The 144,179-nt window shown below is 43.3% G+C and overlaps 1 protein-coding gene across 1 annotated transcript; it reads right to left on the bottom strand.

Annotated features, from left to right (window-relative positions):
* Nucleotides 1-51,166: 51,166 nt before the first annotated feature.
* LOC132867703 (zinc finger protein OZF-like) lies at nucleotides 51,167-108,970 on the bottom strand. The gene is made up of 6 exons (XM_060900711.1): nucleotides 104,923-108,970; nucleotides 104,523-104,621; nucleotides 100,955-101,226; nucleotides 67,823-67,890; nucleotides 67,475-67,653; nucleotides 51,167-54,783 (listed from the first exon to the last, which is right to left on the bottom strand). The coding sequence occupies exons 3-6, from the start codon at nucleotides 101,141-101,143 to the stop codon at nucleotides 53,543-53,545; spliced, it is 1,677 nt and encodes a 558-aa protein (XP_060756694.1). The 5' UTR covers nucleotides 101,144-101,226; nucleotides 104,523-104,621; nucleotides 104,923-108,970; the 3' UTR covers nucleotides 51,167-53,542.
* Nucleotides 108,971-144,179: the final 35,209 nt, after the last annotated feature.

The following is a 144,179-nucleotide window of genomic DNA, read 5'->3' as shown; positions in this document are numbered from 1 at the left end:
TTAATGTTATTCTTTGATATTAATTTGAATTAATTTGAGAATAATGACAAAAATTTGAATTACTTCCTGATTCTACCACACTTGTTTGAATTACTTCCTGGTTATTTGATACTAATTTGAATTACTTTGTAATTCAGTGACTTGAATTCAAATTATGTTCTTCATGGATGACTTCAGAGCCTTCATGGATGACATGACTATTACAACAAAGTCTGCTCCTGAAGGAAGATGGATGCTGGAGAACATTGGCAGACTGATGACATGGTCGAAGATGAAGTTTAAGCCATCCAAGTCTAGAAGCCTGGTTTTCAAGAAAGGCAAAGTTCAGGACAGCTTCAAATTCAGGATAGATGGTGAAGACATTCCGACAGTTTCTGAGAAGCCAGTCAAGAGCCTTGGCAAGTGGTTCAACAGCACACTGACAGACAAGGAGAGTATCTTTCAGATGAGACAACAAGCTGAAGAATGGATGTGCACTGTTGATAAGACCAGTCTACCCAGGAAGTACAAGGCTTGGTGTTACCAGCACGGGGTGCTTCCAAGACTCCCCTGGCCATTACTGGTGTATAACAACTTCACATCTTCTGTAGAAACTATGGAGAGGATGATCAACAGATACATCAGACGATGGCTGGGACTTCCCAGAAGTTTTTTCCATCATTGGGCTTTACAGTACCAGTAGTAAGCTTCAATTACCACTATCATCACAGAGGAATTCAAGGTGACCAAGGTACACCAAGTGATGATGTTGCGGGAAAGCACAGATGAGAAGGTTAGGAAAGCAGGAATAGAGGTGCCCACCGGTCATAAGTGGCGAGCAGACCAAGATGTGAAGGATGCCGAAGAATGTCTCTGATATAGCAACATCATTGGTACAGTCAGGACAGGACAGCTTGGGCTCCTATACCTTTTAAATGCTCCTATCAGGAGGACAGTGTGGGAGCATTTAAAAACCTCCGCACAAGCACACAATAACACAAGTAGACTTTAAAACATGGGACTTGGGGGGGAAGGGGGGAAGGAGGGGGCAATCAGGGGTGGGGGGGAAGGGGTAAGGGGGTAGGAGGGGAGGAGGTAGAGGTAACCCAGCGCAAGCAAGCAGCCGTCCGCTCCTGCAGCCATGCAAGCGGCGCTGGTCATGCACCCGCTTGTCACACTGGGGGTGAAAAATGGTGACCGCGGAAAATTGGGGAAGGTATGTGAAGAATGCAAGAGTGTCTCCCAGCAGTGACCTTCTGGGGGAAATGTTGCCCCAGCAACAGCCTTGATCGATGCCAGTGTTGTTCAGGGAGCCGAATGTCGATAAGATAGAGATTGTTTGGTCTTTCGAACAGACGCAGTCTTTACACGTCCACACCACTCGTCCATATCTGTCCATTTCATCCATTCTGTTCAATTCAATTCCATTTGGTCTCCAAAATACTTATTCCTTGCAATGCCGAAAGCATCTCCAAGATGACAACCATGTTGTGGTTCAAGTTCTGCCACAGTATGAGTGCTGACAGCTTTGCCCACTGCTTCAATCATATCGGGCAGCTTTGTGGGGCTTGAACAGCTGTCACCGTTGTCTGATTTCCTCGATATACCAGGGCAATGCTTAATCCAACAAGCAGGAAAAAAAGGAGAGGAGAGGAGAGCAGAGAAATGCGACCGTCTTCCATGAGAGCACGGAGGAAAAAAATATTGCTAAGAAATTTAATGTCACTAAATGATGCGGAAAAACTAGTTCATGCTTTCGTTACCTCCAGGTTGGATTATTGTAATGCCTTACTGTCTGGATGTTCCAATAAGTGCATAAACAAGCTCCAGTTAGTTCAAAATGCAGCAGCAAGAGTCTTTACTAGAACTAGAAAATATGACCCCATCACCCCTGTCTTATCCACACTGCATTGGCTCCCAATCAAATTTCGTATTGATTATAAAATACTACTATTGACCTTTAAAGCACTAAATGGTCTTGCACCACAGTACCTGAGTGAACTTCTGCTCCTCTATGACCCGCCACGTCAACTTACATCAAAAGGTGCAGGCTATCTGCTGGTACCTCGTATAGTGAAGGCTACATCAGGGGGCAGAGCCTTTTCTTACAAAGCCCCACAGTTATGGAACAGCCTTCCAAGTAATGTTCGGGAATCAGACACAGTCTCAGTGTTTAAGTCTAGGCTGAAAACATATCTGTTTAGTCAAGCCTTTTGTTAATGGTGTTTATGAGGTAAAGGTATAGATCTGGAGGGTCCTCAGACATAGAGTGTTTTGGTAAACTGGGATGTATAGATGCTGTCAGTCCCCACTCACTTGCTCACTCAAGTTTGTTGACAGTGTAGTGGCTGGCTGCTTTATGTCCCAGGGCTCCCTCATGCCTGTGTTACCTTCTGGCTCTCCCCTTTTAGTTATGCTGTCATAGTTAGTTGCCGGAGTCCCTGCTTGTACTCAGTGCAATATGTATACTGTTCCTACTTATTCAGGTGACATTGGGCATACCTAACAACCTGTGTTTTCTCTCCCTCTCTCTCTCTTCCCCCCCTCCCCCCAAATCTGTCCCTCTGAGTTACATGGAGTCAACAGGAAATCTTTTGGTGGAGAGGGTGGAGACCTCGACTGGCTATCGTAGCCTGCAGGGAATCGGCCGTCAGACATTCTGTCGCATGTCCCAGACCCGGTGAAATGTAACTGAATTGTCTTGGCCAGCCCTAAGGGTCCCATCTGCATCTCATCATTGCTGAGGAGTGTGCTCCCATCACCCAATCAAGCATCCAGCCAGAGCAGCTCATGATATTTTTTAAACATATTAATATGCCATTATTGTGTATTATGCCTGATGTCAACACTCTCGTCTCTGCGAGCCTACCACACAGACTTAATACTTGTGTTATTTTTAGGGCATACCTAACAACCTGTGTTTTCTCTCACTCTCTCTCTCACCCTCCCCCCAATCTGTTCCTCTGAGTTACATGTTGGTCCTAGGATCGAGATGCTGACCTCTTCTGCCCCTCAGACCTACTTGATCCATCCTGGTGCCCTGTGTCTGGTTGGAGTCTTATCGCATCGTTCCTGTGGAGGATGGCCCCATGAGGACAGTTGAAAGTTACAATTGGAGGACGCTCTGGACTCTTACAGTAATGCTTTTATGGCTGAGGACTACAGTTGACTTGCTAACTTTAGGACTGCAGTTGTCATGAACAGTTTTGCACTCAAGTTTCCATCAATGAAGAGTTACCACATCAACGAAACTGTCTTCATGTTAAAACTGGTAATGTTATAGTCATGCTGTCTGTTGTTGCCCAAATGAGGATGGGTTCCCTTTTGAGTCTGGTTCCTCTCGAGGTTTCTTCCTCATGTCATCTGAGGGAGATTTCCTTACCACCGTCGCCGCAGGCTTGCTCATTGGGAATAGATTAGGGATAAAATTAGCTCATGTTTTAATTCGTTCAAATTCTGTAAAGCTGCTTTGCGACAATGTTTATTGTTAAAAGCGCTATACAAATAAACTTGACTCAGCTCTTATTTAACTGATCGCTATCAGTATGTTGATATAAATGATATTTCTAGACATACTGAGGTAATGTTTGGTGTTCCACAAGGTTCTGTCTTGGGTCCACTGCTTTTTTCTTTATATATGTTACCTGTGAGTGATATTATTCGTAAACATTGTATTAGTTTCCACTGTTATGCTGATGACACACAGTTGTATGTTTCTGCAAAACCTGATGAGAGACACCAGCTTGATAGAATTGAGGGATGTGTTAAGGACATTAGACACTGGATGCTTATTAATTTCCTTCTGCTTAACTCTGACAAGACTGAAGTACTTGTACTAGGACCACATGCAGCTAGAAGTAAGTTTTCTGATTCCACAGTAACTCTGGATGGCCTTTCTGTTTCTTCACGTGCAGCAGTAAAAGACCTCAGAGTGATTATTGACCCCAGTCTTTCATTCGAACTGACAGTGATAACATTACCCAGATAGCTTTCTTTCATCTCAGAAATATTGCTAAGAAAAGAAATTTAATGTCACTACATGATGTGGAAAAACTAGTTCATGCTTTCGTTACCTCCAGGTTGGATTATTGTAAAGCCTTACTGTCTGGATGTTCCAATAAGTGCATAAACAAGCTCCAGTTAGTTCAAAATGCAGCAGCAAGAGTCCTTACTAGAACTAGAAAATATGACCACATCACCCCATCTTATCCACACTGCCTTGGCTCCCAATCAAATTTCGTATTGATTATAAAATACTACTATTGACCTTTAATGCACTGAATGGTCTCGCACCACAGTAGCTGAGTGAACTTCTGCTCCTCTACGACCTGCCACGCCTACTTAGATCAAAAGGTGCAGGCTATCTGCTGGTACCTCGTATAATGAAGGCTACATCAGGGGGCGGAGCCTTTTTCTTACAAGGCCCCACAGTTATGGAACAGCCTTCCAAGTCATGTTCGGGAATCAAACATAGTTTCAGTGTTTAAGTCTAGGCTGAAAACATATCTGTTTAGTCAAGCCTTTAGTTAATGGTGTTCATGAGGTAAAGATGTAGATCTGGAGGGTCCTCAGACATTGAGTGTTTTGGTAAACTGGGATGTATGGATGCTGTCAGTCCCCACTCGCTTGCTCACTCGAGTTTGTTGATGGTGTAGTGGCTGCTGCTTTATGTCCCGGGGCTTCCTCATGCCTGTGTTACCTTCTGGCTCTCCCCTTTTAGTTATGCTGTCATAGTTAGTTGCCGGAGTCCCTGCTTGTACTCAGTGCAATATGTATACTGTTCCTACTTATTCAGGTGACATTGGGCATACCTAACAACCTGTGTTTTCTTTCTCTCTCTCCCCCCAAATCTGTCCCTCTGAGTTACATGTTGGTCCTGGGATCGAGATGCTGAACCTCTTCTGCTCCTCAGACCTGCTTTATCTATCCTTGTGCCCTGTGTCTGGTTGGAGCCTCATCACATTGCTCCTGTGGAGGACGGCCCCATGGGGACAGTTGAAAGTCACACCTGGAGGACACTCTGGACTCTTACAGTAATGCTTTTATGCCTGAGGACTGCAGTTGACTTGCTAACTTTAGGACTGCAGTTGTCATGAACAGTTTTGCACTCAAGTTTCCATCAATGAAGAGTTTATAACATCAACAAAACTGACTTCATGTTAAATTGTTAATATTATCGTCATGCTGTCTGTTGTTGCCCAAATGAGGATAGGTTCCCTTTTGAGTCTGGTTCCTCTCGAGGTTTCTTCCTCATGTCATCTGAGGGAGTTTTTCCTTGCCACCGTTGCCACAGGCTTGTTCATTGGGGATAGATTAGGGATAAAATTTAGCTCATGTTTTAAGTCATTCAAATTCTGTAAAGCTGCTTTGGAACAATGTTTATTGTTAAAAGCGCTATACAAATAAACTTGACTTAACTTGAAACCTGTGTTCTGAAAGCATCTCAAGCAGTATGCTGAAGCATTTTATTTTCAGCCAGAGCAATTCGCAAATTTTGGAAACATATTACATTCTGTTATAAGTGATAATTTGGTGAAAGAGTTGTTAGCAGAGCAATCTTATCTTTCAGTATGAGCTTGAAAAAATGGATGCTCATCGTAGAGATTGGAATCCAGCTGAAAGTTTCTGCATAAAACTGTGCAAAAAGCCCAGCAGCCTGTTATGTGACTATGATGTAATTTAAACACTCAAATTGTTTATCTGGTGTCAGACCCACTACCATTGCACCATGAGGTCAGAGGGGAGAGGGTCCATATGATGTCATCATGGCACAGAGTTGTCATCGCTCTGAAATCTGAACTCGAGTTTTTACAAGGATGAGCACTAGCTCAATACAAAAGCACAACCTGGCTGGACACCCCTTCCCAAGATATGAAGGGACATTTTCAGGAGCATATGACAGTTTTCACCTCAGTGTGTGAGTGTAAAGTGTAAAATGAAATCATGAAATATTTCGTCATGATTGCATTTTCTCTGCTCATAACAAGACAGTTTGTACTTATTAAATCCAAATTTGCACCTAAATTCTTTCAAGATCTTGGAACCTGATTTGATTTTGATGGGAAAGATCATCAAAATAATATTAAATATTAATGTTGTCTATAAAGATGACCTCATACATATCTATACTATACTTCCTTTTGAATTCAGAAAAATACACCACAACCCATATACTACACTGCATATTTGGTTCAATTCCCTTTGGTTTAATTGTAGTGATATCGTGCTTTGGGCAATGAATTGAAATAAATGCAACACCAACAATTCAAGAATTCCATCAATGACCATGTTCAGGTTCTGTGAAGGAAATGGTTATATGTGTCCTGTCTTTTATTTGCTATGTGATTTGCTGAACATTTTGCTCATTTTGAGCATTTGTTTGACATTTGAACAGTTACAAGACAGGAGGTTCCTTTTGGAATATGCAGATTGATGTGTGAGAAAATGACCCTGAGGCACTCTGAACTAACATAGCCTGATTTCTTTTTTCTTATACTTTGCCAGGAAATCAGGAAGAACAGCTGGATGCACTTGCACACATTTGGCCTCATGTAGTGAAAACCTGGACACTTACCCTTTCCTCCTGTACAAGTTTGAGCCCATGGTGTTAAGAATAGATTTAACACTGAACAGTGGCTGCTGTGGTCAGATTCAGAGTACAGTCTTTGTGCTTTGTTGGAGTTAACAAGCAGCGGGGCCCAGGACCTTAGATGGGGTAAGAGAGAGCCAGGAGTCGATCCCGGAATCTTCTGCTCTGTCATCAGTCTTCTTGTCCCATCATGACACCTGGCAACAAAAGGACTCATGAAAGTGAGAGCCTATGGAATGAGGATTTCACTCAAGGTCGCATGACTTGCACCTAGGGTGACACAACAAAGACGCATTCCCATATCAGAAGTTGAACCCAGGCCACCTGGGTGAAAACCAGGAATCCTGACCACTCGACCATATGGGACAGCCTTAAAGTGTAACGGCCATGTTTAAAATGCTTAGGCCATTGTTGAGAACCCAGGAGTTTTCCAGAAAAGTAGCTGTCAATTTTTATTTTATTTAATTGTGTGGCGAGCAGGTTGAACTTTGTTGTGGTTAGTAAGTGTACAGTGGTGCTTGAAAGTTTGTGAACCCTTTAGAATTTTCTATATTTCTGCATAAATATGAACTAAAACATCATCAGATTTTCACACAAGTCCTAAAAGTAGATAAATAGAACCCACTTAAACAAATGAGACAAAAATATTATACTTGCTCATTTATTTATTGAGGAAAATGATCCAATATTACATATCTGTGAGTGGAAAAAGTATGTGAACCTCTAGGATTAGCAGTTAATTTGAAGGTGAAATTAGAGTCAGGTGTTTTCAATCAATGGGATGACAATCAGGTGTGAGTGGGCACCCTGTTTTATTTAAAGAACAGGGATCTATCAAAGTCTGATCTTCACCACACATTTGTGGAAGTGTATCATGACACGAACAAAGGAGATTTCTGAGGACCTCAGAAAAAGCGTTGTTGATGCTCATCAGGCTGGAAAAGGTTACAAAACCATCTCTAAAGAGTTTGGACTCCACCAATCCACATTCAGACAGATTGTGTACAAATGGAGGAAATTCAAGACCATTGTTACCCTCCCCAGGAGTGGTCGACCAACAAAGATCACTCTAGGAGCAAGGCATGTATTAGTCGGCAGGGTCACAAAGGACCACCATCAGGAGAACACTGAACAACAATGGTGTGCATAGCAGGGTTGCATGGAGAAAGCCACTGCTCTCCAAAAAGAACATTGCTGCTTGTCTGTAGTTTGCTAAAGGTCACGTGGACAAGCCAGAAGACTATTGGAAAAATGTTTTGTGGACAGATGAGACCAAAATAGAACTTTTTGGTTTAAATGAGAAGCGCTAAGCTTGGAGAAAGGAAAGCATTGCATTCCAGCAGAAGAACCTTATCCCATCTGTGAAACATGGTGGTGGTAGGCTCATGGTTTGGGCCTGTTTTGCTGCATCTGGGAACAATGAATTCTGAATTATACCAGCGAATTCTAAAGGAAAATATCAGGACATCTGTCCATGAACTGAATCTCAAGAGAAGGTGGTTCATGCAGCAAGACAAGGACCCTGAGCACACAAGTCATTCTACCAAAGAATGGTTAAAGAAGAATAAAGTTAATGTTTTGGAATGGCCAAGTCAAAGTCCTGACCTTAATCCAATTGAAATGTTGTGGAAGGACCTGAAGTGAGCAGTTCATGTGAGAAAACCCACCAACATCCCAGAGTTGAAGCTGTTCTGTATGGAGGAATGGGCTAAAATCCCTCCAAGCCAGTGTGCAGGACTGATCAACAGTTACCGGAAACATTTAGTTGCAGTTATTGCTGCTCAAGGGGGTCACACCAGATACTGAAAGCAAAGGTTCACATACTTTTGCCACTCACAGATATGTAATATTGGATCATTTTCCTCAATAAATAAATGACCAAGTATAATATTTTTGTCTCATTTGTTTAACTGGGTTCTCTTTATCTACTTTTAGAACTTGTGTGAAAATTTGATGATGTTTTAGTTCATATTTATGCAGAAATATAGAAAATTCTAAAGGGTTCACAAACTTTCAAGCATCACTGTATTATCCAGAACATTCCATGGGATAAAAGAGAGCCATGCCAGCCAGAAGTCAAACTCAGAATCTTCTCATCTATAATAAGACACAGCATCTCTTGTTCCACTTTGCTGATTTCTCCATGGCAAAGTTCACACCCATGCACAGGTTCAATTTTTGTTGGAGTTTAAAACAACTTTACACTGAACCATTTCTAAGGGGCTGCAGGAGTGATACCGTGACCAAAAGCATTATATTAGAGTTATGCAGAAGTAGAGATGTTATCTGTAAGAAAATTTTCCCCCTCTCAGAGGGTTGCTGGTCATAGCCCATGGTCAGACTGTGAACAGAAGCTTCAAGCTTTGTCAGGGTTAGCTTTCAGAACACAGGTTTCAGTGGCCTTGTTGAAAGATGTCCTTGCTTCAGAAAATGGTATAGGTAACTCAAAGAATGTTGAACCTTGGTTCTGTCTACTGAGCTGTGCAGGCTCTAAGGTGAGCTGTATTGAACCATAAAACATGCATTTTCTTTTTGAACATGAAGAATTTTGACCATCAGGTCACTTGGAAAATGTTGCCAGCATGACTCCAAATCAAAAGGTTGCGTGTTCAAGCCAACAAAGTGTCATCTTGTCTCTGTATAACTCAGCGCTCTGCCACCTTTTCCAAATGATTGCCCAACATCTGGCACAAATAACAATAAAAAAGTACTTGCGTAACCTGCAAAATTATATCGTTAACTCAAAAATGTTGAATCTTGGTCCTGTCAACTGAGCTGTGCAGGCTATAAGGTGAGCTGTACTGAACCATAGGACATATTTTCTTTTCGAACATGAAGTTTAACCATCAGGTCACTTAGAAAATGTTAGCATCATGAGTCTACTTTATAACAGTCATTCAAAAGTCTTATCTTGGTTCAAGGAACCCTTTCTTGTCATGGCATTGGACTCCTTTGACAAGCATCACCATTTTCAACCTGTGACAGTTCATATGGGTGGGTGGAGCACAGAAGGACGGCAGGCCAGAACTGAGTTCACAAAACTCTTTTTATTTTCACTTTTCAGTGCAAACTTTTACTCTCCCAGCCACACACGCACGCACACACACAAGTTGTCTGGTTGGGGGGAGAGCTCCCTCTGCTCTTGCTCTCTCTCCTTAAATAGGGCGCGGTCACTGGGGAAGACACACAAACACATTAATTAACATCAGGTGCAGTGATTCTGCCACTTACCTTCCCTGACTCCACCCTCTGGTCACAGACCGATGCTTGACCACGCCCCCGCTGCCACATACCCCCGCCTGCAGCTGACTCCCCCCCCCTTGACGGGAGAGGAAGTCCGCCATGACCATCTGTGCCCCCGGCCTGTGGATCACCTTGAAGTTAAAGGGTTGGAGTGCCAGATACCAACGGGTGATCCGCGCGTTGGCATCCTTCATGCGGTGGAGCCACTGGAGGGGCGCGTGGTCCAAACAGAGGGTAAAAGGGCATCCCAGCAGGTAGTTACGGAGGGCGAGGACCGCCCACTTGATCACCAGGCACTCTTTTTCAATGGTGCTGTAGCGCCCCTCACGCACCGACAGCTTCCTACTGATATACAGTACTGGGCGCTCCTCCCCCTCCACCTTCTGGGACAAAACAGCCCCCAGCCCTCTGTCTGACGCATCCATCTGTAACATAAAGGGGAGAGAAAAGTCAGGGGAGTGTAAAAGTGACCCCCCACACAGTGCAGCCTTTACCTCAAAAAAATCCCGCTGGCATTGCTCCGTCCACTGGACTGGATCTGGTGCCCCCTTTTTAGTCAGATCAGTCAGCGGGCTGGTGACGTCCGAATAATTAGGTATAAACCTACGATAATAGCCAGCCATCCCCAGGAACTGTCTCACCCCCTTTTTGGTCTTGGGCCTCTGGCAGGCTGCAATTGCTGCTGTCTTGTTAATTTGGGGACGCACCTGCCCGTTGCCCAAGTGGAAGCCCAGATACCGTACTTCCACCCGCCCAATCACACACTTCTTCGGGTTGGCTATGAGACCCGTTTGCCTCAACGACCTAAGGACGGCCCTCAGATGTTCGAGGTGCCTTGACCAGTCATTACTATAGATAATAATGCCGTCGAGGTAGGCGGCCGCATAGGTGGCGTGGGGGCGGAGGACCCTATCCATCAGCTGCTGAAACGTAGCGGGTGCCCCAAACAGCCCAAAAGGAAGTGTGACAAATTGGTGTAAGTCGAACAGAGTGGAAAAGGCCGTTTTTTTTCCTGGGATAATGGAGTCAAGGGGATCTGCCAATAACCCTTTGTTAAATCCAGTGTCGAGTAAAAGCGAGCCGTGCCTAGTCGATCGAGCAACTCATCAATACAAGGCATTGGGTACGCGTTGAATTTAGACACCATGTTGACTTTTCTATAGTCTACACAGAACCGGACCAACCCATCGGCTTTGGGTACCAAGACCACCAGGCTGCTCCAGTCACTGTGGGACTCCTCGACGATGCCCATTTTGAGCATGGCCTCGAGTTCTTCCCGAACCACTTTTTTCTTGTGTTCAGGTAACCTGTAAGGGCGGCTACGCACTACCACCCCTGGGGGCGTCTCAGTGTGGTGCTCTATGAGGTTGGTGCGGCCGGGCAGGGGCGAGAACATGTCCGAAAACTCGGTCTGCAACCTCCGCGAGTTGGGTCGGGGAGAAGTGGTCTCCACAGGGGACCAGAGAGGTACGTGATGCCAATGTTCCCTTTTGAACCTCCGGCCCCAGCTCTGCCTTCTCCAGAACCACTGACACCAACCCCACGGGGACCTCCTCATTCCAGAGTTTGAGCAGATTGAGGTGGTAAATCTGTAGCACCCCACCCCTATCCGTTCGCCTCACCTCATAGTCAATGTCCCCGACTCACCATGTGACCTCAAAGGGTCCTTGCCACTTGGCGACCAATTTGGAGCTCGATGTGGGCAACAGTATGAGTACTTTATCTCCCGGTGCGAACTCCCTAAGGTGCATACCCTTGTCGTACAGGTGGGTTTGTCATTCTTGGGCCTGCCGCAAATTCTCCTGAGTTAGGTGCGTGAGTGTGTGGAGTTTTGCGCACAGGTCAATAACGTATTGGATTTCATTTTTACTTGGTGAAGGTCCCTCCTCCCAATTTTTCCGCAGCACATCTAGAATGCCACGTGGCTTATGCCCATATAACAATTCAAATGGGGAGAACCCCGTGGAGGCTTGGGGGACCTCTCGCGCTGCAAATAGCAAGGGTTCAAGCCATTTATCCCAATTACGTGCATCCTCACTTACGAATTTTTAAATTATATTCTTGAGGGTGCGACTGAACCATTCAACTAAACCGTCCGTTTGTGGGTGATACACGCTGGTGTGGATTGGCTTAATACCCAACAATCCGTACAGTTGGTTCAGTGTACGTGAAATAAACGAGGTGCCTTGGTCAGTCAGAATCTCTTTCGGGATTCCAACTCGGGAGATGACACGGAAGAGCGCTTCCGCAATACTGCGTGCTGAGATATTGCGAAGAGGCACCGCTTCCGGGTATCATGTTGCGTAGTCCACCAGAGCTAATATAAAGCGGTACCCTCATGTTGACCGATCTAATGGCCCAACAAGATCCATCCCAATTCTTTCGAACGGGGTCTCGATTAATGGGAGAGGGCGCAAAGGCACTTTTGGAATGGCCGCTGGATTTACTAACTGGCATTCGCGGCACACTGTACACCACTTACAGACATCGCCGTGAATCCCTGGCCAATAGAACCGGGCCATTATTCGGGCTAGTGTTTTATCCTGCCCTAAGTGTCCAGCCATGGGATTAACGTGAGCCGCCTGGAATACCAATTCCTGGCGGCTCTTCGGAATCAAAAGCTGTGTGACTCGCTCTTTAGTCTGAGTGTCCTGCGTCACTCGGTATAATCTATCCTTCATAATTGCGAAGTAGGGGAAGGATGGGATGGCATTTGGCTGGAGCGTTTGACCATCGATTACTCTCACTTGGTCAAACACATGCCGCAGAGTCTCGTCTCGCGACTGCTGTAATGGAAAATCTGCGAGGAATTCCCCAATAGAGAGAGGAGGAGCCGGCGGCTCCTCACTCTGATGCTGAGATGATGTAGATGGCTCTGTGACAGCTGCTCCCGCCAACGCAACACCGGGACCTCCCCCTGTTAAACTATGGCAGGACCCACTCTTCATTAGATGACTCATTAACTCCCCAAATCCCGGCCAATCAGTCCCCAAAATTATCGAGTGGGTAAGGCGAGGATTAACCGCCGCCTTTACTATAAATTTTTCCCCTCGAAAAAGAATGTGGACCGACACTAGAGGGTAGTTGTGAACATCCCCATGCACACACAACACCTTCACCAATTGTGCTCCCCCCAATGCCTCGTCTTGCACCAGACTTTGGTGGATTGAGGTCTGATTACAACCAGAATCCTCCAACGCCTGATATGTATCCCCTTGGACACTCACCGGTATGCGATACACTCCGGCCCGATCGAGGGCGGCTCCTGGCACGTCGGGGATCCGAACCACCATGCCCACCTCCATTACCGAGCACTGCTGTTAGAGGTGGCCCGGCTCCCCGCAGTGCCAGCAAACCGGCCCAGGCTTTCTCTCTGCACTGGTGCTCTGGGGCTCACTCACCTGAGGGGGAGGAGAGACAGACATAGAAGGGAGAAACGGGAGGGCACTGCGGGTGCGGTGGGCCGGCTGGGGTGGTGCCGGCCCCCGCCTCCGCGGTGGGGGAATGGGGTGAGGAGGAGACACAGGAGGAGGGGGAGAGAGAGAGAGAGAGAGAAGAGGTTGTCTGCTGTCCTGCTGTCGGGACAGACGCCAAATGGTCCTCCGCCAGCTCGATTGCCTGATCCAGTGACGCCAGGCGATGGCACTGGACCCACTCTGCGGTTTCTGCTGGTAAACGCGTGATGAACTGCTCCAGTACCACCTGGTCGATGAGTCCCTTGGCATCGTGGTTGTCTGCCCTCAACCACTGCCAGCAGGTGTCCCGGAGTTGCTGGCCAAACACGAATGGCTGGCAGACTTCCTCCAAGCGCAAAGCACGGAAGCGCTGACGTTGTTGCTCGGGGGAGTGCCCCACATGCTGGAGGACGGCCCGGCGAAGGTCCACATAGGCCGCTAGCAGGGGGAGGAGGCGCGCCGCGCACTATTCCACCGGCCACCCCGAGGTCTCTGCTACCTTCTCAAAGAGCATGAGGAAGGCCTCGGGGTCATCCTGCGAGCCCATCTTCATTAGGGTGAGGGGGGAAGGGTGCGCGGCGGTGGAGTTGGTGGGCCCCGCCGATGCGAGGAGGTGCCGGAATGCCCGACGATCTTCCTGTTGCACCAGCACCAGGGCCTTGAACCGTTGTTCTTGCTCCTTTCGGAGGACGAGCAGCGCCTGGTGCTGGCTCTGTTGGGCCATGGTGAGGGCGTGGATCAGGTCTGCGAAGGGGGAGGACTCCATGGGGCTGTTCTCTTCTGTGCTTGGTCCCGGGTTTCGGCACCACTATGACAGTTCGTATGGGTGGGTGGAGCACAGAAGGACGGCAGGCCAGAACTGAGTTCACAAAACTCTTTTTATTTTCACTTTTCAGTGCAAACTTTTACTCTCCCAGCCACACACGCACGCGCACACACACAAGTCGTCTGGTTGGGGAGAGAGCTCCCTCTGCTCTTGCTCTCTCTCCTTAAATAGGGCGCAGTCACTGGGGAAGACACACAAACACATTAACATCAGGTGCAGTGATTCTGCCACTTACCTTCCCTGACTCTGCCCTCTGGTCACAGACCGATGCTTGACCACGCCCCCGCTGCCACACAACCATACCTGTCTTTTTGGAACAAGGAGACCAATTGACTAAAAAGCTAGTCTGTTCCTCTGACAAAGATGGAATTCATCATTGGACCATCAGATTAAAACACTGATGCGCTCCCGACTGAGCTTTCCAGGCTCCACTCTTCTGTTTCTGTAAGAGTCAAAGCATGTCAGGACTTTGGACACACATTTTCAACAGGTTCCTCTGATTCAATTGAAGCCCTGCTCATACCATCTGCTGTTTGTCACATTCAAAAGTATCTTAATATACCTTTCCTTTGAACCCTCAAAACAGGTTACCCTCAAAAAACAACTTTTCCACTGAATGCCCATCATGTGACACAAATAGTGACATAAAGGATTCATATAAAATGTAAAAGTGTGAAGTTAACTGAAAGTCAGTTGGCACCTTGGGCTTGTCACATTGAATGACGAGTGCTTAAGTGGAGCAACAGTTGTCCACAGTTTATACTCACACACTGAGGTGAGAACTGCCATATGATCTTGGAAAGATCCCTTAGTACATTGGGAAGGGGAATCCAGCCAGGTTATGCTTTCATATTGAGCTCATCCTCTGAAAGAGCTCGAGTTCAGAGCGATGCCAACTTTGTACCTTGCTTGTACGGTCCACTGTACTCCAGCTCAGACCTCATGGCGCAATGGTAGCGCATCTGACTCCAGATCAGAAGGTTGCGTGTTGAGGTCATGCACCAAGATAATGCTGTTGTTTTTTTTGCACAGTCTCATGCAGAAACTTTCAGATAGACTCCTATCTCTATGATGACCATTCAGGATTTTGTCAAGCTCATGCAAAAAGCTAAGATTGCTCTGCTAACAACTCTTTCACCAATGTGCCTTTCATAACTTCACAACGTAATGCAATGTTTCCAAAATTTGTCCACTGGGCTTGCTTGAAAAAATGCTGCAAAATACTGCTTGAGAAGCTTTCAGAACACAGGTTTCAGTGGCCTTGTTGAGGGATGTCCTCGCTTCAGAAAATGGTATAGGTAACTCAAAGAATGTTGAACCTTGGTCCTATCTACTGAGCTGTGCAGGCTCTAAGGTGAGCTGTATTGTGTGAAGTTAACTAAAAGAAAGTTAACACCTTGGTCTTGTCACATTGCATGACGAGTGCCTAAGTTGAGTATCAGTTGTCCATACTTTATACTCACACACTAAGGTGAAAACTGCCATATGATCTTAGAGATATGGTTTCATATATTGGGAAGGGGATCCATTCAGGTTATGCTTTTGTACTGAGCTTGCGTGTGCACGTGCACACACACACACACACATCTGTACAAATAATTTTTCAGTATCTTTTTCATTTTTTTATTCTACTTTCACTTTCTCCTTTTCCGCATTTTGAATTTTTTTTTCAGAGAATGCCAAACTCTGGAAGTTTTAACTCCCATGCAAAGACCGCAAGCAGAAGCCATCCACATCGGATCTGCCTTAATATCAACAGATCTTCAATTGAGGTACATGAATCCATTCATCATAGCACATGAAAGGAGTCCTTTTTTCCCCATGAGTGTTGGCATTAATTACTAATCTTTTTTTTATTTTTTTCTACAAATAAATTTCCAGTATCATCTTCGTTTTTATTGTACTGTCGCTTTCCTTTTTGCACTTTCCACTTTCTCTTTCCTTTTTCCGTTTTTTTTTTGTGCTTTTTTTGGAAGAACGCCGAAACCGGAAGCTTTCTTTTCCCCCTCCTCCTGCGTAAAGACCACAAGCGGAGGCCATCCACATCGGATCTGCCTTAATATCAATAGATCTTTGATTAAGGGTACGTGAATCTTTTCATCATGGCATACCTTCAGCCTGTTCAGTGTGCTGAGTGCAGGATGTTTAGTTATTCTTCCTCCGTCACTTGCGATAGCTTTATTTATGATAAGTTAGGATTAGTTAGCTCTCTGACGGAGAAGCTTATAGTGCTAGAATCGCGTGTCCAGGCTTTAGAGAAGGTCAGTGAGCGTGAGAACAGTGTAGTTTCTGTAGAGGAAAGTCTGGATGCCCTAGGTCGAGTTAGTAATCCCCCAACTCTGGCATTAGAGCCTTCACAGCAGGGCGAATGGGTGACGGCTCGGTGGCATAAGCGTAGAGCCAAAGCTACCACTGAGGCTCATCCATGGGAGCACCACTCCTCTCCATGTCACGTGTCGAACAGGTTTGCGCTCCTTAGTGATGCACCCGCTGAGAAACCTGAAAGAGCTCTGGTTATAGGGGACTCTATCATATGGCACGTGAAATTAGCTCAGCCTTTAGGGGCACCAGCAGCTTTAGTCAGGTGTATACAGGGAGCCAGGGTGCTGGACATAGCAGGTAATCATAGGGTCCTAGGCAAGCACAGGTTCTCAAAGATAGTTATCCATTCAGGAGCTAATGATATACGCCTTCGCCAGTCTGAGTTTACGAAGAGTAACTTTGTAGAGGTGTTTAAATTAGCGAAGGCAATGTCCAATGCTGTAGTATGCTCTGGCCCCATCCCAATGCGGCGTGGCGATATAGCTTACAGCAGGTTATGGGCACTGAACTGCTGGTTGTCCAGATGGTGCTCTGAAGACAGTGTGGGCTTTATAGATAATTGGGCTAACTTTGAGGTCACTGCTGGCCTGTTAGGGCGGGACGGTATCCATCACACTCAGGAAGGTGCTGCTCTCATTTCCTGTAGCATAGGTCACAGTCTCAGAACAGGCCTAGTTAATTTCTGACAATCCAGAGCCAAGGCCAGGGAGCAGACGAACAGGCTAAACCTACTGTCTGCTAGCTGCACAGAGTCATCACTCAGGGTCCACTACATCGAGACGGTGTCTGTTCCCCGAGCTAAACAAAAAGGTAGAAATATTCAGAGAGTTTGTTCCAGTAACCTAATCAATATAAAATTAGATCATACTGACTGTACAGCTGCTGCCAGCACCTTTGATCTAAAGGTGGGGCTATTAAATATTAGATCTCTTACATCTAAAGCGCTAATGGTTAATGATCAGGAGTTTAATGTACTTTGTTTAAATGAAACATGGATTAAGCCAAATGAATATATAGCATTAAATGAAGCTAGTCCTCCTGGATACAGTTATATACACCAGCCACGTGTAACTGGCAGAGGAGGAGGCATTGTGGTTATTTATAATGATTATCTAGGTGCAGGGGCGTAGCCATCATTTTAGAAGTGAGGGGGACAAATTGTTCAGAGGTCTTTTGAGTGATTTATCATCCTCTCGCATTCAATTGCACCTCTCCTTAGCAGCTAAAGAACCACATAACCACAAACAGCACAGCACCAGGGAACCAACTTTAGTTCTTTAAAATGATATACTATCAAAATCTAAAGTCAAAATCTATAAATCTATAAAGTAAAATTTATAAATAGAATTAATAATAGTAGTAGTGACATAGCTAGTTATATTCTCTTCTCACCTGTGACCCTGCATAATCATCCCTGTTGGCCTCTGGTCCACTGTGTCCTCTCTCACCCTGCTCTTTCTATTGTGGCAATAAAGATTAAAAAATATGTGGAAAGCAACATTTTGAAACAGAATTACGAATACAGTAATGATAATCAGCAAATTCATGTACTTTAAACTTTAACTACCACAAAAATAAATTAAATCTTTACAAAAATAACAGTCAAAGGAACACAAATACATTTATATTTTTATTTTCTACCCAGAAGTGAGTAAACTTAGAGTAGCCAAAATAGTAACATTACTCAAGTAAGAGTATTTTTACTTTAGAATAATATTACTCAAGTAAAAGTAAAACGTATTTTGCAACAAAACAACTCTTAAGAGTACGATTTATCCAAAAAGTTACTCAAGTAAATGTAACGGAGTAAATGTAACTAGTTACTACCACCTCTAAGTTAGCTAGCTAGCTTAACTAACTAAATTGACATCTATTTGTCATCCTTTAGCTAAACATTATCTACATTCAACAGCATTACTCAACTTACATGGTTTGTTTGGAAAAAACTGTCTAAAGTCTTTAGCCTCTTGGCTGGTTTGCTGAACATACAGAAGCACTGCCCAGATCTGAATCACACCAAAGATACTCATACAATATTTTCCAGAGCGTCTCTGATCACACATGACAGCGGTGTTTGTTTGCCGCCTTAGCTCTGCCTGCTCATGATGCGTTTAGAGGCGGCTCGGAAAAACGCGTTTCCACATGTTAAAAATGAATTGAGTGGTTGTAATGGCTGTAAAAAGTGTGGGGGACAGAGGGCACAAATACGGGAAGTGCGGGGGACATGTCCCCCGTGTACCCCACGTCCGCTATGCCCATGTCTAGGTGTAACACAAAAACCTGGTTATAAATTAAATACATTTGAAGTTCTTCATACCAATATAATGTATGTAGCCTCGAAAAATAAGTCTACCCAGTTAATTCCATTACTTATTATTTAGAGGCCCCCGGGGCCATATTCTGAGTTTCTTTCTGAATTTGTAGATTTTATCTCAGATCTGGTTATTTCCTTAGACAAAGCTTTAGTTGTCGGAGATTTTAATATTCACTTCGATAACCCAGAAGACCCTTTGAAAACAGCGTTTGTGTCCATTTTAGATTCAGTAGGGATTAATCAGAATGTCATAGGACCAACCCATAATGGTGGTCATGCCCTCGATCTAATACTAACATTCAGGTTAAACGTAGAAAATATAGTCATATTTCCACAGTCTGAAGTTATCTCTGATCATTATCTCATCTCATTCAAACTATGTCTGAGTAATAATATATACACATCACCACGCTACTGTATTAAACATACATTCACATCAACTACTGCACAGAGCTTTATAAATGATCTCCCAGAGTTATCAACTTTGATTGGGTCACTGTCAGCCCCTGGAGAACTCGTCCACTATAGACACATTCACACCTGTAGTATGTAGTACAGTGTTGTTTTTGGCAGCCATTTTTGATTTAGTTTTAGTCTTAGTCTTTTGGATGAAATGCTTATTAGTTTTAGTCACATTTTAATCAATTCCATCCTTGATAGCTTTGGTCTAGTTTTAGTCGATGAAAACTAAAAGGGTTTTAGTCCAGTTTTAGTCATTCATTTTAGTCGAAAAAATAATTACTTTAAAACATTAAATTAGGCCAATACAGAGACAGGAAATTTTAATCGAGGTTGACAGGTTGTGCATAACATACTCTCAAAGCAGTGTCTCAAAACAAACTTGTTTCACTTGAACATAAAAAGTATGTCAAATATTTGGGTTTAATAATCGAAGACAATCTTTCTTGGAAGCCTCATGTTGATTTTATTTGCAACAAAATAAGCAAGGTTGTTGGCCTTTTGGCCAAACTTAGACATTTTATTCCACTACATATCCTTATGACATTATATCGCTCTCTGATTCAACCTTATTTAACATATGGTCTTAGTTCTTGGGGACAAGCTTGTAAAACTCATATAAATAAAGTATTAATCCTACAAAAATGAGCTTTAAGATTAATCCATTTTGTTGATAATAGAGAAAGTGCCCTTCCATTGTTTTCCAAAACCAATATTTTAGCAGTAAATCTTCTTTTCTATGAATGTATTTCTAAATTAATGTATGACATTGCTAATCAAATTGCACCCTCAAACATTTGTAAATTATTTTCTTCTATTTCTAGTATCCATTCTTATTCAAGATGGCGCCGCAAGAGTGGCAGCTAGTTGCAGTAGCTCCCAGCGTGTTTATGTGTTTTAGTATGTTTTTGTACTTTTTTCATGTTTCTGCACTACTCTCAGTCGTAAGTGTGCATCTAGGGATGTACTACTCATGAGACTGTGCATTTGTATTTTTCTCTTTTTCTTTCTGGGGCTAGTTAAATCAGCATCAGCGGACCCTTTTAGCCATGGCTCCATTGTTTACGCTCGGGAGCAGCTGTTAGCACTGCGCAACACCAAAGTACTCCCCGTGGAAAGACCAGTGATCCCCACAGAATTAAGGAGAAGGAGAGGCATAGCTGGACTGAAGTGCCGGGAGAAGAAAAGACGGTATAAACCATGCATACCATCTGTCATCATGGAAAATGCAAGATCTCTCTCTAATAAGATGGATGAGCTAACGGCACTAACCAGGCTGCAGAGGGAGTACTGGGAGTGTAGCCTTATGTGCTTCACAGAGACTTGGCTGAATTAACTCTCACCGGACTCACACGTCACTCTGGATGGATTTCAACTCGTGAGAGCAGACAGGAAAGCCAAGGAGAGCGGTAAGAGGGGGTATAGCGATGTTTGTGAATGACAGATGGTGTAACCTGGGGCATATCAGGGTAAAGGAGCAGTACTGCAGTAAAAACATTGAACTGCTAGCGGTTAGCATTCAGCCATATTACCTCCCGAGGGAATTCTCGCACGTTATCGCGATAACTGTGTACATCCCCCCGGCGGCCGATGCTGCTGCAGCCTGTGAGCTATTACACACTACAGTGTCAAAGCTTCAGACATCACACCCCCAGTCCCTGCTACTAATCTCCAGTGACTTCAATCATGCTTCCCTGTCCTCCACTCTCCCAACCTTCACTCAGTATGTGAAATGCCACACCAGAGACAAGAGAACTTTGGACTTAATGTATGTGAACACTAAGGACACATATAGCTCATCACCCCTCCCCTCACTGGGCCATTCTGACCACAATCTGGTTCACTTGTCCCCTACATACATACCTATGGTGAATAAACAACCACCCACCAGGAGGTATGTAAGGAGCTGGTCTGAGGAGACCAGTATGGCAATGAGGGACTGCTTTGACACCACGGACTGGGATGTGTTGTGTGAACCTCACGGGGATGACATTGATAGCCTGACAACCTGCATCATGGATTACATTAATTTCTGTGTTGAAAACACTGTGCCAGTCAGGAAGGTACAGTGTTTTCCCAACGATAAACCCTGGGTGGCCTCTGAACTAAAAGCCCTATTAAATGAGAAGAAGAGGGTTTTTAAATCTGGCAACAAGGAGGAGATGAGGAGAGTGCAGAGGGAGCTGAAGAAGGGGATAAGGAGAGGCAAGGACAGCTACAGGAGGAAGCTGGAGGAGCGCCTCAAGGGGAGCAACACCAGAGAGGTATGGAGAGGCCTGAAAACCATCTCTGGCCACACAAAGGACAGTGGAAGGGGCCCTGTATCTGGGGGACAGGACTGGGCAAATGAGTTGAATCTCTTTTTCAACAGATTTGACTGTGCCACCCCACCCTCCCCCACTCACCATAGTCCTGACCTGTCTGTGATATCACTCCACCCCCCCTCCCCTCATAATACCTCTGACACCAACAGCTCCCTCCTCACACATCACATCACCCCCCTCCGCTCCCTGCCAGACCAATCCACACACTCCACCCCCGACCTCACTCTACAGGAGTCACACCTTGGCTACACCCCTCGCCTCTCCATAACAGCTGATCAGGTGTTGAAGGAGCTGAGGAGGATCAAGACAAGAAAAGCTGCTGGTCCTGATGGTATCAACTCCAGACTGCTTAAGGACTGTGCAGATCAGCTCTGTGGGATTCTTCTGTACATTTTCAACCTGAGCCTCAGTCTGGAGAAAGTTCCACTTCTGTGGAAAACATTGTGTGGTTCCAGTTCCCAAGACTGCACACCCCAGGGAGCTCAACCACTTTCGGCCAGTAGCTTTAACGTCTCACCTAATGAAGCTCATGGAGAGGATTGTTCTCTCCCACCTCCGACACCTGGTGAACAGCGAGATGGACCCCCTGCAGTTCGCATATCGACCGGGCATTGGTGTGGATGATGCTGTCATTTACCTGCTACACCGGTCACTTTCGCACCTGAAGGGCACTGGGAGCATTGTGAGAATCATGTTCTTTGACTTCTCCAGTGCTTTCAACACAATCCAACCATCACTGCTTAGGGGGACGCTGGAGGGAGCTGGTGTTGACTGCCACCTGGCTGCATGGATCATCGACTACCTCATTAACAGACCACAGTATGTGAGGCTCTGTGACTGTGTGTCTGATGTGGTAGGCTGCAGCACAGGGGCTCCACAGGGTACAGTGCTCTCTCCACTTTACACTTTACACATCTGACTTCAGCTACAACACGGACAGCTGCCACCTCCAGAAGTTCTCAGATGATACAGCCATCATTGGACGTGTGTCAGAGGGGGACGATCTGGAGTACAGAGAGGTCATCACCAACTTTGTCGCCTGGTGCGAACTGAACCACCTGCGCATCAACGCCAGCAAGACAAAGGAGGTGGTGATCGATTTCAGAAGAACGGCTCCTCAAATTGCACCAGTGAACATCCAGGGTTTGGACATTGAGATCGTGGAGGAGTACAAATACCTGGGTGTTCACCTCAACAACAAACTGGACTGGACTAACAACACAGATGTCCTGTACAAGAAGGGCCAAAGTTGTCTCCACCTGTTGAGAAGACTGAGGTCTTTTGGTGTGTGCAGGACACTACTTAGGACTTTTTATGACTCTATGGTGGCATCAGCGATTTTCTATGCTGTGGTCTGCTGGGGCTGTGGAAGTTCAGAGAGGGACAGGAAGAGACTTAATAAACTGGTCAGAAGGGCTAGCTCAGTCTTGGACTGTCCTCTGGACTCCATTGAGGTGGTGGGTGTGAGGAGGATGTTAGCCAAGCTGACCTCAATCATGGATAACCCCTCTCATCCCCGACATGAGGCTGTGGGGGCTTTAAGGAGCTCTTTTAGTAGCAGTAGACTGCTACACCCACGGTGTAAGAAGGAGAGATATCGCAGGTCATTCATACCTGCTGCTGTCAGACTGTATAACACTTAACTTGTAATGTAGCACCAATAACCTGTTTGTCATTATATTTGCACTACTTCACCACTACTACCTCTGCCATCTCTCATCGATGCAATTATGTGCAATAATATAGGCCTTAACTATTTTTTATGCATACTTATATATATATATATATATATATATATATATATATATATATATATATATATATAATTTATGTATATATGTGTGTGTGTATATATATATATATATATATATATATATATATATATATATATATATATATATATATACACACAGAGTCTGCCTGTAATGTGCAATTTTTCCGAGCCTCTCAATAAGGCAATTTTTCTATAATTTTTCATGGTAGATAATGCAAATAGCCCTCTGTATTTAATCTTTCGTTTGTCTAATTTTTATTTCAGTTTTATTTGTTATCTGTATGACATTTTCTTGTTACTGTAACACGTGAATTTCCCCAATGTGGGATGAATAAAGTGAATCTAATCTAATCTAATCTAATCTAATCTAATCTAATCTAATCTAATCTAATCTAATCTAATCTAATCTAATCTAATCTAATCTAATCTAATACTAGGTCATCTTACTCCAAGAACTTATACTCAGTATTCTCGTACAAATCTACAAAAGAACTCATTTTCCCCTGTTGGTGTTAGGGTATGGAACCAGATTCCAACTTCTATAAGATCCTCATCTAAATTGTTGTTCAAGAAAAAAGTCAGACACCACCTTTTTTCTGATTTAAGTAGATATGGATATGATGTTGACATCTCCAAACTCTTTCTTTCTACATAACTTTATTTCTATATATAATTAAGATATATCTTAGTTTTAACTTTAAATATTATTTAATACCATGCATGAATTATTATCAGTATGACAAGTATACCTCTCTATCTATCTATATAATTGTTTTCTCAATGTTATTGAATGATATATTACTGTACCTTTATATCAAATAACAATTGTCTCCTCTTTTTCTTTTTGTTACCAAATAGTTGTTAATTTGTCAAGTATGTTTTATTATCTTTTTCATACATATTTAAGTATTATATTAATTCATATAAAATATTTTTCTTTGTAAACATGAGTCTGCCTTGATTAGCAGTGTGCTATTTGCAGACTCGTGTAGTCTATTATATGTTTATATGTAATTGAAATAAAAGATCGATTGATTGAAGTGTGCATGCTCTCTACATAAACACTGTCTAGTGCAGACATCCCATGTCTCCCGGAAGTTCTGGGAGTCTCCCGCATATTGATAGTGGCTCCCTGATGCCCGCAAATTGGAGAATATCTCCCGGAATCTAGAGCAAGCGAGCAAGAGTGTGCACGCGAAACATTAATGTCTGCATCGCGCATATGACAGAGTGCGTGAGGGAAAGCGAGAGAGACTGCGTGTGTGCCTGTTCAAGTAGCGCATGCTAGACAAAGAGCATCCTGATTGGTTTACAGACATCCCAACTAATTTCAGAGAGGTGTCGTGACACCCCCCCTCGCTGATGGGAAAAAGTCATGCATCACAACACCTCCCTGAAATGAGTTTCTGCAGGCTGGGATGTCTGCTAGTGCGCATGCTCCATTGTTCACAGACTCATGTTTCTGCCTCTGTTTAACATGTCGCAATATATTAAGGCACAGCAACAGGTCTGAAAAGCTACAGTTCCCCCTGTATGTTTCATACTAACTCAAATATGGGTCAATATCTCATCTCATCTCATTATCTCTAGCCGCTTTATCCTTCTACAGGGTCGCAGGCAAGCTGGAGCCTATCCCAGCTGACTACGGGCGAAAGGCGGGGTACACCCTGGACAAGTCGCCAGGTCATCACAGGGCTGACACATAGACACAGACAACCATTCACACTCACATTCACACCTACGGTCAATTTAGAGTCACCAGTTAACCTAACCTGCATGTCTTTGGACTGTGGGGGAAACCGGAGCACCCGGAGGAAACCCACGCGGACACGGGGAGAACATGCAAACTCCGCACAGAAAGGCCCTCGCCGACCCCGGGGCTCGAACCCAGGACCTTCTTGCTGTGAGGCGACAGCGCTAACCACTACACCACCGTGCCGCCCTTGGGTCAATATATGACAAAGAATTCAGTTGCTGTCCCACCAATAATCCCTGCAGGACAAGTTTTACTCATGACATGTTAATTGAATTTAATGCCGCTTTTCCACTACAAACGCGGCTGAGTCGGGCTGAGCCGTGCCGTGCTGAGTCGAGCTGAGCGGGGCTGTTGGAGTTGCATTTCGACTACAACCGCGCTGAACCGTGCTGGCTGGAAGTGGGTGGACACATTGGGTGGAGTTAGCGAAAGTGGGTGGACGTCAGGTGATGTCGTTAAGCAGCGCAAACAGTGACATCAGTGATCTTTTAAGCGGTAGTCTCACGACCCGGAGAGTAAACAATAAACATGGAGGACATGGAGTCGTTAGTGTGGCTGGTCTTGGTGCTGTGGCTTGTTGTCACCGACAACGCGGACAGATACTGGCAAGAGCGTATAGATGAGGCGAGGCGCATAAGGCTTCAGAAATTCTCGTAATTCGTAATTATTCTTCTTCTGGGTTTACGGTGTTTACAGATCCCAGCGTGCTCGCGGGGCGTGTGTGGGCATGTGAGGACACTCCTCCTCACCAATCAGTGCACAGGGGCATGTCTGCTCATGCCCCCAACCTCACTCGGCACGGCTTGGCTCGCTTCAGCCCTACCCCAAAACGGTGCGAGTTTTAGGGGCTAAGCAGGGCTGAAACGAGCTGAGTCGTGCTGGTTTTTGGTAGTCGAAACGCGAGCCGTGTCGGGCTGAAGTGAGCTGAAGCGAGCTGAAGTGAGCTGAAAAAGGGTAGTGGAAAAGGGCCATAAGTTAGCTTAACCAAGCCAACTTTAGCATGAAGCTAGCAGTCCCATTCATTTTCGCCAGGTCACGGTGTTTTGGAAAACTTCATAGGAAATTCATCACAGACCGATTGTTGAGTGACATTAAGCAAAGCTAGCAAACGTATATATATGATCTGTTAAGGACTTCTTGTAACGTTAACTTACCTTCGCAGAAATAGCAGCATGGTGAGCTTTAGATGCCTCTTGAGGTCGGTCGTATTCTTGCCACGTAGTTTATAGCCACAGCATGTACCTCTGTCTCCCACTACAAGGCATTCCGTTTTATTTTCTGCTGGATTATGTGTAAAGTATGTCCATAAATCATCGCGTCTTTTCCGCCCACCAAGCCCTTGTGCTGGCGTTGCCGCCGCCATGGTCCATATACTGTGTGCACTGTGCCTGGTGGGCATGGCCAAACAAGGACAGGATGCAGTGCATTGCTGATATTTTCAGCATTTGGCAGACAGGTTGCATGTGCTGTTGGAGGAAACACCATGCATTTTGATAGTCCTATAGCCAACCCACTAACATTTTCATCTCGTCTCGTCAACGAAAATAACAGATACGTCTCGTCATATTTTTGTGATCAAAGAGTTATTTTTAGCTCATCACTGTCTCATTTTAGTCATGAAAAAAAGGTGCGTTAATGAAATAATTTCGTCATCATCATCATTAACGAAAACAACACTGATGTAGTAGCAACGATTTCATGAATTTTTTTAATGACAAAATTGAGAATATCTGACAAAAAAATTCAAACTAGTAATTTAAGGTCAGACAATGTAAGTTAACAATATCAATCACTTTTTAATTGTCATTCTCATAAATAACAATGAAATTCCGTTGGAGAAACCCAGCCATACATAGTAGGTGTAAAAGTGTATAATGTAAAAAGTGCATAGTAGTGCAAAGTCCCATAATACCCATTATAAATAGAGTCCAGTGCAGGCATGAAATGTAAATGGTCATATTCGTAGCAGCAAGAGGTATATCAGAAAACAGATCAAGAACAGGGGCACCAAAAACAGAGAGCATGGTCAGATGTGGAGTTAATGTAATGTTGCAGCAATGCAGAGTCCAGTTCAGAGTTATTGTAGGGTGAGATGTGATCGTCTCCCAAGGTCCAACCCCTCGTCCTCGTCGTGGGAGATGGTAACAGATGGAGTTTGGACAGCCCACAACATCGGCACACCAACCCATCTGGCTAACGGGGCTCTGGTGAAACTGCGACAGGCCCAGCAAGCTGGCAGCAGATTACATTGCTCGTAGAAACAAAAGGAGATGTAAACGGATGGACCAGAACAGAAAGACCCGAAACAGACAGGCTTTGACAAAGATAGGAACATGGAATGTATGTGGTCTAAGGGACAAGGAGCCAGAGATTGTAGAGTTTATGGAAAGGCACAACATCCCAGTTATGGATATATCAGACTGCAGAAAGAAGGGGAAAGGATGTAAAGAAATCCACCTCAACTTTGTCCTAGTGTGGTGTGGAGCAGAGCAAAATCAAAGGGCAACCCATGGAGTAGGGTTCATCCTGCACCCTGACACAGCAAAGAATCTCTCAGACACAGTCTACATCTCAGAGAGGATCATCAAGATCATGATCAGGGAAAAAGACAGCATAACCAATTACTTCCAAGTATATGCACCATGCAACAACTCCTACACAGAAGAGGAGAAGGACAGGTTCTTTGAACAACTCTCTGACAGTCTTTCTCTAGTGGCTGATGAGGAGGAAATGGTTGTCATAGGTGACTTCAATGGAAGAGTAGGAAGAAGGAGAGACCCATGGACAGCACATCTTGGCCCCCACAGTGACAAAAACACAGAATGCAACTACAATGGACATCAACTCCTGAGTCTATGTGCAGAGTACGATCTGGTCATCACCAACACTCTCTTTCAACATCGCCCCAGCCACACCCAGACCTGGTATCAGTGGAGCGACATGACAGTCTCATGCCAGATAGACTTCATCCTCACCAGAGCATCCAGGAGGACCACAGTCCATGATGCATGGGCGATACCAAATGCCGGGCTGGACACAGACCACAGACCAGTGCTGATGAGTATGAGAGGGAAGAAAAATGGGAACCACAGTCGAAAGGTGCCACATGAGCCACAGATTAACTTACACAAACTCCGGAAGAACATGGACACACAAGAAGAGATAAAACGGAGAGTCACAGAGAGACTAGAGCAAGAAGACACACGGGACAAGAGCGTAGAAGAAACATGGTACAGTATATCTTTAGAGACACACTCCTTGACTGCCTCAAGAACACGTGGGATGAAGAGACATGGAAGAGGTCAGAGAAAAGCCACAAAGTGATGGAATGACGAGGTGAAAGAGGCAGTACAGGAAAAGAAGAGACTCTACAAAGTATGGGTAAAATCACAGACACATGAAGACTATGTGAACTACAGACTAGCCAGAAGGAAGAGCAAGAGAGAGGTGACACATGCAAAGGACGCCTCATGGAAGGCTTACGGACAGGAACTGAGTGAACTCTGCAAACGGTCACCACGGAAGTTCTATAGGAGTGTCAGAGCCATGCGACTCAGAGACGAACCCTACAATCCCACCCCTGTGATAAACGACCAGGATGGAAACCCCATATATGAGGAGGACAAGGTTAAACAGCGATGGGAGCAATACTTCAGAGATCTCCTCAACCTGGTTGACGAGAACAACAGTCACATCCAGTTCAACCCCAGCTACCCAGAGCATACGGAACCCAGCATACTAGAGGAAGAGGTACGGAGAGCAGTGAAGACCAGTCCAAAGAACAAGGCTGCAGGGGTTGACGGGATCCCTGTAGAAGCCATCATCACAGCGTGTGGCAAGACTGGCATTAGATGGCTCACTAGTATCTTCCAGAAAGTATGGGTGGAACAGTGTGTGCCGGAGGACTGGAGGAAATCGATTGTCATACCGATATGGAAGAAGAAAGGGAACAAGAAAGAATGCAGCACATACCAAGGCATCTCCCTCATCAGTCACACGGGTAAAATATTTGCAAAAATTCTTGAACAACGCACAAGAGCAATTGTAGACCCGATGCTCAGTGAAGCCCAATTCGGCTTTCAGAAAGGGAGGGGCTGCATGGACACAATTTTTGCACTCAGACAACTCTGTGAGAAGGCTTGCAAGTACCAAAAGCACCTCCGCCTTGTCTTTGTCAATCAGGAAAAAGCTTTCGATCAGGTAAACAGGAACAAACTTTGGCAGATTTTGGAACAGTACGGTGTAAAGGGCCAACTTCTAGAGAACATAAGAGCACTTTACCATAACAGTCAGAGTGCAGTACAAACACCAAATGGTCTCTCCAGCTGGTTCCAGATAAGGTCCGGAGTGAGACAAGGATGCGTACTCTCACCTCTACTGTTCATAGTGTACATGGATAAAATCACAAAGGAAGCTAACCCAGATCCAGAGTCCTTAAACGAACTGCTTTTTGCTACGATCAAGGTATCCTGAATGAGAGCAAGGAGGAACTCCAGCACCACACAGATGAGCTAAACAGTGCATGCAATTGTCACGAGATGAAGATCAGCATTGGGAAGACAGAATCCATGTCAATTGGCCGCTGCCCAGAGAGACTGGAGATCACAATTAATGGACAACTCCTCAAACAGACCACAGAGTTTAAATACCTGGGGAGTATCTTTACAGAGGATGAGAAATTAGACAGAGAGATAGAGACAAGAATAAAGAAAGCAAACTCTGTCAACTACCAGCTAGCACCTCTACTAAGGTACCCAAGTATTCCGATGGAGATCAAGGCCAGGCTGATCAATGCCATCTTCATTCCAACACTCACATACCAGTGCCAAACCTGGACCCTGAACAGAGCACAGGAGAGAAAACTCACAAGCTGTGAGATGAGGGTCCTGAGAACAGCAGCTGGAAAGACAAGGAGAGACAGCTTGAGGAATGAAGTGGTTAGAGAGATGGTTGGAACCAAACCTGTCCTACAGTTCATCACCAAGTAGAGAGTACAGTGGTTTGGTCACCTGACGAGAATGCCAATCACACAGCCAGCCTTAAGAGGCTACACCGCCAGACACTCGGGTGTCAGGGCCAGAGGGAGACCACGCCGTAGATGGATAGAGGGAGTAGCAGAGACCCTCCGTGCACATGGCCTGACTCTCCAGGAGGCTACTCACCTGGCTGCAGAGAGACGTCTACATCTCCCCGCGACGCCCCCCCCCCCAGGCACAAGTGGAAGGATAAAGTAAAGTAAGTAAGTAAGAGGTGTGGTCTACTGTCCATGGGAGGAGGGGAGTGGGGCACTGTTCAGCAGCCTCACTGCCTGAGGGTACAGGCTTTGGGCCATTCTGGTTGTTCTGGCTGGTAAGGCCCTGTACCTTCTGCCTGAGGGCAGCAGGTGGAACAGGTGATGGGCCGGGTGGTGTTGGTCACGGAGGATGTTACACACTCTCTTCAGACAGCGTGAGGTGTAGATGGTACTGATCTCTGGTAGAGTGGTCCCCATGATTTTCCCCACTGTTTTTACCACCCACTGGAGTGCCTGCTGTTTGGCCTTAGTGCAGCTGGAGAACCACACAAGGAAACCATACGTCAGAACACTGCTGATGGCACAGTTGTAAAAGTTCACCATCAGCTGTTTCTGGATCCCGGCATTCTTCAGTTGCCTTAGGTAGTAGAGCTGTTGCTGGGCCTTTCCTACCACTGAGGTGGTGTTGATGCCCTAGGACAGGTCCTCAGTGATAGTCACTCCCAAGAATTTGAAGTACATCACCCTTTCCACCGCCTCATTGCCGATAAAGAGTGGAGGGTGGTTGTTTTGTCTCTTCTTGTGAGGGTCCACAATCATCTCCTTGGTCTTCTTGATGTTCAGTATGAGATTATTACCCACACACCATGATGCTAGATGTTGCACTTCAGCCCTGTAATCCATCTCATTATTGTTGTTGATGAGTCTGAGCACTGTGGTGTCATCAGCGAATTTAACAATGAGATTGGAAAGAGAAGAAGCAGAGCAGTCATGTGTGAACAGGGTGTAGAGCAGAGGGCTAAGCACACACCCTTGGGGGGCCCCAGAATTGATTGAAAGGGTGGAGGAAGTGAGCTTGTCTACTCTCACATTCTGTGTTCAGTTTGTCAGAAAGTCCACAATCCAATTGCACAGTGAGATGTTCAATCCAAGATGGTGTAGTTTGGCTTGGAGCTTGAAGGGCCAGATTGTATTAAAGGCCGAGCTGAAATCGACAAAGAGGAGCCTCACATAGGTGGTGTTCTGCTCGAGATGGTCCAATCGTGAATGGAGCACGACGGCAATAGCATCCTCAGTCAACCTGTTCTGTTTGTATGCAAATTGGTATGGGTCAAGTGTTGGTGGTATTGCACCTTTAATGTGTTTGATGACCAGTCTCTCAAGGCATTTGTCAGGAATGGAGGTGAGTGCCACAGGTCTGTAGTCATTCAGACATGTGACATTTGACTGCTTGGGGATGGGAACTATTGTAGCTGCCTTAAAGCAGGCAGGGACCCATGATGTGGACAGCGATGTATTATAAATGGAGGTGAAGACATCTGTTAGCTCCACAGCACAATCTTTCAGCATGCGGCCCAGCACACCGTCCGGTCTGGCTGCTTTTCTGGTGTTGATGCTGTGGAGGACAGGTCTCACCTCATGAGAGCTCAAGACAGGAGCAGGGTCAGAAGAGGGGGGGGGCAGCACCGGGTCTGTGTTTTCCCTGTCAAAGCGGGCATAAAAATAGTTTAAATCCTCAGCTAAGGCGGCATCAGCTGAGGAAGATGTTACTGTTGCTTTGCTCTTGTAGTCTGTGATGGCCCTGATGTCCTCCCATACTTGCCTGGGGTTTATAGAGTTATTGAAACAGGCTTCAATACGCCTCCTATGTTGTTGGTTGGCAGTATTGATACCTTTCCTCAGTGCAGCCCTGGCTCTGCTGTATGCCCCAGAGTCCCCAGAGCTAAGTGCCGCCATTTTCCTACATTATAACTGTAACAGATCAGCAATTAGAATGTTTTACTCCCCTAAAAGAAACTGAATTACTTTCATTAATCTCAGCATCAAAAGCCTCAACTTGCATACTAGATCCCTTACCTACACGTCTATTCAAACAGATAATACCTGAAGTAATTGAACCGCTTCTAAAAATAATAAATTCTTCTCCCACGATTGGCTATGTACCCAAATCCTTTAAACTAGCAGTTATCAAACCCCTGATTAAAAAAACCTGACCTTGATCCCTGTCAGCTGTCCAATTATGGGCCAATATCAAACCTCCCCTTTATCTCCAAGATCCTTGAAAAAGCTGTGGCACAGCAGTTATGCTCATATTTACATAGGAATAACATCCATGAAATGTATCAGTCAGGATTTAGACCTAATCACAGCACAGAAACAGCTTTGGTTAAAGTAGTAAATGACCTACTGTTGGCGTCTGATCAGGGCTGTGTCTCGCTGCTTGTGTTGCTTGACCTCAGTGCAGCATTTGATACCATTGACCATTCCATTCTTCTGGATAGACTAGAAAATGTTGTGGGAATTAAGGGAACAGCCCTCTCCTGGCTCAGGTCTTATTTAACTGATTGTTATCAGTATGTTGATATAAATGGTGATATTTCTTGACGTACTGAGGTAAAGTTTGGTATTCCACAAGGTTCTGTCTTGGGTCCACTGCTTTATATATGTTACCTCTGGGTAATATTATTCATGAACATTGTATTAGTTTCCACTGTTATGCTAATGACACACAGTTGTATGTTTCTGCAAAACTTGATGAGAGACACCAGCTTAATAGAATTGAGGAATGTGTGAAGGACATTAGACACTGGATGCTTAATAACTTCCTTCTGCTTAACTCTGACAAGACAGAAGTACTTGTACTCGGACCACATACAGCTAGAAGTAAGTTTTCTGATTCCACAGTAACTCTGGATGGCCTTTCTGTTTCTTCACGTGCAACAGTAAAAGACCTCGAAGTGATTATTGACCCCAGTCTTTCATTCGAAACTCACATTGATAACATTACCCAGATAGCTTTCTTTCATCTCAGAAATATTGCTAAGATAAGAAATTTAATGTTACTACATGACGCGGAAAAAACTAATTCATGCTTTTGTTACCTCCAGATTGGATTATTGTAATGCCTTACTGTCTGGATGTTCCAATAAGTGCATAAACATGCTCCAGTTAGTTCAAAATGCAGCAGCAAGATTCCTTACTAGAACTAGAAAATATGACCCCATCACCCCTGTCTTATCCACACTGCATTGGCTCCCAATTAAATTTCGTATTGATTATAAAATACTACTATTGACCTTGAAAGCACTGAATGGTCTCACATCACAGTACCTGAGTGAATTTCTGCTCCTCTATGACCTGCTACACCTACTTAGATCAAAAGGTGCAGGCTATCTGCTGGTACCTCCCATAGTGAAGGCTACATCAGGGGGCAGAGTTTTTTCTTACAAAGCCCCACAGTTATGGAACAGCCTTCCAAGTAGTGTTCAGGAATCAGACACAGTCTCAGTCTTTAAGTCTAGGCTGAAAACATATCTGTTTAGTCAAGCCTTTTGTTAATGGTGTTTATGAGGTAAAGGTGTAGATCTGGAGGATCCTCAGACAGAGTGTTTTGGTAAAAAGGGGGTGTACTCATTTACGCTGAGCACTGTATATAGTGGCAAGGGATCCTTTACAGGAATGCTTTGGGAATCCATAGAAAATTGCAACTGCCTATATGGAAAGAGCTCTGGCATGGCAAACAATAAAATCTGAGGATGTTAAATCACTTCAAGCCTACTCCTTATTCTTGCATGGTTGCTGTAATGTAATAGAGGAGCTGCCATATGTGCCAGAGCAGGACATGCCAGTGAATATGAGGACCATCATCTCAAAGTTACCTTTTAAGATGAGGGAGCAATGGAGGACTAAAACACATGAAATAATGGAAACAACTAACCATAGAGCTCGTTTCAGTGATCTGGTTACATTCATTGAACGACGAGTCAAAATTCTCTCCGATCCTTTATTTGGTGACATACAGGATCCATCATTTGGTACCATAGGGGAAAAGAATCCCAACAAGTTTAAATTGCAGCCCAGGGATAGAATAAAAGGAAATATTGTCACCACAACAGTAACATCTATGGATTTGTCTGAGGGAGTTCTTGAACCAACTTCAGATTTAGAGACATCTAAAGGAGTTGAATGTCTTTGTTATACTTGTAGTCACACTTTGGATGAGTGTAAGAAGTTTCAGAGAAAGGGGCACAAGGAAAAGATAATCTTCCTGAAGGAAAGGGGAGTTTGCTTTGCATGTTTAAGTTCTAGGCTTATGAGTCATAATTGCCAGCAGTGCTTGATGTGTAAAGCATGTAGTCAAACTCATCCTACTGTGCTTCATATTATGGGGCATCTTGCAACTCTGGAACAATCAAAGGAACCATCCAATGATCAGTTGACCCCACTCAAAACATGTAGCCCAACAGGGGCCAGTAAGGACCGAGGTGGTCTATCCATTTTACCTGGAAAGGTGAAATTAACAAAGGGGAATCAAATTATACATACATATGCCTTCCTGGATGTCGGTAGCTTGGCTACATTTTACTCAGAACATCTAATACAGAAATTGAATGTTACAGGCAGAAGAACTAGCCTCCTGTTGCTGACTATGGGTAAGAAAAGATTGTTCCAGCCTATTCTTTGACTGGTTAAGAGATAATTGGTCTGGACAGCAATGATTTTCACATCCTTCTCAAGGATTTTACACAGAAGGAAATGCCTGTCACTGTAGATGATCTGGTAACTCCTGAAGACCTGACTAATTGGCCATATTTGTCAAAGGTGCACATCCCAAGCATGAAGGCAAATGTTATGCTGTTAATTGGTAGCAATGCTCCCAAGATAATGGAACTTTGGGAGGTCATCAACAGCTGTGGGAATGGTCCATATGCCATTAGGACATTGCTGGGATGGGTCATCAGTGGTCCACTGGCTAGAAACGATGACAACTTGGAGCAACGGTTTCTTTCTGCTACAGCAAACAGGATTTCTCTGTCCAAATTGGAGAAAATGCTGACCGATCAGTACAACTTTGTAATAAAAAGGGGGTACATTTCTGTTTTTCATGTATTTTGATCATGCATTGCATAAAAAGTGGAATTTTCCTCACTGAAACAAAATTGTTTTGTTTATCCATCATTCCAGTGCAGGCACAATCTTTTACAGGTTCCACCAACATTTGAACTCAGATGCCTGGATTCACCATCCAGAGTGCTAACCATGACACCATGGAGCCAAATCATTCAGCACTTGTGCTTTTCGGAAGATCAATACAGACACATAGTGGTCAATACCATTGAAGCCACAATGATATTGCAATAAAGACCAGATTCAAAATAGCAGAACTGGCCCGTACCCATCTTGAAAAGAAGTTGTTTCATGGTGACGGACACAAAGGATTTGGGACATAAAAGCTGGCTTGACCAAAAGGAGCCTTCTGTTGAGACAATCTGTGCATGTTAGTTTGGAAGCTGCAAATGAAGGATTCACAGGTTCCACTGAGATTTGAACTCAGATCACTGGATTCAGAGTGCTAACCATTACACCATGGAACCAAACAGTGTGATTGTTTTAACCATCAAATTACTGGCATCGACCTGGCAAAAAAAAAAAAAAGCACAGACCAAGATGTACACAAGCCACAGTCCTTGATGCTGAAATCTGGGCTTGAGCCAAAGATGCTTAGATTTTCAGTCTAACACACTCCCAGCTGAGCTATTTCAGCAACTCCTGGGGCAATTACATCACAGCTCTATCCAAACAGCTGGATACAAAATTTGTCCCTTGTCAAATACAAACAGCAAGCCGAAATTTTGTTTTGAGATTACATTAAAATATCTTACAGGCATTTAGCAGGTGCTCTTATGGGACTGTGGTCGCAACAGCTCCAGTTCGAATCTGTGTGACAGCACTGCTTTTTCCAGGTCACTCTTGAATGCTGGATCAGTGGAAAATATCGATGGACAAAAAGTGTTTGCCCATCAAGTGAGCGGTCCTCACTCTCCGGTACTACCTGCTCGGACACCCGTTCACCCTCTGTTCTGACCAGTGGGACCACCGCATGGATCACTCTGGGTATCACCCTTCAGCACTTTAAATTCAATTTGGCCTACAGGCCGGGGGCTACATATGGTGGTGGCAGATTACCTCTCCTGCCAGGTAATGCCAGGAAAATGACAAAAGGGAGGTCATCAAGATTGATGTCCATTGACCTTCTCAGGGCTCTGAACCGGGCTTTTAGCCTACCAAATGCACATTCTATTACCATCCATGCACGGCCCAAAGACAGTCTGAAGTACTGCTCTTGGGCAGTACTCCCCCCATTGGCGTATTCTTTGATCAGATATGGGAGCAGTGGATAAGCGGGGTCGCCCAGTAGGTAAATTGGTATGGCCTCTTCTTCATCAATAATTTGCCTGGGACAGGGTGGAATATTTCCATTTTTTAGGTATGTGTTTAGATTAGAATTTGCAAACATACGAGCATCATGGACGCTCCCCAGCCATTTATTTTAACATGATGGTGGCGCTGGTAATGGCGACAGGCAGCAGCAGTGGTGTGTGAGCGTATGAATGTCAGTGCGCGTTTTTTTAAGCTCTAACCTCCTTGTTTTTTGTCTTTATCGTCATTACTAACAAGTTCGGACTATCGTTACTATTTACTGCAACAATTACAATGACTTACCGCGGTATGTTGGGCCTTCTATTTCTCATCACTTTCTTCTGCCACCTGCTGCGTGGATTATGTGACCACCGAGGGCCTCTCCAATATGGCTGCAATTTCCTGCTGCTTCTGCGGGACAACGCTGGCAGTGTGGATCCCTCATCCACCTTCCCCGCGGAGATCATCCGTCCAGTATACATCAGCGGTAACTAGGGCTGGGGTCCCAAGCCACTGAGGAAGAGGGGGAGACGGGGTAGTGTGTGCCAGAGACTGAAGAGGCAAGGCCACCGCCGGATTCCTCTGCCCAATGTCATCTTTGCCAACGTCCAGTCACTTCGCAACAAGCTTGACGAGCTCCAGGCAAACGTCAAGTTTTCACCTGAGTATAAGAATGCTTGTCTCCTTGCCTTGACCGAGACATGGCTCAAAGATCATAACCCTCAGTCCGATTTGGAGATCGACAGCTTTGGGGAGCCTGTTCGCTTGGACAGAGATCCCTCGGTGACAGGTAAATCACTGGGGGGAGGCTTATGTTTCAATGTTAATAAGAACTGGTGCAGCATGGTGATAATCAGAGAGTCACTATGTACCTTCATCCATTTTATTTACCAAGGGAATTTCCACAGTTATTTGTAACACTTGTCTACATTCACCCGAAAGTTAATGCCGAGTTAGCAACCCAGGTTATAGTCAAGGTGGTGCAGCGGCTACAAGGGATTTCCCCAGATGCACCGGTCCTTGTCATGGGTGATTTTAACCACTGTCAACCAGGGAAGTCCCTTTGTAATGTTTACCAGTATGTGACTTGTCCAACTCGCCATGGAAAATGTCTGGGCCTCTGTTACGGTTCTGTGAAGGGTGCTTACAAGTCCTTGCGCAGAGCCCCACTTGGTTTGTCGGATCACAACACCGTGTATTTACTTCCGTCCTATAAACCAGTCCTGAAGGAGCACAAACCAGTGAAACGTTTGGTTCCAGTTTGGTCGGAGGAATCAATCCAAAGTCTACAGGACTACTACAGCTGTACAGACTGGGCCTTGTTTAAGGAGGTCTGTACTGATCTAGATGATCTCACAGAGATTGTGTCAGCATATGTAATCTTCTGTGAGGACTTGGTTATTCCACTCAAACAGGTTTCTTTCTTTCTTTCTTTCTTTCTTTCTTTCTTTCTTTCTTTCTTTCTTTCTTTCCGAACAACAAACCATTGATTTCCAAATCAGTTAAAAACTTAATAAATCAGCGTAACATTTGATTTTATCAGGGGGACACTACTAAGCATAGAGAGCTACAAAAACAAGTTAAGAAAGAACTTAAGCTTGCCAAGTGTAGCTATAAAGATAGAGTGGAGAACCTGCTTTGTGCCGGTCGCTCCCGCCCTGCATGGGAAGGGGTGAAATCCATGATGGGTATGAAAACCAAAAAAATGTCCTATTTCCCATGGCAGCATGTCTGACCATGAACGGAATGTTTTTTATTCTCATTTTAATACACACAACTTTGCAGTGGAACAATCCCATTTTAAGGCTGTGACAGCGGACCAAAATCCCGTCCACATTGAGGAGGGTATGGTCCGGAGACTTTTCCAGGGTGTGAAAGAGAGGAAAAGTCCAGGCCCTGATGGTATCAGTGGCCGCTTACTCAAGAATTGTGCAGATCAGTTGTCTGATATTTTTTGCTATATTTTTAGACGCTCCCTCCATCTCAATAAGGTCCCTTGCTCAGGGAAAGATTCCATTATTGTCCCCGTCCCTAAAAACAGAGCTCCAAAACAGCTGAATGACTGCAGGCCCGTTGCCCTTACATCCCTTGTTATGAAGTCATTTGAGAAGATAGTTAAGAATGCATTATTATCCACGGTGAAAACCAGCTTGGACCCATTGCAATTCGCCTATAGGCCAGGTAGGGGGTGGACGATGCCGTATGCACTTTACTGAACTTGGTGCTCTCACACCTTGAGGCAGCTAACACCCTTGCACGTCTTGTTTTTATTGATTTTTCCTCTGCTTTTAACTGTATCCAGCCACATATTTTAGCTAATAGGTTAAAGAATACACATAACATTGACCCTGGTCTTATTTCTTGGTTGATGGATTTTTTAACCGCCAGATCCCAGCGTGTCAGGGTCAACGATGTTTTATCTGATGCTCTGCTCTCCACTGGTTCACCACAGGGTTGTGTTCTCTCCCCCCTTTTATTTGTTTTATACACAAATTTATGTCAAAGCCAGCACACAGGACGGCATATTTTAAAGTTTGCTGACGACTCTGTTATTGTGTCTCTTTTAAAGTCAGATGATCCTGATCATAGCTCAGTGGTGTCTGATTTTATTAACTGGTATAAGTAATTCTTTTTAGACATAAACGTCAGCAAAACTAAAGAAATAATCATTGATTTTAGAAAAAAACAAAGATGTCATCTGCCCTGTATATATTAGTGATCAGGTAGTTGAAGTTGTGGAGGAGTATAAATACTTGGGTACCATAATCGACTACAGATTTACTTTTGACAAACATGTGGACACTGTATGCAAGAAAGCTCACCGACGTATGCATTTTTATTGTAAACTGATGAATTTTAACATGGACAGCAGTTGAGAATGTTTTACAGTTGTTTTATTGAATCCGTTCTTACTTTTTCTTTTATCTGCTGGTTTGGGTTGCTGACACAGAAAAACAAGAACCGCATTTTTAACATCATCAGTCTCGATAGCAAAATTGCCAATACTCCCCTGAACAATATCTCCACTCTCCATAAAATCAGGTCACTCGAAAAAGCACAGGCAATTTTAGCTGACCCCAGTCACCCCCTGTTCTCAGAGTTCTCCCTTTTACCATCCAGACGCACATTTGTTTCAAAAGGTTGTAGAACCAACAGATTCGAAAACTCATGTTTACCTGCTGTAACCATCCTTTTAAACACTTCTTGATGAATGTTTTTATTGTTCTAATTATTTATGGTCGGTTTATGTCTTGATTGTATTTATTGTTGGGGCATGTTTTTTCTGCTGGCTGCAAAACGAAATTAAAAATACCTTGGACATTAAAAATACCTTGAACCTTTCACCACCACGTCCATGAATGTATATTTGTAGTCACAGGTAGCTTGAATATTTAAAAGTATACCTGCCTTTCCTGTTAATGTAATCTGTAGAATTGGCTGAAGGTTGTTTTATCTCTATGTGTGTGGGCCATCTACAGCACCTCGACACTGGGGGAGGCCATGTGCTTGCTGAAATCTGTGCACAAGCTGTTGGACAGCAGTTTCTTTTGTTGGCAGTCATATGTATTTAGGACCAAGATGCACAGTAATCGCTTTACATACTTGTCTGATTATTATGGAAACCATCGACCTAGAGAGCCCGACTGTATTTGCCGTTTTCCGTATTCTACCCTCATCAGCTAAATAATATAGGGTGCAGGCTACTTTTGTCAATACACTGACTGGGCTCCGCATGACAGTCATCTGGCCTTCAATGTAGAGATGCAGTAACTCTGCAAGCGAGAGCAGCGATGACTGCGACATTCGGAAGTTCTCGTGCCATTCCTCCGGGAGAACAACTTCATTTTTGAAGTTTAGCCACCAGACAGCAGTTCGCCCGGGTCGCATCCAAAAGCGGCGGCGACGTTGGTTGTCTTGGTGGGAGAAAAAGTGCTTGAAAAACTGCGACCCTCCTCGCAGTCCTTCTCCTCTGCTCCTCATAAAGCAGTTGTAGTCCTATTTGCAAATGCAAACAAACCAAAAGTGTTTGCAAATATGTAAAAAGAACGACCACCCGTGTTGCATCCATGAGACCATCAAACCAAAATATTGAGCACCTGACGCAAATATTGTTCTATGACGCATATCGTGACGTAGGGAAAACCTAAAACTCCGTTTTCCACTATTTACACGCAGGCATGAAAACGGAGTTTTCAAAAATATCCGTTTTCAGTGACTGAAACCTCCGTTTACGTGTAAATGAGAGGTGCAACTGCATAAATAAACATGCGTCTTCATAGATATCCGGCTACGTGTAAATGCACCATGAGAACGCGTGTCGCTTTATAGCTCTGCGGAACACTGGGAGCTGTTTGAGATGCGCTATCCTGGGGTTTAATATTGAAGGCACGTTCACGCTGTCCCTCTTCTTCCTCGTCACCCGCTTCCTCCTTTTCATCACTTTGTTCGCACTGAACCCATTTTATAATGCCATCCAAGAAGTCTTTGTAAAACTGAAATTTTGGTTCGTACCAGTCTGTATGATCGGCCTCTCTTTCATAGTCCTCTTTTATCAATCTCTGTACTGATGCTTGCAAGTTATTAAACTCAACGAAAAATCCCTCAAATAACTTAACAGTTTCTTTATCTTGGCCGGATTCAATAAGGCTGTTGATTTCGTTACGTTTATGTGTTAGAACACCAAGCTTCCCTCTGCGTGTTGCAATTAACTTAAATAGTTGTCGTTCATTTGAGAAATCCTGGTCTTCAGTCTCTTCCTCAGTCATATTGACACTTAACTCAAAAGCTTTAAACACAAAAGTTTGTTACTAACTTAAAAAGGTTGAACACAGCGCAGTAGGAAAGGCGAAAGGCAGCGCGTGCACAGGCCGGTTCAGTTTGTAAAGTGCGCGCGTCGGCTCAAGTTCAAATGCGAGCACGGCGGCCTGTTCAACAGTTCAGCCTTATTCTCACCAACCAGAAAAGTCAGTCAATCCTACAAGCACGTAAATCCACATCCACGAACTCCCGACAAGTAATCCACAAGCTTGCAACATCCAATCTTCCAAGTATCCAAAGCAATATTTGAATTTCCACCGCAGTCGCCCAAACTATCGCAATGCTTCCAAACTGTGGTTTTCCAACTTGCAGGAGATTTTCCTACTTCAGACTGGGTTTTCCAACTTTAGGCCGGTTTTTCAATGATGCAATGTCTTCTTATAAGACACTAGACGCCAGTCAGAGATTTCAGTAGTAGTTGTTTTATTCCAAACGTAAATTAAGTAGTAAACAAAACGGTTCTTAAAGTCCATGAAACTGAACTTCACGCAAAAGAAAACGATAAGCAAACAAGCAATTGAAAAACCGTGTGCCTGCTGGCGTCTCCAAGCTTCTAAACTTTCCATACACCCTTGAGCACTCATGCGTGCTCCGCTAATTAGCGCAGGTGAACCAATTAACCCTTTCATGTACCGGGCTCCACTTAAGGCGAACATCTCATCTCATTGTCTCTAGCCGCTATATTCTGTTCTACAGGGTCACAGGCAAGCTGGAGCCCATGTTGCAACAGAAGGCTTGGTTCGTCTTAGAAATGGTCAATGCACGACATAGGGGATGGTGTACGAATCCCCAAGAACGTCACAAGAAACTAAATTGCTATAGAGCATAATTTTTTGACACTGAATTTTCCTGATTCAGGGATTATTCTTTTGAGTACAAATTCCAACTCTGGACCCACCAGAGGCATCCATCCATCCATCCATCCATCCATCTATCTATCTATCTATCTATCTAAATTGTATCCGTCCTTGGTCAAGGGGTTGGCTTGGGAAACAGAGAATTTTGAGGTCAAAAATCGCAATCATTGCTGATCAGTGGTGAAGGTTTTGGGTTAAGAAGCAGAATATTTAGAGTTTAAGAATGCAGTTATAGCTGGTTAAGTGGTTAAGGTCATGGGTCAAGAATTAGAAGGTTTTGAGGTTAAAACAGCAGTCATTGCTAGTAAAGGGGTCAAGGTATTGTATACAGAATTAGAAGGCTCTGAGTGTAAGCAGCCAATTAAGCCAAGTGTATCGTATAAAGAATTGGAAGGATCTGAGTGTAAGCAGACAATTAAGCCTAGTGGGGGTATCCAGTCAATCAGACTTGTTTTAAGGGCTATTCCCCACAACCCCTGAACCTAACCACAACCTCTACACCTAAATTTAACCGTGATCCCAGTACCTAACCCCAACCCCTAACCTCTCAACCCTTAAACCTAATCTCAACCACTAAAATCAAATCTTGGATCTAGACCTTCCCCTCATCCCGTTCCCGAACCCTGGTTGAGGACCGTCAGACTGATCACCAACCCCTTCGACCAACATCCAGATTAAGGTACAGAAAGATTGTTTGCTCGGGAGTGTGGTGTCTGGGCTGTGGGGGGTGAGAGAGTAGATGGACTTTGGACCAGCCCGTGCAGAACACAGGCCTCAGCTTTTGCTGGGGCAATGGAAAACTTTCACCCTCACCCTACCCTAATCCTAACCAGAGGTAGCCTACTTTGGGGAGTGGGCCAAAGATAGCACCTTCTGGAACACCAAACTTTACTTTAGCATGCATACAAAAGTCACCATTTATGTATACAAACTGACAATGATCAGTTAAATAAGACCTGAGCCAGCAGAGGACCATTCCTTTACCTCCAATGACATTTCCTTGTCTATCCAGCAGAATGGAATGATCAGTGGTGTCAAAAGCTGCACTAAGGTTAAGCAGCACAAGCAAGGAGACACACCCCTGATCAGGAGCCATTAGTTGGTCATTTACTACTTTAACCAGTGCTGTGGCTCTGCTATGATGAGATCTAAATCCTGACTGATACCTTTTATGGATGTTATTCCCATGTACCGGTAGATATGAGCATAACTGTTATGCCACAGTTTTTTTCTAGGATTTTGGAGATAAAAGGGAGGTTTGATACTGGTCTATAATGGGACACCTGACAAGGGTTGAGGTAGGTTCTTTAATCAAGAGTTTGACAACTGCTAGGTAAAAGGATTTAGGTACATAGCCATTCCTAAAAGAATAACTGTTTGTTTTTCAAAAAGAGGTTTGATTGCTTCTGGTGTTATTTGTTTAAAGAATCATATAGGTAAGGGGTGAATAAAATTGTATAGGCAAGTACACAAGTTGAAGATTTTGATTGAATAAGTGAAATTAGTGGGCAGCACGGTGGTGTAGTGGTTAGTGCTGTCGCCTCACAGCAAGAAGGTTCGGGTTCGAGCCCCGTGGCCGGTGAGGGCCTTTCTGTGTGGAGTTTGCATGTTCTCCCCGTGTCCGCATGGGTTTCCCCCACAGTCCAAAGACATGCAGGTTAGGTTAACTGGTGACTCTAAATTGACTGTAGGTGTGAGTGTGAATGGTTGTCTGTGCCTATGTGTCAGCCCTGTGATGACCTGGCAACTTGTCCAGGGTGTACCCTGCCTTTCGCCCATAGTCAGCTGGGATAGGCTCCAGCTTGCCTGTGACCCTGTAGAACAGGATAAAGCAGCTACAGATAATGAGATGAGATGAAATTAGTTCGGTCTCTTTAAGGAGTGTAAAACACAAACCATTGCTCATAGTCATAGTGTTGGATACTTATCAAATTGTCTAGTTTCAAATTAATAGTTTGATATTTTTGCCTGATATTTTCAATTTTGCCATTGAAAAAACTTCATTAAGCCATCACTACTACATATTGAAGGTTTGCATGTTTCTGTGGTGGTCTTATTCCTAGTTAATTTTGCTAAAGTATTCCATAAAAATGTAAGATTATTTTTGTTATCTTCTATTATGGTGGAGAGAAACATTGAACAAACAACATTAGAAGCTTGTCTCTGGCATTCCAGTGGCTCTCATTCCATGCTAATTGGAATACTATCAATTTTGTTTGACACCATTTTCTAATTTTACATGTGTTTTGTATGTTTTAAGGTGCATGTGTGATTGTTATACCAAGGTGCTAGGTTTTTTTTTCTCCTGAATTATTTTCTTTTAAGTGGAGCTACATTATCTAAAGTAAAGCAGAATGTTGACTCAAAGCATTCAGTTGTCTGATCAAGTTCGGTGAGGTCTAATGGGGATCCAATCATAGTTGATAACTCTGGGAAACTACTGATAAAACTTTATGCAATAGTTGCTGTGAATGTACTTTTGATGTGATGGCGTGCAAGACAATATATTATTGTTAAGACATATTAACAATATATTATTGTTAAGACATTTAATAAAAGATGAGGTAATGGTCTGAGGGAGCATCAGACTGTGGAAGTATGACTATATTTTCTATATTTAATACAAATGCAAGTGCTAGATTGAGAGTGTGACCACTAGGAATCATACAAAAACCTGAACAAAAATAGGGTTAGGTCCTATGACATTCTGATTCACCCCTACTGAATCTAGAATGGACAAGGATGCTGTTCTCAGAGTCTTCCAGGTGATCAAAACAATGTCTCTAACAATTAATTTGTTGTCTAAAGATACAACCAAGTTTGAGAAATTCCGCAAAATCAGAAACAACTTTGGAATTTAAACCACGGGTCTGTAAATAATTAGTTGAATCAACTGCATAGATTTTTTTAGCTACATACATTAGGATAAAGAACTTCAAGCATACTGAATTTTTGTTCAGGTTTTTGTACAATTCCTAGATTATTATAAACAACTTTGATGCCTTCTCCTCAACCAGTGAGACGAGCTTCATTTAAATGCTCCATACTCATTTGGTTTGATCAACATTTCCATTAAACATTAAAATCCTGATCAGTAATAATTCCATGACTAATTAGTCTCATGCTGCAGTACTACACTAAGTGTTACAGTTAAATCATTATTTGTATGGTGGTAATTAATGACTACTTAAGAGCAAAAGAAAACAGTCTCATTTTAAACATCACTATAAGGTTACATATTTTAAAACAGTCATAGAACACTGGTCTACAACCAAAATGCTTCTGAAATAAATATAGTGAAACTTTACTAATTCTGGATCACTGAGAACGAAAATGAAACTTAAAATTGTTCATTGGCTCGTTTTCAAGATTGGCTCTTTGAATAAATCTATGAGTGGGTTTGGATAGTCCAACCCCGATTCCAAAAAAGTTGGGACAAGGCCATGTTTACCACTGTGAGACATCCCCTTTTCTCTTTACAACAGTCTGTAAACGTCTGGGGACTGAGGAGACAAGTTGCTCAAGTTTAGGGATAGGAATGTTAACCCATTCTTGTCTAATGTAGGACTCTAGTTGCTCAACTGTCTTGGGTCTTTTTTGTCGTATCTTCCATTTTATGATGCGACAAATGTTTTCTATGGGTGAAAGATCTGGACTGCAGGCTGGCCAGTTCAGTACCCGGACCCTTCTTCTACGCAGCCATGATGCTGTAATTGATGCAGTATGTGGTTTGGCATTGTCATGTTGGAAAATGCAAGGTCTTCCCTGAAGGAGACGTCATCTGGATGGGAGCATACAGTGGTGCTTGAAAGTTTGTGAACCCTTTAGAATTTTCTATATTTCTGCATAAATATGACCTAAAACATCATCAGATTTTCACACAAGTCCTAAAAGTAGAGAAAGAGAACCCAGTTAAACAAATGAGACAAAAATATTATACTTGGTCATTTATTTATTGAGGAAAATGATCCAATATTACAGATCTGTGAGTGGCAAAAGTATGTGAACCTCTAGGATTAGCAGTTAATTTGAAGGTGAAATTAGAGTCAGGTGTTTTCAATCAATGGGATGACAATCAGGTGTGAGTGAGCACCCTGTTTTATTTAAAGAACAGGGATCTATCAAAGTCTGATCTTCACAAAACGTTTGTGGAAGTGTATCATGGCACGAAAAAAAGGAGATTTATGAGGACCTCAGAAAAAGTGTTGTTGATGCTCATCAGGCTGGAAAAGGTTACAAAACCATCTCTAAAGAGTTTGGACTCCACCAATCCACAGTCAGACAGATTGTGTACAAATGGAGGAAATTCAAGACTATTGTTACCCTCCCCAGGAGTGGTCGACTAACATAGATCACTCCAAGAGCAAGGCGTGTAATAGTCTGTGAGGTCACAAAGGACCCCAGGGTAACTTCTAAGCAACTGAAGGCCTCTCTCACATTGGCTAATGTTAATGTTCATGAGTCCACCATCAGGAGAACACTGAACAACAATGGTGTGCATGGCAGGGTTGCAAGGAGAAAGCCACTGCTCTCCAAAAAGAACATTGCTGCTCGTCTGCAGTTTGCTAAAGATCACGTGGACAAGCCAGAAGGCGATTGGAAAAATGTTTTGTGAATGGATGAGACCAAAATAGAACTTTTTGGTTTAAATGAGAAGCGTTATGGGTGGAGAAAGGAAAACTGCATTCCAGCATAAGAACCTTATCCCATCTGTGAAACATGGTGGTGGTAGTATCATGGATTGGGCCTGTTTTGCTGCATCTGGGCCAAGACGGCTTGCCATCATTGATGGAACAATGAATTCTGAATTATACCAGCGAATTCTAAAGGAAAATGTCAGGACATCTGTCCATGAACTGAATCTCAAGAGAAGGTGGGTCACGCAGCAAGACAACGACCCTAAGCACACAAGTCGTTCTACCAAAGAATGGTTAAAGAAGAATAAAGTTAATGTTTTGGAATGGCCAAGTCAAAGTCCTGACCTTAATCCAATCGAAATGTTGTGGAAGGACCTGAAGCGAGCAGTTCATGTGAGGAAACCCACCAACATCCCAGAGTTGAAGCTGTTCTGTATGGAGGAATGGGCTAAAATTCCTCCAAGCCGGTGTGCAGGACTGATCAACACTTGCTGGAAATGTTTAGTTGCAGTTATTGCTGCACAAGGGGGTCACACCAGATACTGAAAGCAAAGGCTCACATACTTTTGCCACTCACAGATATGTAATATTGGATCATTTTCCTCAATAAACAAAAGACCACGTATAATATTTTTGTCTCATTTGTTCAACTGGGTTCTCTTTATCTACTTTTAGGACTTGTGTGAAAATCTGATGTTGTTTTAGGTCATATTTATGCAGAAATATAGAAAATTCTAAAGGGTTCACAAACTTTCAAGCACCACTGTATGTTGCTCTACAACCTGGATATACCTTTCAGCATTGATGGTGTATTTCCAGATGTGTAAGCTGCCTATGCCACACGCACTAATGCAACCCCATACCATCAGAGATGCAGGCTTCTGAACTGAGCGCTGATAACAACTTGGGTCGTCCTTCTCCTCTTTAGTCCGAATGACACGGCATCCCTGATTTCCATAAAGAACTTCAAATTTTGTCATTAGTTTTCTTTTGTTTCAGACATGTAAAAGTTTTTTCCTTTACCTGACATGTTTCGACGGTGTAACTTCCGTCTTCATCAGAGGGTCACCCGGATGTTGGTGTGTGACGTGCCTTTATAATCAGCTGATGTTACGGAGGTGTAACCTCCCTGTCATTATTGATGCACAGTTATCAGTAGAAATGCACACATTTATCAGTAGAAGACATCAGTCAACTGCTTAATTTCATTGCCACATCCACATACTTCCAGTTCCATGGAACAATATACAGGCAGAAGGAGCAGTTTGCAATGGGGGACCCACTCTCCACCATAATGTGCGGCTTCTTCATGGAACACCTTGAAAGAGAGGCTATTACATCTGCCCCAGAAGAATGCAGGCCCACATTATGGAGGAGGTATGTAGATGACATCCTGGAGAAAGTGAAAGACGGACACACTCAACAATTGATCACCTCAACTCCATAGACCACACCAGCAACATAAAATTCACGCATGAAGAGGAAACAGAAAAATCAATCGCGTTTTTGGACATAAAAATTCACCACACAGACGACGGAGACATCAAAATAACAATCTACAGAAAACCGACACACTGATCAATATCTGCTCTGGGCGTCCGAACACCCCATCGCACACAAACTGTCAGTTGTCAGAACACTCTACGAACGTGCAGCAATCATAACTGATCCCACAGAACACGTAACAGAAGAACAACACATACGGCAAGCTTTGATCACGTCAATATCCACCATGGGCCATACACAAAGGCGCACAACAAGTGAAAACAAAAGAAAAGACACAGACGAAAAAAGGAAGAAAACAGACAACCCAAAAACAGGAAAGCAAAGCAGTAGTGACTCTACCGTACGTCAGAGGAGTTACAGAACGAATCCAAAGAGCCATGAAAAAACAACATACAAACACCCGTGAAACCACACACCAAACTACGACAGCTACTAGTTCACCCTGAGGACAAAATCGACCAACACAATAAATGCAATGTCATATATGAAATACCATGCCAGTCATGCAATAAAACCTACATTGGGGAGACAGGAAGGAGCTTTAGTACACGAAAAAAGGAACATAAAAAGGAATGTGAAAAAGAAACAGAACAAACAAGAGCAATGAAAGATAAAGCCATGCAAGAGAACCTCAAATCAGCAATAACAGACCACTCCAGAAGGGAAAATCATATAATGGACTGGGACAATGCTCAAATCATACAAGAGAACAACAGATACCACTGTTGGATTAAGGAGTCAATAGAAATCAGAAAGCGTAGCCCAAGAACAATAAACAGGGATGAGGGTGCATACATGCTCTCCCACACCTGGAGGGCCGTCCTGAGGGGGCAACACTGACAGCGGGAGGTGTGACCGACCTGTCAATATTGACAGGGAGGTCACACCTCCGTAACATCAGCTGATTATAAAGGCACATCACACACCAACATCCGGGTGACCCTCTGATGAAGACAGAAGTGACACCATCGAAACATGTCAGGTAAAGGAAAAAAATTTTACATGTCTGAAACAGGGCGGCACGGTGGTGTAGTGGTTAGCGCTGTCGCCTCACAGCAAGAAGGTCCTGGGTTCGAGCCCCGGGGCCGGCGAGGGCCTTTCTGTGCGGAGTTTGCATGTTCTCCCCGTGTCCGCGTGGGTTTCCTCCGGGTGCTCCGGTTTCCCCCACAGTCCAAAGACATGCAGGTTAGGTTAACTGGTGACTCTAAATTGACCGTAGGTGTGAGTGTGAATGGTTGTCTGTGTCTATGTGTCAGCCCTGTGATGACCTGGCGACTTGTCCAGGGTGTACCCCGCCTTTCGCCCATAGTCAGCTGGGATAGGCTCCTGCGACCCTGTAGAAGGATAAAGTGGCTAGAGATAATGAGATGAGATGTCTGAAACAAAAGAAAACTAATGACTTGATTTAATAAGAAGACAATGAACGTAACACATCTATTAAACTTCAAATTTTGATTCGTCTGACCACAGAACAGTTTTCCACTTTGCCACAGTCCATTTTAAATGAGCCTTGGCCCAGAGAAGACGTCTGCGCTTCTGGATCATGTTTAGATACGGCTTCTTCTTTGAACTATAGAGTTTTAGCTGGCAATGGCGGATGGCACGGTGTTCACAGATAATGTTCTCTGGAAATATTCCTGAGCCCATTTTGTGATTTCCAATAGAGAAGCAGGCCTGTATGTGATGCAGTGCCGTCTAAGGGCCCGAAGATCACGGGCACCCAGTATGGTTTTCCAGCCTTGACCCTTAAGCACAGAGATTCTTCCAGCTTCTCTGAATCTTTTGATATTATGCACTGTAGATGATGATATGTTCAAACTCTTTTCAATTTTACACTGTCGAACTCTTTTCTGATGTTGCTCCACTATTTGTTGGCGCAGAACTAGGGGAATTGATGATCCTCTTCCCATCTTTACTTCTGAGAGCCACTGCCACTCCAAGATGCTCTTTTTATACCCAGCCATGTTAATGACCTATTGCCAATTGACCTAATGAGTTGCAATTTGGTCCTCCAGCTGTTCCTTTTTTGTACCTTTAACTTTTCCAGCCTCTTCTTGCCCCTGTCACAACTTTTTTGAGATCTGTTGCTGTCATGAAATTTCAAATGAGCCAATATTTGGCATGAGATTTCAAAATGTCTCACTTTCGACACTGGATATGTTGTCTATGTTCTATTGTGAATACAATATCAGTTTTTGAGATTTGTAAATTATTGCATTCTGTTTTTATTTACAATTTGTACTTTGTCCCAACTTTTTTGGCAAAACAATGAATGATGCAATGTGAAGCCGGTATTGCATCATACATGCCATCATGTTATTCCTGGAAGTCACTGATGACGCATTCATAAATCAACTGACATCACTCTGCTGAACAAACTGGTCTTATATCAGCTCAAAAAAAAAAAAAATTCAAACAGTGCTATGCACTCGAGATCAAGTCTTTGCTTGACAAGAGATGCTCCGTTTCATGAATACAAGAGACAAGCTGCCAAAAAATAAATAAAAACCCATTGCATACACACAGAATAAGGACTAAACCTATTCAGTACTTATACATAATTGATTTTTGCAATTTGGTTCATAATACATTTTATTTATATAAACTTTTTGCTGATTTTCTAGTATTACATAAAGAGAACAGGTGAAATATGTAAACGGACCATAAACACATGAAGAGACCTCATTTTACAAATTATAGGCAAGGCAAGTTTATTTATATAGCACATTTCATACACAATGGCAGTTCAATGTGCTTTACAGAAGCAAAAACAAAAACAGTAAACAATAGAGAAATAAAATTACATAAAATAATTTTATTCTAAAACAATTAATTAAAAGAATTAAAAGAAAATAATAAGAATTAAACAATAGTAGAAATAAAATAATAAAATGCCAAAAAGAAAAAAGGAGAAAAAGAAAAAGAAACCAGTGGAATAAAATAGAATACAATTAAAGTAAATTTAAAACATGCAGAGAAAGTAAAGATTATAAAAAATGTAAAAATATTAATTATTTAACAGAAAGCATCTGAAAACAGCTTGGTCTTTAACCTAGATTTGAAGCTGCCAACAACAGGAGCATTTTTAATGTCCTCTGGCAGTTGGTTCCATAGATGTACTGCATAGTAGCTAAAAGCTGCTTCACCACACTTTGTTTTAACAACTGGTTTTAATAGTAAATTTTTCTGTTACGATCTGGTAGATCTGATTGGGTTAGGCCGCTGCAACATATCAGAGAGGTAATTGGGCCCTGTACCATTTAGAGATTTGTATACCAGCAGCAATACTTTAAAGTCAATTCTGTAGCTTACTGGAAGCCAGTGAAGGGACCTTAGAATTGGAGTAATGTGCTCTGTTCTTTTTGTTCGTGTGAGAACCCTCGCCGCTGCATTTTGAACCAGCTGAAGTTGTTTGATGGTCTTTTTTGGCAAGCCTGTGAAAAGGCCATTGCAGTAATCAACCCTACTAGAGATGAAGGCATGTATTAGTTTTTCCAGATCATTTTTTGACAAGTCCTCTTAGTTTGGAAATGTTTTTAGGTGATAAAATGCCGTTTTAGTGATTGCTTTCATGTGACTGTCAAAGTTTAGCTTGCTGTCAATGAAAACACCAAGATTTTTAACCATTTCTTTAGTTTTAATCCCTTTTGTGTCAAGAATAGTGGTAATCCTGAGTCTTTCGTCTTTTTTTCCAAATAGAATTACTTCTGTTTTATCTGTGTTCAGCTGAAGAAAATTTTGAGACATCCAGCTATTGATTTGATCGATACACTGGTAGAGACATTCAAGGGGGGCATAGTCATTAGGTGATAGAGCAAAATAAATTTGGGTATCATCTGCATAGCAGTGATACAAAATTGAATTTTTATTGATAATTTGCCCAAGTGGGAGCATATAAAGGTTGAAAAGTAATGGTCCAAGAATCGACTCCTGGGGGACACCACAGGTCAAGGGCATTGACGTTGAGGAACAATTTCCCAGGGTAACAAAGAAGCTTCTATCTTTTAAGTAAGATTTTAACCAATTGATAACTTTACCAGTCAATCCAACCCAGTGTTCAAGTCGATATAGCAGTATGTTGTGATCAACAGTATCAAAAGCTGCACTGAGGTCCAGTAATACCAGGACCGATGTTTTGCCTGCATCAGTATTAAGACGTATGTCATTTATAACTTTAATCAGCGCTGTTTCAGTGCTATGATTGGCACGAAATCCTGACTGAAAATTATCAAAACGGCTGTTTGATATCAAGAAGGCAGTTAATTGATTGAAGACAATTTTTTCCAGGATTTTCCCGATGAATGGTAGATTTGATACTGGCCTGTAGTTATTTAACACTGAAGGATCTAGATTATTTTTTTAAGAAGGGGCTTTACAACAGCTTTTTTTTAGGGACACAGGAACAACGCCAGTCTCCAAGGATGTATTTATAATTTGAAGCACATCTGTAATTATAAGATGAAGAACAGACTTAAAGTTGGTGGGCAGAATGTCCAGTTCAGATGTTGAAGAACTGAGATTTTGTACAGTTTTTTCAAGAGTCTCATAATCAATTAAACAAAATTCTGACATTGTGTTAAAGTTATCTATCTGTGTCATTGGTGATTGCAGTTTTTCAATTTTTTGCAACTGAGATACATTATGAGAAATATTCTGCCTTATTTCATCAATTTTACCTTTGAAAAAAGATGGAAACTCATTGCATTTATTAACTGATAGAAGTTCAGGTGCTAATTGTGGTGGGGCATTAGTTAGCTTCTCTACTGTTGAAAATAGCACACGGGCATTGTTCATATTCCTGCTGATGATGTTGGAGAAGAAAGACTGTCTTGCTTTACGAATTTCATAATTATAATTACAAAGCATCTCTTTATGGATTTGATAATATTTGATTTGATTATATTTAAAACATTACGATCGATACAATGTACATAAGTATAAAATTTAAAATCTTAAATATCTTGGAAGCCATAGCCAATCAGCTGATTAACTGTCACTTCTAATTCAACACACCAAATTTCATAATAGCCAATTTCATCTCTGATGCAGACAACTTCTGAAAAATTGTTGACCAGTATAACATGAACAATAAAGTTCAAAGTACAGGTCATTTTCAGTCAAAACTGTAATAACCATATTTAATTTGACAACTTTAAATCATGCAATGTCTCTGAGTTAGTGCACTTGAAGGTCTTAAATGTAACTAAACAAGCAAACATCTTTCCACACTGTGAGCAGTGATACGGCTTCTATCCTGTGTGAATGCGCTGGTGTATTTGGAAATGACTCTGACGAGTAAACCTCTTCCCACACTGTGAGCAGTGATACGGCTTCTCTCCTGTGTGAATGTTCTGGTGTATTTGGAAATGACTCTGCTGAGTAAAACTCTTCCCACACCGTGAGCAGTGATACGGCTTCTCTCCTGTGTGAATGCGCTGGTGTCGCTGGAGAGCACACTGCTGAGTAAAACTCTTCCCACACTGTGAGCAGTGATACGGCTTCTCTCCTGTGTGAATGCGCTGGTGTTTTTGGAGATGACTCTGCTGAGTAAAACTCTTCCCACACTGTGAGCAGTGGTACGGCTTCTCTCCTGTGTGAATGCGCTGGTGTTGTTGGAGATCACTCTGACTAGTAAAACTCTTCCCACACTGTGAGCAGTGATACGGCTTCTCTCCTGTGTGAATGCGCTGGTGTCGTTGGAGATGACTCTGACAAGTAAAACTCTTTCCACACTGTGAGCAGTGATACGGCTTCTCTCCTGTGTGAATGCGCTGGTGTCGTTGGAGATCACTCTGACGAGTAAAACTCTTCCCACACTGTGAGCAGTGATACGGCTTCTCTCCTGTGTGAATGCGCCGGTGTGTTTGTAGATTACTCTGCTGAGTAAAACTCTTCCCACACTGTGAGCAGTGATGCGGCTTCTCTCCTGTGTGAATCTGCTGGTGTTGTTGGAGATCACTCTGACTCGTAAAACTCTTTCCACATTGTGAGCAGTGATGTGGCTTCTCTCCTGTGTGAATGTGCTGGTGCCGTTGGAGATGACTCTGATGAGTAAAACCCTTCCCACACTGTGAGCAGTGATACGGCTTCTCTCCTGTGTGAACGCGCCGTTGTGTTTTGAGAGCACTCTGGTAAGTAAAATTCCTACCACGCTGTGAGCAGTGATGTGGATCTCCTGCTGTGTGAATGCGCTGGTGTGTCTTGAGTGCATTCTGATAACTAAAACTCTTTCTACAATCTGAGGAGTGGTGAATTTCCTTCTGTATATCATTATGGGAAGTATCAGAATGGATAATATCAGTTGATGTTGGTTGACGACTGGAGCGTTTGGAGGGGATCTGAAGCTTATATTTAATTTCTCCTGATTCTCGCAGTCTCATGTACTCTTCATAGTGGCATCTCTGGATATGCTTGTCGAGGTAAATTTGAGATGCATCGGAACGAGGGCATGTGGAGCAGGAAAAGACTTGCAGCAGAGTGTTCTTTCCTTCTGGAGAAATGAAAGGACAAAAATAAATTGAACATGAAATGCAACAAGATTATAAAATATAACACTAACCCACCCCTCCTAGAACTGCCACCTTATTGTGGTGGAGGGGTTTGTGCGCTTGAATGATCCTAGGAGCTATGTTGTCGGGGCATTATGCCCCTGTCAGGGTTTCCCAAGGCAGACAGGTCCTAGGTGACAGGCCAGACTAAGAGCAGTTCACCAAAACCCCTATGGAGAAAAATCCGAGGACCGTGACGTCGCCCAGGATGACGCAGCCGTGGCCCCACCCTTGAGCCAGGCCCGGGGTTGGGGCTCGTATGCGAGCGCTTGGTGGCCGGGCCTTTGCCCATGGGGCCCGGCCGGGCTCAGCCCGAAGAGGTGACGTGGGCCCGACCTCCTGTGGGTTCACCACCCACAGAGGTAGCAGTAGGGGACTGGTGCAATGTGGATTGGGTGGCAGTCGAAGGCAGGGGCCTCGACGACCTGATCCCCGGACACAGCGGCTGGCTGTTGGGACATGGAATGTCACTTCGTTGGGGGGGAAAGAGCCTGAGCTTGTGCGGGAGGTTGAGAGGTACCGGCTAGAGATAGTCGGGCTCACCTCCACGCACAGCTTGGGCTCTGGAACCCAGCTCCTCGAGAGGGGCTGGACTCTCCACTTCTCTGGAGTCGCCCGTGGTGAGCGGCGGCGGGCTGGTGTGGGCTTGCTTATAGCTCCCCAGCTCAGCCGCCATGTGTTGGAGTTTACCCCAGTGAACGAGAGGGTCGCCTCTCTGCGCCTTCGGATTGGGGAGAGGGCTCTTGCTGTTGTTTGTGCCTACGGCCCAAATAGCAGTATAGAGTATCCGGCCTTCTTGGAGTCCCTGGGAGAGGTACTGAGGAGTGCTCAGACTGGGGACTCCATTGTGTTACTGGGGGACTTCAATGCTCACGTGGGAGATGACAGTGACACCTGGAGGGGCGTGGTTGGGAGGAACGGCCTCCCCGATCTGAACCCGAGTGGTGTTTTGTTATTGGACTTCTGTGCTAGTCACGGTTTGTCCATAACGAACACCATGTTCGAGCATAGGGGTGTCCATAAGTGCACATGGCACCAGGACACCTTAGGTCGGAGGTCGATGATCGACTTTGTTGTCGTTTCATCTGATCTCCGGCCCTATGTCTTGGACACTCGGGTGAAGAGAGGGGCTGAGCTTTCAACTGATCACCACCTGGTGGTGAGTTGGATCCGCTGGCGGAGGAGGAAGCTGGACAGACCTGGCAGGCCCAAACGTATGGTGAGGGTCTGCTGGGAACGTCTGGGCGAGCACTCTGTTGGGGAGGTCTTTAACTCCCACCTCCGGGAGAGCTTTTCCCAGCTTCCGAGGGAGGCGGGGGACATTGAGTCTGAGTGGACCATGTTCTCTACCTCCATTGTGGACGCAGCTGTTCGGAGCTGTGGCCGCAAGGTCTCCGGTGCCTGTCGTGGCGGCAATCCCCGAACCCAGTGGTGGACACCAGAAGTAAGGGATGCCGTCAAGCTGAAGAAGGAGTACTATCGGGCCATGTTAACCTCCAGGACTCCCGAGGCAGCTGACAGGTATCGGCAGGCCAGGCGTGCTGCAGCTCGGGCAGTTGCGGAGGCAAAAACTCGGAACTGGGAGGAGTTCGGGGAGGCCATGGAGAAGGACTATCGGTCGGCCTCAAAGAAATTCTGGCAAACCGTCCGGCACCTCAGGAGGGGGAAGCAGTACTCTGCCAACACTGTTTACAGTGCAGGTGGGGAGCTGTTGACCTCGACTGGGGACATTGTCGGGCGGTGGAAGGAATACTTTGAGGATCTCCTCAATCCCACCGTCATGTCTTCCACTGAGGAGACTGAGGCTGATGACTCAGAGGTGGACTCGTCCATTACCCAAGCCGAAGTCACTGAAGTGGTTTGCAAGCTCCTCGGTGGCAAGGCACTGGGGGTGGATGAGATCCGCCCTGAGTATCTCAAGGCTCTGGATGTTGTGGGGCTGTCTTGGTTGACACGCCTCTGCAACATCGCGTGGCGGTCAGGGACAGTGCCTCTGGAGTGGCAGACTGGGGTGGTGGTCCCTCTTTTTAAGAAAGGGGACCGGAGAGTGTGCCCCAATTATAGGGGAATCACACTTCTCAGCCTCCCAGGGAAGGTTTACTCCAGGGTACTGGAGAGGAGAATTCGACCAATAGTCGAACCTCGGATCCAGGAGGAACAATGCGGTTTTCGTCCTGGTCGCGGAACACTGGACCAACTCTATACCCTTCATAGGGTGCTCGAGGGTTCATGGGAGTTTGCCCAACCAGTCCACATGTGCTTTGTGGATCTGGAGAAGGCATTCGACCGTGTCCCCCGTAGTATTCTGTGGGGGGTGCTTCGGGAGTATGGGGTTCGGGGCTCTTTGCTAAGGGCTGTCCGGTCCCTGTACGAACGGAGCAGGAGTCTGGTTCGTATTGCCGGCAGTAAGTCAGACCTGTTCCCAGTGCATGTTGGACTCCCGCAGGGCTGCCCTTTGTCACCGGTTCTGTTCATAATTTTTATGGACAGAATTTCTAGGTGCAGCCAGGGGCCAGAAGGAATCCTGTTTGGGAACCACAGGATTTCATCTCTGCTTTTTGCGGATGATGTTGTCCTGTTGGCTTCTTCAAACCAGGACCTTCAGCATGCACTGGGGCAGTTTGCAGTCGAGTGTGAAGCGGCTGGGATGAGAATCAGCACCTCCAAGTCCGAGGCCATGGTTCTCGACCGGAAAAGGGTGGCTTGCCCTCTCCAGGTTGGTGGAGAAGTTCTGCCTCAAGTGGAGGAGTTTAAGTATCTCGGGATCTTGTTCACGAGTGAGGGAAGGATGGAGCGTGAGATCGACAGGCGGATCGGTGCAGCCTCCGCAGTGATGCGGTCACTTTACCGGTCCGTCGTGGTGAAGAAGGAGCTGAGCCAAAAGGCGAAGCTCTCAATTTACCGGTCGATCTACGTTCCGACTCTCACCTATGGTCATGAGCTTTGGGTAATGACCGAAAGGACAAGATCGCGGATACAAGCGGCCGAAATGAGTTTCCTTCGCAGGGTGGCTGGGCGCTCCCTTAGAGATAGGGTGAGAAGCACAGTCACTCGGGAGGAGCCCGGAGTAGAGCCGCTGCTGCTCCACATCGAGAGGAATCAGCTGAGGTGGCTCGGGCATCTTTTTCGGATGCCTCCTGGATGCCTCCCTGGGGAGGTGTTCCAGGCATGTCCCCCCGGGAGGAGGCCCCGGGGAAGACCCAGGACACGCTGGAGGGACTATATCTCTCGGCTGGCCTGGGAACGCCTCGGTGTTCTTCCCGAGGAGCTGGCCGAGGTGTCTGGGGAAAGGGAAGTTTGGGCTTCCCTGCTTAGACTGCTGCCTCCGCGACCCGGTCCCGGATAAAGCGGAAGATGAGACGAGACACTAACCCAATGTAAGGAGTGCTTTTACTGAAAATCAAGATTCTACATGAATTAAGACTGAGACAAAAACAAAAGGTTGCGGACTAAGACATAGCAGCCTCTAGCTTGGAATACTGGGAGATTCAATAAGGTCCTGGAACAGCAGCTATGCACAGCATTGGCCATAGCCCCGTGGGTCTGAGAGACCAAAGGGGAGTTGTTGGTTCCTGTTGGACATCATGTCAAGTCTAGGTAATGGCAAGCCTAGCCTTATTTACATCTCATCCAGGATTGAGAAGGAAACTCAGCCCTCACATTCAAGGTTCCGAAAGAGCCAGAAATGGGCCTTATTTATCAAACAGGATATGGATAGATTTATTTGCAAATAGTTTCTAGTAGCATTTACACAAGCAAATATGTATTTTCTATCTGGATTTTTTATATGGATTAGGTTGTCAAGTTTAAAACACTTATTAATTTCAATTACACACAAATTTAATGAAATTAAGTTTTGTAGGATTTTGTGAAGCCCCATGATTCACATTAATGTAATTGATGAAAGCAAGCCAACATCCATAAATTAAGACATATAACAATAGTCATTTAATTTAAATGTCCGCGTATTAAAAAAAAGGGACACACTGCATCGGTTCAGATGGCATTCAAGTAGGTCTGCAGCAGTAGGAATTTCCTTACTGCAGTATTTGAAGAATGCCATGATGTAGTTTGTAGTAATAAAGCAGCCAAACCTCCATGTGTTTAACTGTTCATTAATTCAATCAGACACTATTTGTTCCTTAACATGTTGAAGTTCTTCAGCTGCAAGAGTTTAAAGTGCATATCCTGGACCAATTTCATTTTTTTTTTATATGAAAGTATGTCCCTTTACACACTCACCCAGAAGGGTAATTTTGCCCAAGGCCATCTGTCGACAGCAGAAAAAAATGAAATAAAACGTCTCATCTCGTCCGCTTATCCGGGGCCGGGTCGCGGAGGCAGCAGTCTGAGCATAGAAGCCCAAACTTCTCTTTCCTCAGATACCTCGGCCAGCTCCTCAGGAAGAACACCGAGGCCTTCCCAGGCTAGCCGAGAGACATAGTCCCTCCAGCGTGTCCTGGGTCTTCCCCGGGGCCTCCTCCCAGGGGAACATGCCTGGAACACCTCCCCAGGGAGGCATCCAGGAGGCATCCGAAAGAGATGCCCGAGCCACCTCAGCTGATTCCTCTCGATGTGGAGAAGCAGCAGCTCTACTCCGAGCTCCTCCGGAGTGACTGTGCTTCTCACCCTCTCTCTAAGGGAGTGCCCAGCCACCCTGCGAAGGAAACTCATTTCGGCCGCTTGTATCCGCGATCTTGTTCTTTCAGTCATTACCCAAAGCTCATGACCATAGGTGAGAGTCGGAACATAGATCAACCGGTAAATCGAGACCTTCGCCTTTTGTCTCAGCTCCTCCTTCACCACAATGGACTGGTAAAGCGACCGCATCACTGCGGAGGCTGCACCGATCCGCCTGTTAATCTCACGCTCCATCCTTCCCTCACTCGTGAACAGGATCCCAAGATACTTAAACTCCTCCACTTGAGGCAGGACTTCTCCATCAACCTGGAGAGGGCAAGCCACCCTTTTCCAGTCGAAAACCATGGCCTCGGACTTGGAGGTGCTGATTCTCATCCCAGCTGGATCACATTCGACTGCAAACCGCCCCAGTGAATGCTGAAGGTCCTGGTTTGAAGAAGCCAACAGGACATCATCTGCAAAAAGCAGAGATGAAATCCTGTGGTTCCCAAACAGGATTCCTTCCAGCCCCTGGCTGCGCCTAGAAATTCTGTCCATAAAAATTATGAACAGAACCGGTGATAAAGGGCAGCCCTGCCGGAGTCCAACATACACTAGGAACAGGTCTGACTTACCGCCGGCAATGTGAACCAGACTCCTGATCCATTCATATAGGGACTGGACAGCCCTTAGCAAAGAGCCCCAAACCCCATACTCCCAAAGCACCCCCCACAGAATACCATGAGGGACACGGTCGAATGCCTTCTTCAGATCCACAAAGCACATGTGGACTGGTTGGGCAAACTCCCATGAACCCTTGAGCACCCTATGAAGGGTATAGAGCTAGTCCAGTGTTCCACGACCAGGACAAAAACTGCATTGTTCCTTCTGGATCCGAGGTTTGACTATTGGCCAAATTCTCCTCTCCAGTACCCTGGAGTAAACCTTCCCAGGGAGGCTGAGAAGTATGATTCCCCTATAATTGGAGCACACTCTCTGGTCCCCTTTCTTAAAAAGAGGGACCACCACCCCAGTCTGCCACTCCAGAGGCACTGTCCCCGACCGCCACGCGATGTTGCAGACGCGTGTCAGCCAAGACAGCCCCACAACATCCAGAGACTTGAGATACTCGGGGCGGATCTCATCCACCCCCGGTGCCTTGCCACCGAGGAGCTTGCAAACCACCTCAGTGACTTCGGCTTGGGTAATGGACTAGTCCACCTCTGAGTCATCAGCCTCCACTTCCTCAATGGAAGACATGATGGTGGGATTGAGGAGATCCTCAAAGTATTCCTTCCACCGCCCGACAATGTCCCCAGTCGAGGTCAAAAGCTCCCCATCCGCACCGTAAACAGTGTTGGCAGAGTACTGCTTCCCCCTCCTGAGGTGCCGGACGATTTGCCAGAATTTCTTCGAGGCCGACCGATAGTCCTCCTCCATGGCCTCACTGAACTCCTCCCAGTTCCAAGTTTTTGCCTCCGCAACTGCCCGAGCTGTGGCATGCCTGGCCTGCCGATACCCATCAGCTGCCTCAGGAGTCCCGGAGGCCAACATGGCCCAATAGGACTCCTTCTTCAGCTTGACGGCATCCTTTACTTCCGGTGTCCACCACCGGGTTCGGGGACTGCCGCCACGACAGGCACCAAAGACCTTGCAGCCACAACTCCGAACAGCCGCATCTACAGTGGAGGTAGAGAACATGGTCCACTCAGACTCAATGTCCTCCGCCTCCCTCGGAAGCTGGGAGAAGCTCTCCTGGAGGTGGGAGTTAAAGACCTCCCCAACAGAGTGCTCAGTCAGACATTCCCAGCAGACCCTCACCATACATTTGGGCCTGCCAGGTCTGTCCAGCTGGTGGTGATCAGACGACAGCTCAGCCCCTCTCTTCACCCGAGTGTCCAAGACATAGGGCCGAAGATCAGATGAAACGACAACAAAGTTGATCATCGACCTCCGACCTAAGTTGCCCTGGTGCCATTTGCACTTATGGACACTCCTATGCTCGAACATGGTGTTCGTTATGGACAAATCATGACTAGCACAGAAGTCCAAAAACAAAACACCTCTCGGGTTCAGATCGGGGAGGCTGCTCCTCCCAATCACGCTCCTCCAGGTGTCGCTATCGTCACCCACGTGAGCGTTGAAGTCCCCCAGTAGAACAATGGAGTCCCCAGTCTGAGCACCTCTCAGTACCTCTCCCAGGGACTCCAAGAAGGCCGGATACTCTACACTACTATTCGGCCTGTAGGCACAAACAGCAGCAAGAGCCCTCTCCCCAATCCGAAGGCACAGAGAGGTGACCCTCTCGTTCACTGGGGTAAACTCCAACACATGGCGGCTGAGCTGGGGAGCTATAAGCAAGCCCACACCAGCCTGCCGCCACTCACCATGGGCGACTCCAGAGAAGTGGACAGTCCAGCTCCTCTCGAGGAGCTGGGTTCCGGAGCCCAAGCTGTGCGTGGAGGTGAGGCCGACTATCTCTTGCCGGTACCTCTCAACCTCCCACACAAGCTCAGGCTCTTTCCCCCCCAGTGAAGTGACATTCCATGTTCCAACAGCTAGCTGCTGTGTTCAGGGATCAGGTCGTCGAGGCCCCTGCCTTCGACTGCCGCCCAATCCACACCGCACCGGCCCCCTACGGCTACCTCTGTGGGTGGTGAACCGACAGGAGATTGGGCCTACGTCACCGCTTCGGGCTGAGCCCAGCCGGGCCCCGTGGGCAAAGGCCCGGCCACCAAGCGCTCGTATACGAGTCCCAATCCTGGGCCTGACTCCAGGGTGGGGCCCCGGCTGCGTGACGGGCGACGTCACGGTCCTTGATCTATTATTATCCATAGGGGTTTTGGTGAACTGCTCTTGGTCTGGACTGTCACCTAGGACCTGTCTGCCTTGGGAGACCCTAACAGGGGTTTTGGTGAACTGCTCTTGGTCTGGACTGTCACCTAGGACCTGTCTGCCTTGGGAGACCCTAACAGGGGCATAATGCCTCCGACAACACATGGATCATCCTAGGATCATTCAAGCACACAAACCCCTCCACCACAATAAGGTGGCAGTTCTAGGAGGGGGAAAAAATAAAATGCATCTGGAAAAATCCCAAGGGACTCTGGAGCCAGATTCGTGACGTTACTTGCGGAAGCACCAGCAGGCTGCGAGAGCTTGCACAGTTTCAGTGCAAGTCTGTGTGCCTCGCTCAAAGCGCTCCCATTTCTCTCTCCTTGTCCGGTCTTTTGGAAAACGATGAGTACTAATCCCATCATGATTGGTGTTGCTACAACCTCCTACGATACATCTGTTAACCATTTTAATCATTATGTGATAACGTTGAAGAAATTTACAGAAAACGACCAGGTCATTTTCTCATAAACCAGTGCTGATGTAGGATTCAGAGGGAGGCGTCCCGCATGCGACATCACGAAAATCAATGTTTGGCAGGAAATCCAAATGCCAAGTTTTTTCCAGAGGTGGACCAATGCACCTCAAATGTCTTGATTTCAACTGAATTTTTCAGGTATTGCGCAAGGTAAAAAAAGTGCACAAAATGTTACAGATATTTGACCAATGTTTAATATAAAATAGGAGAATTACATTGATCTTGCTCCTGAATTTACCCGTGATGTGCACTTTAAGGAGCTAAAATTTAACATAATTAAAAAGATAAGTTCTCCATGGTATGACTCTTGTGGAATTATTGAATTCCATAAAAATACTAAAATTTTATTGCTTGTTAAATTGCTTGATAATATAACCATCACATATGCTCCTGAAATGAAGCAAATGTGTTGCAATTGATTTTTATAATGGTTGATGGGTTTGACTGACATCTGCATTATCCAATTAACAACTTCATTTGGTTCAGACACACTGCATGTGTGTGTTCAACTAACTTCTTTCCAGCCAGCTGGTTATATTGCACTGAAGGTATTTTAATGACCCCCCCCCCCCAGTGTTTCTGTAATATGGGGAGGTCTGACATTATCCTATATTATGTGTTTGCTGTGACAGAGCATTCCCCCCGATTTCTCCCTAATTTTCTCCCTAATTTAGCCATGGCCAATTCCCACCCATCAGACTCCTCTCCAGTATCACATAACAGCTACCAACCAGCGAGGGCTATCATGTGCTTCCTCCAAGACAAGAAACACCAGTTGACCACATTTTACTCATACAATGTCAGGGGGCTGCAAAGCACACTCGGACGAAAGCCCAATCCACTTACTTCCTATTAAATGTGCTCTCACACACCCATGACTGGCCAGTGGAACTGACAGGGCAGAGAAGAGAGAGCATGCCATCTCTCCCTCCCAGAGAGCCCAGACAATTTTGCTCTCTTGAGCTCCCAACCAGAGATGATTGTGGCGTCATCAGGATTTGAAAGTGGCAATATCTGGATGATGGGGAGGATGACAGGGACAACACTTTTCTGCTGTGCCACTCGGGATCCACAGGGCATGCATTTTATCTACTTCTGGTTAAACTGGGCATGATGAATAAAACTACAACAATATCTTGTGGTTTACTATATACAGTGGTGCTTGAAAGTTTGTGAACCCTTTAGAATTTTCTGTATTTCTGCATAAATATGACCTAAAACATCATCAGATTTTCACACAAGTCCTAAAAGTAGATAAAGAGAACCCACTTAAACAAATGAGACAACAATATTATACTTGGTCATTTATTTATTGAGGAAAGTGATCCAATATTACATCCCCGATTCCAAAAAAGTTGGGACAAAGTACAAATTGTAAATAAAAACAGAATGCAATGATGTGGAAGTTTCAAAATTCCATATTTTATTCAGAATAGAACATAGATGACATATCAAATGTTTAAACTGAGAAAATGTATCATTTAAAGAGAAAAATTAGGTGATTTTAAATTTCATGACAACAACACATCTCAAAAAAGTTGGGACAAGGCCATGGTTACCACTGTGAGACATCCCCTTTTCTCTTTACAACAGTCTGTAAACGTCTGGGGACTGAGGAGACAAGTTGCTCAAGTTTAAGGATAGGAATGTTAACCCATTCTTGTCTAATGTAGGATTCTAGTTGCTCAACTGTCTTAGGTCTTTTTTTTTTCATATCTTCCGTTTTATGATGCGACAAATGTTTTCTATGGGTGAAAGATCTGGACTGCAGGCTGGCCAGTTCAGTACCCGGACCCTTCTTCTACACAGCCATGATGCTGTAATTGATGCAGTATGTGGTTTGGCATTGTCACATTGGAAAATGCAAGGTCTTCCCTGAAAGAGACATCGTCTGGATGGGAGCATATGTTGCTCTAGAACCTGGATATACCTTTCAGCACTGATCGTGTCTTTCCAGATGTGTAAGCTGCCCATGCCACACGCACTAATGCAACCCCATACCATCAGAGATGTGGGCTTCTGAACTGAGCGCTGATAACAACTTGGGTCATCCTTCTCCTCTTTAGTCCAAATGACACGGCATCCCTGATTTCCATAAAGAACTTCAAATTTTGATTCGTCTGACCACAGAACAGTTTTCCACTTTGCCACAGTCCATTTTAAATGAGCCTTGGCCCAGAGAAGACATCTGCACTTCTAGATCATGTTTAGATATGGCTTCTTCTTTGAACTATAGAGTTTTAGCTGGCAACGGCGGATGGCACAGTGAATTGTGTTCACAGATAATGTTCTCTGGAAATATTCCTGAGCCCATTTTGTGATTTCCAATACAGAAGCATGCCTGTATGTGATGCAGTGCCGTCTAAGGGCCCGAAGATCACGGGCACCCAGTATGGTTTTCCGGCCTTGACCCTTACGCACAGAGATTCTTCCAGATTCTCTGAATCTTTTGATGATATTATGCACTGTAGATGATATGTTCAAACTCTTTGCAATTTTACACTGTCGAAGTCCTTTCTGATATTGCTCCACTATTTGTCGGTGCAGAATTAGGGGGATTGGTGATCCTCTTCCCATCTTTTCTTCTGAGAGCCGCTGCCACTCCAAGATGCTCTTTTTATACCCAGTCATGTTAATGACCTATTGCCAATTGACCTAATGAGTTGCAATTTGGTCCTCCAGCTGTTCCTTTTTTGTACCTTTTAACTTTTCCAGCCTCTTATTGCCCCTGTCCCAACTTTTTTGAGATGTGTTGCTGTCATGAAATTTCAAATGAGCCAATATTTGGCATGAAATTTCAAAATGTCTCACTTTAGACATTTGATATGTTGTCTATGTTCTATTGTGAATACAATATCAGTTTTTGAGATTTGTAAATTATTGCATTCCATTTTTATTTACAATTTGTACTTTGTCCCAACTTTTTTGGAATTGGGGTTGTACATATGAGAGTGGCAAAAGTATGTGAACCTCTAGGATTAGCAGTTAATTTGAAGGTGAAATTAGAGTCAGGTGTTTTCAATCAATGGGATGACAATCAGGTGAGAGTGGGCACCCTGTTTTATTTAAAAAAAGAGGGATCTATTGAAGTCTGATCTTCAAAGCATGTTTATGGAAGTGTATCATGGCATGAACAAAGGAGATTTCTGAGGACCTCAGAAAAAGCATTGTTGATGCTCATCAGGCTGGAAAAGGTTACAAAACCATCTCTAAAGAGTCTGGACTCCACCAATCCACAGTCAGACAGATTGTGTACAAGTAGAGGAAATTCAAGACCGTTGTTACCCTCCCCGGGAGTGGTCGACCAACAAAGATCACTCCAAGAGCAAGACGTGTAATAGTCAGCGAGGTCACAAAGGACCCCAGAGTAACTTCTAAGCAACTGAAGGCCTCTCACATCGGCTAATGTTACTGTTCATGAGTCCACCATCAGGAAAACACTGAACAACAATGGTGTGCATGGTAGGGCTGCAAGGAGAAAGCCACTGCTCTCCAAAAAGAACATTACTGCTTGTCTGCAGTTTGCTAAAGATCATGTGGACAAGCCAGAAAGCTATTGGAAAAATGTTTTGTGGATGGATGAGACCAAAACAGAACTTTTTGGTTTAAATGAGAAGCATCATGTTTGAAGAAAGGAAAACACTGCATTCCAGCATAAGAACCTTATCCCATCTGTGAAACATGGTGGTGGTACTATCACGGTTTGGGCCTGTTTTGATGCATCTGGGCCAGGACAGCTTGCCATCATTGATGGAACTATGAATTCTGAATTATACCAATGAATTCAAAAGGAAAATTTCAGGATATCTGTCCATGAACTGAATCTCAAGAGAAGGTGGGTCATGCAGCAAGACAATGACCCTAAGCCCACAAGTCGTTCTACCAAAGAATGCTTAAAGAAGAATAAAGTTAATGTTTTGGAATGGCCAAGTCAAAGTCCTGACCTTAATCCAATCGAAATGTTGTGGAAGGACCTGAAGCAAGCAGTTCATGTGAGGAAACCCACCAACATCCCAGAGTTGAAGCTGTTCTGTCCAGAGGAATGGACTAAAATTCCTCCAAGCCGGTGTGCAGGACTGATCAATGGTTACCGGAAATGTTTAGTTGCAGTTATTGCTGCACAAGGGGGTCACACCAGATACTGAAAGCAAAGGTTCACATATTTTTGCCACTCACAGATATGTAATATTGGATCATTTTCCTCAATAAATAAATGACCAAGTATAATATTTTTGTCTCATTTGTTTAACTGGGTTCTCTTTATCTACTTTTAGGACTTGTGTGAAAATCTGATGATGTTTTAGGTCATATTTATGCAGAAATATAGAAAATTCTAAAGGGTTCACGAACTTTCAAGCTCCACTGCCGTCAGTTTCACAATAGCAAGATATGCAGTGGGTGGACTTCACGTGTCTCAAAGGAAGCTGATAGACTTCACCCTCTCTGGTTGATCACGGTCATATGATCGAGAAGACCTACCTGGTTGGTGGAACAGGCCAAAATGAGTTCTCTGGGGAATGCTCTAGTTATTGCAGACTGCACTGTACAACAGCTTTCATCCCAGAAACACTGGTAGGCTCAGAAACATCACGAAATAATGCAGAAAATAACCTCTATAACCTCTTAGACAAAAGTAACACCTTGCTGTCTGGTTGTTCCTGTAGGTGCAGGACTGAGTTCTTTGGTGTACTCCTCTTCATACCACACCAAGAGCTCCTGTCCTGGGTTAATGGATCGACAGCAACGATACAGAATTCCCCCTTGATACTCAAATGCCACAAGATTCTGTTCTTCTTCATTACGGGCACAATTCACATACCTAAAAGAGTGAAGCAACGTTTCAGAAAAAGGTAAAAATCAGATCAGAGTTACAGACTTGGAGAAAGCATGGCGGAGATATCAATGACATGAAGATAAAGTTCTTCCAACAAATGAGGAGCTGTAAAATCAAATCACTAAAACAACCCAACAGCTGGTGTACTGCTCACCTCATCCAATTCACATGCGTCTCTCTTTTGGCATCGATGTATTCTTCACACTGCATGCTCCTGTATACCTGTAGAAAAATACCACGTTTACATTTTTTTTTTTTTACACAAAATCAAAATATGGCTTTAAATGGGGTTTACAGAAACAAGAACAATGGCTCATGCCAATATTATTAAGCCTCATGAAGGCTGAATTAAAGGTTTTTGACTGTATCGTAAGAGTCACAAAACAGCTGACAAGCTCCGAGATGAATTTAGTAACTATAGGAAAATGCAGACAAGGCTTTATCAGAATTTAGGCAAAGGAAAGGTTTCTCATTAAAGGCTTTACTTCTGGCATGGCAAAGCTGTGCTGTGAATCAGACCTCTCTGATAAATATCTCTCCCTTGTGTTTTGGTCTCTAAACAGACAGCTACAAAAATACACAACTTTAAGTCAGTTCTGTCTCTAAATGGGTTTTATATAAAATATTTTTGATCTGTACAAGTAATATTTATTTGGGCGCCATTGTTGTTTTAGTTCAGTGTAGCAGTGTTCATCTTTAATTTAAATGATTTTAAGTTTACTTTTAGTCTTGTGTCCTGAAAATAGTAGTTACATTTTAGCCTTTTTTTTTTGGTCAAGATTTCATCAATGGAACTCAATTTTAATTTTAGTCTAATTCTATCAATGTTTTAATCATAATTTCCTCAGATAGTTGCATGGTACTTTAAAACTGCAGGGCATATTTTACAAGGTCAACTAAGTTAAAAAAACAAAATTCCACGGTGATCCAAATGTGTTTTCATGTATCCAGAGAGATACCTTACATTTCTGAGCGTGATTTTGTGAATGTGCACTAATTGCTGGAAAGTGGTATTTCATCTGTTTTTCAGGACCCAAAGCTCCACCCTTCAAAAAATAAACTTACGAGCACAAGATAGGTCATGTGACCTCGTGACGTATGTTTCAGAATAACACGGTGGCATAGTCGTTGCACCTGGACTGAAGTGCGGAAAGTAATTTGAGTTGATTTAGTTACTTACAAAGACTGAGTCCATAGTTTTCGTTTACAGTCCCCAGCCATGCCTACTCGGTGTATAATCGCAGGTTGTGGCAATACATATAAAGATGGGGTAAGCTTTCATCGCTTCCCCAAAGATGACACCATCAAAAAATTTGCGCCAAAAATGAAGTCGTACAGATATCATGGCATCCTCAGCAGGTAAGTTCATACCTCTCGCTAATCTTGATAACTCAGAATGTTGCTGTTTTCATGCTGATAATAGATAACATCACATTTAGTATCAATATTAACAGCATCAACAAAATCATTGTTTCTTTCCTATCATTTCTATCTCAGGATTCATTTGGCAGCACTACACTACAATGCGAACAGTGACAGAGAGCAGGCAAGGACAAGTAAAGGGGACCTACGCTATAGTATTCGAAAACCAAAGTACAAGCCAGGAAGTGCTTCAGCTAAGCCAGTCAAAGAACCATGCAACTACTGTAAGTCAAAGGTGGAAAATGTCACGTTATGTAGGTTGTGATTTCCCCCATACATCTGTCACATATTGGCTTTGCACTGATTTGTAAAACGCTTTACCTAGTGTTACAAAACAGACAGCCCACCAAAACTAAAAGCAGTAATCATCTTTTGAATGTTTGACATGTTTTTTTAATGTGTGTAGCCTATGTTGAGGAACTCCTGGCTGATGTATCGGAGCAAGACTTTGACACTTCACCACCAGAGAGGCAGCCATCACCACCACCTTTGAGCAGCAGCCATGTGTACCCCCCAAAAGAGGAGATAATCCGATGCCATCACAGCCGATTTTCCAAAAAATGATTGTATTGTGCTGTTTGTACACATCAGAGAAACTTTTGATGGGCAAATGTGTGTCATGTATGATCTTGTGCCTTTTTGGGTCTTTGAAAACTTTTTCAGTTCTGTTTCAACACCATACATATTTATTATTATTATTATTATTTTTGTTATCATTGCTGAGGTTATTTCAGGCAAGTGTTAGTGTTGATTATGGACATATAATGTATCCACACTGGATTGGGAAGGATTGCTGTGTGAATCCTTTTCCCAGGTCTTTGGACCTCTGGTTTGTCTTTGTTATAGGGTTAACAAATGCATTAGAACAAATAAATCTGATTCAAGTATACATTCAAACGTCTTTATTTGCCACATTACACCACATCCTGGAAACCTGTATATTCAGTGGATGGGAATGTCTTCCGGATCTTTGTGACTGCACAGGATGGCAGTGGAACGCGAACATGACGGCCTAGGTACTCCCAGCACCATCTAGCCAGCTGCCGATATGCAGTATGTCTGAATTTCCTGTAAATGCAATGTATTTTGTGAATTTACTTTGTGTGTGGTTTTATTATTATTATTTTACTACAGTAGTGATGACTTTAGCTGCAGCAATACATGAAATCTCGGCACTTTTGTTACCAATCAGAATTCTAGGGGGACAACTCACTCATTTTCAGATGGATCCTGCCTTGCATGCCCACCATCACCGTTCGAACTACGGGGGTACTCGGGGGATCCGAGATCCCCTGAAACAGACATGAGATCCCTTGAAAACATGATTTGGAAAATGTTGGGGGGGTCTCTAAAATATTGGCAAAATGATGTTTATTGACATAGCAATCGTGTGTAACGGGAAGCATTTGCATATCCGAAGTGTTGTGGAAGATTGGTTGTTGACATGATTTCCAGTGATGCTTTGGTGCTGCTGTGGATCAGATGTGTTGAGTAGCCTGACTTTTTTTTTCTTGCATGTGGTATCATTGTTGACGCGAGGTTGTTTTTTGAACATGCCAATGCGGACACGATTTCCCCTGATGAGTTATGACTTCAGACGCGATGCGCGTGTGGAGGTGTGGAGTCTGCGTGATATGTGCGTAAGATAGGCTTCTCATGCGAAGGAGATCAGCGCTCTGAGACAAGCGCAAGCGCACCCCCCCCCCCCCCAAGGGAAAAAAAGGGACCCCCCGAAAATATCGGCATAGTTCGAACACTGCACCATACTGCTGCACATACTGGTAGTGTGCTGTCTCCAGTACCCATCTATCCAGGCAGACTGTTTGAAAGCCTGGGTGAGACGTGATGCACTCTAGTTGTGCATTCTGTTGCTCATTGTAGGCTTGTATTTTTGCAGCCACTTCGGGGATCTCTCTGCAGCACACTGATTCGACGGCAGTCGGCATTGACGCACAGGCAGAGCATGTGCACCTGTGTCACGGAATGAAAATAGTCAACCTACAAATCAAGGCGTTGAAATAACATCTTATTTGCTACACAGGCCTACACCTTTCGTGACACAATGGAAAACAATGCACAACACAATGTGTCCCTTTTATTTCAATCCTTATCGATCATTTCCACAAAAACTGCAGGGACTTCTTCAGGTACTTTCTGCATTGTATTCTGAAACATACGTCATCACCTGTTGTCCAATCAGAAAGGGATATTTTGTAACTTCACTAAAAATATACAATTTTGAGAAGAACAACTTTCTTGCTTTACTTCCAAGTCGGGTTTTGTGTTTTTAGGTAAGAATAAACATATTATGAAAGTTATTATTATTTTTTTTTAACTTAGTTGACCTTTAAGAGGGCCTGCTGCAGCAGGGGTTTAGCCAGATTCCCCCCCAGCATATGGCTGGTTTTGTCACTATGCAGAAGTTACAGTACTCAGCATAAATGAGTACACCCCCTTTGAAAAGTAAAATTTTAAGCAATCTCAATGAACACAATTTCCAAAATGTTGACAAGACAAAGTTTAATATAACATGTTTAACTTATAACGTGAAAGTAAGGTTAATAATATAACTTAGATTACACTTTTTTTTTTTTTCAGTTTTACTCAAGGGGCGGCACGGTGGTGTAGTGGTTAGCGCTGTCGCCTCACAGCAAGAAGGTCCGGGTTCGAGCCCCGTGGCCAGCGAGGGCCTTTCTGTGTGGAGTTTGCATGTTCTCCCCGTGTCCGCGTGGGTTTCCTCCGGGTGCTCCGGTTTCCCCCACAGTCCGAAGACATGCAGGTTAGGTTAACTGGTGACTACATTGACCGTAGGTGTGAATGAGAGTGTGAATGGTTGTCTGTGTCTATGTGTCAGCCCTGTGATGACCTGGCGACTTGTCCAGGGTGTACCCCGCCTTTCGCCTGTAGTCAGCTGGGATAGGCTCCAGCTTGCCTACGACCCTGTAGAACAGGATAAAGCGGCTAGAGATAATGAGATGAGATTTACTCAAATTAGGGTGGTGCAAAAATGAGTACACTCCACAACAAAAACTACTACATCTAGTACTTTGTATGGTCTCCATGATTTTTAATGACCGCACCAAGTCTTCTAGGTATGGAATGAACAAGTTGGCAATATTTTGCAACATCAGTCTTTTTCCATTCTTCAACAATGACCTCTTTTAGTGACTGGATGCTGGATGGAGAGTGATGCTCAACTTGTCTCTTCAGAATTCCCCAAAGAAAATAATTTCTTTACACCACAAAGGTGAAGGCTACAAGATGATCAGCAAAGCTTTACTTATCAGTCAGAATACTGTAGCAAAAGTGGTACAAAAGTTTAAGAAAGATGGAACTGCAACCATCTCACAGAGACGTCCAGGTCGTCCACGGAAGTTAACACCTCGACAGGAGCATCTTCTGATGAGAAGGGTTGAAGAAAATCGGCATGCAAGTTCACTGCAGTTATCTAAAGAAGTAGAAAGCCAAACTGGGGTGACCATTTCCGGTGACACAATACGGCGTACACTGCAGAGGAATGGCATGCATGGATGCCGTCCACGAAAGAAGCCTCTCCTAAAGCCCAGGCATAAAAAAGCCCGCCTAGAGTTTGCCAGGGCCTATGCTGACAAAGATGAAGACTACTGGGACTCTATACTCTGGAGTGAGGAGACCAAGATAAATGTTTTTGGAACTGATGGCTTCAAAACTGTATGGTGTCACAAAGGTGAGGAATACAAAGAAAAATGCAGGGTGCCTACAGTGAAACATGGTGGTGGCGGCAGTGTCCTTATGTGGGGCTGCATGAGTGTTGCTGGTGTCGGGGAGCTGCATTTCATTGATGGCATCATGAATTCACAGATGTATTGCTCTATACTGAAAGAGAAGATGCTACCAATCACTCCATGCCCTTGGTCGTCGTGCACTTTTCCAACATGATCCTAAACACACATCTAAGGCCACTGTTGGATTTCTGAAGAAGAACAGGGTGAAAAAGTGATTCAGTGGCCAAGTATGTCTCCTGATCTGAACCCAATCGAACACCTATGGGGAATTCTGAAGAGACAAGTTGAGCATCACTCTCCATCCAGTATCCAGTCACTAAAAGAGGTCATTGTTGAAGAATGGAAAAAGATTGATGTTGCAAAATGTCGCCAACTTGTTCATTCCATGCCTAGAAGACTTGGTGTTGTCATTAAAAATCATGGAGGCCATATACAAAGTACTATATGTAGTAGCAGGGCTCGAATTAAGTGGTCTCGCAGTCTCACTGCGACAGTTATTTCCTCTGTGCGAGAGTTGTTCAGAAAGTCAGGTTGCCCCGCGCGCAACTTGATTTTTGGGTCATACAAAACGATCCCTTTACAAGTGGCGCAGCACGGGCTTTAATATATGCCAGCTGAAATAAACAGCGGGTTGATTGACGTCCTGCCTGTGCGGCACATGTGAGCGGCGCCTTAGTCTACCCCACACATACTGTAGGCTGTTGCCATGGCGCCATGCTGGCGGCAGCCGTTTGATCTGGGATCGTGTGTACACTGCGGGTAAATCTATTCATTGGTCAGCCAATCGCTACGATGGGCGCAAATTTACGAAATGAGCTGGGGACGTCGATGTTCACTGCAAACAATACGAGCCACATGACTGGTTGTACAAAACTGATACGCAAGTTCCAAGCCTCACTATCAAGTTTCTTGAACATCTATCTGAATATGGCGGGTAAAAACACGCTGTTAAAAGTACTTGGCTCCTTGAGCGTCAACAAGCCGAGAAGATGATACAGAAACTGCTCCCTCAAGTACAGACCGAGGAGCTGACCCCGAGACACAGGAGGAGGACTCGACAGGCGGGAAGACCGCAGCCGGGAAAGCACAGAAACGCGCGTCAACAACCCACGAAGAAGACACTGAAACTGCTTCCTCGTCAAGTTATGTGGAGCACCGTGGAGCTGGGCCCGAGACACAGGGGGAGGATTCGACAGCCGAGAAGACCGCAGCCGGGAAAGGAAAGAAACGAGTGCGGAAATACGCATTTCTGGAATCATGGAAGAAAGATCGTGAATGGCTGCGTCACGTGACTGAAGGAGACGTCGAGACTATGGTGTGTGACTGGTGCATCGAGTTCGATAAGTCTGGGGGCCAAAATAATTTCCGAACTGGCTGTACCACAATGAAGAAATCAAGTGTAACCACACGAGAACTCCGACACGCACAAGGTTGTGAAAGAAAAGAGAAGACTTTCGTTGCTGCCTCGACAGGTTTGTTTACCCAAGTATTCATTTTGTTTGAGTTGAAAAGTCATCCAAAAAAATTTAACATAACCCAGACAGGTTTGTTTATGCAAATATTCTTTTTTTTTTTGTCGAAAAGCCAGCTGATAGATTTAACATAAGCCGGGGTAACTTCGATTCATGTTTGAGAAAAAAAATTAACCGTGTCATACACGCAACTACACTGTACTGTTCTGACAAGAATGTTGCTGTTTAATAAAGTCCTTTGTGCGGCCATGTGGGCGTGGCTACCAAAACTATCTCTCGTATGTTTTTCTCCTCTCGAACATGAGTTTAACATGGTGTTTTCATATATTTATAGCTGAAATAGGTCGAGCCAGGAATTGTAAGGCCGGGGCATGGGTTTTATTTTTTGAGTATGTTAATTTTTTTTTATGGTGAATTGTTTTAATTACTACATCATTTTTGTCCAAATGTAGAAATAGCATATTTACTAGACATTTTTCCCTTTTTCACAATGCAGGAAAGACCCCTGCTACAAGCAGTGCGTAGGATGGAAGTACAAGAACAAGAACAGTTGCAAACATTGTTCAGAACTGCCTTCTATTTGGCAAAAAACGGTAGGCCTTTTTCGGACTTCAAAGGCTTGATGGAGCTACAGAAGCGTAATGGCCTTCGCACTGTAGGTGAAACGTACCTGAATGACAAACACGCAAAAGCTTTTGCTATGTATATACATGACACCAGGGCCGTCGCGGGGGGGTGCGAGGCCCTGTGCGAACTTGAAATGCGAGGCCCTAATCTTTGACATGGATGCATAATTGCGCATGAATAACAGTCGCATGGATGCAACTATTCTAGTTCTATTGCACGCATAATCTCGCTGCAATATGTTTTATCAAGTAGAATAATACAGCATATAATCATGCACATAGTCTCAGCTATGACTTTTTGCTATTTATTTCAAAGGAAAAAAAAATCAACTGTGCAACGAGTGGCTACAGTACATCAAGTCAGTTCAGTCACTTTATTTTTGGCATCTTGACATTTTAAACAAGCAGATTAGGACACTTTTCATTCATTATATACATTTATTAATCACAACTATACACAACTCATTTTACTTATTATTTAACTTATTTACAACACTAACCGGAACAGATGAGATGGACTCACCATGCGTAAACTGTGCAGAAACTAATCACTTCAGAGTCACTTTCCTTGCCTTCTTGGCCGCAAACTCAGCAATAAGATCTTTATAATCCAGTTTGGATGCAATGTCCTTTTCAATGGATAGCAGGGTAAGCCCGCACAGTCTCTCCTGTGACATGGAGGTGCGCAAATAGTTTTTAATTAATTTTAACTTTGAAAAGCTTCGCTCGCCCGATGCCACCGTTACTGGAAAAGTCAATTGGATCCTGAGCGCAATCTCACAGTTAGGGAAAGTTCCTTCAATCCCTTTGAGGTAACGAAGTGTTTTTATTGCTGTAGTTGTTCCCTTTGGGATTATCTCTCGTAGTATCCTCAACTCCTGGAAGAGGTCCTGTGCATTTACATCCTGAGATTCGGACGTGCTCAGAGCATCACTCAGTCTTGTGCACTGTCTTTGCAGATGTCTCCTCCATTTCACGCAGTTTGATCAGATCAAAAAGAAATCCAAACATGTTGCCAAACTCCTGCATTTGTTTAAAGTGGGTATGAAGGGTATGAATAATAATTTAAAAAAAAAAAAAAAAAAACACAGCAAGATTTAAGGCGCGAGGCCCCCTAGTGGCGCGAGGCCCTGTGCAGTTGCACAGTTCACACAGCCTATGGGACGGCTCTGCATGACACCATGTTTGAGGAGCTGAAGAATGTTGTTGACCGTGCAAATTTCTTCTCTGTTCTGTCTGATGGCAGCACAGACACTGCATTTGCAGTTCAGGAAGAAATTGTCTATGTTCAAGTCCTTGAAGGTTTTAGGCCAGTAACAAAATTTGTGGCATTGAAGCCAATTCACAAAGCGGATGCACAATCTATTACTTCTGCAATAGTGGAAGTGCTCGAGAATGATTTGGGCCAAACAGAATGGCGCAAGAAACTGATAGCTGCGGGCATGGATGGCGCAAGTGTCATGTTGGGGCACATATCAGGCGTGGTCACCAGGTTGAAGAATGAATCTGTAAGACAGCAGGTGATCGGCATTGATTGTTCGGGACATAAACTTGAACTTGCATACAAGAACACATTAAATGATAATGCATACTTTAAGCATGTTTCTGACACCCTCCAAATCATTTACAAGTTTTACAAGAACAGTCCGTTGAACCTGTCTAGCTATAGGGCCACAGGTGAAGCACTGGACTGTCCTGCACTCAAGCCTGTCAGCACTGTGGGTACAAGGTGGATTGGTCATACTGAGAGAGCTTTAGGTGTAGTAGACAGAAGTTACCAGACTCTGGTCACACATCTAGAGCAAGTGGTTGAAACTGGAACTGGAGAAAGTAAAAGTAAGGCCAGAGGAATTCTGCAGACCATAAAATCTGCAGAGTTTGTAATGTTCCTCAAGTTCCTACTGCACATCTTGAAATATTTATCATCGCTGAGTAGTTGCTTCCAGGAGAGGGAGATGACGTTGGAACGGGTGACTACAAAAGTGGAGGATGTAAGGGCAAAGATGGAGGAATGGAGTAAAGACAAGCAAGCTCAGGAAGATAATGATGGAGGACATAGAAACTGACAGAGATCAGTGCCCTACAAGATATAAAACTATTAGTCTGACACACGGAAGGGGGAGGGGACAAGAGGAGTCTGTTATGGACATGGCAGAGTCTGTTGTGTCATCTGTTATCTTTCATCTGGATGGTAGATTCAAAGACACACTACTTAACACAGTCCTACATGCAGCTATGGTATTTGACCCCACACAGTGGCCACCAGCTGGTAAGAAATTGGACAGCTATGGGGAGGAAGATGTATCCACCATTTTTGCCCATTATAAAGAAGCCCTTGAGAGCAAAGGACACTCCCTGGAAGGCTGTCTCCTGCAGTGGGGTGAGTTAAAGAGGGTGGTGAAGAGAAAGTTGGCCTCTGGACATACCAAGTACCTTGACTTGTGGCAAGAAGTCATGAGGGACCACATGGAGTCGGACAGGTTCAAGGACATCTTAGTGCTTGTACAGATAGTTTTGCTATTCCCACTGTCGACTGCAGAGTGTGAAAGAGGGTTCAGTCTTATGAAATTGATCAAGTCTGACTGGCGCAACAGCCTTAGGTCTGACACTCTCACTGCCTTGATGGCAATATCACTTTCACCGGTGACAGTTGACAACTTTTGCCCAGACGATGCCATTGCCCAGTGGTGGTCTGCTGGAAAGACAGCCAGAAGGCCAAGGACCAGACCATATGGACAGAGGCCAGGTCTGCAGAGTCTGAGCTCGAGTGCAGTAGTAGTAGCAGCTCTGAGACTGAAGAGATCTGAGAGAGGAAGGTAGTGTTTTTCAATAAAACATGCTGTTTGAAAGCTTTTGTATTTATTTCTTGATAAGATAAAACATAAGTAGTTAACTAGAAGAAAAGATAATGGATAAGTAGCTGATTTGAAGAAAGTAATAACTTGGAAGTGGGGCAACCTGAAATGCTGATGGGGCAACCTGGCTTTTGACTCAGGTTGCCGCCTGGGCAACCTGGCTGAAAAAAGTATTTCGAGCACCAAGTAGTTTTTGTTGTGGGGTGTACTCATTTTTGCACCACCCTAATTTGAAGTAAAACTGAAAAATGTGTAATCTAAGTTATATTATTAACCTTACTTTCACGTTATAAGTTAAACAGATGTTATATTAAACTTTGTCTCGTCAACATTTTGGAAATTGTGTTCATTGAGATATTGTTTAAAATGTTACTTTTCAAAGGGGGTGTACTCATTTACGCTGAGCACTCTATGTGGAGTTAGCCACGACTGTAATGGTAATGAGTGCTATTTTATATGAAGACGTTACTTTGTTCAGACCAATGCTGTGTGTGTGTCCTGACTCATATACCTGTTAGAATCCAGGAGCATTATGAAAGCCATGCAAGCAGGGAAGTGAGCGAGTCTAGCAAACCGGATTCACTCCTGCTTCCCAACTATGGTCAGGAACGTGAAAAAGACAGAAGGCAACATACTGGAATGGATTTTGCAAAGGATATTTCCCCTAGCTGTAAAAATTCCCTTGAGAAGTAAGCTAGGATGACTGTCTGAACAGAACCAGCTATCTTGGGTCACGTTTATTCGTCAGGGCATAATGAACAGAGATTTTGTTTTGCCGTGCTTTTACCAGCCCTCTCTGTGGGCCTGTCATTTCAGGTTCACATGACAGCATACGTGTTCTCACCGGTCAATCACAACCAAGTTAGCTAATGTACATTAACATTCTACACTAATGCAAAAGCAGTATGCAGCAGTGAAACAAAAGCCATGGAAAGGTCAAAAATTAAAGGAGGAGCCAAAAAACAAACAAACCAGGCATTAGAGGCATAGGCTTCTAAATGTTAAAAAAAAAAAAAGAAAATCTACATACTGTTTGGGCATCAGCACCCTGAATTGGCCTACAATGCCATTTTCAAGGACCAGAATGAAGAGCTTAAAATGGACATTAAAACATAGCTATAGACTAGGCTGTTGCCTCTCGCGGTTACCAGAGGACGAGCCCCCCTGTAACCCTCGTTGTATAGGTGAGAGTATAGGTCTAGTTCCTATCTAGAGTGTTTATACTGTTTGAGTGTTTAGTCTATGTCTAGTTATTATCTAGAGTATGTTTTATATTGTTTGCTTTTTAAATTATTCTATTTTATTTATTGCATTGCCTGTTTGCAGCATGGGTCAGAGAGGACTGAAATTTCATCTGTGCTATACGAGCATGTATAGCATGTTTGACAATAAAGTTGACTTGACTTGAGAGGCCGAGGGCTATGGAAACGAAGGTCAGCGCCGCCCAACGTGCCTGACTGCATGGAGCGGGAAGGACTTTAGAGATGGGCTAGGCTGCATGTTCATTTAAAACTACTGTAACTTGCTCAACCATAACTGACTATCATGTGTACCAGAGATTTCCAAGCTTGTTGGGGCTGAAGCACATCAAACGTCAAATCAGAATGTCAAGGCACACCAAATTAAACGTTGGCTATTGATTATGAAGAATGTCACACACATTATGATGGGCTAGAAGGTCATTTGCAAAATTTGACCCAGATTGCACTACAGCAGATTGTCGTAATTATTAAAACAGATAGGTAAATCAGACAGGCAATTGTATAATTTATTAAAAACGTGAGGCAACGTTCATTACAGTGTTTTCCATGAGTTACCTAGACTGTAGTGACCAGGGCAGGAATTACACAAGGGCCATGGCCCTCGTGCCCTCTCAATTTGGCCTTGTGCCCTTGGAAAAAAAATATCTGCCGTAAGGCCACAGTGGACTTGATGCTCTGCGGTTTTGTAGTCTGCCTTGTGACTGCCAATAGGCTTTAACATCACCTGTGTCTATTGAGAAAAAAAAATGGTCTTTTGATGACATTCTGGATTCTTATTGGGCAACTCATCAGCGGTGGATCGGACTCGAGCCTGGCATGAACTGCTCCGACGTGCTATAATGACACCAATCTATCACCAGCCAACCAGGAGACTTAATCAAATGCATCCCCCACCCACTTGCGTCTGCGATGTTGAATTTTCACAGAAGGAGGGAAGTTGTTGACTGAGGTAAGACTGTGTGATAAATTAACGAATGAATTAGATAGGAATTTCAAGATATAGGGCTTAAGTTTGTTACTGTTAAATAAGCATTGCTTGCACAGTAACATTATGTCGTTACAACGTTGACCCACTTTTAACGTGCCAAGTACCGACTGTAGCCGGTAACAAATGCTAATTAGCTTGCTGTCAAAAGTGCAAAGACCTTAAATTGCTCTGTGTAAATTAGAAAATGGTGCAACTTCCTCTGTAGCCGTCAACGGACAAGCACAGACTTGTCTTGAGTTTTGAGCCAATCACAACAAGGCAGCACTGTGGCCTGAGGTAAAACATGATGGTTTAAGTTTGTTTAAATTACAAAAATGAGTACACCCAATGACTGTCTCATATACTCTTCATATACTCATACTGTTTAAGTAATGCAATAAAACTAATCTTCAAAAGTGGTATTTACTCAAACTGTTTGCATTGAATGAACTTTCAGGTTAACAGTGTAATAGCGTTGCAGTGTTCTGCAAATTTGCAATTGAATATTTCAGATCTTGAGACATGAAAGTGCTATTTTAAAAAATAAAAGGTCAGAAATGTTGTCTTTGTCGTCCATTTAGTTCATATTATTTCCTCAATAATTTTCCTTGATTGAAAAATCAGTCTGGGCTCTTATGGGTTAATCAGTAGCCTGCATGCTAGTACATGTTCCATTTACAGTCAAACATTTTGGTGTACTCCAGGCTCAATTTTGATTAATCAAAAATCTGTGTAGTAGTACAGTCTGAAGATGCTCTTGCACATTCGGTGTCAATTGAACAAAAATTATGGGAGGATATAGGTTTAATAAGTTTTACAATTTTTGAAGTGAGTGATGGATCGATAAGTTTAGATGTGTTCAATATTTTCTTATCTTCAGACATAATAGTGTAGGAGATGTTTCTTTACTTGCTTGATAGTTTCAACTGAGACTCCAATCTTCCTCAGAAGAGTCATTAGTCCTTAAATTAAATTCATTATAGACATGAACTTAAAATCATTGTTTTATTTTATGGCCTTGGTGCCCTGGCTTTTGGCCTTCATGCCCTCAAAAAATTGACAGCACAAAAGGCCAAGTGGCCTTCCCCCTAAAATGATGAAATTCCAGGCCTGGTAGTGAAGGAAGCATTTTCAGAACACAAACACCATTTGATTTGAGACTGATAACATTAAGTGTCCACTCCAGTCATCCACTAGTCCAAACACAATACTATGGTTATCAATTTAAAACAGCAAACAGATAACATCAATGGAGAAGTTAGCATTGATAATCAGCATTCATCAAACTTGAGCTTAGTTAGAGAACGTTAACATCAGCATGTCTGACTCTCATCTCCTCGCTTTAAAACAGTTCACGGTTAAATTTGTAGAGTTTTAGCTTATTTGAGTCAGAAAAGCTGCTAACACATCCGGTAGCATGTATTCGTCATTCAAAACACAAGTGCATGCTCTAACCAGAGTTCAAAATAGGTTTATTTTTGGCTAAAATGAAATTATTCTGCATGTTCTCTATTCAGTATTTTACATTTTCTAAAAAATAATTAAACCAGTTGAACACAGGTAACCACTTCTGCTTCATTTCTTTGAGGGCTAAAATGTATGTTCTAGTCATTTTTTTTTAACCGTTTATGAACTGAAACTCCTTAATCATGCTTTGCGGGTGTGGCCTTTTTGCTGTGGCATCACCATTCATATCGATACAACCAGTGTGTTTATGCTTAAATTACTAAAGCACAAAATTGTTTTGTGCAAGTTCTTCATAGATCTAAAACTCTTAATTTTGCTCTCAAAGTGCACCAGTTTGATACATTTAACTTTAAAATAAACAAAATTATCTCACAGGGGAGCATGCCCCCAGAGCGAGGGCCACTGACCCTAGTTTCACAAAATCCTGAGGGAAACACTATTATTCTGTCTTTTTTTTTTTTTGATAACTACTGCCAGTGGAAAAGCTACCTGTTCTTTTGCAAGTTAGGGTAGCTGTGAAAGAAATCTCTCTCAACTCAAACGTAGAAGTAGGTGACCGTGATTATGCAACATATCCTAGAAGCATGTTGATGTTCAAAAATAAACTTGACGGGTAGTGAACTAATGTGGCAAGTGTGTGTGGAAGGAGAAATCATGAGACGGAGAGCTCCGCTTTTGAATATAAAAGCGTGTCATTGCATATCATACAATGAAATTGGACGCCATCCTACCAGTGCAACACCTGCTTATTTTAGATTTAATTATTTATTTCAGTCATTTCAACAACATACACACTGGTTACATACATATCAGCAAGAAAGACCGAAAAGGATTCGACTGAAGCAAAACGTCGCTGTCAGGTCAAAACCTGCTATGTGACATTTTTCCTTTTTTACAGGAGAAGTAAAAAACTGAATAAAACTCTGAAATAAGCTGAGAAGCCAGTAAAAGTTTACTTGTTCTATTATTAGCTTGGTCAGTTAAATATCCATCAAAATGGCTAATTGCAGCATTATATTAGCGTAAACTGCAAAAGAGAACCCAATTTGACCTAAATTGTCACATAGCAGGTTTTGAACTGACAGCGACGAAAAGCTTATTGCGTCTACCCTTATTACATTTCATAAATTAATAAATCTGTTTTTTATGCCAAAGGAATTAAGGAAAGAAACAAAAAGGAAAAAAAAAATTATAATAGTAACAATAGTATCCGTTATAGTAATAGTTATGGCTCTTGGATAGAAGTTCTTTTTCGGTCTATAGACCTCTTACACCGACATCACATTTACGTTAGCAACGGTCACTACCCTACCCTATACCTGGGGGACAAGCAAACTTTGTTTACATACTGAAGCCAAGCAAAGATGTCAGACATCCGTTGCTGTTGTCTGAAGAAAACTACAGCTAAAAAAGCTCTACTAACGGATTACTTGGATAATCTTAGTTATAAAGAAGTGAAGGATACATGGAAATTAGAGTTTATTAGTGGCTATGATCTGTACAAAATTCCTCAAAACCAATGGAGTGACCGTGCAGATTTGTGGCCTAGTGTTAGATACATGTTGGAATGTACTTTCCTTTTCCTGAAGAATCTGGGCATGGAAGAACAGTTCAAAAAAAAAAAAAAAAAATGCACACCCCACTACATAAACAAGAAAACCTTTGCGTAAATAATTTTTACCGACATCAGCTTTAGGGAACAGAATGCTGCAAAAGCCTGAGCATTTACTCTCAAAGGACTACTACTTGAACTGTGGGCTAGATGGTATTCCCGGCCCGCCATGTCTCAACAACCTCAAGGACATCAAGTTACAGAGCTATTTGCACTCATTTATACATTGATATTTATGATTTGTTAAAAAAGAAACAAATCTCTGAAGTATTATTTGTAAAATAACATTATCTTGCTCTAGACTTTCAAACAATGTTGCAAGATTTTATTTTAATTTTATCTAATAGTGGATGGTACAATAATTACAAATGCAAACAGAATCGGCACATTCCAGTTGTAGCTGTAGTAATATAGCTAACTATAATCACCCTTGTAATAATAATTTCAATAAACTGTTCATGTTCAGTTCCTTCTTCATTTATTCTCTATTCAAAAGGCACAACTGAGTCACACAGGTTGATAAGTGTGCAACAGACAGTAACAATTTTATCCAAAATAGTTTTTCCTGCCTTAGTCGATTTATTTCCATTTCACATGCCTGCAGCTGTTGTAAAGTTCAGTGTGTTTGTGTAGAACACTCTCAAACTGTAGGTTCATTACTACACTCTGGCTCCAGGTTGACATTTTGCACAGGACTGAGTTCCTCTGATAAAAGAAGCAAAGCTTCAGCGCTTTTTGCTCTTAATCTTTTCTGTTCTTTCAGGATGCATCAGGAGCATGTCGCTCCTTGTTGGGTTTTTTAATGAATTATGTCAGTGTTGTTTGTTTGGTGCCCAATCTGGGTTTTCCATGTCGAATGAGGAAGTTGGTTCATCTGGAAGAAAATCATTTGATTTTGTCTGAACACTTTCATGAAGAAGCTATTTCAAATGTGGCAGAAATAAAAGGAGATTCTTAAACAAACTCTTCCATACTCTGTTGCGCCTGTCTATTTTTTTTTTTAAATACATTTTAAATAGTCACAAATTTCTCTGGAGTTTTCAGGGTTAGCTCCTCTCGCTGTATTCTCTTTAACCACTCATTTCTTCATTGTTCTTGAAGCATTTGCTTCTCTTTGTTAACATTTTTCTTCATAGCAGGGAAATGGTAATATCTTTTATCTATTCCTCGATTTAAATGATTGGAACAACCGAAAACAGTGCAAAAATGAACCATATTTAAGACTGGTTAAGCCTTGCTTACACAAAAACTGGTGTCTTTTCACCTGGGGGTTAATTATCACGTGATGAGCAATGTCATGTGCAAGGGGTCTATTTGTTCATTTCTTAATTGACCTGAACTGCCTACCCAAGGGCAGCAGTTCAAACAGAGAATTTCTGGGGTGGGACGGATCTTCTAATATACTGAGGGTTCTTTTGAGGCAGCAGGAACTGTAAAGCTCTTCCAGGCAGGGAAGAGGGCATCCGATGATCATCTGGGTGGTGGTGACAACCCTCTGGAGCACTTTTCTCTCTGCTCCTGTGCAGCTGACAAACCACACACTGATGCAGTATGTATGTAAGTATGTTCTCTATGGAGCAACAATAGAAGGACACAAGCAGTTTTTGAGGGAGGTCATTCATCCTGAGGATCATCAGGAAGTAAAGTCTCTGCTGTGCGTTCTTTATCACTTGTGTGGCATTAGAGCTCCAGGTCAGCTTCTCTATGTGCACCCCAAGGAACCAGAAGGCCAGGATCCTCTCCACACATTGCGCACTGATGAGAATAGGCTGAAAGCCCGTTTTCTTGTTCCTGAAGTCTATGATCAGCTCCTTGGTTTTGGTGGTTGAGGACCAGGTTTGTTGTCTCAGCACCACCCAGACAGGTGCTCCACCTTGTGCTGATAAGCAGACTCCTTCCCCCCAGAGATGAGCCCCACTATGGTAGTATCATTCGCAAATATGATGCCATTACGGGAGTGAACAGGGTGCAGTTCTAAGTGTATTAGAACTACTTTTTTAACCCTAAAAAAAGCCATGGCACAGCAGTCATGCTCATATTTACATAGGAATAACATCCATGAAATGTATCAGTCAGGATTTAGACCTCATCATAGGAAAGAGACAGCTCTGGTTAAAGTAGTAAACGACCTACTGTTGGCATCTGATTAGAGCTGTCTCTCGCTGCTTGTGTTGCTTCACCTTAGTTCAGCATTTGATACCATTGATCATTCCATTCTTCTGGATAGACTAGAAAATGTTGTGGGAGTTAACGGAACGGCCCTCTCCTGGCTCAGGTCTTATTTAACTGATCGCTATTAGTATGTTGATGTAAATGGTGATTTTTCTAGACATACTGAGGTAAAGTTTGGTGTTCCACAAGGTTCTGTCTTGGGTCCACTGCATTTTTCTGGTGTGTGTTTTTATATATATATATATATATATATATATATAAAAACACACACACGATTCCAAAAAATTTGGGACAAAGTACAAATTGTAAATAAAAACAGAATGCAATAACTTAAAAATCTCAAAAACTGATATTGTATTCACAATAGAACAGACAACATATCAAATGTCGAAAGTGAGACATTTTGAAATTTCATGCCAAATACTGGCTCATTTGAAATTTCATGACAGCAACACATCTCAAAAAAGTTGGGACAGGGGCAATAAGAGGCTGGAAAAGTTAAAAGGTACAAAAAAGGAACAGCTGGAGGACCAAATTGCAACTCATTAGGTCAATTAGCAATAGGTCATTAACATGACTGGGTATAAAAAGAGCATCTTGGAGTGGCAGCGGCTCTCAGAAGAAAAGATGGGAAGAGGATCACCAATCCCCCTAATTCTGCACCGACAAATAGTGGAGCAATATCAGAAAGGAGTTCGACAGTGTAAAATTGCAAAGAGTTTGAACATATCATCAAAAGATTCAGAGAATCTGGAAGAATCTCTGTGCGTAAGGGTCAAGGCCGGAAAACCATACTGGGTGCCCGTGATCTTCGGGCCCTTAGACGGCACTGCATCACATATAGGCATGCTTCTGTATTGGAAATCACAAAATGGGCTCAGGAATATTTCCAGAGAACATTATGTGAACGCAATTCACCGTGCCATCCGCCGTTGCCAGCTAAAACTCTATAGTTCAAAGAAGAAGCCGTATCTAAACATAATCCAAAAGCGCAGATGTCTTCTCTGGGCCAAGGCTCATTTAAAATGGACTGTGGCAAAGTGGAAAACTGTTCTATGGTCAGATGAATCAAAATTTGAAGTTCTTTATGGAAATCAGGGATGCCGTGTCATTCGGACTAAAGAGAAGTACGACCCAAGTTATCATCAGCGCTCAGTTCAGAAGCCTACATCTCTGATGGTATGGGGTTGTATTAGTGCGTGTGGCATGGGCAGCTTACACATCTGGAAACACACCATCAATGCTGAAAGGTATATCCAGGTTGTAGAGCAACATATGCTCCCATCCAGACGACGTCTCTTTCAGGGAAGACTTTGCATTTTCCAACATGACAATGCCAAAGCACACACTGCATCAATTACAGCATCATGGCTGCATAGAAGAAGGGTCCGGGTACTGAACTGGCTAGCCTGCAGTCCAGATCTTTCACCCATAAACATTTGGCGCGTTATAAAACAGAAGATACGACAAAAAAGACCCAAGACAGTTGAGCAACTAAAATCTTACATTAGACAAGAATGGATTAACATTCCTATCCCTAAACTTGAGCAACTTGTCTCCTCAGTCCCCAGACATTTACAGACTGTTGTAAAGAGAAAAGGGGATGTCTCACAGTGGTAAACATGGCCTTGTCCCAACTTTGAGATGTGTTGTCATGAAATTTAAAAATCACCTAATTTTTCCTCTTTAAATGATACATTTTCTCAGTTTAAACATTTGATATGTCATCTATGTTCTATTCTGAATAAAATATGGAATTTTGAAACTTCCACATCATTGCATTTCGTTTTTATTTACAATTTGTACTTTGTCCCAACTTTTTTGGAATCGGGGTTTTATATTTTATATATATATATATATATATATATATATATATATATATATATATATATATATGTTACCTCTGGATGATATTATTCATAAACATTAGTTTCCACTGTTATGCTGATGACACTGTAGGTGTAATTAATGATCTTGTGTATTTAGGATTGGATAAGTCATCAATCTTTAATAATTACATGAAATCAGTCTCATTAAATTTGAAGGTTAATAATTAAAATGAATCAATCCTATTGAATTGTTTAATTTGACTCATTTGAATTGAATCATACCAAAGAATCAGTCTCATTTGAATCGTCTGAAATGAATCACTCAGGTAAATCGAATCAGTGAATCATACCATTAATCCTGGTACTTAACAATAAATTACCAAACAGCTAAATTATGGTACATCATTATTGATCACTTACCATATTACATAAATTGTCTACACCTTTCCTTGAATTCTTTGCGATTGGGCAACTTCAAAGTATCGAAACAGCAGATGAATACACACAGCTTTGATAATAAATTAATTTATTATACAAAGATCAAAAATGGATAATCAGTTGGAATATATACAGTGAGGTGTGTGTATATGAATGTGTGTGTGTGTGTGTGTGTGTGTGTGTGTGTGTGTGTGTGTGTGTGTGTGTGTGTGAGAGAGGGAGAGAGAGAGAGAGAGAGAGACACACCTTGGGTCTCTCTTGAGAGGGTTGGCTCTTGTGGCTAACTCCATGTGTTTGTGGGGGAGGTGAAGTTTGGAATGTTATTCGTGGAAGAAAGAGCCAGGGTGTGTGGAATGTTTATCTGATGGGTTGATATACATCAGGCCTGGTCAGGCCTGCTGGGCACGTGTTTTCTAAGTAACAAAAGAATTCCACACTCATAACATTATCAAACTCACTGAAATCTTAATAAGGTCAAAATGTATGTTAAGGAGATTGAGGATATTAGTAAAAGAACAAGAGAGACATGCACAAACTTATGGATTAACCAATTTTAAATCAACAAACAAATGATAGAGAACCAAAATTCAGTGTATACACTTCATTTAACTTCACATTAAGTGAATAACTAATTCCTAAGACTTAAACTTCTGCCCAATGCCTGTTCTTACTGCAAAAAATCTTGTCTTCTGTCGAAAGCAGAGTCTGTGTAGAAATGGCAGGCTGGAGAGGTTGTGTGGAAGCGCTTCGGTGGAGGAGAGAGAGAGAGAGAGCGGTTGCTCTGAAGTTTTCTTTGAAGATCTTCGTAGCTCGTGAGAAGAAAGTTCTGATCAGACAGCGTTAGGACGGTCCAGCCGCTCCCAACACCAATAAACTGCCTATTTGGTTGCAATCTAGTACGTACTGAAAGAATAACTGAAAAACACGGTTTATAACTCACTTGAGTTAAAGCGCGCGTGTTTCCGGAGTCCACCGTGATCAAGAGTAGCCAGAAGGAGGAGAACGTTCTAAAACGTGTCTCTTGCAAGAAAGAGTCGTGGTTTCAGACGGTCCGATGGTGAGCGTCCCTCTATGGTCTGTTCTCCGCTGAGTTCAGACACCAGAGACAAAGAAAATGAAGTCTTCCAAGTCTCTTATGTGAAACCTGAAGAATGTGATGTACGTGATCCCACCCAGGCGTGACGTAGGTCAACGCGGAAGTTGGCTGGGAGTTGTAGTTCTTAGACACAAGATGGCGCATGATACCTACATTCCCCCTTTTGGTCTCAGGGGTATGACGGAGTCGTAGCACTGAGAGCATCGTACCGCATCATCGCCGTGTCCATTGTCCTTGAGGCAGACTTGTTCTGCACAGTTCATGGTGTCCTGTGAAGACTGTGTAAACTTGTGAGTTCCAGTGAGACAGTTGGAGGTAGAGACATTTGAGCATAGAATCACCATAGGCACTTGGGCATATAAATCACCATAGGCACTTGGGCATATAATCACTATCTAACTAGATTAGGGTTATCTCAAAATTTAAACAGTGAACGCTACATATATATTTCATTTCAGTTAACACTACATATATACTTCATTTCAGTGAACGCTACATATATGTACACTTCATTTCCTACTCAAAGAAAATAATAAAACAGGAAAAGAGAGGAAGTGGAGTAGAGAAAAGAAGTGTTAGTGTTTAGGGTGTTAAACCTAATCTTCTGGCAAGGTAACGGCAGCAGGTGGTTTGGCCAGAAAGCGTGCGCTACTATGGCCAAAGCTGTCAGGAACGCAGACCCCTTTATCCAGCTTGGCGTATAGCGTCGCTATTCGTTTGTGTAGCATGCATGCGATACCAGCAGAAAAGACCCAGCCACTGAGAATAAGTCCCAAAACAATCAGACTTATGATAGATCCTAGGTCAGGTGACTCTCTGACCCGGTTTTGGGAGACTATGGTCGAAACTCCATTCTGACCTAAACTAAATTTCACCATTTTGGTCCCTTCATCCAGCAGTTACTGTTGGAGGGTGTGACCAATCTCAAGGTCATAACCTTCGAATGCGTCTATCATCTCAATCTCCGAATCGTACCTGTCAGTACTAAGATGGTGTAGGGTGATGTCACCTACGTGAATGGTGGCTCCCTGTGGTACACTAAGGAACACCATTTGGTTTGGGATTTTCATTCTTGTGGCTGTGTTGTGCTGGTTGTATGACATCAAGATTTCAGTTTTTGGAATGTTAACAACCCACCGACTACCGGCTCTCTCTACTCTAGTTTCCATATCCTCGTCCTTTGCGGACATTTGGCCTACACACTTTTGTTCGGGCGCTTTTGCCCTCAGACCGCACAGGCGATCTGTAGTGTCTCTAAGAAATGGGTTGCTTGGGCAGACCCAGTGGATGTCTTTGGTGGAGGTGCACATCTCTAGGTTGGGAATAAAGTAGACAGAGGGGTTGTCGTCATGGTATACTACCATGGGTGGTGTCTGTATGTGTATGCGAACATTGTTTTTCCAGAAACCCACGTTGATGACAGACTTGAGTCTATATATGTTGTTTCTCTCAATGATGGGTAGATTTAGTATGAAACCTATCTCCAAATCTTGTGGACTCACAAAAACAGGGATAACACTGCCGAGACTATATGCCAGGTGTATTTGCGAGGAATGCACGTTAGTAGTAGTGGTGGATTGTAGTATATTCTCCACCAAGCTAAAGGGTGTGAGATACGATGGGACCTTGCCACTACTCAGGGAACTGATTGAGTCACCTACTTCTCTAAGCAGGTCTTGCATTAAATCCCTTACTACTCCGACATATTTGATCTCGTTCTTGATTATTTCGGCCAATCTGTCTACAGTCTGCATAGTGCTATGGATTAGATCAGTATGCATGTTAACGGTTAATATAGTTCCCTGCAGGGATTTGCCCAAGCCCTGCAGCTCTTCTTGTTGGATAAGCGGTTTCTCTCGGATCTCTGGCATTTCCTTTTGCAGAATGCTAACTTCTCTTTTCAACGTATTCAAACTGACTGTGTTGGCTGCAGAGAGACCAATAGAAAACAAGGATCCAATGGCAGATGCACCGATAATTAAACCCCCGAGGAACCTTTTCTGATGTGTTTTACCGCTCAGCTCTTCCTCGGTGACTATGAACTTTTGTAACTGTTCTAGCATATGGGTAGTGGTGCGTCTAGCGTGTTCAACTGCGTTAGATATCTCGCCATTTGGTCCGTTATCGTCGATCGAAGGTATCAGTGACTTGGTGTTTGCAGTATACGGCCCATGGGTCTAGCCGGGCGTATACCCGTTGAATGTGGATGCAACAGTTTGTAAGAAGGAGCCCAGGAGCCTCCTGCAGGACAATGCCAGCTGGGGGGCCAGGCTCCACCACCTCACTTGACTGACTCAGTTGTAGGGTGAGGAGGATGCACAGGATTCCGAGGGAGTCCATTCTGTAACATACAGAAGTTTTTTTTTTTAATTTATTGGGTTGATAAATGTGATCGGGAGTGTTAGTATACGCTTAAAGATAAGTGATGCCTACAAGCTAAGTAGACAGGATGGACCTAGCTATCGTCCACCCCCTTTTGGAGTGAGGACTGTTCAAAAAGTTTGCTTCGATTATTATGAACCCATCGACATGAGAGCGTTTGATTAGGTCGGGGTGTCCTAATGTGATACACGACGGGGAACGGTTTTCCCACGATCGAAAGGTCTCAACCAGGATGGTAGGAACTTCTCTAAGATTCGGGCATAGTAGGCTTTGTGTCCTACACTCGAATCGAGATTCTTTTGGGCACCTGTAAAGGTTGACTGTAGGTGGTGTGGTAGGTCGCTGACATATTGATGTGCGGTGTATGCAGTTGCGACACTCATGTCCTCTGGTTTGTATAGGAGATGCGGGGGAAGAACCGTCTCTCGCCCAGTCATCATCCCAAAGAGTGTGACTCCAGTGGTGCGATGAGGGGTGGACCGAATGGCCCTTAGCACCAAGGGAAGTTTCACATCCCAAATTTTACCATGGGGGGTGACATACTTCTGCAGCATGCTCACAATGGTTTGATTGGCTCGCTCAACCTGACCAGAGGACTGAGGATGGTACGCGATATGGAATTTCGCCTCGACGCCTAACATGTTCCACAGTGCAGGCATTACACCAACAGTGAAATGGGTGTCTGAGTCGATGGATAGAGGGAGGTTTTTCAAAGAATTGTGGCCACTAGGGGGAGTTGCGATGTCGGATGTTTCGACACAGGACTCGGTGTGCAAAGACATGAACTGAAGTTCATCAGAAATTTGATCTCGCGTGGCACTTGTTTGATCGGTGTTCGCACTAATCTCATCGCAACGAGTTTGTGCATGTTTTGTGGGATCCAACAACTGTGGGATTTTGATTTGTGTAAAGCTGACTAAGTTTATATTGCAGGGCTTGGTTGGGATTGGGTCGCCTTGTGAGAGCCGTGTGTCAGAGATGGTGGTGAAGACTTTAGCGCATGCGAGAGGTGCGTTTTGTGGGTTTGCCTTCACCACCAGGGGGGGCCCTACATCCTGACCCTCGCCTGCTGTTTCAGAGGGATCTCCTCCCCCTTTCACAAGATCTATCCGTGGTTCCTGGCCTAGTCATGCCAGTAGATAGCTTTTGTCATTTTTCTCGGGCTCTTTTGTTTTATCGGTTGAGGAATTTGACTGTTGTTGTAACAGTTTCCTAAATTCAGCCAAGCAGGCCTTCAAAGAGTCCAGTTCTGAGTGGGACTCATCAGGTTGGTCCGAGTCACTGTGTTGTTCATTTCTACCTCTACGTTTAGTGTTGCGGTCGGAACGCTCCTGCCATCTCTGGCCAGAGCAGGGATGACGGTCTTGCTGCCAACCGTTTTGTTCCTTATGACCCTTTTCACATGATGGGCGGTTGCCATAGTCACTATGACCTTGCCATCAGTCTCTCCTGGCCTTACCTTGCCGATTCTCCCACTCACCTTGGTGATGGTTCGGCAAGGATCGGGCTGGACTGGGATTTTTCTAGGTGGGTCCCCCTTTTGGTGCTTCACCTCCTTCTAAGGTTAGCAGGGGCTTGTCCTCACCCTGGAGGCTAAGGACTCTGGGTTCATCATTGTTTCCGTTTACGGTTTTGACAATGGTCTCCCAGGTCATTTGGGCTAGCTGCCTAGTTTCCTTAATCGAGTAGGAATTTTGTTGACACGTCAGTGTGACTTGAGTCCACACGCTTGGGTGGAGGTTATGTAAGAAAAGGGATTTGAAGCCCCTATCTTCTTCTAAACCCGGTGCATTGCTACCTTGGAAGTAGGTGGTACGTAGCCATCTATAATATTCATGAGGCGCCTCAGACCGTTTCTGTTTGATTTGTATAGCACACAATGTCATGGAGGTTTCATCCGTGTACGGCGCATATTCTTCCCGCATGTAATTGCAAAGTTTCGAATAACTATCGCGAACGTTTGGTGGTAGTGTCTCTAAAAAGGCACGGACGCTGCTACTGGAGGTCTTCCAGACCAGTTTAAGCTTCTCTCGCGTTGTGGCTCTCGGTAGGTCCATCAGGCAGAGGTCAATTTCTCAAATAATCATTTACGTTGGTTCTTTTATTGTCGGGATCGAATCGCTCGATATCTTTGGTGAGTAGGTCAATTTGCCATATGCGGAGGGCTTGGTGCGCGTCTTTACGCGACCCCCTTCGCTTTCCTGAGTGCTCACTATCTGAGCTACTCTGGAATTGCTCCTGTTCTGCACGAGAGTCGTAGTCTGATTCACCCGAAGGTGGATCAGGGAAGCTGTAGCGCACTGACCTAGGTGTGCTACGGGCCTAGGCTCGGGATGAGCACAGGGTGACTCCACCCTGGCTAGACGACGATGGAGTCGTGTAGCGAGTTGATGGAGGTTGGCGGGACGCCTGGTGCTCGACCAGGTAATCTTCGGTGTCCAGTTCGGACGCCTCTTCCCGCTCTAAACTTTGACGCATAGTTGGGGTCTCTCGCGCCCTTCTTTGGGGTTCTGCTCCTTGGCAGCCCTTCCGGCGCCTTTCTCGGCTTTCTCTAGCCTTTCGGCGCACTCATCGAGGGAGTCCTTCAAGAGGCTACGCTCCCTAGATAAATCATTGACCTCAGCTGTCAGCTCAGCGTTGCTGGTGGTCAGCCTGTCAACTTCTCCATGGAGGGATCTGATCTGTTGATCAGTATCCTGGAAGTGTAACAGGAATAGTTTACCTAGTGCATCTTGGACACTGATTGTTGTTCTCTTTGGATCTCTCATTTGTGTTATTGAGTTGATTATGCTAGCTTGGCACTCATGCCTACTCCTGCCCCTAATGGTTGCCCTATCGGAGTCAGAGCAGTGAATGAGGTCTGCGATGACCTCAAAAAGGGACACGTCTTGCTCGCTGTATTCAGTCTCTGAGACACGAGGGGATGCCATTTTACTTAGATTGGGTATTGGGTAATTAACCAATCAATGAGTCAATTATCAATTAATTATTAGTAATTAACATAAACTTTAATTGATTAATTACAGTTAATTTGTTTGGAGATGTTCTCTTATCCTAAGATATCAATAGGTTGTTAGAATTTGTGATATGGTTATCACACTCCTGTTAACCGTTTTAACACACCTGGGGATATACCTTAGCAGTGGCTGAATCCACTGGTAGTGGATCTGCTGTAACAATACTCAAGAAGTCGAAAAACCAATCTCCTCACACGGGGCACCAATTATGTAGGTGTAATTAATGATCTTGTGTATTTAGGATTGGATAAGTGATCAATCTTTAATAATCACATGAAATCAGTCTCATTAAATTTGAAGGTTAATAATTAAAATGAATCAATCCTATTGAATCGTTTAATTTGACTCATTTGAATTGAATCATACCATAGAATCAGTCTCATTTGAATCGTTTGAAGTGAATCACTCAGGTGAATCGAATCAGTGAATCATTTAGTGAATCAGTGAATCATTTAGTGAATCATACCATTAATCCTGGTACTTAACAATAAATTACCAAACAGCTAAATTATGGTATATCATTATTGATCACTTACCATATTACATAAATTGTCTACACCTTTCCTTGAATTCTTTGCGATTGGGCAACTTCAAAGTATCGAAACAGCAGATGAATACACACAGCTTTGATAATAAATTAATTTATTATACAAAGATCAAAAATGGATAATCAGTTGGAATATATACAGTGAGGTGTGTGTATATGAATACGTGTGTGTGTGTGTGTGTGTGTGTGTGTGTGTGTGTGTGTGTGTGAGAGAGGGAGAGAGACACCTTGGGTCTCTCTTGAGAGGGTTGGCTCTTGTGGCTAACTCCACATGTTTGTAGGGGAGGTGAAGTTTGGAATATTATTCATGGAAGAAAGAGCCAGGGTGTGTGGAATGTTTATCTGATGGGTTGATATATATCAGGCCTGGTCAGGCCTGCTGGGCACGTGTTTTCTAAGTAACAAAAGAATTCCACACTCATAACATTATCAAACTCACTGAAATCTTAATAAGGTCAAAATGTATGTTAAGGAGATTGAGGATATTAGTAAAAGAATAAGAGATAGAGAGGGAGACATGCACAAACATAGATTAACCAATTTTAAATCAACAAACAAATGATAGAGAACCAAAATTCAGTGTATACACTTCATTTAACTTAATATAACTTCACATTAAGTGAATAACTAATTCCTAAGACTTAAACTTCTGCCCAATGCCTGTTCTTACTGCAAAAAGTCTTGTCTTCTGTCGAAAGCAGAGTCTGTGTAGAAATGGCAGGCTGGAGAGGTTGTGTGGAAGCGCTTTGGTGGAGGAGAGAGAGAGAGAGAGAGAGAGAGAGAGAGAGAGAAAGACAGAGAGCGGTTGCTCTGAAGTTTTCTTTGAAGATCTTCGTAGCTCATGAGAAGAAAGTTCTGATCAGACAGGGTTAGGACGGTCCAGCCGCTCCCAACACCAATAAACTGCCTATTTGGTTGCAGTCTAGTACGTACTGAAAGAATAACTAAAAAAAAACGGTTTATAACTCACTTGAGTTAAAGCACACGCGCTTCCGGAGTCCACCGTGATCAAGGGTAGACAGAAGGAGGAGAACATTCTAAAACATGTCTCTTGCAAGAAAGAGTCGTGGTTTCAGACGGTCCGATGGTGAGCGTCCCTCTATGGTCTGTTCTCCGCTGAGTTCCGACACCAGAGACAAAGAAAATGAAGTCTTACAGAGGTGCTTGAAAGTTTGTGAACCCTTTAGAATTTTCTATATTTCTGCATAAATATGATCTAAAACATCATCAGATTTTCACACAAATCCTAAAAGTAGATAAAGAGAACCCAGTTAAACAAATGAGACAAAAATATTATACTTGGTCATTTATTTATTGAGGAAAATGATCCAATATTACATATCTGTGAGTGGCAAAAGTATGTGAACCTTTGCTTTCAGTGTCTGGTGTGAACCTCTTGTGCAACAATAACTGAAACTCAATGTTCCCGGTAACTGTCGATCAGTCCTGCACACCGGCTTGGAGGAATTTTAGCCCATTCCTCCATACAGAACAGCTTCAACTCTGGGATGTTGGTGGGTTTCCTCACATGAACTGCTCGCTTCAGGTCCTTCCACAACATTTCAATTGGATTGAGGTCAGGACTTTGACTTGGCCATTCCAAAACATTCACTTTATTCTTCTTTACCCATTCTTTGGTAGAACGACTTGTGTGCTTAGGGTCGTTATCTTGCTGCATGACTCACCTTCTCTTGAGATTCAGTTCATGGACAGATGTCCTGACATTTTCCTTTAGAATTCGCTGGTATAATTCAGAATTCATTGTTCCATCAATGATGGCAAGCCGTCCTGGCCCAGATGCAGCAAAACAGGCCCAAACCATGATACTACCACCACCATGTTTCACAGATGGGATAAGGTTCTTATGCTGGAATGCAGTGCTTTCCTTTCTCCAAATATAATGCTTCTCATTTAAACCAAAAATTTCTATTTTGATCTCATCCATCCACAAAACATTTTTCTAATAGCCTTCTGGCTTGTCCACATGATCTTTAGCAAACTGCAGATGAGCAGCAATGTTCTTTTGGAGAGCAGTGGCTTTCTCCTTGCAACCCTGCCATGCACACCATTGTTGTTCAGTGTTCTCCTGATGATGGACTCAAACATTAACATTAGCCAATGTGAGAGAGGCCTTCAGTTGCTTAGAAGTTACCCTGGGGTCCGTTGTGACCTCGCCTACTATTACACGCCTTGCTCTTGGAGTGATCTTTGTTGGTTGACCACTCCTGGGGAGGGTAACAGTGGTCTTTAATCTCCTCCATTTGTACACAATCTGTCTGACTGTGGATTGGTGGAGTCCAGACTCTTTAGAGATGGTTTTGTAACCTTTTCCAGCCTGATGAGCATCAACAACGCTTTTTCTGAGGTCCTCAGAAATCTCCTTTGTTCATGCCATGATACACTTCCACAAACGTGTTGTGAAGATCAGACTTTGATAGATCCCTGTTCTTTAAATAAAACAGGGTGCCCACTCACACCTGATTCTCATCCCATTGATTGAAAACACCAGACTCTAATTTCACCTTAAAATTAACTGCTAATCCTAGAGGTTCACATACTTTTGCCACTCACAGATATGTAATATTGGATCATTTTCCTCAATAAATAAATGACCAAGTATAAGATTTTTGTCTCATTTGTTTAACTGGGTTCTCTTTATCTACTTTTAAGACTTGTGTGAAAATCTGATGATGTTTTGGGTCATATTTATGCAGAAATATAGAAAATTCTAAAGGGTTCACAAACTTTCAAGCACCACTGTATGTGAAACCTGAAGAATGTGATGTACGTGATCCCGCCCAGGCGTGACGTAGGTCAACGCGGAAGTTGGCTGGGAGTTGTAGTTCTTAGACACAAGATGGCGCATGATACCTACAACACACAGTTGTACGTTTCTACAAAACCTGATGAGAGACACCAGCTTAATAGAATTGAGGAATGTGTAAAGGACATTAGACACGGGATGCTTATTAACTTCCTTCTGCTTCACTCTGACAAGACTGAAGTACTTGTACTCGGACCACATGCAGCTAGAAGCAAGTTTTCTGATTAGACAGTAACTCTGGATGGCCTTTCTGTTTCTTTACGTGCAGCAGTAAAAGACCTCGGAGTGATTAATGACCCCGAACTTTCATTCGAAACTCACATCAATAACATTACCCGGTTAGCTTTCTTTCATCTCAGAAATATTTCTAAGAGAAGAAATTCAATGTCACTACATGACGCAGAAAAATTAGTTCATGCTTTCGTTACCTCCAGGTTGGATTATTGTAATGCCTTACTGTCTGGATGTTCCAATAAGTGCATACACAAGCTCCAGTTAGTTCAAAATGCAGCAGCAAGAGTCCTTATTAGAACTAGAAAATATGACCACATCACGCCTGTCTTATCCACACTGCATTGGCTCCCAATCAAATTTCACATTGATTGTAAAATACGATTATTGACCTTGAAAGCACTGAATGGTCTCGCGCCACAGTACCTGAGTGAACTTCTGGTCGTCTATGACCCACCACGCCTACTTAGATCAAAAGGTGCAGGCTATCTGCTGGTACCTCCCATAGTGAAGGCTACATCAGGGGGCAGAACCTTTTCTTACAAAGCCCCACAGTTATGGAATAGCCTTCCAAGTAGTGTTCGGGAATCAGACACAGTCTCAGTGTTTAAGTCTAAGCTGAAAACATATCTGTTTAGTCAAGTCTTTTGTTAATGGTGTTTATGAGGTAAAGGTGTAGATCTGGAGGATCCTCAGACAGAGTGCTTTGGTAAATTGGGATGTATGGATGCTGTCAGTTCCCCACTCGCTTGCTCGCTTGAGTTTGTTGATCCTATAGTGGCTGCTGCTTTATGTCCCGGGGCGCCCTCATGCCTGTGTTGCCTTCTGGCTCTCCCCTTTTAGTTATGCTGTCATAGTTAGTTTTGCCAGAGTCCCTGCTTGGGACTCTGGCAAAACTCAGTGCAAAATGTATACTGTTCCTACTCATCAGGTGACATTGGGCATACCCAACAACCTGTGTTTTCTCTCTTTTTCTCCCCCCTCCGTCCCTCTGAGTTACATGGCAATCCTGACCTCTTCTGCTCCTCAGACCTGCCTGATCCATTCTGATGGGATCCCAACCAGATGTAGGGCATCACATCGCTCCTGTGGAGGACGGCCCCATATGGACAGTTGAAAGTCACACTTGGAAGATGCTCTGGACACTTACAGTAATGCTTTTATGGCTGAGGACTACAGCTGACTTGCTAACTTTAAGACTGCAGTTGTCATGAACAGTTTTGCACTCAAGTTTCCATCAGTGAAGAGTTAGAACATCAACAAAATTGACTTCATGTTAAAAATGTTAGAATCACATTGTCTCTTATCACCCAAATGAGGATGGATTCCCTTTTGAGTCTGGTTCCTCTCAAGGTTTCTCTCTCATGTCGTCTGAGGGAGTTTTTCCCTTGCCACCATTGCCACAGGTTTGCTCATTAGGGATAAAATTAGCTCATGTTTTAAGTCATTCAAATTCTGTAAAGCCTCTTTGCGACAATGTCTATTGTTAAAAGCACTATAAAAATAAACTTGACTAGAGGGTGGGGAGCCATTGCTGAGGCAATGTGGGAGCCTTCTCTCACCCTCTGTGAGCGATCAGACAGGAAGTCCTTTATCCAGAGGCAGATGGATTAAGACAGTCCCAGGTCTGTCAGGTTGGACACCAGTCTGTGAGGGAGAATGGTGTTGAATGCCGAGCTAAAGTCCACAAAGAACAGCCTAGCATAACTCTCCTGCTGCTCAAGGTGAGTGAGGGCAGTGTGGAGAGTTGTTGCTATGGCGTCCTCTGTAGACCCATTAGCTCTACAAGTATACTGGTGTCTAACATGGGTGGGGGACTTGAGATGATGCAAGTCTGAACCAGTTGCTCAAAGCGCTTCATGATGACAGGAGTCAGTGCCACTGGACAGTGGTCATTCAGGCTGCTAATGGTCTTTTTTTTGCCAATGGAAGATGGTAGAGGACTTCAGGCAGGTTGGGATGGTGGACTGGGATAGGGACTGATTCACTTATGTGACATCCTATGCTCTGTACATAACATGGTTCTAGATGTTTTATTTTACTACAAGATACATGCCTATCAGAAATACTGGACAGAGGTGGTCAATTACTGCAGGAGTCTTGGTCAAGGTGGCTCATTGCGATTTAGCCCCTAATGTTCTCCAAGCTTAAACATTAACAGCCTCTTGAGCTTTTGCACTCTGGCAAGGCTCCGTGGAACTGGCAACAACTAAAGTGACTGCCTTTTCTGGTCGCTACAATAATAATCCTCCTCCCTGGACCCAAATTTCTTTTCAAAATGGGATTAAAGGCCATTTAGATTTAAAAAAATGTAAAAGTTAAGTGACTACCTACAAACATTTTTAATGAAAGTACAGTCATTGTTGTACTTTAAAAAATATTATTTAATGAGTCTGCATAAAAATGCATGGGGTTGCTCAAAATTCCACAGCACACTTCACTTTGTCTCACAGCACACTGGGTATATACTGTACATATCTAAATCAACCCTCACTGAACCGATGTTCAAATTATATTTTGTCTGCATTTGTGAATTCACGGAAATGAAACAACGTCACACCAACTGCAGACCCCATCATCAAACCAACTCGCATAGGTGGCAAATTTTGTGGCATCGAAAACCATTGGCTCGTTGGTGTGGTAACAAGTTTTATATTAACTTTAGCATTAATTATAGTTAACAGTATATGTTCAAATCCTGTAGCATCATGCTTCTCTGTTTATCCTCGACATTTAGAAAAGAAACAAACCAAGTGTAAATGAATACGGTTTTTGTTTTTGGGTGTGTGTGTGTGTGTGTGTATGAGAGAGAGAGAGAGAGAGAGAGAGAGAGAGAGAGAGAGAGAAGCTACCATGTTGTGCATGCAGCAGAGTCAAGGAAAACTTGGTACAGTTTTTCTCAACTGCACTTGGGAAAACAAACTATAACAAAATGTTGATGAAGATTAATATTTTGTGTAATACAGGAAGCTGACCATGTTTAGGAGTCGTTATGGGAGGACCTATGTTGGTGACTATCTGGGTGTGTGATTTTATGGGACTTTCATGAATAATTATACAATAAAGAAATATTTGCTTGAGCACTGAGGTGTTACTAGTATTTTTATTAACAGGTAAGTTCCACCACACTGGCTAAAAGAACTCATGTCGGACCGCATTGTGCTTAAACTTGCGATTTACACCACTACTCCACATATCTGCGAGAAAAAAAATTTATATTAATTGGAACTACCTTCATCTAGTCATCATATTTTGTTCCAGAAAAATATACAATCTTTATAATAAAATTTATGACAAACTCACAACTGAGGAGTCTCCACTGTTCTTGGCTTCCTCTCGGTTCACCAGCTCTCCCTGGCAGGGGCCGAAGTGTGCACCTACTGGAACAGTCTCCCCCTTATTAAACACTCCCAGGCCTGCATCAGGAATACTGGACTTCTGGATTTCTAGCCCAGGAGGAAGTGTTTGTCTGGCTCGGTCAGGGACTCCCATGGGAACAGGAGTATCGGGGATGAAGAGGGGTGGTCCATGAACCTCGCATTTGTTGAGGTAGAAGGATTTGCAAACTTCACAGTCTGGGAGTAAAGAAAACACAACAGGAAGAAATGAGGCCCAAATGTGTGTGCAATCTGTATGTGTCTATCCAAGACCATATACGGTACATTAGTACTGTATAAAGATTATCCTAAGAAAGCTTGCCAGTAAGGTTCACTGAGCATCTGGTTGAGACTAGAGGTGTCCATCAGGACTGGGATCAAACAGGACACAACAAGGTACCAGTATTGACAAAAAATATGGAAACACCTACCAAAATGACAAAACAACACAATTTGACCTTTTGTTCTCAAGTTCTCTTAATAAACTAAACATTTTCATCATAACAAACAAATGTTACAAGTAACCTGAGTAAATCAATCATTCTAAAATATTATCAATATTTGGTATGGAACCCCTTGACACTGAAGTGCACTGACACGATCAGGCATGCCACCATAAAGTTTATGAATAAAATCAAGTGGAATTGATCTCCATATGTCTTGCAACACTTCCCAGAGCTGTGGCAGGTTTGAAGGAGCCCTTTTCACCTTCTCTCACTCCATGTAGTACCAGACTTGCTCAATTATATTCATGTCAGGACTTTGGGCTGGCCAATCAAGAGTTGTCAAGCTGCCATCTTGTTCTTTGTTTTGTAAATACTGTTTAACCATCCTGGCTGTGTGTTTTGGGTCATTATCTTGCTGGAAGATGAAGTTGTTGCCAATGAGAGCTCTTCCAGAAGGCACAGCATGATGGATAAGGATTTGTCTGTACTTGTCAGCAGTGAGGGTCCCATCTATTTTGTAGAGATGACCAACTCCATTGTAGGTGATTGCTCCCCATACTTGCAGGACCCCTCCGCCATGTTTTACTGTGGGAGAAACAGTTTGCCTTGTATCTTTCTCCCTTTCTGCACCTGACTTACTGTTGCATAGTGTTGCCAAATAATTCAAATTTCTTCTCATCTGAGAACATGACCCTTTTCCACTGCTCAGAAGTCCAACTCCTGTGAATTTTTGCCCAGTTAAATCTCTTCTGCTTATTTCCACCTCTCAACAGAAGTTTTGCACACTGACACATGACCTTTGAGGCCTTCTGCTGAGAGCGTCGTCCTAACCAGGTGTGGAGAGACATCCTTGCCTGTAGCATCTTGGAGGTCCTGTGCCAGTTCCTTGCTGGATTTCTTCCTCTCTCATAGGGATGTAGTCTTGAGGTACTGGACATCAGCTTTAGTCAACTTTTTCTTCCTTCCTCTGCCTGAAATGTTCTTGAAGTTCCCAGTCTTCTGGTGATGCTTGAGGCATTTCCAGACAGCACTGTGGGTCACATGCAGCTTCTTTGCTATGGCTCATTATGAATGGCACTCCTCCCACAAAACTTTCATTCTAATACGCTGCTCTTCTGTAGTTTCTCTCTCTGATGCCATTTCTGCCTGTTGCCTGGCTGTAGTCAGAGGATAAATACTTTTTCTAATGAATTATTTGTAGAGACCACCTGATTTAGTTAAGGGTTTTCACCTGTGGAATAATTAGAATATCAGGGTAGGATTGCCCAACAAGGAGTGATTAAGGTTGGTTTTGGGGCTAAACTAAACAAAAATATACTATTTCCAATATTTTTATGATGTTTATCACACAACGATGGCCAAAACTGCTAGTGTTTTCATGGTTAAAGTATAAAATTGTGGTTAAAATGTGTCTCTGTATCTTCATAATGTATTTCAGTTGCCTTCAGTGCAGATTCTGATGTCATTTGCACGGATTAAGTAAGCAAAATCGATCTTTTCTTAGGCATTTCCATATTTTGTGCCAGTACTGGATACGAGTATGAGGTTTTTTTTACTTCCTTGTGGGAGTAAACAAAAATGGTCAGATACGAAGCTTGCAGGGCAAAATAAAACGAAATGTTCATTAACATGACTGTGCCACTGGATGATGTATTTACAGTCTTCTCTTAAGACTTGCCTGGTCAGGGTTGTTTTAAATTCAGCTACTTGTTTGCTTATCTTCTGGGGAACAGAATTTCCCAAATTTGTTATGAAATCACATGCAGGTACAAACAAAATTAACTGTCCACACAGTAAGTAAGAAAGTAAGTAAATAAATAAAATAGTCCCATGCACATCTCTATTTGAGCTTGCTGACAATTATGGCATTTCTAAACCTAGACATTTTTCCCCCCAATGCCATACATATAGGATTCATATTTAATTAAAAAAAAAAAACTTCCCCCCACATACACACCGAATGGCAAATTAAGCATAACTAATTTGCTGAAGAAGAAACCATTGGACCCAGAGGAAACCAACACTGACGGGGGGAGAACTTGCAAAACTTCACACAGACAGCAACCCGAGCTTAGAATCGAATCCAGGACCCTGGAGCTGCGCCACTGTGATGCCCCAAAATCCGTATATTTGGACTCCTGTCTCTCACACCCACTGTCTCTTAGGCTACGTTTACATTACGTCGAATCAGCGGATCATCAGATTAACGTTCTTAAAACGATTCGCGTTTACACTAAAACCGTTAGCCGTGCACACAGCAACACCAATACGCGGATACGCTCGGCTCCGCAGGCATCCTGCGCTCCAAATCACTCCGCCCTGAACAGCGAGTGCCCTCTGGAGGGTGCGCACTCCGGCCCTGCGCAGCTCACAGAGCGCGCGAGTGAAGTGAACAAGCCACGATTCGGGACTGAGCCGCTGTGTGTGAGATCCCAGCGCATATCACTTATTACTTGCAAGTGGAAGGATGGCAAGCCTAAAGACAATCATAACTACACAATGGGCAGTATTTGCATCAGTATTTGCAGTATTTTCATACTTTTATACTCTTTAATGAAAGGTGATACAAGGCGGAAGTCTGCGCCGTTTTTCAGCAGTCGCGTCACATGACCAACGCCAGCGAATCAGGAAGGTGGATGTCACAGTGACGTTGTCCAATGAGACGCCAGCTAGAGCTCAGCACAGCGTATTCGCGTATTCTCAATGTTTACACAGCACCGGAGCTGATACGATCTAGATTGAATACGTGGACGCTGGCGGATTCCCGTTTCCCCGCTTTTTCAGGGGGGTTAATGTAAACGGACAGTGCATCCGCGAAGAAAACGAGACAGATACGGTCTAGTGTAAACGTAGCCTTATTGAACATCCCATTCCAGGGGCATAATGAGGGGCATACTCTCTGTCCCCTATTAAAATCACAGCTGGTTGGGATCTTCTGCAAGCTTAATGCATGTGGGGGAACAGAGCACATAGCACTGTCCTCCAGGGGTGTTTTGCTATCATATGACACAGTATAGCGAACCCCAGCCAGACAATGATGAAACTTACTGATGTTTCAAGAAGCATTTATGTTCAGCCGTCATCCTTAATTTGCACACAAATATACTTCCTTTCCTTCACAACCTTTCTTCACAAACACCCTAAGAGCTGCAGATGGATAAATAAAATAAAATTAGCTCTCACAAGCATAAACATTTCCATAATGCCAGTTAACCACACATGTGGACATTTATCAAATATTCACTCACATATAAGTAGGTCAAAGCACATGAAAAGCTAGAAAACCAGCATTAACAAGACATTACAGCTTATCCATGTAGCATCCTTTCGCATAAGCTAACCTTAGCATGGCTAATACAACAACGATATAGGTAAACACCCTTTCGGCAGTTAATTAGGATAACACGTCACAGCAAACAGTCATAAAACAAGTTGAAACACACAATACCTTGTTCCCATTTCCAGCTAGGTGCTTAATTATCCATAATGAAACTTTACATTGCAAGGCAACGTCTTCAAAACACCTTTTCCTTCCGTCCACTCTTCAATTAGCTGCCGTTCATGTGTGAACGCCTATAGGCAAGTTGCTGACTCTCAGATGAGAGTATGCCAGAAGGGCTTCAAAATAAGACCTGAAAACGTAAAAGGCACTAACAAAAATAAAACTTACAGGAAGTAGATAACTTGCTTATATACCGTCAATAAGAGTCATTTACACTCCCACCAATCATGAGTAAATAATGGAACAGTATACAATTTACATTAGGCACGAATGATTTCAAACTGAAAATGACCTTCCCTATACAAATAACTTGTTTAGAAGGTGGAAAACCCTTTTAAACCATGAACTATGAGCTTACAACCTATAGCTAGAAGGTATTATTAACTATAGGGTGAACAGGCTTCATCAGTCTCCAGCAGCAAGACTAGCTTCTGGACTGGGTGTTCCACTTCAGACATCTTGTGGAGATGCTCCTCTTTCTTGCCAAGCTTCCTGTCACCGAGGCAGACCTTAACTCTCTTTACTAGTCCGTCTTTGTCAGTAGTGGTTTCTGGAACTCTGCCCAACCTCCACTCGTTCCTGTGCACATCCTCTCCTTTCATAATTGCGATATCTCCAACTTGCAGATTTCTCCTGGGAGTATGCCAGCGCTGTCTGAGGGCAATGTTGGCCAGGTATTCCTTTCGCCATCGACTCCAAAACTGTTCTGCCAGGTATTGAACATGTCGCCACCTTTTCTTGCTATACATGTCTTCTCTGATGAACTCACCTGGAGGAGGCAAGGCCTTGACAGATTTCATAGTTAGGAGATGATTGGGGTGAGTGGCTCGAGGCTGTGTGTGTGTGTGTGGGGGGGGCGTCACTGAGGTTGTTAACAGTCAGTGGACGGCTGTTGACGATTGCCATAGCTTCATAGAGGAAAGCTCGTAGCGAAGCATCATTTAGCCTACCAGAAGAGCAAGCGTGGCCTTAGGATGCCCTTCACTGTTCTAATCTGTCTCTCCCACACCCCTCCAACATGCCTCGAATAGGGTGCATTCATGCTGAACTCGCATTTTTTGTCCGCAAGAAATGCAGCCAGCCAGTCTGCACTGACTTCTTTTAGAGCTTCTTCGAGTTCATTTTTGGCTTCAACAAAGTTGCTTCCTTGATCAGACTTGATTTGACGAACAGTGCCACGTATGGCAATAAAGCATCGTAGGTCATTTATGAGGGCGTCGGTGGACATGTCATCGAGCATCTCAATATGGATGGCGCGGGGGCTAAGGCAAGTGAAGAGAAGACCATACACCTCTTGTTCTCCTTTCTACCCTGCTTTGTAAAAAATGGACCAAAGTAGTCCATTCCACAGAAGGTAAAGGGGGGGGATGATGGTTCCACACATTCAGGGGGTAGATCAGCCATCCTTTGCTCTTCCGTTGGTTTCCGAAGCAGTCTACAGGTAATGAACTGACAAATGTAGGATGCTACTGCCCGAGTGATGCCAGGAATCCATGGGACCCGATGTCATTAATGGTAAGACCTTTGCCTTGATGTTTCATCCTTTCATGGTGATGAGCAATGATCATCTTTGCAATGTGATGATCCTTGGGGATGATTGCAGGGTGCTTGACGGAGTCGGGAAGAGGAGAGCTGCACAGCCTACCTCCCACCCTGAGGATGCGTGAGTATAATGGATTTTGAGATGGTAGGGGGATCCCTTTGCTCAGCAGTTTCAACTCCTCTTGATACACATTTTTCTGCAGGTCTATGATTATGCAATGTTCTGCATGTTCTCATTCTGTTACAGTGGTGAGACTGTTTGATCTGTTCTTGCTGATGCACCTTAGTATGCATGCAACAGCTTGAGTAGCCAGTGACCAAGATGAGAGCTTAGACAAGCAATCAACAAGGCTTACTCATTCTGTGGTTCTTGTGCCAAGCACTAGAGCACTTCTGATCTCTGGATCTCTGATCATTAACTCTGGAATCTCAACAACAGGCAGTTTCATTTCCTTGTTCCATAAGAACTTGGGTCCAGTGAGCCAGGTGGATGAACGAAGCTCGCTGGGAGTCAAGCCCCTAGAAGCATGGTCAGCAGGATTCTCATTGGTTAGGACGCATCTCCATTGCTGAGGGGGCGAGCTGAGATGAATCTTCTGAACACGATTAGCCACAAAAGGTGTGGAATCGTCATGCTTCATTGTTGATGTATCCTAAGATCACCTTAGAATCAGTCCAGAAGAACTCCGCAGTCCCAGTAGATGCAAATTCGTCCTTGAGCATGTTGCTTATCTTCACAGCAACAACTGCGGCTGTTAGTTCCAATGTCGGAACAGTTCTGACCTTGGATGGTAAGACACGTGCCTTTCCTACAACTAAGGCACAGTGAACATCTCCCTCTTCATTTTGAAGTCTCAAGTACGAGCACTGGTCATAACCCTTAAGGCTAGCATCCGAGAAATGATGCAGCTCTGTCTTTGTGACCTTTCCAAGTCCAGCAGGTGAGTAGGTATAGGATACGGTAACATTATCTAATTGGGCTAGATCACTTCTCCACTGTTCCCATTTTGGACAAAGTTCATCTGGGAGAGGATCATCCCAGCCTGTGCGTCGCCTACACATCTCCTGAAGAATGAGCTTCGCTTTGAGCAGAACAGGCGCCACAAACCCGAGAGGGTCATACAAGGAAGCCACTACAGATAGGATGCCGCAGCGTGTTGCAGGCTGATCCTTTAGACTGACGTTAAGCCGGAAGTGGTCGGATTCCACATCCCATTGAATCCCTAGGACTCTCAAGTGGCAGGTTGTCAAAGGTGAGGTCCATATTTTTCACATTAGTTGCTCATTCTGGTATACTCTCTAGAATGTCTCTGTCGTTCGACACAAACTTGTGTAGTCGCAGTCCACCCGTGGTGCACAGTTTGCAAGCTTCTCTGGCAAGCTGAATAGCATCTTCAGTGCTTTCAACACTGGCAAGCCCGTAGTCTACATAAAAATCCCTCATGATGAACCGGGAGCCTTTAGGGTAGAGGTTGCTATTCTCTTTAGCTAGATGCTTCAGCCCATAGTTTGTACATCCAGGAGAGGAAGCAGCACCAAACAGATGCACCTTCATCCGGAGCTTGCTGGGTGGTGAGTTCAAGTCTCCTTGCTTCCGACAGAGAAAGCACAGGTAGTTGCGAACAGCCTCATACACATGAAATTGATGGAGCATTTTTTTCAATGTCGCACATCAGAGCAACAGGGTGTTGTCAAAAGCAAATGAGAACACCACTCAACTTGTTCAGCATGTCAGGACCAGAGAGGAGTTGGTCATTTAGGCTGGTTCCTTTGCATCTGGCGGCGCAATCGAACACTATGCGAAGCTTTTCCGGCTTCTTTGCATGACGAACACCGTGATTGGGAATGTACCATCTCTCACCTTCACTCCCACCATCTTCAACCTGCTCTGCATCTCCCTTCTCGATTACCTCCTCCATGAACTCGACATACCACTCCTTATACCTTTCGTCCCATTGCAGTTTCCTTTTCAGGTGGTTGAGGCATATCGTGGCTGAGTCTTTATCATCAGGCAAGCTAGGTCTGTTTTTGAAGGGCAGGGGCATTTCATAGTGGCCATGCGTGTTTTTCCGTATACCCTCATCTAGCTTATGGAGGAAGGCGATGTCATCTTGTGACACTGCTTTGCTGTCTTCACTGCCATCCTTGAAGTCAGATTCTAGAATGCAAATAGCATTGGCAGAAGTTACCAGAGGCAGCTCTTTAACCGTGATTTTGTGGCACAGGCGACTTGTGCTCAACGGATCATGGCCTTGGGATGAGCGCCCCACAATAGTCCATCCTAAGTCTGTCCATATTGCACAGGGTTCCTCATCTCCTCCTAGGATGACCTGCCTTGGTGCCATGGCTCTGGAGCAATTGTAGCCTATAAGAAGTCCTACTTCACAGTCCTTTAGTGGTTGGATTTCGTCTGCTACACTGCAAAAAATGATCTCTTGTTGAGAGAAAATATCTTTAATATGGGTGAATTTATCTATTATTTCTTATTAGAAGTTTACTAGCACTCAAATATAAGATTATTTAGCTTACTTTGAGACACTTTTACTAATTTCAAGCCTTAAATTTTCTTATTCTATTGGCAGATAATTTTGCTCATTTTAAGCATTCAATTCGAGAAAGAAGCAAAATTATCTGCCAATAGAATAAGAAAATTTAAGGCTCGAAATTAGTAAAAGTGTCTCAAAGTAAGCTAAATAATCTTATATTTGAGTTCTAGTAAACTTCTAATAAGAAATAATAGATAAATTCACCCACATTAAAGATATTTTCTCTCAACAAGAGATCATTTTTTGCAGTGTAGTTCTCTGAGATGACTCCATTTGTTTAGCCATCTCACAAGTGGGAATGTGAGCATGGTTAATGGGTATGCAATCCTTCGTGTAGGCAACTGGAAGATCAACCTGAATAGCAGAACTGTATCCCCTTACACGAAGGCCGGAGACACTCTCACTAGGGAGAACTGTGTTTTTTCCCCCACTCATGGTGGTCAACTTCAACTTCACTGGATACTTGTCAGCAATTAGACTGTCGCTCACTTCTTGGTCGACGAATGTTGTATCACTTTGAGTGTCGAGTAGAGCATAGACAAGCTTCTCAGCTGTTGAATTGTTTTTAGTTGACACCCACACTGGTATTACCATCGATGTGTAGGATGAGCCTTCGCCTGTTACACTGAGTGATGTTGCAGCAGCAGCACTTGGATTCATCCCTGTTTTAGATGAACACCTTTCCTTTCCATAGTTGTAATCATGGAGGACTGTAGGATGCCTTCCTTTGCAGTTGTCGCAGCAGTGACTATGACAGTCTTTTGCGCCATGTCCAGATTTTAAGCATCAGTTTCTTCTCCTTTACGTAGTTCCGTCATTCTGCCAACAACATCCCTGTGAACTTGGGACATGCATGAAGTTGGTGTCTGTTATCTTGACAAAGGATGCATGGAGCTTTAGCCCTTTTCTGGTCTGACCTTTGATTTGTGTTGTCTGTAGCTGTGTGAGTGGTGAGAACACTGGCCTTGTTTCTCTTTGTGTCTCTGAGATTTCTCTTCTCACTGTTCGAGTCTGATGAATGAAGAGCATGAAGCGATGTAATTGGATTGCAGGCAATCTCAGCTTCAGTTGACACAAATGTTGCAAAGTCCTTGAAACTTGGAAATTCTTGGTTCTCGTTCAGGCATTGGGTGACTTGTCGGTTCCAGTGTGAAGCTGCCCAGTCTGGTAGTTTGTGGGCAAGCTTCTGGTTCTCCTCAGTCATTTAGTATGTCAAGACCCTTGACATGAGGCATGGCATCTTGACAGGCATTCAGAAAATCTGAGAAGTTTCTGAGTCCTTGAACATCCTCAGGTTGAATCCTTGGCCAATTGGTGAGCTTCTCTCTGAATGCTCGCTGAATGGCGAATGGCTGGCCAAAGCGACAATTCAGCTTGTTCCAGGCCTCCTGATAGGCTTCAGCATCATTCCGGAAGAAAGTGCCTTCTCGCACCTGGCATGCTGAACCACCAACGTATTTCTTCAGATAGAGTTTTTCAACTGGTGTGATTGCTTTTTGGTCAATGAGTGAGGCAAACGCTGCTTTCCATTCAATGAACCGTATTACATCACCATTGAAGACAAATGGCTCTGGAACAGGGAGCCTATTTAAGGCTATGCTGTCTTGAAAGACCCGAACAAGAGGGGAAACATCTGTGTGAAAGGGTGTTGCAACATGAGATAGAGGGACTGCAGTTACAGGCACACTCTTTGTTTCCTTGTTCCTTTCATCGTTAATGCAGTCAGCAGCTTCGCGTTCCGTCTCTTTATCGTATACCTTTAGCTTTATCGTATACCTTTAGCTTTGCTTCAGCTGCCCGCACTTCACTGCCTGCAATCACTCCAACTTATGCCTTTGTGCCTCCAGAGCCTTCTGTTGTTGTTCCTCTAACTCTCGGATGACTTTTTTTTGTCTTTCTTCTGCCTCCATCATTTCATAATTTGCTTCCTTCACTGCTAGCTCTGTAGCTGCATCTGCACGCTTGGCTGCCATGGAAGAAGGTGAGTTTAATGAGGACATGGAAAGACGCCACATCCATAGACAGACTTTGCATAGTCACGGTGGAGCAGTTCATGAAGGCGGCATCTTTCCATGTCCTTGTTAAACTCACCTTCATCTATTGCTCTGCCGTAGGCAATGGTGATTATTTCTGTGGTAACTGATTCGCAAGTGTCAACTCTTTTTCTCACGCCGGTGGAAGGTGTGGCAAGATCTCGAATTCCAAAATACAGGTTCATTACGTCTTCCTTCACTTTCTTAAACTCTTCAATGAGAGGCCAGAGCTCACCCTCTGGCATGTACGTCTTCAGCTGATCTCTTGCTTTGCATATGTCGAGCTTCCATTTTTTGTACATGGAGAGCAGCCGTTTCTCCTTTTTCTTGGCCTCTTCATCTTGTAGTGCGCGCATTTTCTCTGTCGGGTTCCATGCATGTTCAGAGCGTCGAGGCCCTTCAGGTTCCTTCAGACCAGGTGTCTCAGATACAACTGCCACTGAGTGGAGCTCACTCTGGAAGTCTTGAACTTCGTGCTGGGAACCAGGCATCTGCTCCTCTGTCTCCTTGAAGCTACCTGACTTTGACATTATCAACTCAATTTGAAATTATTAAGTCAGAAGAAACCTCTTAAAGGAACAGTCCACCGTATTTCCATAATGAAATATGTTCTTACCTGAATTGAGACGAGCTGCTCGTACCTATCCGAGCTTTGCGCGACCTCCCAGTTAGTCAGACGCGCTGTCACTCCTGTTAGCAATGTAGCTAGGCTCAGCATGGCCAACGGTATTTTTTGGGGCTGTAGTTAGATGTGACCAAACTCTTCCGCATTTTTCCTGTTTACATAGGTTTATATGACCAGTGATATGAAACAAGTTCAGTTACACAAATTGAAACGTAGCGATTTTCTATGCTATGGAAAGTCCGCACTATAATGACAGGCGTATTAACACCTTCTACGCGCTTCGGCAGCGCATTGATATCTGAGCTCCGTATCAATGCGCTGCCGAAGCGCGCAGAAGGTGTTAGTACGCCTGTCATTATAGTGCGGACTTTCCATAGCATAGAAAATCGCTACGTTTCAATTTTTTAACTGAACTTGTTTCATATCACTGGTCATATAAACCTATGTAAACAGGAAAAACACGGAAGAGTTTGGTCACATCTAACTACAGCCCCAAAAAATACCGTTGGCCATGCTGAGCCTAGCTACATTGCTAACAGGAGTGACAGCGCGTCTGACTGCGTCTGACTAACTGGGAGGTCGCGCAAAGCTCGGATAGGTACGGAGCAGCTCGTCTCAATTCAGGTAAGAGCATATTTCATTATGAAAATACGGTGGACTGTTCCTTTAACAAGTATGATCAAACCTTTGCAATAAACAGAAAGTTGCTATAGATATCCTGGTAAGTATTACAATAAAGGCAAACCTTAAAAGTACTTGAAATGCAAAAATCTGAATATGAACATGAACAACTAGCAGAGCTGCATTAACGTGCAGACACTCAAACAACTGTAAATGTCCAGGTAAGTACTGTAATGAACACACTTCTCAAAGTACTTGGTATGCAAAAAATATAAAAATGTCCTTAATAAAGAGTCTATGTGAATGTGTCCATGTGTGAGTGTAAGCAACAGTTTCTTTCCTTTGCTGTAGATGAGTATGAAAAGTTCACTGGTTCAGTCTCAAAGGGCTGTTCATGTGGAGCCCACCTTGTTGCAGTCTGTAGACTGTGTAATATAGGTGTGTACTCACAGTTCTGCTTCAATGTCAGTGAATGTGACCGTACTTGACCATTGCATCGAATCCATTAAACCGCTGCCTGGATTGCCGAAGTGGATCATGTGCTGACACGTCGGAACATGTTCATGATGAATCCATGTAGACAGAACATGGCGAAGTAGTAGTAGCAGCAGCAGGCATGCCGTGAAGACCCTCCATCATGGCCCGTCATAATGGCAGCAAGTCGTCAGATTGATGAGGGCAAGCTCTTACCATAGCGAACCCCAGCCAGACAATGATGAAGCTTACTGATGTTTCAAGAAGCATTTATTATGTTCAGCCGTCATCTTTAATTTGCACACAAATATACTTCCTTTCCTTCACAAACACCGTAAGAGCTGCAGATGGATAAATAAAATAAAATTAGCTCTCACAAGAATAAACATTTCCATAATGCCAGTTAACCACACGTGGACATTTATCAAGTATTCACTCACATATAAATCAGTCAAAGCACATGAAAAGCTACAAAACCAGCATTAACACGACATTACAGCTTATCCATGTAGCACCTTTTCGCATAAGCTAACCTTAGCATGGCTAATACAACAACAATATACGTAAACACCCTTTCGGCAGTTAATTAGGATAACACATCACAGCAAACAGCCATAAAACAAGTTGAAACACACAATACCTTGTTCCCATTTCCAGCTAGGCACTTAATTATCCATAATGAAACTTTACATTGCAAGGCAACGTCTTCAAAACACCTTTTCCTTCCGTCCACTCTTCAATTAGCTGCCGTTCACGTGTGAACGCCTATGGGCAAGTTGCTGACTCTCAGATGAGAGCACGCCAGAAGGGCTTCAAAATAGAAGACCCGAAAACGTAAAAGGCACTAACAAAAATAAAACTTACAGGAAGTAGTTAACTTGCTTGTATACTGTCAATAAGAGTCATTTACACACAGCATGAGCTTCAGTTGAAAAAGGGGAGTTTGATGGCTTTACATGTCTTGGAGGAAGTACATGTTAGCCTTCACTCACATGGTTAGAGAGACCTGGCTAGCGGGTGGATACTAGCAGGTGACCACACTGGACAAAAAACAGGTGGAAGAAAGAGGAAAAAAAAAACAAAACTATACTCTTCTAATGTGGTGAAGACATTAGGACACATTTATTTAACATTTATGGAAGGAGACCCAGGTATCAGTCAGTAAGTTTCCCAAGATGGAAGAGTCTTCAGGACAGAGGACTTTGTGCTTTCTGGTTTCTCAGGTCACACGACATCCCACATTTTTTTTTTATTTGTCTCAGAATAAAACACAGGAGTGGCTGGAGAGAATGACAGACATTATGCCACATTAAATGTAAACAGAAACAAATTAAACATTCATTCAATGTGTCATTCATTAATAAATTCAAAATTGTAATAGCAAGCAAATCACTATGGTTTGAGGGGAATCATACACTTTGGGCCATGCTGTTATATGAAAATAAAACCACGTGGCATAGATTTTTACACACCCATAGTGTGATATTCCATACTTTTTTTTGTTCAGGTTAACATCAGTTTATAACGACTAAAGTATTTTAAATAAATAAGTTTCTCTCACTCCTCGCTACCATGTTACACGCTCTATAAACAAAGTTCATACTTTAATCAATAAAAAAAATCTAAATTTCAATGTCACAATTTGTTGATTAAAATAAGAGAGACTGAGGCTACATCCCAAAATGTACTGCACATCCCAAATGTACTGTATTGCACTTTTAGTGCACCAGATAGTGTGCAGGGTAGAATAAACAGTGAGTGTTACTGAGCACCAGAGTGGCCTAATGTCTTACAGAGAGAGTCTTTATTGTCAAGATCTTCCACTTTAACGGAGAGACCTTCAGGTGGGTTGTCGAGATTGTCTCCATAGCTGTAGATATTCAGCTCCAGGGTCTCCTCTTTCTTCACACAGGCTTCTGAGGTCTCTCCATCCATGGATGTCTCTGTTTTCATGTCCTCACACAGCTAAAGATCAAACAAATCTGTGAGGGCGGGACGGTATCCATCCCACTCGGGAAGGTGCTGCTCTCATTTCTTGCAGCATAGCTCATAGTCTCAGAACAGGCCTAGTTGATCTGTGACAATCCAGAGCCAAGGCCAGGGAGCAGACGGACAGGCTAAACTGTCTGTCTGCTACCTGCACAGAGTCATCACACAGGTTTCATTACATTGAAGCATGAACTGTTAATGAACTTCTTACTGATCAGCAGTTTAATGTACTGTGTTTAAACAGAAACATGGATTAAACCAAATTAGTCTGTAGCATTAAATGAAACTAGTCCTCCTGGTTGCAGTTATATACACCAGCCTCGTCAAACTGGCAGAGGAGGCATCACAATTCTTTATAATGATTATCTCGGCATGACACAAAAACCTGGACAGTTAGTATGAAGAACTTAACGCATTTGTGGCTTAGTGTCAGTTTGTGAATGTAGGGCGGGGTCATGGAAGGTGAGTGGCAAAGTCAATGCACCTGTTGTCAATTAAATAGTGTGCGCGTTTGTTGCAGTGACTGTGGAGAACAGAAAAGGAGGGAGAGCAGAGAGAAGAGATTTCCCCAGACCAAAATGCAACTGTGTGTATGCGCATGTCTGGGTACCTAAACGGACGTTAAAGCTGAAAATTAAAAATAAACATAAAAATAAAAGTGTGTGTGAACGTCATCTCTCGCCTGCCATGCTGTCAGACATAGTTCAGGCTGTTTGGAGGTAAAACTTGTTGCAAGACGGCACGCAGATTTTATGCGCGGCGGATGATTCAGGACAGCGATTCAATTCATGATTCAGGACAGCGATTCAATTAAATTTTGAGAACTGTGACCCTGATGAACAGTGCCTTTTTTATTTTTAAACTTCAACTCGATCCAGCCAAAGATCAAAGGTAAGTGTAAATATTTCTTTTATTTCTGATGAGCAGATCGGTTGGTGTGCACGCTGCAGTGCATACACAGGAAAAAATTTTCCAGAGTTAACAGACCATGGAAAATTCTTGTTGTGATAAAAATGCTAATCTGTACCGATCTAAAATATAAATGAGAAACATTTATATATAAAATGTAGGCATTTATGGACTGTTTTATGATTCAAAAATGGTCTCCAATCTATCCAGACGGGTCCCGACCACATGCCCCAAATATTTTAGCCATGCTGTCCCACACCACTTTCACACTGATGCAAGAATTCACACAAGATACACTGCATGATTTCTTCTTCTCATGATGGCACAAAGAAGCATATAATCTTTCTTCAAGAAGAAAGACAACCTGCCTAACAAGAATCCTCCAGTTACAGAAACTTCTAGTAGTTCACTATCAACAGCTCTCACACTGGATCTCACTTTGGATGATGAATGTGCAGAAATAGAGCTCAACAACCATCACCCTCATCACAACAACAACAAGGAGGATTCTGTAGAAAAAGATTCCACCCCAAACCAAACTTGGACCCAACAACGGGTTAGTCTAAATCTTTAGTGGCTTTTTTTTTTTTTTTAAATGTGACCACTAAGTACCTACGTACTGCAAAATATTTATGTTTTTGTGACATCTATCAGGGTTCTCCACTTTTCAAAAATAAAAGGTGGTGGCAGGGGTTTGGGGGCCTAGAGAGGCAAAGCCCCACCCCCCTTGAAGCTGACGGACTTTGGGCTTTTGTGACAGTGAAACTGGCCAATAATGGATAGGAATTGCTAAATCATTGTTAAAATCATTTTACAAAAAATTAACACATTCTTACTGTACATATCATCTGATGGACAACGGCCAAAGATAGAACTTTTAATACAAGATGTTTTATTGGGTCTGGTTTCCCAAAGTAGCAGCAGAAATCTCATCTCATCTCTATCTCTAGCCGCTTTATCCTTCTACAGGGTCGCAGGCAAGCTGGAGCCTATCCCAGCTGACTACGGGCGAAAGGCGGGGTACACCCTGGACAAGTCGCCAGGTCATCACAGGGCTGACACATAGACACAGACAACCATTCACACTCACATTCACACCTACGGTCAATTTAGAGTCACCAGTTAACCTAACCTGCATGTCTTTGGACTGTGAGGGAAACCGGAGCACCCGGAGGAAACCCACGCGGACACGGGGAGAACATGCAAACTCCACACAGAAAGGCCCTCGCCGGCCCCGGGGCTCGAACCCAGGACCTTCTTGCTGTGAGGCGACAGCGCTAACCACTACACCACCGTGCCGCCCAGCAGAAATTTAACACAAAATAAATTATAATAATAAAAGTTCAAGTAATTATTACAAAAAAAAAAAAACAACTTTGTCTACAAAACAGAATACTGTATTGCACTATGTTTGCACCACCTGATTACATGCACATTACATGACTACTACATAACAGACAGCGCCATGACCCAACTAATCCACCTCCCTTCAGAAGGCTAGATATAGTGGCCTGTCTCTACCCATTGGAAGATACCAATTACTTTATATTACCAACATTGCATAAACCATACATTTACATAATCTCGGGTCTAAGTGCATGCCAATAATTTCTATAATTCATAAACAAAATACCCAGTTACAATAAATGCTTTTTTTTTTAAAACAATACACATAAATGTTAATGGGGTGAAACCACTACAGTCCATGCGCACCAGCTTGTGCATGCCGAAGACTGGCAATACAAAGCCACCCCGGCCTCCATAGTTTGGGTCCTTTGACCCAGGAACCTGGAAGTCCTGCAGTAAACAAACAGCGAAGCAACAGGAAAATGCAGTTCTCGCCTACACATCACAGATACGTAAAATAAAAGACCTGAACTTAACTAGTGTGTGTGTGTGTGCCATTATATGATTACTGTAATGGTGTATGGTCAGAAAAGATGACAGATAAGCGTAACCGTTGCACAATAACACTACCAACAATCTGCGTGTGCACTGCAAAGTTATTTAGCTGCTGGCTAGCTGCAGCTTGTAGCTTCCAACGTTACCATGTGCCAGTATGGTGTAATGTGGTGCGGTGTAGTGTAATGCAGGGATAGACCTCAATCTGCAGAGCTGTGTGTCACAATCTGTATGCAGCCGGCTGGATGTTTTTCTATTGCAATTGCGTAGCCACTTCACGTAGCCCCATAAGCATGCATTTAATGGTCTTCTGCATGTTAAATAGTTAAATTATAATAAAGCAAATACTTTACGATTTATTTGGTGCATACTGATGAAGCTACTTTTTTTTTTTTGGCCAAGGGAAGGGTGGCGGGCCAGGATTATAATGTGGCAGTGCGCCACATTAAAAGCGCCCGTGGAGAACACTGCCTATATTTGTTACGTTATAATCTAGATGAAATATTGGGTCGTGAAAAACACTAATCCTTTGATCAAAAAGGAACTTAACTAAATTTCAAATTTTGTCTGTGAAAGATGTACTGTGTTGCTTTTGATTAATATTCAAATACAGCAAGATTTTGTCCATGCAGTAGGTACAGGGTTTGACTAAGACGTTCAAATTTTCGAGTCCCTGGACTCCATGGTCTTTCAAAAATGGCGTCCTTTATGATTTTGTAGAGCATTTTCCCAATGGGGACTGCTTTAAGTCCAACCCTGCATTACTAAGAAATGTTTTTATATATGCTTTAATAGAAGAAACCATTGGAAAAGCAAAGTTCTGCCAAGAGACCAAGGCAGACTGATGGAAAGAAAAACTTCAGGTTGTCATTATCAAGCACAAGCCAAATGGCATTATTTAATGAAGGTACTTCATTTAATTAATTTGTGCACCTTGTTTTCAGTATCTTTACATATGAAATAATCAGCTGTTAAAAAATAATAAATAAATAAAATAAGTGCTGGAACTCAATTTTACTGGCTTTATCAGTATAAAATGTTACTACATGACTAAATATTAAAGTTGTGTTTTCTTAAATATTTTAAATTTTATAGCACCAAGACTCTTAAGACACATATGGTGTCAGAAGCCCACTGTGCGGCCACAGCAGCTAAGCATTATTGAGTCCAACAAGCAGGTGGAGGAGGATCAGAAAGCATCTTACACCACTGCCCTGAAATCTGTATACTGGCTTGCGACGGAGGGGATACCAAATGGGTATTTGAACTGTCAATGATTTTTAATAAACCCTTTTTTCAGGATACCACCTTCATTTTAACCTTTTTATCTTATTAAGAATGTTCAATACAAACCTGATTTGAAAAAAAAATAGAAACTGAATGAATTTTATATATAATGTTTTCTTCAATATAATTATGATCCGGGCGGCACGGTAGTGTAGTGGTTAGCGCTGTCGCCTCACAGCAAGAAGGTCCTGGGTTCGAGCCCCGGGGCCGGCGAGGGCCTCTCTGTGTGGAGTTTGCATGTTCTCCCCGTGTCCGCGTGGGTTTCCTCCAGGTGCTCCGGTTTCCCCCCACAGTCCAAAGACATGCAGGTTAGGTTAACTGGTGACTCTAAATTGACCGTAGGTGTGAATGTGAGTGTGAATGGTTGTCTGTGTCTATGTGTCAGCCCTGTGATGACCTGGCGACTTGTCCAGGGTGTACCCCGCCTTTCGCCCGTAGTCAGCTGGGATAGGCTCCAGCTTGCCTGCGACCCTGTAGAAGGATAAAGCGGCTAGAGATAATGAGATGAGATAATTATGATCCATTTTTTAATGTTCTTTTGCTCCAGTGTCTTTGCTCCTAACTGTCAACCACAATCTGCTTATTAGAAAATGTCAAGTGATTCTTTTGCATGTAAATAGGATGACATATCTTTATTTCCTTTTTGTTTAAACATAGATGAATACTGGCATTTAATATATTTTGCTATTTAAAGTCAATCAAATTTTATTTATATAGCCCTTTACAATAACCGAAAGGTACCCAAAGTGCTTTACATCAAAGCCATAAAATTAAAACACAAAACAGTGTTTTGTATAAAACAATACATAAAAAAAAAAACCACAGTACATAAAAACACAGATTTTGACTGCAGAAGGTGCCACAGTGCTGCAGGTTATTAAAAGCCTTTCAGAAGGACATGAAATAGAACAGACGAAACAAAGTACCCCTCAAAAACAAGACTCCCCTAGTCAGGATTGAATGCCAATCTAAAAAAAGTGGGTCTTCAACTTCGATTTAAAAAGGCCAAGATCAATAGTGGTGCGAATGTCGGGGGGCAGATTACTCCACAGTCTGGGAGCAGCGACAGCAAAAGAACGATCACCCCACTGTTTATATCTCGACCTTGGGACTTCTACCAGAAGCTGACCCGAAGAATGCAGGGCCCTACCATGATCACGGATAGTTAAAATCTCAGACAAGTAAGAGGGAGCCAGGCCATTGATGGCATTAAAAGCAAACAGAAGTTTAAAATCAATTCTAAAACGGACTAGAAGCCAGTGGTGTGACGACAGCACAGGAGTAATGTGTTCACGTCTGGACGTGCTTGTTAAAAATCGGGCCGCAGCATTCTGTACAAGTTGAAGACATAAAATTGAAGACTGGCTGAGGCCAACATAAGGGGCATTACAGTAGTCCTGTCTCTAACTGATGAATGCATGGATTGCCTTCTCGAGATCCTGCCAACTGAGAAACGGCTTCACTTTGGCCAAGAGACAGAGCTGAAAAAAGCTCGTTTATCAAATTTAAGCCCACTGTCAAACGTTACCAAGATTTTGTACAAATGGTTTAAAAAAGGGGGCCAGAGTACCAGAGTTTGTTGTAAGAACATTTGACATGGGTGACGTGCCAAATAAAATATCTTTTTGAGCAAGCTCTCTCTCAGAACTCAACCAAAATGTCAGACTCTGTAGATGATTTACTGGAATTTTTAAATTTAAATATGACCCAAATTATGGATGATATTGCTCCATTCAAAATAAAGAGAGAGTCAATGATAAGCAGAAAGCACCATGGAAGCAGTACCCGGCTGTTAAACTGCTAAAGAGAGAATGTAGAAAGACTGAAAGAAAATGGCGCAAATCTAAACTTCACATCCATTATCAAATCCATAAAGAGATGCTTTGTAATTATAATTATGAAATTGGTAAAGCAAGACAGTCTTTCTTCTCCAACATCATCAGCAGGAATATGAACAATGCCCGTGTGCTATTTTCAACAGTAGAGAAGCTAACTAATGCCCCACCACAATTAGCACCTGAACTTCTATCAGTTAATAAATGCAATGAGTTTGCATCTTTTTTCAAAGGTAAAACTGATAAAATAAGGCAGAATATTTCTCATAATGTATCTCAGTTGCAAAAAATTGAAAAACTGCAATCACCAATGACACAGATAGATAACTTTAACACAATGTCAGAATTTTGTTTAATTGATTATGAGACTCTTGAGAAAAAAACTGTACAAAATCTCAGTTCCTCAACATCTGAACTGGACATTCTGCCCACCAACTTTTTTAAGTCTGTTCTTCATCTTATAATTACAGATGTGCTTCAAATTATAAATACATCCTTGGAGACTGGCGTTGTTCCTGTGTCCCTAAAAAAGCTGTTGTAAAGCCCCTTCTTAAAAAAATAATCTGGATCCTTCAGTGTTAAATAACTACAGGCGAATATCAAATCTACCATTCATCGGGAAAATCCTGGAAAAAATTGTCTTCAATCAATTAACTGCCTTCTTGATATCAAACAGCCGTTTTGATAATTTTCAGTCAGGATTTCATGCCAATCATAGCACTGAAACAGCGCTGATTAAAGTTATAAATGACATACGTCTTAATACTGATGCAGGCAAAACATCGGTCCTGGTATTACTGGACCTCAGTGCAGCTTTTGATACTATTGATCACAACATACTGCTATATCGACTTGAACACTGGGTTGGATTGACTGGTAAAGTTATCAATTGGTTAAAATCATACTTAAAAGATAGAAGCTTCTTTGTTACCCTGGGAAATTGTTCCTCAACGTCAATGCCCTTGACCTGTGGTGTCCCCCCAGGGGTCGATTCTTGGACCATTACTTTTCAACCTTTATATGCTCCCACTTGGGCAAATTATCAATAAAAATTCAATTTTGTATCACTGCTATGCAGATGATACCCAAATTTATTTTGCTCTATCACCTAATGACTATGCCCCCCTTGAATGTCTCTACCAGTGTATCGATCAAATCAATAGCTGGATGTCACAAAATTTTCTTCAGCTGAACACAGATAAAACAGAAGTAATTCTATTTGGAAAAAAAGACGAAAGACTCAGGATTACCACTATTCTTGACACAAAAGGGATTAAAACTAAAGAAATGGTTAAAAATCTTGGTGCTTTCATTGACAGCGAGCTAAACTTTGACAGTCACATGAAAGCAATCACTAAAACGGCATTTTATCACCTAAAAAACATTTCCAAACTAAGAGGACTTATGTCAAAAAATGATCTGGAAAAACTAATACATGCCTTCATCTCTAGTAGGGTTGATTACTGCAATGGCCTTTTCACAGGCTTGCCAAAAAAGACCATCAAACGACTTCAGCTGGTTCAAAATGCAGCGGCGAGGGTTCTCACACGAACAAAAAGAACAGAGCACATTACTCCAATTCTAAGGTCCCTTCACTGGCTTCCAGTAAGCTACAGAATTGACTTTAAAGTATTGCTGCTGGTATACAAATCTCTAAATGGTACAGGGCCCAATTACCTCTCTGATATGTTGCAGCGGCCTAACCCAATCAGATCTACCAGATCGCAACAGAAAAATTTACTATTAAAACCAGTTGTTAAAACAAAGTGTGGTGAAGCAGCTTTTAGCTACTATGCAGTACAGCTATGGAACCAACTGCCAGAGGACATTAAAAATGCTCCTGCTGTTGGCAGCTTCAAATCTAGGTTAAAGACCAAGCTGTTTTCAGATGCTTTCTGTTAAATAATTAATATTTTTACATTTTTTATAATCTTTACTTTCTCTGCATGTTTTAAATTTACTTTAATTTTATTCTATTTTATTCCGCTGGTTTCTTTTTCTTTTTCTCCTTTTTCTTTTTGGCATTTTATTATTTTATTTCTACTATTGTTTAATTCTTATTTTCTTTTAATTATTTTAATTCTTTTAATTAATTGTTTTAGAATAAAAAAATTATTTTATGTAATTTTATTTCTCTATTGTTTACTGTTTTTGTTTTTGCTTCTGTAAAGCACATTGAACTGCCATTGTGTATGAAATGTGCTATATAAATAAACTTGCCTTGCCTTCCGTTTTGCTGTCGTTCAAGTGCAAAAAGTTCCATGCCAGCCAGTGCTTTACATCAGTAATACAACAGTAACTTAGTAAGCAACGTATTTTCATTGGGTCTCATTGGCAAATATATCTGCAAATCAGCATAAAAGTGAAAAGACAGATTGTGGTTTTTTTTTTTATAATTGATCCCAGAGGTAGCATGTACAATGAAAACAGAATAGGGCTGAGAATAGAACCCTGTGGCACCCACAAGAGAGGGATGCATATGAAGAACAGAGGTCACACCAATCATCACAATGAAGCTCCTATTTGCCAAGTATGACCTAAACCATTGGAGAGCAGTGCCACGGATGCCGACATACTGCTCTAGGCGAGATACAAGGACCGCATGGTCAACTGTATCAAAGGCCACTGTGAGGTCGAGCAGCACCAGCATGGCAGGATTCCTGGCATCCACAGACAGAGCGATATCACTGTGCACCTTTAACAGTGCTGACTCAGTGCTATGTCAGGATCTGAAACCAGACTAGAATTTCTCTCTAAAAATGACTAATTGAATAAAAACTTTTTCTAAGACCTTAGAAAGAAAAGGCAAATGGGAAACAGGCCTAAAATTGGACAGAACAGAGGGGTCAAGATGAGTGTTTTTTTTTTTTTTTAAGGAGGGGCCTAACTACAGCATGTTTGAAGGCAGCTGGGACAGACCCTGAATTAAGACAAGTGTTTATAAAAACAAGCAGACTTGACCCAACAGAATTAAAAACCTTCAAAAACTTGGCCAGAATGACATCTAAGGGTCAGTTAGTGGGTTTCATGCCACAAACCACCTTCGTGAAAAACGACAGAGAAATAGTCTCAAACCGGTCAAAAACAGCAGACTGTGTAGGAGGAGCATCCACGTTATCAAGGGACGCATCAATGTTACTGATATTCTGTCTGACTGATGCCACTTTGTCAGTAAAGAAACAGACAAATTCTTCACAGGTTGCGGCAAAGGCATCAGACAGAACAGTGGGGCGTGGATTAATAACAGAGTCAATAGTATTAAATAACAGTCTTGGATGATGAGAGCTATTGGCTATAATGGAAGACAGATATTTGGACTTGGCCTCCTTCAGAGATCTCTGGTAAGCAGCTAAACTGTCCCTTAACCAGCCCAGGGATACATGCAGTTTGTCCTTTTTCCACAGCCGTTCAGCCTGTCTACATTGTTGCCTAAGCAGACGGGTGTGGTCATTCAACCAGGGATCTGTCTTGGTTTTGATGCTTTTTTGCCAAAAAGGGGCAACAGAATCCAGAATCGCAGAACAAGTAGAATGGAAAGTGGAGAGTACTGTAGACTCTCTGGGCAAAGGGAAGGAACCAGCCCACTGTCAGCATGCAGCTGAGAGTCCCTAAAGGCAACAGCAAACTCTCCAGCCGTCGACGAAGTAAAGATACAGCATCTGCGAGCTGGGGAAACGGGCTTATTGGCAGGTGGGGGGGCAGCAAAATCAAAAACAATGGGGAGGTGATCTGAAATGGCAGTGTCCACTATTTCTCTGAGGGAAACTGAAAGCCCGTGAGAAATAAGATCGAGAGTGTGCCCATGCTCATGTGTTGGTGCATTAACAGACTGGGTGAGACCAAAGGAATCCAAAAGGCCTTTAAACTCATTAGCCAGGTGACTTGCTGCACAACAAACATGAATATTAAAGTCTCCACAAATCAATAGTTTAATCAAACTTTACAATAAAATCAGACAAAAACTCAGAACTCTTGAATAAAGTCCTTATTAAATTTGGGAGGACGATAGACTGTGGCACACAACACAGGGCAGGTGAGGTCGATCACAAACAGCAGCAGTTCAAAGCTGGAATAATTATAAACGGTTAGCATTCGTCATCTGAAACTCTCCTTAAAAACATAGCAGCCAGACCGCCACCACGACCAGCAGTTCACGGGGTGCTGAAAAAAAAAAGAACAGCCGGGAGGGAGGAGCTCCGAAAAGGCGCTGTTCTCACCTGGTTTCAACCAGGTCTCTGTCAGCAAGAGGAAATCCAGATCATGTGTTGTAAAGAAGTCATTCAGAATAAATGTCTTATTTGTGAGAGATCTGGTGTTAATCAGCGCAGTATGAGCTGAGCAACAGCCAGACTGGTGAGAGGAGTGGGTGAGCGAGTGAAGATTCCCCAGCACACAGCCCCGCTGACAGGTCTGTACTAGCCGACAACATGGGAACAGCACCCCGGTATCATGGAAAACCGGTCGGAGCTACAGATACCTGTACTCCGTGGAACTCCACAGATCCTAACTCCTGTAGTCCATGGAGGATCCGGCTAATAAACGACGGGGATCGTGACGAGAAGAAGCCAGGTAAGATTTAAGTTTAATGAGGACTCCTCCTTGCTTTCCACATCTTCTGCGGCGACTGCTGCGAGGTAGCCAGCAGGAAAGATGCTGTAGATGTGGCGATATGAACACCAGAAAAGGCGGAGGCGTCTTTGAATGTCCATCAGAGCCGCAGATCGACAGTTTTTCCAAAGACTCATGAATATTAAGAAGTGTCAGGCGATCATACACCTGCAGCGGTGACACACTCCGTATAACAAAACAGACTTGAGAAAAACAGCAACACACTCAGAGGGAGATGGCCAGCCAAACACACAGGCGCCATCTTCCCACCCATCTTGAGCAAGGCACCTAACCCCTAATTGCTCCCTGGGTGCTGTAGCATCGCTGCCCACTGCTCTCGGTATGGGTATGTGCTCATTGCTTATTTTGTGCGCACTGCTTAGAAGAAAATGCATTTTCTTCTTTCAGGAACTATCCATCCTTCCTAAAATTTCAGCAAAACCATGGAGTGCAGGACATCAACCTAAGGAGGGGTGGAAACTGCACGAAAGAATCCCCGACGGTATTCAACTTTGCTTCCTTGGATAAGGTTAGTTTGATGATATCCAATTTATTACTATCCTATTGTTTTGGGGGGTTTTAGGTGGTTTATTTTGACAATAGGTGGACAATGAACAACTAACCTGACTAGAAGAATCCTATAAAAAAGTATATTAGATATACAACCCATAAGACTTTTGTATTCATTTTTACATTGCAAGTGCTCGTTACTAGTCTCATCAAAGAACTCCAGAAGAGCCCCTTTATAGGAGTTGGCCTTGACGAGTTGACAGATAGGACTATGGAGAAGCATGACACCTTCATAGTCCGGTACCTGTCAAAGGAAGGCATGAAGACAACTTACTTAAAAAAAGAAAAAGAGAAAATCGAGGCTGGCCAGACAGCTACCATCTACAAAAAACTCTTTGTCGTGTTTTCTGAGGGTAGAACATACCATGAAAGGTAAACAAAATAATGAATACATTAGTCAAAGGTTATCATAATAAAAATAAGTTAATAAGTGAATGAGTAATTATGAATAAATTATACTGGCATACTTTTGTTGCACTAGTTTTGAATTTTGCAGAGTAGACCAATGAGAAATGAACAGATGAAACTAATTTGCTATAGATATTGTTTATGTAGTTTTCAGAATAGTCACAGGTAGATTAGTTGGTCGAGTTGGCGCATGCGCATTCTGTGCTACGTACTTCCTGGTTTCCGAGTTGTTTGCGATGAGTCTTTTTTTCCCACTAGTGTTGGTGTTAATCACAAATCTTTTTTTATTATTTCTATAAATAATTTTCCAGTATCCTCTCATTTTTATTGTACTTTTGCTTTCCTTTTTTCCCTCTCTCTCGGAAGAACACCAAGACTGGAGGCTCTCTTTTTTTTTTTCTCCTCCTGCATAAAGACCACAAGCGGAGGCCATCCACATGGGATCTGCTTTAATATCAACAGATCTTCGATTAAAGTACGTGAATCTTTTCATCATGGCACACCTTCAGCTTGTTCTATGTGCTGAGTGCAGGATGTTTAGTCATTCTTCCTCCATCGCAAGTGACCGTTTATTTGTGAAAAGTGCAAATTAGTTAGCTCTCTGACGGAGAAGAATGCAGATTTAGAAGCACATATCCAGGCTTTAGAGAAGGCCAGTGAGAATGAGAGCAGTATAGTTTCTGTAGGGGAAAGTCTGGATGCTATAGGTGGAGTTACTAATCCCCCAGCTCTGGCATTAGAGCCCTCACAGCAGGGCAAATGGGTGACGACTCGGCAGCCTGAGTGTAGAGCCAAAACTACCGTTGAGGGTTAATCCAAAGATGATAGGAGGGTTAAAATCCAACACGTTAAATTTCCTACCCACAAGTAACTAGATACATAGGAAAGCAAATAATAGATCCATTTACATATTGATTTGATGTGTGTGTTAAACAAGTGGTCTTTTTTCCAATGTTTGTGTTGATTGTCAAAGTAATATGTCCGCGTGGTATGATGTAAACAAACTGTAATCTGTTGGCTATGTCAAGATCACGTGTTCAAACCGTCCTATGGTAGCTTTTGCCATGATGTCACGAAATGGTCACGTGATGTTTTGGTTGGCAAGAGGCTATTTATAAATGGCTGATCGGAGTTATCGGGTCATTAATTATGGTAGTGTCGTTATCAGCTGTACATACGGATTTGATAAGAATGATCCCAAGAGCTTTTACCGTATTCCAAAAAAACCTGAAGCTCGCCGAAAGCTTTGGATCACAGCAATTAAGCGTAACAAGTGGGAACCTACTGACAATGATCGTGTTTGCATAGCTGCTAACATTCCAAAATTGTAAATAGTAATACAAGGTTGGGTACTGAGTCTTGGTGGGGGGTCGGGGGGAACCCCCCCACCGCCAAAGCTTTCTAGCAAAACTACCCTGAAAAGTCACACCAAAACAAAATAGTTTGACAAAATGTATTCTACAAACTAAACTAATCATCTTACATTCTTTTCAACAATGGAAACAAATTTACCTGGAACTAGAACACATATCAAAGCAATTTGGCACAGATCAAACATAAAAGGAACCTCTTGTAATCAACACCAAACATAATGTCTCAAAACATGCTTGGCACAAAGTGAAACAGCTCAAAAAAAGTGTCAATTTCAACTTGCTTCTTCACATGACTACAAAATCAAACAGAACAGAATCAACAACACACCCCGGGCATCAAACCGTGCCCGCCAATCACAACGCAAGGTTTTTGTTTGGATTCTTTGGGCGGGCTTTTGCAGGAGTGACGACAAGGCTGCGCGACGCTGGAGAAAGCGCTCGTTTGTCTCCGCTTTGGAATCAGTTTTAGAAGAATTAGGAGTTTTCGTTGAAACATGAGCAGGAAGAGGCTCTCCACTCATTCCATGATCGCTGAATCTTTACCAAAACACTCGACACTCCAATGGTGTCCCTCTCCACATGCTGTTTGTTTACCCCATAGACATATAAACATAGACGCTGCATTGAGCTGGTGGCCCGTTGCTGGGATACGTCAGAGTGTCCGCCATATTGGATGTGGCAAATCTTCCCCGTAAACCAATGCAAGTAAATGGACTGAACTTCATAAAGCCCCTTTCTACAATAATATTTAACTCGATGCCTTTTATTCACCCATTAAGACACACGTATATATTTGGGAAACAAACAGGCATCAAAACAACATATATAACTTTTAATGTGATGGTTATAAATAGTGTGCGAAATACCCTGTACACTGCAAACTAGCGACAGATACGCAATAGATAGCTCAGGTAAGCTAATCAGTCAGCATACCGTAGCAAGCTACCAAAACCTGAGGCCACAATAACCAACCTACAAGACTGAATATGATAAATGATGGAAATAGTGGAAAAACTGGAAATAGTGAATGAAAATAAAAAATGTACTGTTTTATTTATTGAGTCACCACACAGACCTACTCTCGTTGAATAAAGTGAGCTGAATGACCGCCAAACTGAGTTCGGCCAGGTTCTAACGTCATACCAAAACAAAATACATCACTGATTCCTTCACATTCAGAAAGGTTAAAAACATTCATCATAGTGTGGCACTGTATTATCTAATTCTCACTGCTTATAACTATACACCTACCCGGTGGAGATGAGCTGGGAAACTGAAGACTGAAGGAACAGTATTGAAAAGTATTTTTTCCAGTCTCACCTGTGAAAGGTAATCCCATGTGATCTCGTTTGGACGGTAAACCTGTTGGTACAGTTAAATGCAGCACATGAACGAGGCATCTTTATTCTCGGCTACTGTCTAGACGCAGACACGGTTGAAGAATCTCCACTTTGCCACATCCAATATGGCGGCGAGGATGACGTATGATTCTACGCAGAATGCGGCGTCTATGTTTATATGTCTATGGTTTACCCTCCCCCACTGCTTTCTGTCGCTCTGACTACATCACAGTCACTGTTGCGCTGATTGGTCAGAGCGTTGGCCTATACGCACAGAGACAGTTTGAAAGACAACGGGTTCAAATACGAATCCCACCGGTGATAGACTTTGAAAATGACCCATGAAAATTGGCAAAATCGTATTTTATTGTAGTTAATTCGTATTTTCATAATCAAAACGACAAATCGTAATAAATACGATTTATTCATAGTAGTTGGCAGCTGTGTGTTTGCTTTTGACACTTTATATCTGGTAAGACACATGCCTTTTTATTATTTTGTTTTGCAGTTTAATATGATGCAGGCCTAGAAATTCATACATTTTTTTCACCAGCCAGCCGGACTAGTTACCTTCCAAAGTAACTAGCCAAACAGAAAATCAACTAGCCAAAATTTGTTCATGTATGAATTTTACTTCTGTCAAAAATAACACAAAAGAGAATAGTTACCATTGTTCATGACTAATGTGCATTTATTTCAAGACCCAAGTATTTTGATACTGTTGTCAAATACATAAATGAGAACACAGAGCACCATAATATAATATCAACAAATAATAATATATTGGAAAACTTGGCAACTTGGTGTATGAGTATTGAAAACAAATATACTTACTATCATGACTATAGCACCCAAAATATGTCCAACATGCTTTCTGTATTTAACCATTTATGAGAGAGAAAGCATTAGGAGCTTCATATTGACTATGAATCAACTTGAAAAAAAATTAATTATTCCATAAAAATCGTATCGCAACCAAGGCCTACCCTGCTCCCACATTTGCTTACAAGTCCTTTGTCGTTTCTCCTTCTCGTACGCTTTATCGGCGGCCTTTTTCTCCTCTTCAGACCGAGGTCGCTTTGTCCCCGTCTCCGGCGGTTTCTGTACACCTTTCAGAAAACTCTACATCGCAACGTAGCTTTGGCAGATGTAGATGTAAACAACAAAAACACGTGTTTAAATGGGCGATAATGTGGCCACATCTATTGAATTTGATAACGTGATTACCGCGATATTCAGCGAGATGCGTTATATGCATGCGCAGTAGTGAAAAAAAATGACAGCCTGACTCGTACACGATATGATTCGGAATTCTTCGGTATTTTCCGTCCTGCCAATAAACACATCGATTAACACAGACACGGCACACGCTTAATATGTGGCAGCTTTAGTTGACGGTGTGTCTGAATCTTCACTTCAAATATATATATTTTTATTTTCAACTAGCCAGCCGGGCTGGCTAGTGACAGGAATTACCCGCCAAATGACAAATTAAGCCGCCTCGGGAGACCGGACCGCCACGAATTTCAAGCCGTGTGATGTTAGATAAAATTTCCTCATCAGAAATAATTTGTTGTGCTATGACATTGCTTAGATATCAACCAAAAGAGAAGTAAAAACGCACGAACAGCTGATTTGTATGCAGTACACGAGTACGATTTCCACAAACGCACTCACGGCAAATTTATGTACTTTTTGCAGTATAAATATTTGACATTAGAAGATTGGTCGAACTTTTCGTGATATGCATTTGAAGATAAATAGCATAGCCTAGATTTAAAACACTGCTTGTGCATTCTAAATGTAGAACTTGCTTAAGTTTAGTACTGTATATCTTTGGTGTGTGCGTCTGAAGCAACAACACTAAGTCAAGTCAACTTTATTGTCAAATATGCTATACATGCTCGACATACAGCACAGATGAAATTACAGTCCTCTCTGACCCACAGTGCAAACAGGCAATGCAATAAATAAAAAATAGAATAATTGAAATAAACACAAACAGTATAAACACTCGATAAGAACTAGACAGACTAAACACTCATATGTCTACACACACACACACACACACACACACAAATTGAACCAAATAAACAAACAGTCAAGGGCACTTGAGGTATAGCAGGTAAACATGAGATAAGCAGAATAAACTAATAGCTGTTAAGGTGAGGAAGTGCGGAATAGTGCAAATGAGCGAAGTAAAGTGAAATGTGCAGTCACTGAGTTCAGTGTGTTAATGAATGTTGAGAGTATGTATGTGTGCGTGTGCGTGTTGGGGGGGTGGGAACTGTGAGGGTGACATGTCGGATGCTGAAGGGGGGGCAGGGGTGTGTGCAGGCAGAATCTGTGGCGGGGGGGTAGGAGGGGCAGAACAGGGAGGGAGTTGAGCCTCCTGACCGCCTGGTGAAAGAAACTGTCCTTGAGTCTGCTGGTTTTGGCCCGGAGACTCCGAAGTCTCCTCCCCGATGGCAGCAGGCTGAAGAGGCTGTGAGATGGGTGGGTGGGGTCATCTGCAATCCTGATGGCTTTGCGGGTGAGGCGGGAGTTATAAATATCCATTAGATTAGGGAGAGAGACACCAATGATCCTCTCCGCTGCTCTCACGATGCGCTGCAGAGTCTTGCAGCAGGACACGGTGCAGGCGCCGTACCACACGGTGATGCAGCTGGTCAGGATGTTCTCGATGGTGCCTCTGTAGAATGTGTGCATGATGGGGGCTGGGACTCTTGCTCTCCTCAGTTTGCAGAGGAAGTACGGATGCTGTTGGGCTTTTTTGGCCAGTGATGCGATGTTGTTATTCCAGGACAGGTCTTCAGAGATGTGCACACCCAGAAACTTGGTGCTGCTCACCCTCTCCACTGCAGCACAGTCAATAGATAGTGGAGCATGCTGGGTGTGCACTCTCCTGAAGTCCACAACAATCTCCTTCGTCTTCTCCACGTTCAGATGGAGATTGTTGTCCTTGCACCACATGGCCAAGTGGCTCACCTCACTCCTGTAGATTGTTTCATCGCCATTGTTGATGAGACCCACTACAGTCACGTCATCCGCAAACTTAACGAAGAGATTTGAGCTGGATGTTGGTGTGCAGTCCTTGGGGGGCCCCCTGTGTTCAATGTGATTATGCTGGAGGAGTTGCAGCTGACCCGTACAGCCTGTGGTCTCCCCGTCAGGAAGTCCAGCAGCCAGTTGCACAGGGAGGTGTTGAGTCCCAGCTGGTCCAGTTTATGGATGAGCTGCTGAGAAATGATTGTGTTGAATGCTGAGCTGAAGTCTATGAACAGCATTCTGACATATGAGTCTTTTGTCTCCAGGTGGGTGAGAGCTGAGTGGAGGGCAGTGGAGATGGCATCGGTTGAACGGTTGGACTGATATGCAAACTGGAAAGGGTCCAGGGCGGGGGGGGGGGGGGGGGGGGGGCAGACTTTATATGCCACATGACTAGCTGCTCAAAGCACTTCATGAGAATGGGAGTGAGTGCAACAGGGCGGTAGTCATTGAAGCAGGAGGGAGACAGCTTCTTCGGGACCGGGATGATGGTGGTGGCTTTAAGGCACATGGGGACAACAGCCCGGCTCAATGAGATGTTGAACATGTCTATAAAGACATCTGTGAGCTCCTCGGCACAGTCTCTCAGGACACGACCAGGAATGTTATCAGGACCCGGGGCTTTCCGTACATTTGTCGTCCTGAGAGCTCTCCTCACACTGTCTGGGGACAGCGTCAACACCTGGTCGCTGGGAGGTGGTTGGGTCTTCCGTGCTGTGGTGCTATTGTCTGCCTCAAAGTAAGCGAAGAAAGTCATTCAACTGATTCAGCAGAGACGTGGAGTAGTCACAGGTCAGCGGCGAGGGCTTGTAATCTGTGATAGTCTGAATCCCCTGCCACAGGATCCTGGTGTCTCTGCTGTCATTGAAATAGTCAGTAATGTACCTTGAATACTGTCTCTTGGCCACCCTGATGCCTCGAGACAGGTTGGCTCTCGCTGTCCTCAGGCCCACCTCGTCCCCAGCTCTGAAGGCGGTGTTCCGAGCCCTCAGGAGCCTGTGGACTTCCCCTGTCAGCCATGGTTTCTGATTGGCCCGAATGGAGATGGTTCTGGTGACCATAAAGTCATCCATATACTTCCTCATATAGGCAGCGACGGTCTCCGTGCATGCTTGTAAATCTGTGGAGTTGTTGTAGGTGGCCGCCTGTCTGAACATGCTCCAGTCAGTGGTCGAAAAACAGTCCTGGAGTGCTTCTGATGACCCCTTTGGCCACACACGTATCTGCTTTTTAGCTGGTTTGGTGACTTTAACCAGCGGCCTGTATGCTGGCATTAGCATAACAGTGGAGTGATCTGAGGCCCCAAGGTGGGGGAGGAGTAGGGCTTTGTAGGCGTCTTTATGCATGGTGTAAACATTGTCCAGAGTATTGTTTCCACGTGTGGGAAAGTTGATATGACCATAGAGTTTTGGAAACATGCTCTTGGGGTTTGCATGGTTGAAGTCCCCAGCCAGGATGAGGAAAGCATCTGGGTGGGCTGTCTGCTGCTCACTGATGTGCTGATAGAGTTCATTCAGTGCTTTACTCCTGTTGTTATTGGAACCGGGAGGGATGTATATTGCTACCAGCAATATGGCTGTAAATTCCCTCGGCAGATAGAATGGCCGGCATTTAATCATCATAAACTCCACCAGTGGTGAGCAGTGTTTGCAGACCACGACAGCATCGCGGCACCAGGCATCACTGATATAAAAACAGAGTCTTCCGCCGCAAGTCTTCCCCCCCCCCCGACTAGCACTCTGTCTGACCGGTAGTATGTTAGCTGGGCTAGCTGAATGGCACAGTCTGGGATGCTGTCGTTAAGCCATGTTTCCACAAAAACAAGGACATGACACTCACTCACAGACTTAGATGAGCATAGCAGGCGGACATAATCCAGCTTGTTGTCCAGTGAGCGTACACTGGCCAGAATGATGGTAGGGATAGCCGGCCGGTGAGGGCTAGCCGCTAGCCTAGCCCGGATACCTCCACGCTTGCCTCTCTTCTGCTTCCGCATGTTCCGCCTGTGGCACTTCCACTGTGGGCTGGATGCAGGTGTGTGTGTGTGTGTGTGTGTGTGTGTGTGGAGGGGGGGGCCAGTGATTGAGCAGGCCTCCGGAGCAAACTGTAGCCGCGTAGCACTTCCGCATCTGCTGGATTTATATCCGTGAATATAGTTCTGCGGATGTCGAGCAGAAACTCACGGGAGTATGTGCGCCTTGAGACTGATGGACGCGACAAAGACGAACAGACACACAGTGTTTTAAAACACAAAAAACATGAAAACACCGTTCTGTCGGGACAGAGAAGAGCTGCTGCGTGTGTACGCACTGCCATCTTGGGAATTAACTTATGTTTCAAAGATTATATTATGCCTATTTAATGTCTTTTTATTATTAGGCAGAACAAGCAAATATAAATGAGTATTTCAATAAAACTGAATAATTAACACTTGTATGCATCAAGAGACTTATAGGCCTTCATCGATTCTTTCGTGTATATTGAAGGCATGTCAAATCACATACAGGTAGATATCGCCGAAGGTCAGGTCAGGTGCTTGGATCTGGGTCCCATTTGTCCGTAACTGCGTAAGGATCAGGCAAAACTTTGGTGCCACTGTTGTACAGAAGCTTAGCTGCATATCTTTGCTTAGCATCAGTTGGCAACTAACTTGCATACTGCGATAAACTGGCATGAAAACTAGGTGATGATGCAACTTTGTCAGCAATTGTGAATGGTTCCTGCCAACCAATTTTATGCGCATGCGCAATATTATGTCATGCTCAAGTTTGGTGAACGCTCCCATAAAAATATCGAAAGAAAACGTCAGACATCCCGGAATTTTCCGATTTCATTAGAAGCGATCTCATTGGCTGCCGATGTTGTCTCCCACCAGACGGACAAAGCCGACTGATTTTAATCACAAAAGTTTGACCTAGTCTATCATTATGGCTTCGATCAAAGATTGGTTGATTAAATGTCAACAAACCCACGTGAGTTAGTGTGCACAAAACCAGACAACTGTCACGACAACCAAAACGTCGTCAATTCTGATCACAGCGACTGGCTCAAAAAGCACTCGCTGGACAGTTTGATCCACATCAGCATGGATGACGGCGAGATGAACTATGAGTGCGTTGCCCAACAATGGGCCAAGCAAAAGCCAAGGAGAATTAATCTGCTTTAAAGCAGGAGAAAACTTAATTCATTAGTTTGGGTTTGCAGAAAGATTATGTACTTTTTATAAAACACTCAAGAAGTGAAGTTGTCCAAATCTGTCAAATATAGCAATTTCAAATAATAATCATATGAATTTTTGGCAGCGTGATGTCATTGGGATCCACTTAACAAAAGAAGGCTCTAGATTATCATCTCATCTCGTCTTCATCCGCTTTATCTGGGGCCAGGTCGTGGAGGCAGCAGTCTGAGCATGGAAGCCCAAACTTCCCTTTCCCCAGACACCTCGGCCAGCTCCTCAGGAAGAACACCGAGGCGTTCCCAGGCCAGCCGAGAGACACAGTCCCTCCAGCGTGTCCTGGGTCGTCCCCCCGGGGGAACATGCCTGGAACACCTCCCCAGGGAGGCGTCCAGGAGGCATCCGAAAAAGATGCCTGAGCCACCTCAGCTGATTCCTCTCGATTTGGAGGAGCAGCGGCTCTACTCCGAGCTCCTCCCAAGTGACTGTGTGTCTCACCCTCTCTAAGGGAGCGCCCAGCCACCCTGCGAAGGAAACTCATTTTGGCCGCTTGTATCCGCGATCTTGTTCTTTCAGTCATTACCCAAAAGCTCATGACCATAGGTGAGAGTTGGAACGTAGATCGACCGGTAAAGCGAAAGCTTCGCCTTTTGGCTCAGCTCCTTCTTCACCATGACGGACCGGTAAAGCGACCGCATCACTGTGGAGGCTGCACCGATCCACCTGTCGATCTCACGCTCTATCCTTCCCTCACTCGTGAACAAGATCCCGAGATACTTAAACTCCTCCACTTGAGGCAGGACTTCTCCACCAACCTAGAGAAAAAAAAAAAAAAAAAATCAAGGACTATGACGTCGCCCGGGGCAGATGATGGCGCAGCCGGGACCCCACCCTGGAACCAGGCCCGGGGTTGGGGCTCATATGCGAGCGCTTGGTGGACAGGCCTTTGCCCACGGGGCCCGGCTGGGCTCAGCCCGAAGCGGTGACGTGGGCCCAACCTCCTGTCGGTTCACCACCCACAGAGGTAGCCGTAGGGGGCTGGTGCAGTGTGGATTAGGCGGCAGTCGAAGGCAGGGGCCTCGACGACCTGATCCCCAAACACAGCGGCTAGCTGTTGGGACATGGAATGTCACTTCACCTGGGGGCTCCGGATTATGCTTTTGTTCAAGGCTCACAGTGACATCACACTGCCAAATATGCTTATCATTATTATTCGAAATTATGCTACATTTGACACTTCATGAAATGTGATGTACAACCCCGATTCCAAAAAAGTTGGGACAAAGTACAAATTGTAAATAAAAACAGAATGCAATGATGTGGAAGTTTCAAAATTCCATATTTTATTCAGAATAGAACATAGATGACATATCAAATGTTTAAACTGAGAAAATGTATCATTTAAAGAGAAAAATTAGGTGATTTTAAATTTCATGACAACGCATCTCAAAAAAGTTGGGACAAGGCCATGTTTACCACTGTGAGACATCCCCTTTTCTCTTTACAACAGTCTGTAAAAGTCTGGGGACTGAGGAGACAAGTTGCTCAAGTTTAGGGATAGGAATGTTAACCCATTCTTTTCTAATGTAGGATTCTAGTTGCTCAACTGTCTTAGGTCTTTTTTGTCGTATCTTCTGTTTTATGATGCGCCAAATGTTTTCTATGGGTGAAAGATCTGGACTGCAGGCCAGTTCAGTACCCGAACCCTTCTATGCAGCCACGCTGCTGTAATTGATGCAGTATGTGGTTTGGCATTGTCATGTTGGAAAATGCAAGGTCTTCCCTGAAAGAGACGTCGTCTGGATGGGAGCACATGTTGCTCTAGAACCTAGATATACCTTTCAGCATTGATGGTGTCTTTCCAGATGTGTAAGCTGCCCATGCCACATGCACTAATGCAACCCCATACAATCAGAGATGCAGGCTTCTGAACTGAGCGCCGATAACAACTTGGGTCGTCCTTCTCCTCTTTAGTCCGAATGACACAGCATCCCTGATTTCCATAAAGAACTTCAAATTTTGATTCGTCTGATCATAGAACAGTTTTCCACAGTCCATTTTAAATGAGCCTTGGCCCAGAGAAGACGTCTGCGCTTCTGGATCATGTTTAGATACGGCTTCTTTGAACTATAGGAGTTTTAGCTGGCAACGGCAGATGGCACGGTGAATTGCGTTCACCGATAATGTTCTCTGGAAATATTCCTGAGCCCATTTTGTGATTTCCAATACAGAAGCATGCCTGTATGTGATGCAGTGCCATCTAAGGGCCCAAAGATCATGGGCACCCAGTATGGTTTTCCAGCCTTGACTCTTACGCACAGAGATTCTTCCAGATTCTCTGAATCTTTTGATATTATGCATTGTAGATGATATGTTCAAACTCTTTGCAATTTTACACTGTCAAACTCCTTTCTGATATTGCTCCACTATTTGTCGGCACAATTAGGGGGATTGGTGATCCTCTTCCCATCTTTACTCCTGAGAGCCGCTGCCACTCCAAGATGCTCTTTTTAGACCCAGTCATGTTAATGACCTATTGCCAATTGACCTAATGAGTTGCAATTTGGTCCTCCAGCTGTTCCTTTTTTGTACCTTTAACTTTTCCAGCCTCTTATTGCCCCTGTCCCAACTTTTTTGAGATGTGTTGCTGTCATGAAATTTCAAATGAGCCAATATTTGGCATGAAATATCAAAATGTCTCAGTTTCGACATTTGATATGTTGTCTATGTTCTATTGTGAATACAATATCAGTTTTTGAAATTTGTAAATTATTGCATTCTGTTTTTATTTACAATTTGTACTTTGTCCCAACTTTTTTGGAATCGGGGTTGTACATAATCTTTCTGCAAACTTAAATGTATGAATTAACTTTTCTTTTCCTTTAAATATGTTTTAATCTTAATCTAATCCATTTAATAAAGTGCCAAAATTTAAACTTTAATATGCAGTTCCCTTACTTTTCTTTTCAGTGTACCTTAGTTCTACATATATTATGGTAATTGCATCAGAAACATTCTAAATCATTAGTTATTAGTAATACAGCAACTTATTTTAAGGTGGCAGTTCTTGGGTTCAGATCCCTTTGTGATCAACAGGAGGTCATGATGATCGATTCTCTTCATTGGATTGCATAAGATGGAGCAATCCACTGTTCATATTTTCGTTACAACACTAGATAATAATATACAGCCCATAGATAATTAAGGTATCCCGTAGATTTTCAATCTATCATATACCTAAGTAATCGATAACAAAACAGTTTAACTTGCATATTGAACTTTAAGGTGACATTTCAAATGTGTATACATTAACACTGTTTAGGTCAGAAATCATTGAAACACTGGTAAAATCTATCCTATAAATCATGTATCTAAAATCTCTCAGAGACTCTGAAAATGCACCTGAGAGCATCTATTTTCAAAAAATTGTTTTGAAACCACTCTTTCACTTCACGCCATTGGCACTTAATTGTCTGTGTCTTATCATGCCAGAATTTAGGGCTTTAACTTTTTTTCTGGGGAAAACACTGTTTGCGATAGACTAGAAAATGTTGTGGGAGTTAAGGGAACGGCCCTCTCCTGGCTCAGATCTTATTTAACTGATCACTATCAGTATGTTGATGTAAATGGTGATTTTTCTAGACATACGGAGGTAAAGTTTGGTGTTCCACAAGATTCTGTCTTGGGTCCACTGCCTTTTTTTTTTTTTTTTTTTAATTTATATATATATATGCATGTATATGTTACCTCTGGATGATATTTGTAAACATTGTATTAGTTTCCACTGTTATGCTGAGGACACAGCTGTATGTTTCTGCAAAACCTAATGAGAGACACCAGCTTAATAGAATTGAGGAATGTGTGAAGGACATTAGATAACTGGATGCTTAGACACTGGATGCTTATTAACTTCCTTCTGCTTAACTCTGACAAGACTGAAGTACTTGTACTCAGACCACATGCAGCTAGAAGCAAGTTTTCTGATTACACAGTAACTCTGGATGGCCTTTCTGTTTCTTCACCTGCAGCAGTAAAAGACCTCGGGGTGATTATTGACCCCGGACTTTCATTCGAAACCCACATTGATAACATTATCTGGATAGCTTTCTTTCATCTCAGAAATACTGCCAAGATAAGAAATTTAATGTCACTACATGATGCAGAAAAACTTGTTCAAGCTTTTGTTACCTCCAGGTTGGATTATTGTAATGCCTTACTGTCTGGCTGTTCCATTAAGTGCATAATCAAGCTCCAGTTAGTTAAAAATGCAGCAGCAAGAGTCCTTACTAGAACTAGAAAATATGACCACATCACTGCTGTCTTATCCACACTGCATTGGCTCCCAATCAAATTTCGTATTGATTATAAAATACTACTATTGACCTTTAAAGCACTGAATGGTCTCACACCACAGTACCTGAGCGAACTTCTGGTCCTTTATGACCCGCCACACCTACTTGGATCAAAAGGTGCAGGCTATCTGCTGGTACCTCATATCGTGAAGGCGACATCAGGGGGCAGAGCCTTTTCTTACAAAGCCCCACAGTTATGGAACAGCCTTCCAAGTAGTGTTCGGGAATCAGACACAGTCTCAGTGTTTTAAGTCTAGGCTGAAAACATATCTGTTTAGTCAAGCCTTTTGTTAATGGTGTTTGAGATAAAGGTGTAGATCTGGAGGGTCCTGAGACAGAGCGTTTTGGTAAACTGGGATGTATGGATGCTGTCAGTCTCCCACTCGCTTGCTCACTCGAATTTGTTGATGGTGTCATGGCTGCTGCTTTATGTCCCGGGGCTCCCTCATGCAGGGCTCTACACTAACTTTTTTTTTTTCGGGAGCACACGTGCTCCTAAGTTAAAAATTTTAGGAGCACAGGGAAAAAAAATGGGGGCACAAGCAGGTTTTCATTTTAAAGGTTTATTGCAGCACAAACCTTAGACACGCCAACACATATAACGCAAAATTCAATCGAGAATGAATGAATGAACGAATGAATGAACAAACAAATGAATAATGAACAACTGAATGAATGAACAAACAGTAGCTAAACAGACAGCAGAGCTAACATCATCAACAAGGACAGCTCCCACCCTGGCTCCGAGTTCTTTGACTTGCTGCCCTCAGGCAGGCATTACAGGTGCATCAAAGCAAGGACCAACAGACTCAACAACAGTTTTATCCCACAGGCCATAACCACCTTGAACAATTAGCCTTTTTCACATTACGTCACTTGCAGGGGAACTCGTATCCGTTTTCAGCCTTTTGAATGGAAGAAGAGATATACGGTGGCAACATATGTTAACAAAACTGTGTCATTCACAGATAAGACTGATAATATTGTGCATTGTTGTTTATCATTACGTATTGTTAGCGACCATTCCAGTCACCTATCTGCCTTGTTTTGGAAAGGAAGTTTACTGACTTTCTATGGTTGCTACTTGTTAGCCAGCAGATTAGCATGCCGCCTCTTCTTCCATTCAAAAGGCTGAAAATGGATGTGAGGTTCTTCTGCAAGTGACGTAATGTGAAAAAGGCTAATTACATGCACTGACTGATGCCACTTCTGGCAGGTGCAACAATGCACCAACAAGGACCTAAAAGGACAATATTCTCACACTTACCTGATACAGTGCAACCTCACAGAGCAACTTTTTAGTTTTTATAGCTTTTGTACATTTTATATTTCTACACTTTTACATCCATACCCAATACAATGCAATACCAAATACAGTGCAATATCCTGAGTTTTGTAGCTGAACTGAGTTTCTATAACTAATGTGCAATTAACATCTGCAACTCAACACGCCCAGTTGTGTATATATTCTTTGTTTTTCTGCCGTGTTGTGACATGCACCATTTGTATATACTGTATATTATTTGTTTTTCTGCTGTGTTGTATGTTCCCATCTAAATGTTTGCACTGGGATGTGTGCTTTCCATCTCATTATATAATTTTCCCGCACCTTCTCCCGTCATTCTAGCTTTCTTCACTACACTTTCATCCTCGTCCGTTCTTTTATTCTTGTTTCCACCATCATTGCTTTTAAAAAACGCCGTTATTCTCTGCATAGCAAATATATTTCTCAGCTCAGTCCGAACCAGCTCTCAGTTATCTCTCAGTTGAATGATCTGATGAATCCCTAAAAAGCACTTTTCCCACCTAATGCCACATCCACAACATACAACCGTGGGAAAGAGGGGCAATCACAGAAAGATGTGGCAGGACGGCAAAAAAAATTTAACTTTTTCACCCCCCCCCAAGCTGCCATGGGAACCACTGCAGGTGCAAGACAGGGGCAATGCACGCAACTACAGACAGGGAGCAAGGCGCAGGCAGAAAACACAAACACTGAACACACACACAACAATACAGGCCGTTACTCGTTACACTATATTAGGTAGGCTATCCAGAGCTGGATTTACATACTTTGCAGTTTAACGTTTGATACATTTTAGAATGTTAAACTCGTCGCGTCTGTGCTCAGTGCTTTCCTAAACTGTCGGCTGCAAGAAGCCCTCGCACGAATGCGTGTTTTTTTTTTTTCGTCGTTCGCATGCCAAAAAATTCACTCGCAAATGCGAGTGAAACGTGTGCACTGTAGAGCCCTGCCCTCATGCCTGTGTTAACTTCTGGCTCTCCCCTTTTAGTTATGCGGTCATAGTTGTTGGAGTCCCTGCTTGTACTCAGTGCAAAATGTATACTGTTCCTAATTATTTAAGTGACATTGGGCATATCTAACAACCTGTTTTTTTCTCTCTCTCCTCAATCTGTCCCTCTGAGTTACATGTTGGTCCTGGGATCGAGATGCTGAACCCCTTCTGCTGATCCATCCTGGTGCTCTGTGTCTGGTTGGAGTCTCATTGCATCGCTCCTGTGGAGGACGGCCCCATATGGACAGTTGAAAGTCACACCTGGAGGATGCTCTTACAGTATTTACAGTAATGCTTTTATGGCTGAGGACTACAGTTGACTTTCTAACTTTGAGACTGCAGTTGTCATGAACAGTTTTGCACTCAAGTTTCCATCAATGAAGAGTTTATAACATCAACGAAACTGACTTCATGTTAAAACTGTTAATGTCGGTCATATTGTCTGCTGCTGCCCAAATGAGGATGGGTTCCCTTTTGAGCCTGGTTCCTCTCGAGGTTTCTTCCTCATGTCGTCTGAGGGAGTTTTTCCTTGCCACCATCGCCACAGGCTTGCTCATTGGGGATAGATTAGGGATAAAACTAGCTCATGTTTTAAGTCGTTCAAATGCTGTAAAGCTGCTTTGCGACAATGTTTATTGTTAAAAGAGCTATACAAATAAACTTGACTTGCTCCGCCTCTTCTCCTTTTTTGGAAAAAGCCAATCCTCTCACTCTGCCCTCTTCTCCTGTCTTGAAAAAAAAAAGTAAAAACTTCATGAACCAGTCCTGTTGTTACAGTTCCCTGCACAACAATAAGGCATGTTTTTTCTTTGGAAATTCCCAAATGCACGTCTGCACTCAAGCCAAACGGCAATGCAAATAAACGGAAGTGGACTCAACTCAAGCGGTTTGTTTGTCTTGAACGACATCATGCGCCGAGTGGCCACGAAAATTACCGAACAGAAATTTGCCACAACCCGCACTAACTTATTTTAATTATTACTTATTAACAATACTTCTTGGGACCAGAAGAAAATTACAGGGTTTTTTTTTTTACATATAAAGTTTCAAATGTGCATAAATTGAAAACCGTTGCCTATAATCTTTAAGCATTAACAATAAATCTAAAATAGTCATTTCTATGATTAAAAGGATTCATATAGGTAGCGGTCTGAGTGAATGACCTTGACATCCGTGACATCACAGCAGGAAGGCTATCGGGCCGAACTGAAAGTCAGATTGTTTTGAAACGATCGGCCTTCAAGAAGCGACAGCACAGACGGGTAAGCGCTGACTCTCATAACATGCCGTTTACCTGCATTTAGATTAATCCATGCAACTTGTATTGTGTTGAACTTACCGGTATAAGATTATTTAATTTGCTTCAGAATGTGATTGTCTCAGTCCATCTGATTATTTAATTAGCCTTTTACGTTTTACATTATGCATGCATGTACGTTGCATAAGTTATAACACCTATCCTGTTTTAATGAGAGTCACACAAGACTGTCAGTTCAATTCCATCCAGTTCTCTAGACTGCTTCGTTCTCAGGCTTTATTTCGTAAGATGAGGGTCTCCGTGGCCGACGTGTTGGATTAGATTAGATTTACTTTATTCATCCCACATCGGGGAAATTCACATGTTACAGTAGCAAGAAAATGTCATACAGATAAATAAAACAAATAAAAATTAGACAAATGAAAGATTAAATACAGAGGACTATTTGCATTATCTACCGTGAAAAAGTATAGAAAAATTGCCTTATTGAGAGGCTCGGAAAAATTGCACATTACAGGTAGACTCTGTGTAATTATATATTATTTAAGTATGCACAAAAATAGTTTAAGGCCTATATTATTGCACATAATTGCATTGATGAGAGATGGCAGAGGTAGTAGTGGTGAAGTGCAAATATAATGACAAACAGGTTATTGGTGCTACATAAGTTGTGGGTGTTCTACAGTTTGACAGCAGCAGGTATGAATGACCTGCAGTATCTCTTACACTGTGGGTGTAGCAGTCTACTACTAAAAGAGCTGCTTAAAGCCCCCACAGCCTCATGTAGGGGGTGAGAGGGATTATCCATGATTGAGGTCAGCTTGGCTAACATCCTCCTCTCACCCACCACCTCAATGAAGTCCAGAGGACAGTCCAAGACTGAGCCAGCCCTTCTGACCAGTTTAAGTTTCTTCCTGTCCCTCTCTGAACTTCCACAGCCCCAGCAGACCACAGCATAGAAAATCGCTGATGCTACCACAGTCTCATAAAAAAGTCCTAAGCAGTGTCCTG

The sequence above is a fragment of the Neoarius graeffei genome, chromosome 19, assembly GCF_027579695.1.
Source record: "Neoarius graeffei isolate fNeoGra1 chromosome 19, fNeoGra1.pri, whole genome shotgun sequence".
Lineage (NCBI taxonomy): Eukaryota > Metazoa > Chordata > Actinopteri > Siluriformes > Ariidae > Neoarius > Neoarius graeffei.
Note: the sequence above shows the minus strand (reverse complement) of the source record. Positions and strands in the feature narration are given on the sequence as shown.

Coding starts and splice junctions, on each gene's coding strand:
- LOC132867703 (XM_060900711.1), bottom strand. CDS start 101,143: ATGGGAGTCCCTGACCGAGCCAGACAAACACTTCCTCCTGGGCTAGAA. Junction 67,891..100,954: donor ACAGTGGAGACTCCTCAGTT/GTGAGTTTGTCA, acceptor ATTTTTCTACAG/GTATACAGGAGCATGCAGTG. Junction 67,654..67,822: donor ACGCATGTGAATTGGATGAG/GTGAGCAGTACA, acceptor TCACTCTTTTAG/GTATGTGAATTGTGCCCGTA.